The sequence below is a fragment of the Zingiber officinale genome, chromosome 5A, assembly GCF_018446385.1.
Source record: "Zingiber officinale cultivar Zhangliang chromosome 5A, Zo_v1.1, whole genome shotgun sequence".
Lineage (NCBI taxonomy): Eukaryota > Viridiplantae > Streptophyta > Magnoliopsida > Zingiberales > Zingiberaceae > Zingiber > Zingiber officinale.
In genome coordinates this window covers 94,677,579-94,782,123 of record NC_055994.1, presented here as the reverse complement: position 1 = coordinate 94,782,123, position 104,545 = coordinate 94,677,579, and the positions used below count along the sequence as shown (strand labels likewise).

At 38.5% G+C, this 104,545-nt stretch overlaps 8 protein-coding genes across 15 annotated transcripts; 4 read left to right on the top strand and 4 right to left on the bottom strand.

The window, feature by feature from the left end:
- Positions 1–2,214: 2,214 nt before the first annotated feature.
- On the bottom strand, positions 2,215–4,332 carry LOC121981060 (probable E3 ubiquitin-protein ligase RHC1A). The gene is made up of 2 exons (XM_042533403.1): positions 4,179–4,332; positions 2,215–3,356 (listed from the first exon to the last, which is right to left on the bottom strand). The coding sequence occupies exon 2, from the start codon at positions 3,319–3,321 to the stop codon at positions 2,482–2,484; it is 840 nt and encodes a 279-aa protein (XP_042389337.1). The 5' UTR covers positions 3,322–3,356; positions 4,179–4,332; the 3' UTR covers positions 2,215–2,481.
- Positions 4,333–5,776: 1,444 nt separating this feature from the next.
- On the top strand, positions 5,777–8,670 carry LOC121981059 (probable glycerol-3-phosphate dehydrogenase [NAD(+)] 1, cytosolic). Of its 2 annotated transcripts, none has more exons than XM_042533402.1 (7): positions 5,777–6,073; positions 6,148–6,249; positions 6,441–7,125; positions 7,269–7,490; positions 7,776–8,023; positions 8,101–8,240; positions 8,364–8,670. In XM_042533402.1, the coding sequence occupies exons 3-7, from the start codon at positions 6,468–6,470 to the stop codon at positions 8,485–8,487; spliced, it is 1,392 nt and encodes a 463-aa protein (XP_042389336.1). In that variant the 5' UTR covers positions 5,777–6,073; positions 6,148–6,249; positions 6,441–6,467; the 3' UTR covers positions 8,488–8,670. The 2 variants fall into 2 exon arrangements, with proteins under 2 accessions (XP_042389336.1, XP_042389335.1); XM_042533401.1 differs by having other exon boundaries at positions 5,778–6,073; positions 6,148–6,357.
- A 356-nt stretch (positions 8,671–9,026) lies between these two features.
- LOC121981053 (brefeldin A-inhibited guanine nucleotide-exchange protein 5-like) lies at positions 9,027–25,828 on the top strand. Of its 3 annotated transcripts, none has more exons than XM_042533393.1 (33): positions 9,027–9,404; positions 11,571–11,646; positions 11,967–12,198; positions 14,283–14,404; positions 14,491–14,549; positions 15,579–15,636; positions 15,723–15,807; positions 15,896–16,084; positions 16,201–16,259; positions 16,357–16,417; positions 16,491–16,559; positions 16,823–16,945; positions 17,116–17,169; positions 17,280–17,368; positions 17,542–17,638; positions 17,727–17,825; positions 17,928–18,137; positions 18,279–18,389; positions 18,471–18,655; positions 18,739–19,365; positions 19,502–19,919; positions 20,333–20,572; positions 20,658–20,781; positions 20,862–21,010; positions 22,076–22,432; positions 22,564–22,730; positions 22,858–23,117; positions 23,284–23,444; positions 23,994–24,116; positions 24,200–24,336; positions 24,416–24,680; positions 24,940–25,035; positions 25,420–25,828. In XM_042533393.1, exons 1-33 carry the CDS (start codon positions 9,293–9,295, stop codon positions 25,480–25,482), a joined length of 5,277 nt encoding a protein of 1,758 aa, XP_042389327.1. In that variant the 5' UTR covers positions 9,027–9,292; the 3' UTR covers positions 25,483–25,828. The 3 variants fall into 3 exon arrangements, with proteins under 3 accessions (XP_042389327.1, XP_042389329.1, XP_042389328.1); XM_042533395.1 differs by having other exon boundaries at positions 15,871–16,084; XM_042533394.1 differs by lacking the exons at positions 24,200–24,336; positions 24,416–24,680; positions 24,940–25,035; positions 25,420–25,828 and having other exon boundaries at positions 24,010–24,116.
- A 345-nt stretch (positions 25,829–26,173) lies between these two features.
- On the bottom strand, positions 26,174–28,625 carry LOC121981056 (multiple organellar RNA editing factor 2, chloroplastic-like). The gene is made up of 4 exons (XM_042533398.1): positions 28,122–28,625; positions 27,484–27,581; positions 27,071–27,136; positions 26,174–26,481 (listed from the first exon to the last, which is right to left on the bottom strand). Exons 1-4 carry the CDS (start codon positions 28,568–28,570, stop codon positions 26,333–26,335), a joined length of 762 nt encoding a protein of 253 aa, XP_042389332.1. The 5' UTR covers positions 28,571–28,625; the 3' UTR covers positions 26,174–26,332.
- Positions 28,598–30,167, top strand: LOC121981058. The gene is made up of 5 exons (XM_042533400.1): positions 28,598–29,163; positions 29,398–29,493; positions 29,575–29,623; positions 29,737–29,845; positions 29,955–30,167. The coding sequence occupies exons 1-4, from the start codon at positions 28,699–28,701 to the stop codon at positions 29,829–29,831; spliced, it is 705 nt and encodes a 234-aa protein (XP_042389334.1). The 5' UTR covers positions 28,598–28,698; the 3' UTR covers positions 29,832–29,845; positions 29,955–30,167.
- LOC121981055 (probable methyltransferase PMT21) lies at positions 30,162–35,944 on the bottom strand. 2 transcript variants are annotated; one of them, XM_042533396.1, is made up of 8 exons: positions 35,789–35,944; positions 34,787–35,068; positions 33,617–33,765; positions 33,288–33,483; positions 32,551–32,761; positions 31,445–32,117; positions 30,902–30,979; positions 30,162–30,698 (listed from the first exon to the last, which is right to left on the bottom strand). In XM_042533396.1, exons 2-8 carry the CDS (start codon positions 35,045–35,047, stop codon positions 30,479–30,481), a joined length of 1,788 nt encoding a protein of 595 aa, XP_042389330.1. In that variant the 5' UTR covers positions 35,048–35,068; positions 35,789–35,944; the 3' UTR covers positions 30,162–30,478. The 2 variants fall into 2 exon arrangements, with proteins under 2 accessions (XP_042389330.1, XP_042389331.1); XM_042533397.1 differs by lacking the exon at positions 35,789–35,944 and adding an exon at positions 34,457–34,536 and having other exon boundaries at positions 34,787–34,924.
- Positions 35,945–42,035: 6,091 nt separating this feature from the next.
- Positions 42,036–48,437, top strand: LOC121981051 (DNA topoisomerase 2-like). Of its 4 annotated transcripts, none has more exons than XM_042533391.1 (20): positions 42,036–42,681; positions 42,933–43,225; positions 43,312–43,378; positions 43,460–43,730; positions 43,816–44,015; positions 44,108–44,317; positions 44,409–44,522; positions 44,604–44,717; positions 44,816–44,980; positions 45,056–45,241; positions 45,331–45,486; positions 45,565–45,698; positions 45,777–45,945; positions 46,035–46,223; positions 46,311–46,497; positions 46,573–46,622; positions 46,699–47,127; positions 47,213–47,431; positions 47,521–47,614; positions 47,688–48,437. In XM_042533391.1, exons 1-20 carry the CDS (start codon positions 42,082–42,084, stop codon positions 48,284–48,286), a joined length of 4,446 nt encoding a protein of 1,481 aa, XP_042389325.1. In that variant the 5' UTR covers positions 42,036–42,081; the 3' UTR covers positions 48,287–48,437. The 4 variants fall into 4 exon arrangements, with proteins under 4 accessions (XP_042389325.1, XP_042389324.1, XP_042389323.1 ...); XM_042533390.1 differs by having other exon boundaries at positions 47,518–47,614; XM_042533389.1 differs by having other exon boundaries at positions 46,035–46,497.
- A 233-nt stretch (positions 48,438–48,670) lies between these two features.
- On the bottom strand, positions 48,671–51,110 carry LOC121981052 (putative pentatricopeptide repeat-containing protein At1g16830). Its single transcript, XM_042533392.1, has one exon. The coding sequence runs from the start codon at positions 50,589–50,591 to the stop codon at positions 48,687–48,689; it is 1,905 nt and encodes a 634-aa protein (XP_042389326.1). The 5' UTR covers positions 50,592–51,110; the 3' UTR covers positions 48,671–48,686.
- Positions 51,111–104,545: the final 53,435 nt, after the last annotated feature.

Genomic DNA, 104,545 nt, shown 5'->3' with positions numbered 1-104,545 from the left:
CACCTGGTTTAGATGGATACCAAGTAAATCAAGACGTTAGCATTTGCTTCGAGTCTTCCATTACAAATCATCATTGACGAAGCGAATGGAGCTAATTACCCCCTCCCTCTAATTCTCGAAGTGTCCCAAGAAATGGTGTATGATTAAGGGGGCATTTGGTTTAGGGGAATAGGAGTGGGGAATGGGAATGAAAATCATTGATTGTCATTGTTAATGTTTGGATTATAGGAATAGGAATGCAAATAAGGGAATGAATCCTTGAAATTGGGTAATAACTCATTCCCATGTACCTCCCCTTCAATGAGCTATTACCCTATTTTCATCAATCAAAATATTCCTTTATTCCAAAAATACCCTTGACCTAAAACTAAAATTTTCTCCCTTAATATCAAATATCAAAATATATTTATTTATTTATTCTTTCATATCACTTCTCTTTCCTTGTTCTCTCTCATCATATTTTCTTTCTCATCATTTTATCACACACTTTCCCTCTTCTTAATCTCTCTTATCACACTCTCTTTCCTTTTTTTTTTCTCATTACACTTTCTCTCTCATCATACGTTCTCTCTTCGCAATCTCTTCTATCGCACTCTCTTCTTTTTTTTCATCATACTTTCTCTCTCATCATATTTTTTCTCTCCTCAATCTCTCCCATCACACTCTCTTTTCTTTTTTTTTTCTCATCACATTTTTGCCCTCATCATATTTTCTCTCTCCTCAATCTCTCCTGTCACACTCCCTCCTTTTTTTCCTCAACACACTTTCTCTCTCGTCATACTTTCTCCCTCATCATACTTTCTCTCTCCTCAATCTCTCCCATCACACTCACTGTTTTTTTTTCTCATCACACTTTCTCTCTCATCATACTTTCTCTCTCACCATACTTTCTCTCTCCTTAATTTCTCTCATCACACTCTCTCTCCTCATTTTTTCTCATTACATTTTCTCTGTCTTCATCCTCTCCCATCATATTTTCTCTCACATCATATTTTCTCTCTCATCTTCTCTCATCATACTCTCTCCTATCACACTCTCTTTTCTCATTTTCTCTCATCACACTTTCTCTCTCTTCATTTTTTCTCATCACACTTTCTCTCTCATCGTACTTTCTCTCTCATCATTCTCTTTCATCATATTTTCCTCTCACAATTATCTTTCTCTCACATCTAATTTTTTCTCTTATTTTCCTTTAAGGGTAAAAAAGAAAATTTTGATTTATTCTGATAGAAAAGATGCAATTAATCAAACATTGCTTTTAAAAGTAATATCCATACTTATACCCATTCTCATTCCACAATACAATGATTTCCATTCCGATTCCGATTCCGATTCCTAGGAAAGAACCAAATGCCCTCTAAATTCTCGAGTACATGATTTTTTTTTTAATAATAAAAGTATTCAACTTTTATTATCTGATAAATAAGATGACTAATTCAGCACGCCATCATCTCGATCATTGAGTTGAAACATGTACAAAATGTCGAGAATTTGTTATGATAGATGATGACTAACGAAGGCATATATCCTTTTCCCCTAAAGATACATTTTAGAATTTGATTAAGGGGGAAAAAATCAAAAAGTTATTTTTTTTTAATTTCAAAGTCATCAAAAAGTACCTCTAGTTTGATCACCTTTAAACTGTCTATTATTCATTTATTCTTTTCTTGTTTTTTTTTAACAAAAAGTAAATAGTTCTATTGAAAAGGCATTAACCTTGGCTAAAGATAATTATAGTTGAAAGGAAAACTAATTGATGCTCTTACCTTCAACTAGCAAAATTAAATAGCTTCATCACTTTTGTTGATTTAAGAATTTTAATTGTTCTGATTATCAGTATTCAATTAAGATGTGAATGTTGTCTGGTAATAAATTTAAATTTATCAGAGCAATAAGAATAGATTTTACCTAAAACTAATCAAAGTAAATGGCTTTAATGAAACTAAAACAATACACGGGGCAAATAGAGTTGGCTTTTCTAAAAGTCAAGTTCACATTACTTGAAAAGAAAATAATAAAAATATTATCATTTGAGGAAAATAGGAAACAGAATTAAGGTCTAAAATCTCATTTCTTGATCAAAACTAATCGAGAAGAAGAAGAACAAGAACAGAATTACAATGACAACCACATTAAAACAAGCTTAAGAGATAAGTGAATACAGAACACCATGGAAAAACTGAATAAGCTCAATACCATATGAAATATTTGGCACACAAGAAAAATGTTGTTGAGTTAATTGAAACTGACAGCATTTACTTGAATATTTAAAGCAAGAGGCAATCTTGACTATTTTGTTATGAATTACTTCCTTTTCAGCAAGTAAATTCATTAGAGCTCTAAACAATATAGAAATTATGGAAATACAACATACTTCAGCAAGGCCAGAGAGATTATCAGTATTTAAGGCTATCGACAACAACCAATTCAATAGTACTATAGAGAAAAGTAGAGCAGAACGGTTGCCTACACAGACCAAGTTCAACTAGAGCTTGAAGAGTGGAAGGGCCACAGGTAGGAAAACAGGTTCCTGCGGCGATGTCCATTGTTTCTGGAACTGCTACTACTGCTACCTGAGCTTTGTGTGTTCCTTCTTGAACTCCTACAGCTCCCAGAACCTAGAGTGGGCATCTCGTATCGGCAAACTGGGCAGGAATTATGTTGTTCTAACCATGGGATGATGCACTCGGAGTGGTACAAATGTTTGCATGGCATCTCTCGGGCTTCAGACCCTATTTCGAACATCTCCTTGCAAACTGGACAGTGTGAATCGCCTTGTAGATGTCTTTGGTTAATTTTTATGATGGGCATAGCATCGATAGATGATTGCGAGGCGGGTGGTGGACCACGCCTATCGTTATGCATCATCTGTTCCATCAGTTCATCCAACCCCGGTCCAACAAAATAGTCTGACATGCCAGCCCGTCGGACTCCAAGACCCTGTTGCCCATTGAGAAGAACTTCCAACCCGTGATCGTCAAACGCATGAAATGGAATTTGTCCCCTAAAAACCAACCAAGGACCTGGGCCAAATTCCATACCAAAGTTCGAATTGGCATAGGGTCTTCTCATGAGTCCACCATGGTGCCTCCTTCCTACTCTTCCCTCTCTCATCGAAGTAGAGAATGCCTCCATCAACCTGATCAACGGATCCTGAAAGCCACCAGAATCCATTCCAGCAAAGTGGTTCATCGTAGCCTCCATCTCATCATATTCTAACACGAAACCAGAATCACAATTGGGACAGACCATGTCCCTCTCACGAGGTTGAACTCTTTGATTACACTGGTAACACCAGTGTGTCGCTAAATTGGTTGACATGTTCCACCCTCTTCTATTGACTTCTCAAACAATACCTAGATCAAGGTCAGATAGAAAAAAAACCATGAAAAAAATATATAGATTTCTCACTTCAATGAGAACAAAAATGGTACGAAAATAAGATACAAGTTTTTTCTCACTTCAACGAGAACAAAAATGGTACGAAAATAAACTCTTGAAGGATTATCATAACTAGGACAACTAATATCAAACTATAGCCCATGCCTGAAGTAAGTTTCCTTTGATTGCTAAGAGAATTAGTTGCTTATGATAGAAATAAAATAATAGCACATTAACAGATGCAAAAAAGAAACACTTCAAACACGCCACTAAATCAAGATATATCATGCTCATGTGTTATGATTCACTCATCAAGAAGTTGTTTTTTTCAATAAAAATGAACAACAACACTATGAAACTAATCAAGAAGTGGCCATACAAATTAAAGAAGAATCAGTAAATATTACATAATTCAATGTAAGTAAAAGATACTATTACACTAACAATCAAGCAAAAGGATTTACTAGCAACCTCAATTTCATCTATTACTCCTAAAAGAACAAGCAAAGGCACGTGGTGAAGAGAGAACAAACTATTTTTTGGATAAAAAAGCCCTAAATCAATAGTTTCCAACATGAACACGAAAAGAGCATTAATCGATCACCTTCAATTCAATTTCCTCGTCTAATTCCAAGCATAAGAAATTTAAATCATAGTAAATTATCAACCCTATCGACAAAGAGGAGAAAAAAAAAGACCCATAGAACCAAAAGAAAGCCTGTTTTCCAAGCCTTCCAGTTCCAACAAGACCCGAGAAACCAAAAACAAAAAATTGAAGAACTCGAGAACTATTATACCACAAGGGAATGGAAATCGTCGCGAGAAGAGTAGGAATCGCTCGGAACTGGATCTGGCAGAGAGATCACTGATTGGCTTGACCCCTATCGACGGAACCAACAGCGAAAATGAGGTCTTCCTCGTCTCCCTGCTATCTCCCTTTTCTTCCATGGAGCAATTGGGGAAGCTATATTAGCCGTCCATTTCTATACGGACGGCTCGATGAGGAAACCAACCATGTCAGCATCGATTCCTTGCTTGGACAGCTGGTTTCTATGCGGAAGTGCCCTTTTTCAGCCGTCGGATGAAGAAAATTCAGATTGAAGCCGTTGAATTGGATATTGACGGTCCTGATTCGCTCGCAGGAATTAAAGTATGCGGGATCTTGTGGGTTGTTGGCTTGTTCCTATCAGAGGCATGGATCTACCGTAATCGTTGATGATACCCAAAGCTCGCATCAGAACCGTCCATTTCTGTGTGGAAGATGAACGGTCTAAAATGATGTATTGTGGAAGAGAACAGAAAAGATACAGTTTGTTAATCTTAAAATTAAAAATACTAATTAATATTAATTCTAAGCATCACAATGTATCATTATTATAACATTTATCAACTCATCAAAAATATAAAATTTACTATCATATATTTATTATAATAACATATCTCTTTCAACTATATTTCTTTCAATATTATCACTTATTATTTATGAATCTAACAGTCCATTCAATTATCTTAAAATTATACCATATCTTAAAATATATTTATTAAATAAAATAGATGTTGACAAAAAAATAATTATAAAGTTGGGAAAAAATTACAGCTAAGCAATTAAAATTATAAAATTGAGAAAACAAAATTTATTTAAAATTATCATGTAATTATGAAATTGGAATGCAATAATTACGATTAAAAAACTAATTGTTTTATTTAATTTTTAATTTTAAAATTCATATTTTTTTAATAAATAAAACTTGACTGACCCACCCTACATTACTTAATATATGCATTGTGGATGTCCTAAAAGCTGTAATACAGCTAAGCAACTAAAATTATAAAATTAAGAAAACAAAATTTATTTAAAATTATCATGTAATTATGAAATTGAAATACAACAATTGCGATTAAAAAACTAACTGTTTTATTTAATTTTTAATATTAAAATATTTTTTTTTTAATAAATTAAATCTGACTGACTCATCTTACATTACTTGAACGCGTTCAAGTAAAGAGGTATTATAACACTCTTTTATAATAATGGGATTTAATATCAAAGGTATTATAAGTTTATAACATTCTATTAATATATATGCGTTGTCGATGTCCTAGAAACCGTAATTTATCGGCCCAATAATGACAGGCCCATTCTCAAAAGCCAATCTTCCAAAACTCATACCACAATTTAACTGTTTAAAATTCAACGAACAAGTCCAAATAGTCAAACGATAAGACTTGTTTGGTGGATTTTGACGGTTGTTGAAACTTGAAAGCGATCTCGTTGATTAGATTAGATTTCTTCGTTCGTATCGACGTGTTGTCGTCGGCTGAGCATGCATTTTGTAGTAGACAATTTTATCATTCATATGAAGTATTTCAATGAAACAAATATACCATCAATGAAGCAAGACACGCATGTGACAACACCACAAGGTTTTAATGTGCTTCCAACTTCCAACCACCTTCAAATCCCGAGCTCGATTATCCTCTGCCTGCCTTTTACCAAGCTCAAGCCTTTATTCTCCCTCGCGCAGTCGCGCGTCCTCATCCCCCCAACCGCAGCGAACCAGGCTCAAAGTGGGATCTTGGCGATCTCGATCGGCAAATTAATCATCTCCCCTTTCCCCCACCATTTGGGCGTTTTGAAGGCGTTCAACTACCTCATCGTCCTCTTCAACCAACCAGCAATGGGCGGTTCCAGGTAAGGCTTTTAGGTTGACGTCAGTTCGCTTTGGAGGCTCCGACGCCAAAGTTTCTACCTTTATTTATTATTAGTTGGGGGTCGATGGGAAGTTCGGCGCCTGGCGGCAATACCGAAGCTGCGTCCCCGATTTACTCGTGCCGTCACCGCCTCTGACTTGGTCGGAAACGGATAAGGTTGGGCGATTGAGGCGATTTCTTGCCGATTCGCAGCTGGTTAATTCTTTTGGCCGTGGAGATCTGCAGTGATATTTGAGGCTTTGGAACTCTAGGGTTTAGGACGAGGCATACAGATTACTTCTTCAAGCTCCCCGATTTCTCTGCATCGAAGGTATTTGCTCATCTATTTCTTAGCTCTTGCTTGGCAGGTAGAACCGTGCGCTGTTTGAGAGAAAATGGTCGGCGCTGTGGAACGAAGCCACAATAATGTCCTCTCCAATGGATCCCTTCACCACTCCAACGGCGCGGAAGAAAGGCTCGACGAGCTCCGCCGCATTCTCAGCAAGTCCGACGGCGATCTCCTAAAGATTGTCAGCGTCGGCGCCGGAGCTTGGGGCAGTGTGTTTGCTGCTCTCCTGCAAGATGCCTACGGCCATCTCCGCGACAAGGTTCAGATCAGGATATGGAGGCGGCCAGGTCGGTCGGTCGATCGGGCCACAGCTGAGCATCTGTTCGAGGTCATCAATTCAAGAGAGGACGTCCTGCGCCGGTTGATCAGGAGATGCGCCTACTTGAAGTATGTCGAAGCTCGGCTCGGCGACCGGATTCTGTATGCGGATGAGATATTGAAGGATGGCTTCTGCTTGAATATGATCGAGACGCCACTTTGTCCCTTGAAGGTCGTCACCAACCTGCAAGAAGCAGTGTGGGATGCTGACATTGTGGTGAATGGCTTGCCATCTACTGAAACAAGGGAAGTGTTTGAGGAGATCAGTAGGTATTGGAAGGAGAGGATCAGTGTTCCAATTATCATTTCTCTCGCGAAGGGCATCGAAGCAGCTTTAGATCCCATCCCGCATATCATAACGCCTACTCAGATGATCAAGTCTGCAAGTAAATTTCTCCACTCATTCTTAGCATATATTTCAGTCTGCAAGTTCATTGTTTTTACTGAATTTAGAAACTTTGAGCATGAATAGGAAGGTAGAACCTGTTCTCTTCCCATAATTGATCTGTGTTTTGGTGTGAAACTACAGCCAGGGTTCCGATGGATAACATTCTTTATCTAGGAGGACCTAACATTGCATCAGAGATATACAATAAGGAGTACGCTAATGCACGAATCTGCGGGGCAGAGAAGTGGAGAAAGCCTCTTGCCAAGTTCTTACGGCAGCCGCATTTTATCGTGTGGGATAACAGTGATCTGATCACTCATGAAGTTATGGGTGGATTGAAGAATGTTTATGCCATCGGCGCTGGTAAGTTTTTTCTTTCTCTTTCTGTATGAACCTTGTTGGATTGCTTGATTCAGCACAAGTGTGGTTAACGAATGCACATACCGATTTGTCATATGTTATCCTAATTAACAACATAGTTTGTTTATGGATCTAGAAGTAAGCTTCATTGTTATTATCCACAAAGAAAACAAAAAGACTTGTCAATTGATTACATTTTGAAGAGATTTCTTCTACTAAGATAAATTTCCCAATGTGAAAACTTCTCTTATATCTAGCATCCATATGATAAACTAATTTGTTTTCTAGGCATGGTAGCAGCCCTGACAAATGAGAGTGCAACAAGCAAATCAGTCTACTTTGCCCACTGCACATCTGAGATGATATTTATTACTCATTTGTTAGCCGAACAGCCGGAAAAACTAGCCGGTCCCTTGTTGTCCGATACATATGTGACTCTCTTAAAGGGGCGCAATGCGTGGTATGGGCAAATGCTCGCCAAGGGAGAACTGAGTCCTGATATGGGTGACAGCATCAAAGGGAAAGGAATGATTCAGGTATATATGTTTGTATGCCTCTTCAGTTGAATGTTGATTTTCTGAAGCTAACTAACTTTTGCATTCTTCTCCCTCAGGGTGTTTCTGCGATCGGTGCATTTTACGAGCTACTCAGTCAGTCGAGTCTAAATGTGTTCCACCCGGAGGTGAAAACTCCAATTGCTCCGGCCGAGTTGTGTCCTATTCTCAAAACACTCTACAAGATACTTATCCGGAGGTATGAACCATTCGATAACCTTCAAGTTTCAACATTCTGTGTAGAGTGGAGAATTGCTTGTAGAGAGCATTTGTTCATCAAATTCTCAGCTTTCTTGCTTGATATTTATCGCTTACTTTCCAGGGAGTCGCCTGCGCAGGCCATTCTTCAAGCATTAAGAGATGAAACCATGAACGATCCTCGCGAAAGGATCGAGATAGCGCAGAGTCAGGTGTTCTACAGGCCATCCTTGCTTGGTCAGCCATGATATAGAGTGCTTTTTGATCATCCAAAAACACTCGATGAGTTACTGAAAATGTAGTCCTGTTGTTGTGTTCTTAGTAACTGTTAGTCATGTTTTGAATTCCATTTCATTTTATTTTATTTTATTTATGATGTGTGGAGACGTTGATAATGAAATAATTGCTTTGGAAGCAACTTAGATATTCAATCACAAAGAAAATTTCTGTTCTTATTTATGTAACTTGGGCGTTCATGGCAATGTATGAAACTATCACTGGAATGCATTTTCCCTTTTATCGTACACGCTTAAATTCTTATATGCATATGCAAATATAGATAAATTAGGTATTAATTAATAATATCATTGAAAAAATAATATTTTTAATTACTTATTATTTAACAATAAGTTTTAGTTTTTCTAATTTCAAATCTAACCGAAACAATTTTATTTTTTTAAAAAACTGAAATATTTTTAATTTTCCTAAATAAACTAATATATCCGCGGAAGACGCCATTCACGTGCAAACCACGTGTTTGGGTCGCTATGATACCGTGCGCCGAGGGGACAGTACGCGAGCTTGCTGAACAAAGTCCTTCGCTTAGAGAGGAAGCCAGTCTCGTTACACAGTCAGATCTCTCCTTCTCCTCAAGGCCCTCTCCTCCTCCCTCGCTTCCGATCGGTGAAGTCCCCTCGAGATCGCCGGATCTCGCCATTTTTCCTGCTGGATTCGACTTCGGGTTCGTTGACTGGGTGGACTCTGTTGCCCTCCCGTCGCGGGATCGTGTATTGAAGGGGGCGGTTGAGTTGGATCTCCGCACGATTGTTCGCCATGGCAGGCGCCGCAGCTGCTGGGTTCATCACGAGGTCCTTCGAGGCCATGCTCAAGGAGTGCGCGGGGAAGAAGTACCCCGACCTGCAGAGCGCCGTGCAGGCTTGTCTAGGTCGGTTCTGTGGATCCTTCTTGTTTTTTTTTTCCTTTTCTTTTTTGCATTTGAAGCTCTTGTTATTGCTTAGGCTCGTCATTTCTTGCTTTCGTTCTTTTTTCATTGCTGGAAGCAACCTTGCGTTGGTCGCAAATTGGTAATTGTAGACGGATCTGACCGTGCTGTCGCAGAAATGTCTCCTTGAGTTTGCACTAGGATAAAATGAATCTTTAACATGATGATCCTTTCATGATAGAAAATTACCAAAATTATTGGTTGACTTCACATTTAACTGGGGAGGTTGACTAAGGAACGTAGATCAGAGTAAACAGATCCAGAGAAGAATAATACTTGAATGAATAAAGCTATAGGAGATCCAAAATGCTAGGCAGTCTGCTGTCAAATATTGGGCGTTAGAAACTAGTCAATCTGAATGGTGGATGTTGATAACACCTAGCTGAAGTTCACTAGCAACATACAGCACCTATAGTGCCTAGATTAAAAGAATGAAACACCATTTGTTTAGATGAATTCAAATGCTAATAATGATTTTGAAATTATTTATGGCATTACACATGGAGAGAAAATACCACAAGAATTTTAGGGAGAAAAAAAGAGTATGAAATTTGGGTGATATTATGTATAGATCTGAAGTTACACTAATATTGGACTGCTATGAGTGTAAGTTAGTGGACATAGCATATGAAAGCAATTGCCTGGCCATGAAGTGCTATAAGAGAGAAACACTATCAGGTTAGTGAACTTTGTGGTTAAAGCATGATATGCTAGTTGAATGAGAGAAGGCAATTAAATCCAGGTCATTTGAAATAGGATTTTGGTATGAGTTTCGTTAGATATAAGTTTGATAAGGATTCATTGAATTTTGTAGGTTATATTACTTATTCCAGCTTTTTGTGTTGACTTTCTTGTAAGCACATGATTGGTAATACAAATAGTTTGAACCAAGTTGTAATCTGAATATTTGGTGCCTTATTTGGTCTATCCTTTTAGAATTGAACTTTTAAAAGAGAAATTTAGACGAATGTTCTGAAAGAGGATTAGCAATTGGATTTTTTCTCATGTCAGATTATATAGTTTGGTGGGCCTTGCCTTAATTAGTTTACTTATTAAAGTATCTTACTAACAGAAGTTTAGAATGACATGTATTACATAGGCTCCTATGGAACCAGCAGCTTTACAGTTTGTTTTGCCCTTCAGTTTAGGTGCTGTCAAAATAACTTAGAGAATCCATTAAATAATTGAATTTGAGTGACCTAGGTCTGGATTTATTTTACATGTTTATAATCTACTGAACCTGGGCCAGAGAGTTCTATTATTTTCTCTGAACAAAAGCCAAACATGGGTACAAGCCTGATTGAGTTTTCTGAATGCCTAGAAGTTGAACAACATTGTTTTGCATTTCAACATCTCGATCCTTTATTGCTATGTAATAGATTATATATTTCAACATCTTCATCTTTGCTTACTATTACTCCTAGTTCATAGGTCGTCATAAAAAGTATCACCTACTATTATGCTTTATATTTTTCTATACTTGTTATTTATTTAGCCAGTTAATGTCTATTCAATTTTCCTCATTTCATTAATTCTATCAATCTTTTAACACGTATTCTTATGATTAATAACCTTTTATACTTATTCCCATCGCCACTAACTCTCACTATGTATCACATTAACCTTTAGAGACTTTAAAAAGGTTCTTCTCTCTTTCATTATTAAAGTTATAATGCTCTATAAAATTCCAACATCTTGTTCTTATTAAACTATAATTGAATTTTTTATTCTTACAACCCCTATGACATATGGCGCCATTAGTTGGTGTTGACTGGTTAAATATTCCTTATGTATGAGGACAATTTTTTGTTATACTTCAACATTTCTAGTAGAAACACTTATCTAACTACTATTCGTATACTTGGATGTAATTCCTTTTGTTAGAATAAGTATAACAACACTAAAATTATGAGATGTAGCAAAATAAAAAAATTAGGTATCTAGGTAAATTTGCATCGTAGAAACTGTTGTATGGATGGAATGTAGCTATTTGTTGACTGAGTACTTCCCCTTTCCCCCTTTTTCTTTTATTTTGGTACCTTAATGTTGGAACTATCTTCAAGCTGAGACATTCTATGTTCATTAATTATGTCTTTGTTCCGCTTCCAGACAACATGAAGGAAACCAAACAAGAGGTGGCTTTTGATGAGAATAAACATGTTGCAATACCGGCTTGGGAAGAAAGGTTCTTTAACTTATTTTTGACAATCTAAGTTTTGTTGTAGGATATGCATTTGGTCTCTAGTGGGATTGGTCATTGTTACTATAGATATCTGTTAGTTTGAAGGTTATCTTAGGTTCTTGATTTTGGTCTCATGGCTTCGTAGCTGATTTAGCATCAATTCTTATACTGCTAGTATGCTTCTATTCATATCTGTTAGTTAGCATAATCCATCTGGAATTCTGGATTGCAATAATGATTTTTAATGTTCAGTAATGTTTCTTTTTATTATTTGCTTGATGAAAACTTTACAGATTTTAACCAGCTATTTTCATCAATGGCAGAGATGATCGTGATGCTTTGGCGAAAGAAGGGGATCGTGATGGTCTGGCTGCCTCTACTGGAAACAATAGTGTCACTAAGTCTCAGGAAATCAGTGAACCTATTATAGTAGCTTTAGCAAATGCTGGGCACACCTTAGACGGGGCTCAAACTGAAGTTATCTTAAAGCCACTGAGGCTCGCATTTGAGTCAAAAAATATAAAACTTTTGAAGCTTGCACTTGACTGTATCCATGTATGTTGCTCAAGTAGCTTTCCCCTTCCATAAATTTCATTACTACTTCACCGAAACAAGTATTAAGTTTTGGTTTAAGATTGACTATTTTGTTGATGAGCATAGATGCATTTTGGTTTTGTATATTATAAATTTTTCTTTCTTCTGTAGGGATCTGTCTATTTCTCATATGCTAATTGATCAAAAGTATATTGCATATATTAAATCTTCATTTTTCATGCCCCATTTGTTTCTATATGCATGCTATTCTTTTATGTGCATAATAATTGTTGTTCAATTAAGATGATAGAATCACTCGGCTCATGCAGGATTCTCAATGCTAAAATGGGTATATGCTTTGTAGAAGTAAAGCTTATTTATTGTCAAGACTCAAGAGATATGCCTATATGATGGGTGTTTGCTATTTTGCATACTTTGTTGATTTCTAGTTTTTCTCACTACTCTTTTGCTATTGGCTTGCAGCTGTTAGATGTTCTATTTCTCGTTCATAGTATAGTAAAATTATTCTAAAAAAAAAAGGCAACTTGGTGCACGCTCTCGTCAATACGGGGTCCGGGGAAGGGTCTATTGTATATAGCCTTACCTTGCTTTGCAAGATGTTGTTTTTGAGACTCAAACCTGTACCTCTAGGCTCTAGGTCACATGGCAACAATTTTAATATAGCGCCAAGGCTCCCCTTCATTAAAATTACTGTACAAATTGAAAAATCCACAATTTCAAAAATTCTTTTATCTATAGGGCCACTACCATCCCTTTCCTTACCTTCTACGTTCTCTTCCCTTAGGTTGTTTATGCAACTCATAGCCTTCCAAATGAATTTGAAAAATTGTGTAGGTCTTGATGCAATGGTGAAGTTGTTGTCACATGGCCTTATGGTCACTGGTTCAAGTCATGGAAATAATCTTTTGCAATATAGGGTAAGACTGCGTATAATAGATCCAATATGGTCCGACCCTTGGCTGGGAGCCTGCATTGGCGGGAGCGTCGTGTACCAGGCTGCCCTTTGTGTAGGTCCCTGATTTTCATCTATTTGATCCAACATGAAGAATATTTTAATTACTTATCCAACCCAGTAGCAAATATATACTTATTTTTTTTCAATCTCAGTTCAACATTTTGCCCCTGACCTACCCAAGTTAGTCCCATTGGAAATCTTATGCTATAAGAACTTTTGTTCATGAAAATTAGGTTTTGTTTGTAAACCTAATGAAGGTCTGGGCACCTTTCTTTTGCCATATATTTGTTATACTCTTATGATAGTTTTGTTTAGACATCTGACATAGATAGCCTCTGGACAAGTGTCCTTATTAAACATCAAAATGGGCATAAATGTGTCAGTATTGGCAAATCTAAGGTTAACATAAAATAGTTTTGGACGAAACAAAAGATTGCTGTAATTTAACTTAATTCAAGCACAACAATCTTTGAGGAAGCATTCTGGACATGAATTCAAGTCTTTGTAGAAGCATTCTAGACATGATTTCAAGTAGTCTTGGTCTAGCATTTATACTGGTATAGACAAGGGGCTAGGACATGACTGTGTATTGGGCTGTTTTCTGAGCTATAGGTCCCAATAATAATAATAATAATAATAAAAGAGCAATTCATATAATTCACATACAAAGTAGCAGGCTGGTTTATACAACGACACTAGCAGTTTGCACATCTGAACTATTTGTCAGGCAATCAAGATTGAATCTGAGGATTGAAAAATACAAAAAACACCCTTAATGTTTATTACCCACGACATATGGTATCCTCTTTTTGAATGAAAAGTTGATCTTTACTGGGGTATGACAGAAATTTCATTCGTTGCCCTTGCCTTTCCAAGTGTATGTGTAATTTGTGTAACAAAATGTTTTTCATTTTCCTCATGATGTTTTTTCTTTGCTGGATTATTTATCATCCATATTGGATGCACATAACTAAGCAACTTTTTTTTCACTAAAATGTATTTCCCTTTTTTTCCCATGCCACTATAATCTTTTGTCAGGTTATTGTGCCTGTGCCTAACAATTTGGTTATTATACTTCTGATGCTTATTGTACTTACATTGCATCTGGCACAATTTTCATTTCTGGCAGAAACTCATAGCCTATGATCATTTAGAAGGTGATCCTGGACTGGATGGTGGCAAAAATGCTTCATTATTTACAGATATACTCAACATGGTCTGTGGCTGTGTTGATAATTCTTCATCGGATAGGTATTATCTTTTTGTCTTTTCTTTTCTCCTGGACTTCTCTTTATATCAATTATTTTAACCTTTGATTGATACATGGTAATTTGCAGCACCATAGTTCAAGTTTTGCAGGCGCTTCTTACTGCTGTATCTTCAATGAGGTTCAGAGGTACTTTACTAATGGTGTTTCTTCTTTTGTTCTTTGAGGAGTGATGTCAAATTTCTAATCATCTTATGGTATAAGCTTGAGTAGTCAAAGATCTGAAATGATTTTCTTACTGAAAACACTTCTTGTTCGCTTGTCAGTTCCTTAAAATCATGGTATCCATTCTTGTCTTTCTAAATTCTGAGTTTGTTATGCTGTATTGCAACTACTTCATCAGTTGCTGAAAGCCTGAAACATCATCTTTGAGGATGATAATCACAAAATCTGCAAATATGTAGTATATGGGCATTGGAAATTATTGTCATTATTGGTTGGCTTTGATAAAACATACCCTAGTGTCTTTGGACTGGCCTGGAGTGTGTGAACCTAACAAACAGTGCAATTGTATGAACCTATAGAACAGATCTTACCATTTTATTTTCAAAAGAAAAGAACTTGAAAGAATTTTTTATCATTTGTTAATTAGCTAATGCTAAAAGTTTCTGATGGTTGTATTCTGCAACTAGATCCAATATGGTCAAACTTCAAGTCACTCATCATAGGCTCAACTATGTCCCATGGAATATCTCATCTAATGACAGGCACATAGCCTGTGATATCTGTATGAGGATGTTTATCTGGCTGCACAGACCACATTTCATCACAATGGGTGGAAGAAATGTAAATGTGAAAGATTAAGATACTTGGATGTGCTAGGACTTTTCCTGTGGAAAATATTCAATTTCCAAAATCAACCAGAATGATATCCTAAATGTCCTTTTTTATATCATCTTTAGATGCTAAGGACATCTATCCTACTTTTTCAAAGTTGGTCATTATATTTCTGGAATGTTTATTTCTGTAGATTAATTTGACATAGGATTACTAAATGTTTGGATCAATCAGTTAATGCCTCAAATTGGACGATTTTTCTTGTAGATGTTATGTGAGAGGTTATTTGGAGTGTCGTTTTTTATGCTTCTTATAAAAGATGCAAGCATTCCTTTTCTTTTTATCTATTATGCTAAATCAGTAAGTTTTCTTTAAATCCAGTTCATGGAGACCCATTGCTGGGAGTGATTAAAGTATGCTATGACATTGCTCTCAACAGGTGCTTAAGCAACACTTTTCCTTATACACTCTGAATTTATAAATTCTTAATTGTTGCTTATGTTAAATTATGATGGTCTACTGCAGTAAGAGTTTAGTAAATCAGGCAACATCAAAAGCAATGCTAACCCAAATGATCAGTATTGTGTTTCGGCGAATGGAAACTGATCAGGTTGGATTTGTTATTTTGGTTGATTTTACTGAGTTGTCCACGTGAAATTGGGCCTTATTGCAGGAAAAATATTTCTTTGAGTGCTTAGGTTCCTGTATCTAGTATTGCACATGCTGCCATTCCAGCTAGCTTCACCAGCTCTGAGAATGTAGAAAAATCTAGTGATGCAACAGATGAGAAAAATACTGTGGCAGATGCATTACCCAAGAAGCATGAAAATGATGCATCTCCTCGTTTGGAGGAATTTCAGAATCTGGCTAGCGGTGCTGACATCAAGGTACTTCCATCACACTTTATGAGACTGTTGAGAGTTAAGTTTTTACTGTTTTGTTGAAATTTTCATATATGCCTTTTTCTTTCACTTTGTATCTTATTTAAAGATATGATTTGTAGGGTTTAGAGGCTGCTCTTGACCAAACTGTTCAACTTGAGGATGGAAAGAAAGTTTCAGGGTAAAAATGCTTGAATATTAAAAAAATCAATGCTTCAGTTGCGGTTTCTAAAATTTGATCTAAAGAGTTTATTGTTTAATCATGTCCGAGGAATTAGTGTAGAGAGCACGAGTGTGGTGCAAAATGATGCTTTGTTGCTGTTTCGCACTCTGTGCAAGGTCTAAGTTTGTGAAATTGTTCTCAAAAAGTGTCTATTCTACTCTCCCTTATCATATTGGAGACAATTTGCAGATGGGGATGAAAGAAGAGGGTGCTGAGGTGGCCACCAAGACGAGACTATTGTCTCTTGAGCTTTTGCAGGTTAGCTAGTCTTGTCCGTCTATGTTGATGTAGGAAATAGTATCTGCCTAAATATTTTTTTTACTTCAAAGTGTTCTAAAAGGTCACGGGTTCGAATCCTGGAAACAGCCTCTTGCAAAAAGCAAGATAAGGCTGCGTACAATGGATCCTTCCCCGGGACCCCACATGGCGGGAACTTCGTGCACCGAGTTGCCCTTACTTCAAAGTGTTCTAGTCAAAGCAATTATCTTCTACCTTCTCACAATTGAATGCTAAAATTACAGGGTTTGCTGGAAGGAGTTGACTATTCCTTTACGAAAAATTTCCATTTTATTGACTCAGTTAAGGCATATCTTTCATATGCTTTGTTGCGAGCTTCTGTTTCTTCTTCCCCAGTGGTTTTTCAGGTTGTATTTCTCTTCCCATTTGTTGCTTCTTTCTACACCTCTGACATCCTACATTTGCTAATTATTGTGGTAGTTGGTTTACATTCCACACTAGTAATAGCTGATGCTGCACTGCTTAAGTTTGTACAATAAAGTGTTCCTCATTCTTGTACTTATCTCTTGTTGTGCAGTATGCAACTGGAATATTTGCTGTTCTTTTGCTCCGTTTTAGAGAATGTCTTAAGGTAGTTAACCATAATTTTGTCAAAACCATCTTCTTGTAAATTTCTAGAAATTAATCTCCGCCAATTATCATGTTAATCTCATATAAACATGTCTGATTTTTCTTTTATAGGGAGAAATTGGCATCTTTTTTCCATTGATCGTTTTAAAATCATTGGAAAGTAATGAGAATGTGCTTAGCCAAAGGACAAGTGTTCTCCGGTGATGGTTCTTTCATTATGTATACTGTTATTTTCTTCTTTTCTGTTGGGACATTTCTATTTTCAATTCAGCAGAATCTTGAGTAATTACTTGTCAATTATCATCCTCATTTTTTTCTTGTGCTGTAGCTTTATTAATCTTTCTGATATTTGTTTGATTGGATTATTTGTTAGGATGCTTGAGAAAGTATGCAAGGACTCCCAAATGCTTGCAGACATATTCGTTAACTATGATTGTGATCTTCAGGCACCAAACCTTTTTGAACGCACGGTAAAATCCAATCATGTTTATGCTAGTGGCTTGAAGGTGAAGTTTGCAATTTCTTTACCAATTTATTTGTTTCCACTGATCTAATCAGGTAAATGCATTATCAAAGATAGCCCAAGGAACTGTAACTATTGATCCCAACTCAATTACTGCAACACAGATTGCTTCTGCTAAAGGTTCATCACTTCAGGTACTCTCTAGAAATTAAGAAACTATTGTGTTTGTTCTGTTTTCTTATTTCTCTGTTTTTTTAAAAAAAATATATTACATCTAATTTATGTACCTTATCCAGAGCTTGGTGAGTGTGCTCAAATCACTGGTTGATTGGGAAAAGCTTAAAGGAGAATCTGCTAAGCATGGTAATATTGTTCAGTCTCTTGAAGCGGAAGTTTCAGCTACAGATACTGCTTCAATTAATGACCAGAAGAATACTGATGATGGATTAAACCAATTTGAGAAGGCTAAAGCTCACAAATCCACAATGGAAGCAGCCCTCTTAGAGGTAACTAAGATTTTTGCTAACCATTTACCATAAATGTGATGTCTGCAATGATAATGTATGATGACTCCTATTTTGATATGGTTTTATTTGCTATGGTATCTGTTTATATGGTTAAACATGAACTAGTCCATTTGCTTTTAGTTCAACCGAAAGCCAGCAAAAGGGATACAATTTCTATTGGCTAATAAGTTGGTTGAGGGTAAAGCTTCTTCAATTGCTCAATTCCTGAAGAGCACACCTAATTTGGATAAGGTGATCTCCATGGCTATTTTTTTATTTTTTATTTTTATTTTTGGTTAAAAGGGTCTGTTTTTCATCTCTTAATTTTTTCAGGCAATGATTGGTGAATATTTAGGCCAGCATGAGGAACTTCCTCTTGCTGTTATGAATGCATATGTTGATTCCATGAAGTTCTCAGGATTGAAGTTTGATACTTCAATTCGTGAATTCCTAACAGGATTTCGACTTCCTGGTGAAGCACAAAAAATTGATCGAATCATGGAAAAGTTTGCTGAGCGGTACAGTAATTGATAATTAGAGATGTGGCACATCCCCTCGTACTCTGTTTTCTTACTTTTAATGGTTTAGCATTGTTTTGCAGTTTTTGTGCTGATAATCCTGGACTTTTCAAGAATGCGGATACTGCTTATGTTCTTGCTTATGCAGTTTTAATGTTAAATACAGATGCTCACAATCCAATGGTTTGGCCGAAAATGTCAAAATCTGATTTTATACTCATGAACTCTGTAAATGATGTGGAAGAGTGTGCACCAAAGGAGCTCCTAGAGGAGATATATGATTCAATTGTAAAAGAAGAGATAAAGATGAAGGATGATACACCTGATGCATCTAAAAGCAGCAGAGGGAGGCCAGAAAGTGAAGAGAGTGGCCATCTTGTAAATATTCTCAATTTATCTCTTCCTAAAAAGAAATTTGGGTTTGATACTAAAGTAGAAAGTGAGAAAATAAAGAAACAAATTCAGATCTTTTTCAGAAATAAAGGCGAAAAAAGGGGTGTCTTCTATACAGCTGAGCAGGTTGAACTAGTTAGACCAATGCTTGAAGCTGTGGGGTGGCCTCTTCTTGCAACATTTTCTGTAACAATGGAGGAAGGAGATAATAAGCCTAGGGTTATTCTTTGCATGGAAGGTATTAGTGCTGGCATACATCTAACACGTGTTCTTGGGATGGATACAATGTGTTATGCTTTCCTAACATCATTAGTACGGTATGCTCTTCCTGTTAGATTGTCTTAGAATAGAGCGTTTTCAGATACTTTATGAATTATCTTTTGTTGTACTACTGAATATTGTTAATGATTTTTTAAAAATATTATAATGCAATGTTACTAATTCGGTGTGCAGATTTACATTCTTGCATGTTCCAAAGGAGATGCAAAGTAAAAATGTGGAAGCATTGCGAACACTGCTTATTCTATGTGATATGGACACTGATTCACTACAGGACACCTGGAATGCTGTCTTGGAATGTGTATCGCGGCTAGAATATATCACTTCAACCCCATCCATTGCTATAACTGTGATGCAGGGTTCAAATCAAACTTCAAGGGATGCAGTTCTTCAGTCTCTTAAAGAGTTGGCTGGAAAACCAGCAGAGCAAGTTTTTGTAAACAGTGTAAAATTGCCTAGTGATTCCATTGTGGAGTTCTTTACTGCTCTTTGTAGTGTTTCTGCTGAAGAGTTGAAACAAACACCTGCCCGAGTCTTCAGCTTACAAAAGCTTGTTGAGATAAGCTATTACAATATGGCTCGCATTCGGCTGGTACTCCTGATTCCTCAATATATGAATATTTTTTAATATTTACTGGAGTCCATACCTGGACTGATAGGCCTATAATATCTAGACACTTACTGGTCCTGATACTTATTAAGACAGTGAATTTCAAACTCCTATATTGTTTCTGAATTGGGACATACAGCAGCAGAGATATATTGAAGTAGCAGTTCTTAACATACTCTGTTCATGCTTGTAATTGGTTAGGATAGCGCAATTCTTTCTCTCATATTGTTATCATCTACAAGATGGCTATTGCACCTAATCACTGCTCGTTGTAGATGAATCAGAGTGAATTGCATGTCCAAACCTTAATATTTCATCTCCATAAAATGTTCTGTTGAATTATGTTTTCAATGACTGTTGGTGGTTTTCTTGACTTCAATTTGCAATGCTTTTAGGTATGGGCTAGAATATGGTCTGTCTTGGCCCAGCACTTCATTTCTGTTGGTAGCCATCATGAGGAAAAAGTTGCTATGTATGCCATCGATTCACTGAGACAACTTAGTATGAAGTATTTGGAACGCGCTGAATTGACCAACTTCACCTTTCAAAATGACATTTTGAAGCCTTTTGTCATTCTTATGCGGATTAGCCACAATGAAAAAATACGCAGCCTAATTGTTGATTGCATTGTTCAGGTAATTCTGGTATAATAGACATTGCTCGTTTTGTACTATTGTTTATCATGACAAAACACAACGTACTGATTGGTTTTAATTTCAGATGATTAAATCAAAGGTGGGCAGCATTAAATCAGGTTGGCGGAGCGTGTTCATGATCTTCACTGCAGCAGCAGATGATGAATCCGAATCAATAGTTGAAAGTGCATTTGAAAATGTTGAACAGGGTGAGAAAACAAATCAGTTAACCTTATCTTGAAGTTTGAACTTCTAAATTTTGATCAATCTGGGACTTTGCTTCCTGCAGTTATCTTGGAGCACTTTGACCAGGTTGTTGGTGACTGCTTTATGGATTGTGTGAATTGCTTCATTCATTTTGCCAATAACAAAAGCTCTCCTCGCATTAGCTTGAAGGCTATTGCCCTTCTCCGTATATGTGAAGATCGCCTTGCTGAGGTTTGAATGGCAATACCTTTCTACATATTTTGGCATAAGTTCTAAACAATTATCTATGGGCTCTATCATAAGCTTTTCTAAATCAATATTTTCATGCAAATTTTTCTTCATTTATATTTTATTATTGATGGTCTTGTTAAATAGATATCATCTATGGTTGATTTTCTAGACATGAAATCAAATTGATCCTCAGAAATATTAATCTCATCTCTTATCCTCTGCTCAGTAACTCTATTCTAAAATATCTTGGAATGGCTCGTCTCCTTGATCCATTTGTATATAGAATAATATAACAAATCACACTTATTCGTACAAATTAGCAGTAAAATGTTTTCCCTCTATTCCTAAGATGTCATCTTAATTCTCAGTTTCTTTTTTTTTTTTAAAAAAAAATAGTTTAGTAAACAATTGTATCTTGATCTCATAAACCCTTTCAAATTTCAATAGGAATATCATTTTTACCTATGCCCATTTTCTTAAAAGCTTATTATATCTGAACTTATGAACAAATCTGTGGTATATACAATTTTAGTGGCAAAATCATTTTCATATGTTATGCATCTAATATTTACCTATCTTACATATTTTCTCTATGTTTAGCAATTTGATTACCATCTCTTCCCATTCTTTGTTAATAGATTATCATAGAATTTATTCTGTTTTTAAACTTCATTTCAATTTTAACTACCTCATACCTATTCAAGTTCCTCTTCATCATTACAACTTTTTCAATTTATGAAACAATTTTTCTTTCAGCTAATAGCCCTTTATACTTCCATCACCATCATCTTTATTTGTTATATCTCTACATTTATACTACAATAATTTATCTTGCTACTATGTTGACCTTATTTTCCATTAAAGTCACATAATATCATTTCATTGGATACAAGTTTAATATTTCACACTTTCCTGTTTGTCTTTTGGCTTTTGAAATTTTGGTTTGTTTTACTATGATAAAGACTGTGTTTTACTTCGAAAAGCATAACACCTGACAATTCCCTATTCCTCATACGATTTGGCTTTTATTTATTTATTTCTTCTCCTGATTATTTTTTTGCCTAGGGCTTTATACCTGGTGGAGCCCTCAACCCAGTGGATGGTGGTCTCGAATCAAACTTTGATGTAACAGAGCATTACTTGTTTCCTATGTTAGCTGGTTTATCTGATCTAACATTGGACCCTAGATTAGAAGTTCGAAACTGTGCACTGGAGGTGCTATTTGATTTGCTGAACGAGAGGGGAAAGAAATTTTCTTCTACTTTCTGGGAGAGCATTTTTCATAGGATCCTATTTCCTATATTTGACCATGTACGACATGCTGGTAGAGAGGGCATTGTCTCCACTAATGAGGAATGGCTTCGGGAAACCAGTATCCATTCACTCCAGTTGCTCTGTAACCTTTTCAATACTTTCTACACGGTATGTATTATTGCTCTCTTTCTTTAGAGCATTTGAATTTTTTTCCTTACACATTGACTATTATTTACAGCTGTGTTCTACAATATCCTTTCTTTAATTAAAGCATCACACTGCTTTCTGGCTCTCCACAGGAAGTTTCTTTTATGCTACCACCACTTCTGGGTTTTCTTCTTGATTGTGCCAAGAAAACAGATCAGAGTGTGGTTTCCATCTCGCTGGGAGCTCTTGTACATCTCATTGAGGTCGGGGGCCATCAATTTAGTGATGGAGATTGGGATACTTTGTTAAAAAGCATTAGGTATGCTATTTGTGACCTTTCATTGTCACTTGTTATTTGGCCATTAGGCATGCTGTTTGTGAACTTTCAATATAGTTGCTACATTTTTGTTATTTGGTCCTCCATCTGTCTTGTTTAACTCTTACAGAGATGCATCCTACATGACTCAACCTCTTGAGCTTCTTAATTCTTTGGGATTTGTAAACTCAAAGAACCAGACTATTCTATCAAAAGATTCAGAAGCTGAAGATGGTGGCAGTACAGTTAAAACTATTAATGAGAATAGGAAGGATGAAATGGTCTTGGATAATCAATCATTAGTTGATACTGAAGAATCTGGAAAATCAATCAGCTCGACTAAGGATCATCTTGGTAGCAATCTTCAAGCCAACTTAGAGGAATCTAATGGTATGTTGCTACTTAAGTGAACTATGCTACAAGTATTTACAGAAGCATATTCACTTCGTTAAATTTGTGTTATTAAACTTTTATAGAGGCCATATTTTATTGTCAATTTCTTTGAAGCATATCTATTCTTATGTTTTCCAGGCGATCATTTACATTTCTTTTGTAGGCCTTCCATCACCATCAGGTGGCCTGCCGAAGCCTACTGAAGCTGCAGATTTCCAGCGTAGTCAAACATTTGGTCAGAGGATTATGGATAATCTTCTTCGAAATCTCACTTCAAAATCAAAAAATGGCACAAATGACGTTGACACTGCTTCACCTACAAAGGTGTATCCTCATGCACTTACTGATAAATCCATTGATATCTGATATATTATTTAACATTTTCATGTTGAATTTCCCCACAAAGTTTGCTCGGAAAAGAGAACATATGCTTGGTACTAATGAATTTTCTTATTTAGAATGACAAAACATGTGTGCGAACTGTGTTTCCAAAAATCTTGGAATTTGGCGATCCCAAAAAATGGTTGTGTTTCCAAGTTCAAGCTGTTTACTAGATTGCTTTTGTAGCCATAGCAAAGTTATTTATCTTGTCAAGCTCACTGTGAAGTGTGAAATGATAACGTATTAGTTTTTTCCAAACACGAGTTGAATATCAAATTCTTTGCAATATATTTCGACATGTAAGTTTTTATTGACAAGAAAGTCTATCTGGCTGCATATTGTTGGGAACTCATTATTACCACCACTCTTGTTGAAAGAAAATCAACATTTACAATCTCTTGTTTCTTGATTTTAGAATTGGATGATCTGTTATTGTGTTTTGCTTTATTTGGTATGACCTGCATGATGTTATACACAATAATGTATATACAGAGTCCTGATGCTGCAGAACCCATTCCTGATGATAATGATGAAGATGAAAATCCAATGATGGAGACTATAAAAGGCAAATGCATCACCCAACTACTTTTATTAGGTGCTCTTGATAGCATACAGGTACACATGATATTAAAACAGTTGATATATTTTCTGTTTTTAACTTTTAGAGTGGCTATCAAATTGTTGTTGGTGTGCTGCAGAAGAAATACTGGAACAAGTTGAACTTCCATCATAAGATCACAGTTATGGACATCTTGCTGTCTCTTGTGGAGTTTGCTTCTACATATAATTCACCATCAAACCTAATTTTACGCATGCAATACCTACCACTAGAAAGGTATTGTCAAGCCAGAATATTTGAAATATTTATGTAAATTTGTTAACCATTCTAACTTTTAATGGTTGATTTTTCACAGATTACCACTAAATCTTCTCCGCCAGGAAATGACTGGAACTTCCATTTATTTAGAAATTTTACACAAGTCAACTGGAACAGATATTAATAAAAATAGTCATAAACCACTCAATTCTGAAGAGAAGCTCTTAAACGTGGCGGAGGAGAAACTGGTTGCTTTCTGTGGTCAGATTTTAATGGAGGCTTCTGATCTCAAGCGAAGTTCAGAGGTCGGTAGTGCCAATATCCATCGAGTACTCGACCTGAGAGCACCAGTTATTGTTAAGGTAGGCAGATAAATTTACATATGTAACCTTTAATGTTTGTTTGCCATAGTACAGAATTAATTGCATGTCATTTTTATGGTATTTTGTTGTATTGTAAACTTGAATTCTTGCTTATAATTTGATAATTTAGTAAAGCCTTGGTTAACTCATTAGTTTTACAGTACTTGACTGTTGCTTCTCTAACTTATGATCTATGTAATACTTTGCTCTATCTTTGGCTTTATGCTTCTCTATGTAATATTTCTGGTTGGCCTTTCAGGTACTCGAAGGAATGCGTTCTATGAATAGCCTCATATTCAGAAAGCATCTCAGAGAGTTCTATCCTCTAATCACGAAACTTATTCGTTGCGATCAGGCAAGTTACTGTTATGTATAATTCAGTGGCCTGCCATTTCAGCTGAAATGAATTTTTTTGCCTCCTGGTTCATTACTAGTTTCCAGTAAACAATACATGCCCGGCCTGTTACATGAAAATATCCATTCGCATTCTTTAGTATTAAAATATTTTCAAAATTGTGAGTTGCTTTTCGGCGTCTCAAAGAATGGGAAAAAGTTTATCTTCCATTTGGATCACATCTGCAATGACGTGCCCATTTTGAGTGCCTATTTTCATGAATATATTACTCATCTCTTACTCTGTAAATCACAAGTAAAAATTTTGTAACTTACTTGGCCATTGTAAGACCCACATTTTTAAGGGTGTAGGTATGACTGGTACGTGTCTTCCTTGTTGTTTCAGATGGAGGTTCGTGGAGCAGTCGGAGATCTCTTGGGTGCACAGCTCACTCCCCTTCTGCCGTAATTGATATTAGCACCGGTCCTTTTGCCTGTACAACGCACCCACTTTTCTGCAGCCGCCATATGAAGTAGAAGCTCTTCAAAACGTTTATGCCATTGTACAAGGGTACCATTAGTTTTTTTTTGTTCCTTTTTTAAACCTACGGTTGCATAAATGAGGATAGAAGAAGGAATCCTAGTTTTGGTAGAGCCAATGAAATATATCGCCTGTCAGATTGCACGATTGTTTTTTAGATGGCCATATTTATGGTTTTGTGAAGGTTCATTGTGCCTCACGTAGATTTAGGTAGTCAGCAAGCTTTGGAAACAAGGTTTTGGCGTCCAAGTTGCGTTACTATCCATTCTCTTCACTTTGTATTGTTGTAAGACGCCCTCTTTTCCTATGAACATAGTAGGGGTTAAAAAAAACACTTTAATATATTAGTCACATAATCTCCATTATAGTCACTTTAATCATCAGCTGTCTGCAATTTACATTTTAGTCAAGATATGATTGAACCACAATATAAATCAACAATAAATCTTAATCACTCATATTATGCTAGCAATCATCTCCAATCAATAAACAAGTCAAATCATTAACTGACATATTTAAAGGAAAAGAAAAATAGAACGCATACAGAACAAATAACCTAAGAGTGCATATTATGTTCACTACTAATTGAATAATTTAGCAAATACGGAGATGCAGAATATAAAACCCAAGAGTATAAGTCTATGCAAACATGCTTTCATGGAAAAACACAAGTCACTACCCGGTTAGGCTGTCTACGGATTATCTGAATACCTAACTAAAACATCATAGAGCATCCAATGCCATAACAGGCACAACAATATACTCAGGAACGATCAGCTTATCTCTGGCTCTCCCTTCGCCTAACGTAACGAGTTCTGTCATTGTATCTGGGTCTGTCTCTGTCATTTCTATGTGTGGTTGCCGCATCAATCCTCCTCTGCCTCTCCGGAGGCCTTTGAGCAATTTCTCCATTCACGAATAGTTCAGCTGCAGGTAGTAAAATAGTTGAATGATTCAGTTGTTCTGTCACTTAGTTTACTGTTATCAGTTGCAATACTTGGAAGATTCAAGTTGCGGATAATCAAAGTGCAGTACACGTTTGATACTCAACTTGAAGCAGTAAGATCATCAATTAAATATGAACAAACATCAAAAGGACAAAGAAAAGGAACTCTGTCTCTTTCTAATGGAGTGTATCTTTTGATAATACCAACTGCAATCACAACGCTTCTCATAACCAAATTTAGTGGCAGAAAAATTAAATAATGCAATTCAGAAAAGATGCTGTCATGACTCAGGTTACTTCAAACACATCATCTTTCTCAATCAAATATATATGCATGCTATGCCGTCTCCTACTTTGTATCAAGTAAGCTTTTAAAGGTCATTCTTAAAGCCAATGATAAATATCCAACTTTGCTGGTAAATGCCATAAATCAACTAGGCGTTCATCAATTGTACGTGCAAACTATTATATTCATTTTTACTGAGTCGTGTATACTTGACGATAAACCAACTTGGTGCTGACCAATTGTACACGCAAACTAGATGCTTTTAAAGTTCATTAAAACTTTACCTCCATAGTCCTTGTTCTCGGCATCAACATATGAATCTGGAAGCACAAACAAAACGCCAGGAATACCTGCCACAAGCAAATACCATTTTCTTTTATATACAAAAGACACCAAAACTGCTGCAAACTCCATAAGTGACGAGGGATTAATATTCAGCTTGAACTTCTAGCAAACAAACATGCAACTTCTATCATGTATAAGCATACAGAAATTTAAAATTCTCTGAATCAATGGGCATTTTGTTGTGTAAGGTGGAACATGCTATTTACTTGAGACAGCAAACATGTTTCCATCTTAAATCAACTTGGCCAACAGATAAGAATAATTAAGCTAATTTTTTTTCTATAAAAAGAAGCAAAAATAAATAAATGGAAAAGAGATGTTAGCTCCACGTAGAACTATAATGGTTGCAAACCTTCAAGCTTGTTGGATGTCTCCTCATCAATTTCACATCCAAATCCAAAATATCGCTCACATGACACATTGTAAATCTTTTTCTTTGCTTCCTCCTCGCTAACAAAGGATACAAGAAAGAATTGGTTACAATTAGATTTTCCATTGCAATATATAAGCAACAAAGGATCCAAGAAAGAAATTAATGTTGAGTTTACTTGGATACGATAGGAGTCAAGAGAAACGAAATGAAATGAAATAAACTAATTAATTCTCTTTTTTATTTGGAAATACAATCATTAATTTCAACATTTTTTTATTTCCATTCAAATTGGACAAAAATTGAAGGGAATGAAGTTTATGCATCTAATAAAAACAAATCAGTAACATTATTTCCTTCCTTTTCATTCCAAATGCCTAACTAGATGAATGGAAGGGATCTATCTGATAAATGCAAAATTATACTTTTCTTTGTTAAATGATGAGGATGAATCCAAATCGCTTTTTATATCCACAATTATTTTGCAGATGAGTTACAAAGTATGGATGTTAAAAATTTATCTTCTTAAATATTTGTCTTCATATTCAGTTGCCAAGAAAAAAGAGATAATTTTTTAAAACAATTAATTAAACAAGAACAAAGAAACGCACAACCAATACCTGCCAAGGACCTTGGCTAGGGTTTGAACGTAGCAATCGATCATCTGCTGCTTGGATGCCCCCTCCCCTCCAGGTTTATCCATAACGATGAGCCAATGCTCATAGTCACACCCCGGGAACAGAGGTGCCATTTCCGTCGGTGGCCTGTCGCTAAACCCCGAACCGCCACGGGATCCAGAGTTCAAAGGCGAGTAACCCGAGTCGCCAGGCCGCCGGGCCATGCACCTAATCGCGCCGATGCGGAAGGCCACCCCGAATCCAGGAAGACTATGCATCGTGGGCAACCGGCGGACGGAGCGGGCGGCGCGGACGGAGGGGGGCGCGGTGACGCACACCGCGGAGCGCAAGTGGAGAAAGCGCTTGGAAAGCAGGGAGGCCGTGGGGTGTTGCACTGCGGGGAGGGAGGAGAAGATTGCCCGGGTCACGGCGGCGGAGGCAGCGAAGGCCATTAGAGCGGCGGCGGAGAAGCTACTGGACAGTGAGCGAACGCTGAAAGAGATCGAGGGCACGGGTCACCGCCATATATCGTGCAACATTGTGAGACCGTACCGTTACATACGATATTTATCGGCGTTACATGGTTCTGTTACGGTCTATGCTGGACCGTTTTAATATCGTAGCCAAAAGAGATTTCGAAATGGAATTGGAATTCCCTCTCATTTCCACAAGTCCATCGATGAAGAAGAGAGCAGCGGCGTCGACGTCCAAATCCAGATCCAGATCCACGGCGGCCAAGGAGAAGACGGAAGGGGGCGATTCCTTCTTCGCATCTTCCAATCCCTCCCGCAAACCCTACGATTTCGATCTGCCTTCCTTTGCCGCCGCCGCCTCCCGGGACGGTAGCCCCGATCTCTTCTCCCGCCAGCGCATGACTCCGACGCCTTCCTCCGAGATGCATACGGCCGCCGAAGCTACAATAGCCGATCTCAAGGCATCAGTGGCCTCCGGCATCGAATCCCTCAAGCGACACCTCGACGTTAGCCACTCCCAGATCGTCAACGAGTTCGACGCCTCCAGCACCCGCCTCTCCAAGCGCTTCAAGGTATCTTCCAACACCTATTGGCATCGAATCCCCCAGATCCCATCTGTTTTCTTGCTTCTCTTCTCCGGAGAGTTCCGTATGTTTCGATGAGTCTGGAGGCTCGGAAGATGTCTATTTGTTGTTTATGAATCAAATCGATTGAATCTAATCTACATCCTGTGTGAATTTTCTAAATTGTGGGTCATCATAATCATATCAAACGAGCATTTCCTGTACTGCTCTCATCCTCTGCAGATTCAGACAAAAGCCTGCGTTCAGCTAACAGAGGAGGCAGAAAAGGACTACAAGAAGGTCGCTGATAGGATGAGCGAACATGCAGAAATAATCAAGGTATCACATGATGCTTCTCGTGATCTTACTCAGTCTTTCACTTCTAAATAGGAAATTTCCGATCTGGTTTAACTTTCTCAGGCCTCGTATTCAGAACTCATAAGCCAAGCACATCCTACATCTTCTCGTGGTACTTCAAATCTGCTAATACTTAAAGTTGTAGCATAAGAACCCAAACGTTATACATGCATTTGTGGGATACTTTTTTTGATGTTCTAAAGCTTCATTGTCGCTTGCTGCAAGTTTGTAAGGTTTCCATTCCTGAACTCATGCAATCGATGGAGAAAGCCATTGATGTACTGCGTTGCCGCTACAAGGTTCCGACAACTCCAGTATAATTAAATGCCGATTTGTAAAGTCTTGCACCTCACTTTGTTAATTCACAATTTTTTGTTGTGGGTTTTCTGATGCTCGGATATGCATGTTTTATGTTTCTAAATAACAAAATCTCTTTGTTCCAGGATCTGAAGCCAACAGTTGGGAGTCTGTAAAATAAAACGGTTGTAAAGAAACCACGAAACTGATGAGAGAGACATGAACGCGTAAACCATGAAGCCTTTGTTTCTTTTGGTCGTATTACGTTCTATGGATAAGTTTTTAATCTTGCTTGATTCATGGATTGCAACAGTGTTGCCCTTTCTTTGTCATAATTTGAATACTGTGTCACATAACAATAATACAGTTTCCATTATATTTCCACAAATGAAAATTCTCATATAACCTGTCCAAAATACAGAAAATACAATAACCAATTTTTTTTAGCTGTTGTTGCTAGTTGTGTTGGCAAAAAAAAAAAAAAGCGAGAAGACCTCGAATGCTTAGGCCATTTAGAACAACTCTCTCAGCTTTGCGTTAGAGAGTATAGATCCATTGACGGTAAGTTACAGGGTAACCCAACTGTCCAGGAATGATGTGAATTCTTCATTAAACCGAAATGCAAATGAATTCAATTTAGGGATTTACCAACACTACAGAACTTCCTTTCTCATTGCTGAGTCTGCTTTGCATACCACAGTTTCTTTTGGCATATCAACAATTTCTCCTTCTCTAGGTTGTATTCTGTGCTGTGTTTCTTACAGTCCCATCTCATTCCTTTGGAAATGGTAGCTATGGAATCTAGAAAATAAGTTGATTCACGTATTATCGTATGTCCACCAGGACGCAGGATACGGTCCATCTCAAGCAGCACATATTTCATCTCACATCTGTAGAAAAGGTTAACAAAAATCAGGACAAATAGTTTGGGTTCAGCGATGAGCAGACTAGTGTTTAGAATGTTAACATAAGATAAACAAAAATAAATGTTAGTAAATCCTTAACCAAATAAAGTAAATACCAGTAAATCAATTAAAAATATCACACCACACTTGAAGAAAAATAGCACTTAAAAATGAATGAACACTTTTACCTGTGGCTTTCAGCAGTAAATAGACCATCAAGATGCAAGAGGTCATATGTTCGTGGATAGGTTGAGAATGGCTCACACCTGCAAGTAAATATCGTGGCTCATTTAATGTACATGATGATGCATTGACACTTTTTTAAACCAAAATTAGATTGATAATAAAAACATATGTACGACAACATCAGATAATGTAACTTAACAAACAGCCAGTTCTCAGGAGTGAATTCAGCCAGTTCTCATAGAAACTGCCTAATATAGGCCCATAGTTGTCAAATCATAATGGAACTAATTAAATTTGATGACCAAACTTCAAGTAGTAAATTTTCTATCGTACTAGTTGGGGGAGTTGTCAAAATGTTGACAGTCAGTTTTGGAATGATGACATTACAAATATCATAGTGGTAAAACTACCAGCACCATGGAAATGCTCTATTGTTAAGAATAAAATACTTTCACTTGCAATTCATAACTAGTCTATGTAGTCCAACAAGCATTATATATACAGATGTCAAGGTAAGTGATAAATCATAAACAATAATTACTTACCAATCATGATAGACACCAATTAGTCCCCTGTCATAAACCACACCGAGAGAGTTTGGGCCATAAGAAGAGACGACGTTCATAACCCACAGGGGTGAAGTAATAAGTGCTGCTGCAAACCCCCCATAGACCGTGTTCATATCCATAACATTGCGAATTTTGTCACTTCCAAGAGCAGGGAGCAATGTCTTATAGTGCTTTACCCTGATTTTCCATTGAGTGTCATCATGCTTGAACCCTCCAGAACCCCCACTGGGGACCATAGAAGTTCGCTCTGGAGCTACATTCAAGCGACTTGGCCATTTTGGTGTAGTTGTCAGCCCCAATTTCTTGTAATTTTGGCTTGGAATTGTCAAACATGCACGGAGTGGAGTGTACCATGCTGAATCTGGATCCACATTGTCGTCACATTTTGGTGGATAAGAAGATACTGTGAGCTTATCATAACAACTGTTATCAGTAGACTTCTGCCAGACAGCAATATCATCCTTCTTATTGTATAGTTTGAAACACATGCTTGTTAGCAATTTCTTCAATTTGTCAAACTCTTCTTTTTGTTCTTCTATTGTAGTGTTCCATCCTCGCCACCTGTTTTCATAGTTTATGGGTGGTCCAGAGAGCACCCAGAAGCCACCAGGTCGGAGAATTCGGTGTATTTCTAGAAGGTATATGCCATCTGAATACACAAAACAGGTAAGAGCTAAACTCTAAAATGCTTACATTAGAACAGATGATCGGATAACAGAGTACTAAAAGAAAATTCTGGAACCTTAACTTCTCAACTACTGGCAAAGCAAAAGAAGCATATTATGATTAGCAGGTTAATATAATAAACATGCTTTAATGATCATTAGACATGCAACTGTAGGTGGATCCACAAAGTAAAGTAGAAATTACTGCAGAAAATTGAAGTTAAGCCAGAATATCAGTGATGATTTTTAGTTTGGCAGAATGAGATTGTTTTGTTTAGCAGATGTTCAAGAAAGAGTTGAAAGTGAAATGATTGGAAAACAGGTGAGCCATGAAATAAGACCAGAATCATTCTATATATATATATATATATATTAGGTAGACCAGAATCATTCTGATTTCAGTGGCAAGAATAATACCGAATTCTGTCCATGGAATCAGACATCTAGAGCAGTGGGCCATGTCAAATGAATTAGATGGAAAAGGAAGACGCTGAGTAGAAATGATTCCTAAAATCGCTGGAATTCCCCGTTCGAGTGCAAACTGCACTTGAGCTTCATGGTTATCTCTAGGTGCAAGAGAAACAGTTAGAAGACCACGGTCCAACAAATCACCTCCCCAGCTTGCAACCTGTCAGAGAAAAAAAAAATCAAGACTGTAAGGGAAAAAGAACTATTGATTAATTTCTTTATTTTTCTGAATAAAAGATTAACTTATTCTTTGGTACAAAAGGAATAAAGTACAATTTATGAGGAATTCTACTGTTGTGGTAGTGTAGTAAATAGGCACATAAAAAATTCTCAGTAGAAATAATAGACATTTCTGTAAATGATCAAACACTAGCTAACACCTTCAGAATGGAAAAGCTTAATGGATTTTTTTTTTTGGTTTGATATCTAACAGACATTTCTGTAAATGATCAAACACTAGCTAACACCTTCAGAATGGAAAAGCTTAATGGATTTTTTTTTGTTTGATATCTAACGTATTATATTTTTCCTGTGTTAATAAATTTTTGGTGAAAGATAATTCTATATATCTACTAGGCCATAGCAAACTGAGGGTAAAATTACACAGAAACACTTCAAAATCCACCTAGAATTTCTTGGATGTCATATATTGCTAAAAGAATGTATTTCAATAAGTTGACACTCACCCCACAACCAGTATCAATTGCTGTTCGAACAGTTCCATCCTTCATTCCAGGAATTAGGTTCTGCATCAGGTAAACGTATGCACTAACCCCATTGGGAAACATGGTACCTCCACCTGGAAAGAAGAACTTATCGCCTTCTTTTCTAAGCCAATGCTGATTAGCCTTCTGATTGTTAATCCAATCATAGGGAACATTTCTAAACAACACAAGAATAAGAACATTGTAAAAGGGAACACGAACATTTCCATTCATCTGTGCAGAAATTGACAGATTATTGTCGAATGGAATGAACAATATGAACACATATTAACCAATTATAGTAATATTACCTATACCAGCATTGGTCCTTGCTCTTTGGCCATCTGATAGGTGGTTTGTATCCACTGGGAGGAGGAACTAAGCACTCTTTCCTCTCAGTCATTGGTGGGCAATGACGTTCCATAAAGCTAAGCCTATAGTTTCCATACTTTCTCCATCTCTACAACCACAAAAATGATGCTATTTAATACTTATGAAATCAGGTGAGTTGATGGTAATCAACGACCTAAGAAAATGAGAAAACCAGATGGTCCAAATCATCTCAAAATGTCATTTTTCCAGATGAGTGGTGCAGATCAACAAATCAAGATTCATCTAAGAAATATATAACTTACATTAAGAGTATATTAAGAGAATATTTAGAAACATAAGCTCAATGCTTCTTTCCTATGCCAATATTTAGAAATTAACCAAAAGTTTGGTTTCAAAAAATACAAAAAAAAAAAAAGAAAACTTATGAGCATGTAATATACATAGCAGGGATTCGACAAGGATAAGCTCTAGAGGAAGAGTTGAAACCTCCATAGATCAAAGACAAGCAAGTGAAAAAAAAATATTTCTGCCAGATTGAGAAGGGAATGCAGAAATCACTGAGGCCAAGTGAGATGAAGACCTAAAATAGGCTGACAAACAAGTGCATGGACATACTTAGAAGCAAAGTAGTTATGGTCCCTCTGATAAGGATTAAAAATCACAGTCAGAAATATCAGAAATCACACAGGTTGAACCGACACACCTACAAGAGTCATCTACCACTTTTTGAAAAATATTTTTTTTTTAAAAAAAAATTATATACAGAAAGGTTTAATTGTGCAATAATCCAATAACACTGTTGACATAGAGGAAGATACCAATTTGGAATAGAAAATGGCCAAATGTAGTTGGTTCTTCTCTCTAATTGAGCTTGAAGTATGTACCACTAGTGCAAATCCTGCTGAATTAAATGAAAGATGATGAATGGAGATAAAACAGGGAAGTATGCTGCTAGAAATTTGCTATTTTAAAAGGAAATCCCATGGCAGATCTAAGAAAAGATTCGAGCCACATATCTTAGATAGAATTGATCTAATTTTATCTTTTTATTCCAATTAAGGATCTAAAATATCTATATATGTGTACTATCCTTGACCCTTGCCTGCATCTTTTTTTAATAGAGTAACAGGAAGAAGAAACCACGTTACCTTAGGGTCAGTGCACGGGGTATAATCTTGGTAATCAATGCTACACTCAGGAAACTCAATAGACTTCACTTGAAGAGGAGCTAATCCAGTTTCTTTCCTGGATTGTGCTGATGGTCTTGCATCCGTCTTCACAATTATGTTCTTTTCCGACCGATAGATGCCTCCAAGATAGAAGGAAAATCCACATAAAATTAAAACCAGTATGGTCGTAGGGAGAAGCCTATATCTTTTATCCCCTGGCTTTGAATCTTTCTTCTTCATTTTGATTCAGAAATGAAAGGGCTACAGCAAAACGAGGCAAACAAAACTAATTTAGTCAGACAACAGCACCAAAATCATAACATACTCGATGCATAACACAGTAAGCTTGTAGTGAAACAATTTTATCATTAAAAAAACAAATCCTATCGGATATGTTTCAGATCCTGCATATAAATACGATCCCTGTTTCGTACAACTATGATCTCCTCAAGTTTTAGGGCTCTCATTCTTTTTTTTACCGAACTTTAGTATAGGGAGCGCAGAGATCCAAAAGTATCGAGAGTGCAGAGATCCATTCTCTCCACTAGGAGAGAGAGAGAACCCCAGTTCCTAAACGGAGTAACGGAGTTCAGTTTAACATACAGAAACAAATTTGAAGAAAATAAGGCGAATTGTTGCAAGAAAACAAAATCAAATAAGCGGCAGGTAGAGTGTGAACACCACCTAACAATCCATTCCCTCCCACAGAAGAGATCAAAGCCCTAGTCTCGAAACAGAGAGAACGGACTCAAATTGATATCCAAGAACAGATTTGAAGAAAATAACTCGATATATTGGAAGAAAACAAGAGACGGGAACCGGGGGAGTGCAATCGCTTCGAGATCCACTCTCTCCCATACGTGAAAGATCAGAACCATAGTTCAAAAACAGAGAGAACCATCTCAGATCGACCTCCATGAAGAAATTTGAAGAAACTAAGGCGACACATTGCAGCAAAAACAAGGGAGAGAGTCGAATCACCTGGAGAGAAAGATCTCCCGCTCGCTGCCACGGACCGGAACACCGACGCCGATCCCAGATCGGCAGCACCTCGACGCGACTCTCTCCTTTTCGTCCGCTTCTTTTCAAAAGCGCCTTCTTCACTTCCGCGAAAGCCACCGGCCTATAAATAGGTGCCAGCCTCTCCCAGCCAAGAAGTCCACCCTGGTCGGTGTCACGCCCTCTTTTCTTTTTTCTTTTCCAATTTTTTTTTCAAAAAAATTGAAAAATAAAACAAATAAAATTCTCTCACTTGTATTTTTTACCAACAATATTCTCGTAAATTTTGTATAAAAAAATAATACAAATATTTTATTTTGGAAAATATTGTAAAATCGCCATGTTATACAAGTACAATTTTAAATTAATTTTGAACTGATCAGATTTGCGTGTGGGTCCACCGACATTGGTCCATCGTAGACAAAACGGTGTCCAAGTCCACAATTTTCCATGTGAAACAGAAGCTTATCAAATGTGTCGGTCAGGATCAAGTGGAACTCGACCTAATCGAATATTTAGTTGATTAGTAATCAGTGGAAGTATGCCAACTTAGGTTCAAAATCGACGGCTAGCAAGTAACTTGTAAATATTTCAACTAACATGTATGTAATTGCATATCCGCATTCCTAAAAATTTAAAAATATATATATATATTTCAACTAAAATGTATGTAATATGCATTCTCGTTTATAAAAAATTAAACGGGTAAGAGCCTATATTATTTGATCATAGCAAAAAAACCTGAGAAGATCTATAATATTACATATGTTTATATAAAAATAGACATTAACATAATTTTATTTTAAATTCCATCAAAATTAGTTAGTAAAAAGTTATGATTTTTATTAAAATAGTAAAATAGTAAGATTAAACTATAATTTTTTGGATATATATATATTTTTTTTTATTTCAAGAGTATTCAAAATATAATTTAAAGAAATATATATATTTTACGATTAAAAAAGATAGTTTCGATTATATTGAATTTGTAATTAATCATTTTAAAAATGAACTAGTTTAATTTTAAATAATCTTGAAAATAAAAAGTAATCCTATTCAAAAATTCAATTTAAAAGGGTAAAAAAAATATCCCTTGAATTTTGTAGAATATGTATTTTAATATGACATAATCGAACAGAGAAGAAAAAGTGATAATCCTAATTAAATTTTGTAGAATATGCATTTTAATATGATTAATAAATTCACATAGGTTTATCTAAATATTAGTATTGAGAAACCTTTTACCATGATAAAAATAATTACAAGATTTAATTTTGATCCATTTAAAAAGTATTAGGCATCGGCGGTGGCTTTGTGGACCATGAAGGGACAAAGTATTTAATATTTAGACCCTTTATTTTTTTCTATAATTAATACTTGCATCGGCATATCTGTGATTGGCGCTCGTTACCAACTGCTTCGATTGGAACTTGTGTGATTGTCACTCGGTACCAACCTCGCGGCCAAACCAGAGGTTCCAATGTAATTTAAGAAAAACTTTAGGTCTAAAGTTCAAAATTCACTTTGTCTTTTTGACTTTTAAACACGTTCGAGAGTTTTAAAATAAACAATATATCCTTTAGAACTAGGGTAGTAGATAAATCAAACATTCACTAGTAAATTTAATGTTAAATTTAGTAAGAAGTTAGTTATATTTATTTAATATAAATAAATAAATTTGAATAATTTATTAAAATAAATGAATAAATTTGAATATATATGTATTTAGTTTATTAATATTTATGTATAAGTATTATGAAGGTTTTTAGGGATATGATGTGATAGTAAAAGATAGGGCGTCCAAATAATCAAGATTCAAAACTTACACAACACATGCGTGTGTGACATCCAAACAGTTAGTGATATTGGGGTGCTACATCATGAGTCACCTTACTTTTTGGATTTATTTGGCATGTAGAATGTGGGGTCAGATTGTATATCCTAAGATTAATTTACTCGTAAGATTCAGATATCTAGTATTAAAAAAATAACAAAAATTATGAATTATTCATGATGAATAAAGTTTTTAAACAATATCTATTAATAAAACTCTCATCACCATAGTAAATAAATTTAAAAAAAAACATTCAAAATAAACTTGTATTATCAAACTTAATAGTCAATCAAACAAACTTAAACCAGGAACGAATCTAGCATAGGACTAGGTGAGCACGACCCCCTAAGGCAGAGGAAGAGTTTGGCTTGTTGGTCGTCGATAGACCGATCATGTTACCTTTCATGGAGCAAGTTATCACATAACTGGGAGAAACATCAAATATGTCTCCCCAAGCTTAAAATCTTGGATCTGTTCGATCCTTATTTAAAACTGTAAAATTTTCAAACATCGATAACATATAAATAAACTAAACTCAAGTTAATCTTGAATCTGTTGGATCATGAGAGGGAGGGGAGGGGGGTGAATCCCGTTTGTCAAAAATCATGAGTTAAACAGAGTTACGTAACGAAAAGATTAAAAAAACAACACACAAGGAAAACTCAGTCGGTTTTACTTGGTTTGGAGCCTTCGGAGACTCCTATTCCAAGAGCTAGGTCCTGCGGACCTATCAATGGGTAATCCACTAAAATACCTCTTTCAAAATTGCTAGAAGAGTAAAACGAGTACAGAGAAAGTTGGAATAAATGCAACACACTACACTTGTCCTTTTGCAATAATTAAGTATAAACATTAAAGTTAACAAACACTTTTTCGGAGATGGTCGACTCAAGCTCGGTGTTTGGGCAGCTTCTCAATGGTAGATGGGCGTAGCAGTGTCATAGTAGAGTTGCAACAGGAAGCCGGAGCAATTGGAACCTTAATTGGACATGTAGAAGCTTGTATATGAGTTGTGTTTTGAAGCTTGGTCGAGATGCCCTTATACAAGGTGTGGAAGGCTCCTTCCATAGGTTTGAAGGCGCCTCCAACTTGAGAAATCTGATCCCAAGTTTGTTGCTCCTTATCGTCGACGAGTTATGAACTTTATCCTGTGGGAGGCGCCTTCCATGCACTGAAGGGCCTTCTATGAACAATGCGAAGACACCTTTCTTCACCTGAAAGGCGCCTCGGACACTATTCATCCCGAGGCTTTTTGTGCTCTCTTTGCTCTACAAAATGTGTTAGTCCAAAATTAAAACATCTAGCCTGCAACACAAAGTTAACACAGTAATAATTTATGTGCGTAGATATTATGATCGTTTATGCATGTTTTAACGTACATTCACTTGCTTTATTTGTATATATTCTTTGCACGATCATCTCTCTTATCGTTTATTCAATATTTATTACTTTTTTGTCGGAGATCTGCTCTTTGTTTAGTTTTATGTTGACAGAGACAACTTTTGGAGTAAAAACGGTGATTGTCGATACACCGGAGTAAAGCAAAGCACGACCGTGCAACCCTGCACAGCCGTGTGGCCATTCCAGATAGAGAGCAGAGAACGATCGTGTAATCTTGCACGGTCGTATGGCCATCCCTAGAGAAAAAGCATAGCACGGTTGTGCAACCTTGCACAACCGTGCCTCACAACCAGCAGCCAAGATCCACACGGTCGTGTGAACCTCACACGGTCGTTAAGTGCAGCCCGAGCCAAAGCAAGACACGGCTGTGCAGATGTGGCACGGTCGTGCCACTTAACTCGAAGAGAAGAAGAGCTTGGCCGTGCGGATCTCGCACGGGCGTGGCACGGGTCGTGCGATGCCCGTGCCCTAGCATATATAAGGGCTTTTAACTCTTCTCCTTGGGGGGAGAGGCGAGTCGTCAGAAGAGATTTACCTTGGTACCGTTCCACGCTATCCCAGACCTCCGTTCAACGATCTAAGATCACCTTCATCACGACATCAACTCTAGAAGCAAAGGATTGAATCTGAAGATTACTCGACATTATTGGATAAGCATCTCTTCTTTTCCTCTCTTCTCGTTTGAGGATTGTATGCTTACTTATATTATGTCTTTGGGTTTTTCTCCTGCGTCTATGGAGTTGATCCTTTGTTCTATGATCAGGGAGTAGTTGTGGATAGAGTTTGATGTAAGACTCATGTTTATGCCTTTACTCATTGGATGATTTCGCTTGCCTAATTTCTATTTGATATGCATGAGACTTGTTGCTGAGATTACCTTGTAATATTAGTTGATTGTGTAGGAATTGCTAATTTCGTAAAGAGAGGATCTTAGATCGTATACCTGAGGGACCCTAGTGACAGGGGTAACCCGTCCACGGACATCTAGGATACTCCCTTGAGATGAGAGGCAACTTCTTCACAAGGAAGTAAGAGACCAAACCAAACCAAACCAAACCCCTATTTCTATCCCTAATAATATCGATTAGATTTGTATTCTTGTGATCTACCGAGGCACCCTAATGATAGGGGTTAACCGTAACAGGATTCACAAGGATCTTCTCTGTTTAGTGCTTAAGGATAGTAGTTTTAACTTCCGACGAATACATGTTGATTGACAATGAGGAAAAAATAGAACATGATACATCTGGTTCTACCACAACGAAACCGAACTCCTAGAACTCTTCCCAAGGCAAGTTAACCTTTCTCTCTTTTGCTAGTTCTCACATCTACTACCCCATTTCCTTTCTTCCTAAGAAATAGTTAACTTACAACTAACGGTAGTTTAGTTAATTCTACGTGAACAATCGCTAGTGCTTATGACCAGTTCTCGTGGGATCGATAATCTTTTATTACTGACGATGTATCCGTGCACTTGCGGAAGCGTAACAATAATAAGTAGTAATAATTAGCTCCTATCTTCCCTGGACCAGGAACTAGTTAAGGTCTCAGTTTGAGAATTCAAAATGGTCATAAACTGAACCGACGTCTCCTATCCCTCAACCGGCTCATCGAGTCACTCTCTTTCAGTGACTTTCCTTCACTTTCCAACTTGCAATCGGTTGACTAACCTCTTGACCCACTAGGTCTTCATGCAAGTTGTCAAGTCCGCAGATTCAACTGGAGTTCTGCTAGTTGTTAAGTCCCGCGGACCCAATCGGGCTTTCTGCCAGATATCAGGTCGGACCTTTGACCTATTTGGACTTCGCACCAGCTACCGGGTCACACGGATCTAACTATATCTCAGCCTGATGTTAGGTCTTCCAGATCGGTCAACTCCAGCACATTTAATAAAATAATTAGATCACAAAAATACATAATTTAACTTATTATCCATCAAAACCTTATAAAATTAATTGGCTTGGCTTAATTTATTTTCAACCCTATTTAGAGCTTCCAAAGTAATCCAAACCATTCCCATTTTATGCTTTAACCATCAATAATACTGTGAATATCATGTCTAAGTAAACCATACATTTCCTACGTTATTTTTCCATAAAGGCACTTTAGTAATTTACAAAAAGAATAAAAGGACAAATTTTTGTATAAATAAATAATCAAAACTTTCCTAATTATCATCATCAAATAATTTTGGTGCCGACAGATAAGTTAGATCGAACTTGACTCATTTTGACCTGATTATGGATTTCTACTAAATAAAAAATAAATCAATTCAGCGAAATGATTTGTACGGCATTACTTAAATCATTCATTTGGATAAAATCGGTGGCCTTTAATATGATGTTACTCGCCAACAGTCGACTTTGTAATAATTAATTAGCGGTGATCCGAACGGTCATCATGTGCTTGCATGTGACCGCGACATGGTTTGTCTTCTCCAGTCCCAACTTTTGCCTCGGCACAGACGAACACATGATAATGACATGGCATGGCCCTTTTAATGCTTAATTAGCCACGCCTAATGGAATCCAACTAATTCTCCTTAAAAATATCCTTCCGTTTTTTCTCTTCTTTACGAATTATCCAAAAAAATTATAAAATCATATTATATTTTTAATATTAATTTTCTGGCCTGGAAATAGATTTGGACCCATACTGCCGCATTATTCTTAGTTTTAACAGGCCAACAAAGCCCAGCTATGAGCCTACTCGGCCCATTTGGCTGTCTCTCCGAGGCGTCGGGCCCAATTTTTGCCTCGTTCCCGATTGGACTACGACGCGGCCCCCGCGTCTGGGTAAGATTCGTGGATCGCACTAGATTTAAGAAAGTAGAAAGGTATCGTTTGCGAATTCAAATGCTAGTACAAGTATGACCGTCCGATCCTCCTCGACCACATCGTCGCCGTTGATTCAAATTTCAAAAATCACTCGACCGTTGTGTTCAGTCCCTTTCCCCATTCCTTTATTAATTAACTTCCTTTGTCGTCTCCGTTCTCCACTTCCCATTTCGATCTCCTTCGACACAATCTCTGTGTCCGCCATGGCCGCCGCTGCGAAGCTTCCCCTCCAATCGAGCACCTTACACAACTCTACGGTAGGGGTCGCTCCTGCCCTCGCCCCCGCTCCGTCCGCTGCTGCCGCTGGCAAGAAGACCATCGAGCAGATTTACCAGAAGAAGACGCAGCTGGAGCATATCCTCCTCCGCCCCGACACTTACATTGGGTCCGTCGAAAAGCACACCCAGAACCTCTGGGTCTACGAGAATGGCGAGATGGTCTACCGCCCCGTCACCTACGTCCCCGGCCTCTACAAGATCTTCGATGAGATCCTCGTCAACGCCGCCGACAACAAGCAGCGAGACTCCTCCATGGACGCCGTCAAGGTCGTGATCGACGTCGAGGCCAACCTCATCAGCATCTATAACAGCGGAGACGGCGTGCCAGTTGAGATCCACCAGGAGGAGAAGGTCTACGTGCCGGAGTTGATCTTTGGCCATCTCCTAACCAGCAGTAACTACGACGACAACGTGAAGAAGACCACGGGAGGGAGGAACGGCTACGGCGCAAAACTCACTAACATCTTTTCCACGGAGTTCATCATTGAGACCGCTGACGGGCGGAGACAGAAGAAGTACAAGCAGGTACTCACGATTTGCCTTGATCGCACTCAATTCGTCTTGATTACGTGTTCCAAATGCTGGCCTATTGTGTTCGTCAAATTGGATTAGGGTTTCCATCAATTCTTAGTTTAAATCGACTGTTCACACTATACATCTTGCATGGATATTCGAAAATGGGAACTAGGTTTAGCTTTTCAATATTTTTACAGATCTGGGTTTCCTCGGCTTTGTGTTCTTTTTTTGTTAAAGTTTTCCAGGGCCTCTGCTTGTAGGTGTTTAATGACAACATGGGTAAGAAATCTCAGCCCTCAATTACAAAGTGCAAGGATGGAGAAAACTGGACAAAGATCACTTTTAGGCCAGATTTGGCCAAATTCAAGATGACGCACCTTGAAGAAGATGTGGTTGCTCTCATGAAGAAGAGGGTAGTTGATGTAGCTGGAAGTCTAGGCAAATCTGTCAAGGTGGAGTTGAATGGGCAACGAGTACCTGTGAAAACTTTCTCCGATTATGTAAATCTGTATCTTAAGTCCGCATCAAAAGACAAATCTGAACCACTTCCAAGGTTAGATAAGAAGAATCTGAGTTCTTACCTTAATTTCAGCATTTTTAGAAATATGAAGATGACATTTTTATGGTAAACTCTATCAGGATTGCAGAGAAGGTAAATGAAAGATGGGAAATTTGTGTCAGTCTAAGCGAAGGGCAATTCCAGCAGGTATACAAAGAGGTTCCTTTTGATTAATATGGTATTGATCAAAACTACTGGATTTCAATTGATGTTGTGTTGTTTAAACAGGTCAGTTTTGTAAATGGTATTGCCACGATCAAGGGTGGAACTCATGTAGAGTATGTCACTAATCAAATCACAAATCACATAATCAGCATAGTGAACAAGAAAAACAAGAATGCTAACCTTAAGGCACATAATGTGAAAAGTCATTTGTGGGTTTTTGTCAATGCACTTATTGACAACCCTGCCTTCGATTCTCAAACCAAAGAAACCTTGACCACTCGACAAGGAAGCTTTGGGTCGAAATGTGAACTTTCACAGGATTTCCTTAAAAAAGGTTAGCTTAAGTTCTCTTAGCTGCCGCCACATCAAATTTTTCAGATCCCCTCGAAAATAATGTGTGTTTTAATGTTTTGTGGCAGTTGCTAAGTCAGGGGTTGTAAATACACTGCTCACGTGGGCTGATTTTAAGCAAAGCAAAGAATTGAAGAAAACAGATGGTGCCAAGAGGCAGAGAATTACAGGCATTCCTAAACTTGAGGATGCTAATGATGCCGGAGGAAGGAACTCGGACAAGTGCACACTGATACTGACTGAAGGAGATTCAGCCAAGGCTCTTGCTGTGAGTTTGTTTTAGCTTTACAAGGGCATTTACTTACCTTCTTCCATTCCAAAGTTTTTGGAGTATGATTCATTTCCCTGTTTTGCAACCAGATGGCAGGTGTCTCTGTAGTAGGCAGGAACTATTATGGTGTGTTTCCACTGAGGGGGAAGCTGTTGAACGTCAGAGAAGCTAACCACAAACAAATTATGGACAATGCTGAAGTCCAGAACATAAAGCAAATCCTTGGTTTGCAGCATGGGAAGGAGTATGATAGCACTAAAGGATTGAGATATGGTCATCTAATGATAATGACAGATCAGGTTTGAGATCAGAAATGCTAAGTACACTTTCACAAGTTTGAAAGCTTTCTGTTAGAACATTTATGAATGGTTTTCTGTCTCTTCTCCACAGGATCATGATGGTTCCCACATCAAGGGATTGCTCATTAACTTTGTCCATACATTTTGGCCCTCATTGCTGAAAGTTCCCTCTTTTATGGTTGAATTCATAACCCCACTTCTGAAGGCAAGTTTTATTTATAAGAATCTTGGATAACAAGTGATTATTGTGATTGAGTTGAAAAAAAAAGTCTAATTGTTTATGCAGGCTACTAATAACAGAACCAAGACTGTCCTCTCATTCTACTCCATGCCTGAGTTTGAAGCGTGGAAAGAAAGTTTGGGTGGAAATTCAAATGGTTGGTCAATTAAGTACTATAAGGTTTGTCAGTTTGAAAAACATATGCACTTGGATTTTACACAGCTTTTCTCAGTGTATTGCATAAAGATTTTCGTTCTTCATTTTATTTAACTTCTTAGGGGTTGGGCACGAGTAAATCCGAAGAAGGAAAAGAATATTTTAAGAACATAGACAAACACAAAAAAGAGTTCCTATGGGTGGACGAGCAGGATGGTGAAGCGATTGAGTTAGCATTTAGCAAGAAAAAGATTGAAGCTAGAAAAAATTGGCTTCGCCAATTTGAGGTAACAGATAATTGCTGTTTAATGTCTCAAATTCCTTCTCCAATGCTAACAAGTACATTTCATTCGTTGCATCAGCCAGAGAATTATCTCGATCAATCAGAAAAGTTGATTAAATACAGTGATTTCATCAACAAGGAATTGATCCTATTCTCTAGAGCAGATCTACAAAGATCAATTCCTTCTATGGTTGACGGCTTGAAGCCAGGCCAAAGGAAAATTTTGTTTTGTGCTTTCAAGAGAAATTTTGTTAAGCAGGCTAAGGTATAACAAGAGTTCTGAGGATTTGACTGGAAGCAGAGGTGTTTTCAATGGTGGAAGTTGCTTAATTTTTGGTTTTCTCCTTCTTACAGGTTGCCCAGTTTATTGGTTATGTCTCTGAGAACTCAGCTTACCATCACGGTGAACAGAGCCTTGCTACTACCATAATTGGCATGGCTCAAGATTTTGTGGGCAGTAACAACATAAATCTTATGCAACCTGAAGGACAGTTTGGTACCAGACACCAGGTGAGTTTTTGAGAAAAGTAAATGATCTCACATTGCAAGTTATGCCATGGTTTATGACCAATTACTTTGTAATCATAGGGAGGCAAAGACCACGCCAGTGCAAGATATATTTTCACTTGCTTGGCTCCAATCACAAGGTTTTTGTTTCCGAAGGATGATGACATTCTTCTTGACTACCTAAGTGAGGATGGGCAGTCAATTGAACCTTCTTGGTAAGCATCAAAAAAGATGCCCATCTTATCAATTTGCTTCTTGGAGGAGTTTCCTTAGCATACACACTTTGATTTTAGGTATATGCCGATCATCCCTTTGGTTTTAGTCAATGGAAGCGAAGGGATTGGCACTGGATGGAGTTCCTACATTCCTAACTACAATCCAAAAGACATTGTTGCTAATGTTAGGCGACTGTTGAACAATGAACCAATGAAGCCTCTGGAACCGTGGTACCAGGGATTTAAGGTTAGTGAAAAAGCATTTACCTCATTATATTGATGTAGTATGTGCAGTATGACAGCACAGTTTTTTTTTTCTTTAAAATTTTCAATCAGGGTCGGATAGAGAAATCTGCGACAAAGGAAGCTGGTGTAACCTACACAATAACTGGTACGATAGAGGAAATCGACAGCACAACACTCAGGATAACGGAATTACCTGTTCGTAGATGGACCCAGGATTACAAAGAATTCCTTGAGTCTATGATGACCGGGAACGATAAGATTAAGGAACCCTTTATCAAGGTATTTTTTTCTGAAAAATTGTATTTCTCAATTCAAGAATTCTACAAAAGAATCAAGTTAGTTCATTTCAACATCAATTATCCACAGGACTATCGGGAACACAACGACGATAAAACAGTACACTTCGAAGTTACTCTGTCTGAGGAAAATATGAACATTGCGCGGCAAGAAGGGCTTGAGAAAAAGTTTAAGCTGACGACTACTATTAGCACCACCAACATGCACTTGTTTGATTCAAACTCTGTCATCAAGAAATACGATACTCCAGAGCAAAGTGAGTTTTATTCGAAGATACTAGATATAATAGTTGTCATCTTAGCAGTTGCTAACTAATGAACTTTGAATGCAGTTCTCGAAGAGTTTTTTAACCTGAGATTCATATTTTACGAGAAGAGAAAGGTGAGTATTTACTACCACTATTTCTAGCTCATCAGATTCGATCTATGCTAATGATCTCTTCATCATTGGCATTCAGAAAGCGCTGTTGAACAATCTTGAGTTAGATTTGCTGAAGTTGAACAACAAAGTGAGGTTCATCCTTGGTGTAGTCAGAGATGAGATAGTAGTCAATAAGCGAAAGAGAGCAGATTTATTCCTTGAGCTGCAGCAGAAGGGGTTCACACCCTTTCCAAAGAAAACAAAAGGCATCGATGCTGCTGTTGCTGGAACCACGGAAGAAGATGGCGAACAAGAAGAAGAAAGCCCGCAAGCAGGAAAAGGAGGGGCAGTGGCTAGTGACTATGACTATTTGATGTCCATGCGCATAGATTCCTTGACTGAAGAAAAAGTCCAAGAGCTTTGTGCTCAAAAAGACAAACTAGAAGCTGAGGTGGATGAGCTAAGAAGAACATCACCCCAAACTTTATGGTTGAGGGAGCTTGATGCATTAGAAGAGGAGTTAGATGTAAGTACTACTGTTCTGTTCTCTTCAAAAAATTTACTATAAAAACACAATTGCCTTGCTGAGAATTTTCTGCACCTTCAATCAGAAACTCGATCGAAAAGAAGCTGAGGCAGAGGGAGCGAGGAAGGAGATGAGAAAGAACCACATTGCCGGGGTTGCACCTTCGAAACAAGCAGCTAAGAAGCCGAGAAAAAATACAGCAAACAAATTATCTGTCGATGGAACAGAGAGTAGTTCTACGGGGACTGATGCAGGCCAGAAGAAATCTAGAGGAGGGGGATCCAAGAGAGCTCCTGCTAAAAAGGTCAGTTTACTTAATGCCTTCGCGATCTTGGAAATCCACTCCAGTTTACTAGTTTAGTGACTTTGTTCATTGATCTATTCTCTTAGCAGCAAACGGTTGAAGAAAGCGACGAAGAAGAAGAGATACTTGCGTTGAAAGACCGACTTGCGGCATACAATCTTGATTCTTCCCCTGATCATGGAGGTAACATTCATCGACGTCCTTTTCTTGGCCCAAAGATTAATATATGAAGACTAACTGTTCTCCAATTATGCAGCAATGGAAACTGACACACTAGTAGTAGACCAGGAAAAGCCAAAGAAGCAGCCAAGCAGAAATGCTGCTGCGAAGAAAGCAACATATGCTGTCCTATCCGACGATGAGGATGACGAACCTGAACATCACCTCATGCCAACCATCGATGAACTCGACAACGATGATGATTTCAGTATCAATGAGGAGGCCCCTAAATCAGTGAAAGGTAAAGGGAGAAAGCCTAGGAATGAAACTGCCGCCACCAGGAAGAGGGGTTCCACACAGGCAGCAAGCAAGGCCAACAGTCAGAAGCCCAACACCAACGTGCAGCCCGCCACCCGGGTGTCACCGGAGAAGAAGCTCAGGAAGATGAGGGCGTCTCCTTTCAACAAGAAAAGTGGATCAGTCTTGAGTAGACTAACAAGTTCTCCCTCCGCTAGCGAAGACTCAGGTGGCTCCAACATCGCAGCAGCAATCGATGAAGTGGCAGCAGCAGTAACAGGAAGGACGAGACCGAAGAGAGACAACAGAACCAAAGCCATTTATGTGGAGAGTGATTCTGAAGGAGAAGACGAGGTGGAAGATGATGGCACAGAGGATTCTGACTTCCAGGAGGACTAAGAAGATTAAGCAAAAGCATCCAAAATCTTGTAACTCTGGTTACTTGCTAGCATGAACGTTCTCTTCATGGAACTTGTATTGTCGACTTTTAGTTGGAAATTGTAATTTGTACGAACGCCCTCTGAATGGAACTTGCATGGCTGTTAGAAAACTACTGGTGTTTGGATTTCCAAACGTTCCTTGGTTTCTGCATATTTTAGTTGACGAGTTCACTATATGTATGTTTTGCATTTTGCTTCACTTCTGATTATCTGTCACTCTACATTAGAGTATGTTCAATGATAAAAAAAGAAGTATCCATTGTTCCCCAGCTCTACTTTCCTTAGAGATGATAAGATATCAATCCGCAGTCGATGGCTAATGGAATAGATCGACAAGTATCACTGAATCCAAACGATCATTAATTAGCGGAGCAAACAAGTTCATTTTCAACATCAGACGAGCAACACTCTACAATTGTGAGACCGTTTGATCTACAAGTCAATTCAGGGAAGCGAACGTCTGGTTTTCCATCCAAAAGCAACGAGTATGTTCTCCTATCTGGCATCATTCCCAGATCACACATCCTCTGACATAAAATGAGTGCCGAGTTAGAACGCTGCAGTTTAATCAGAAGACGAATAATGGTGTTGAAAGATATGTCGTCGACATCAAACCCAGCAATCTCCATCTCTCTTAGCAACTGTTTAACTGCATCAACATCCCTAGCCTTACAATAGCCATATAGCATCACATTATAGGTACAAATATTCGGAAGAACTCCAGAGTGCTTCATCTGGTCAAACAAACTCCGAGCTTCCTCATACCGGCATCCTCTGAAAAGCCCAGTAATAGCAACTGTATAGGACACGACATCAAGGTGGTAATCTTGAAGAACAGCATTCCTGAAGAGTTGAATTGCCGTGCGATATTCTTTTTCTTTTACAAGCCCAGCTACGATGGCGGTGTGCACATATGCATCTATGTTAGCAGTATTTGCGAGAATGGAATGATAAACACCGACTGCTCTCTCAATCCTTCCCGATATGCATAATCCATTTATAAGTCCAGCATAACTATAGCTGTCTGGAGAAAAACCTCTATCCATCATTTTGACAAAAACTTCGATTGCTTGTGATGGAAAACCAGCTTTGCAAAAAGCACTAATTAGTGATCCACAAGCAACAAGATCAACCGAAACATCCAGCCCATCTATTAACTTGGGAAGGTTCCTCAATTTCCTGCCTGAGCATAGTGTAAATAGCAATGAAGACAGAGTATAAGCATCGGGATTTAGCTTCATGCCCTTCAAACTGAGAAAGACTTCGATAGCATCATCATACCTTCTCAATTTTGCGAAGCAATCAATCAGGACATTATAAAAGACCAAATCAGGGCTGCACTTAGTGGATAGCATGACATCTAGGATAACAGAGACCTTATCAAACTTTTGGGCCCGAAAGAGACCTCTAATTACACAAGTGTAAGTTGCCACAGTGGGTGAACACCCATGCCCTACCATCTTCTCCAGCAACACACTTGCTCTATCAACTTTACCAACTTCGCAAAGGTCATTGATCAAAATTGTCCAAATAGTTACTGTTAATTGTTTGCCTGATACAATAGTGAATGCTAGCAACTGGAGCAAATCTTTCAGGTTCCGAGCCTTGGATAAGAAATCAAAAACCACGGTAAGTGTCCCACTATTGAAATCAAACCCCTTCTCTACCATCTTTCTTAGAACATCTCTAGCTTCCAACCAATGGCTTAGCCTGCAAAGATTGGATAGCATTATGTTGTAACTAAGGAAGTTTGGAGATTCGGTGCCTCCGAAGAACTCCATTGCCACATCAAGATTGCGTGTCTTGAACAGGATATCGAGAACCATGTTCCTTGCAAATGTATTAGGAACATAATTTCGTTTGATCATTTCATCAAACGCCTCCAGGGCGCTTCTGTAACACTCCCCTCGCCAATAAACCCTGATTAAGACCATGAAAGTTTGCGCCTTTATGGAGCACCCGACCTCCTCCAGTTCCCTAACAATCTCCCTGACGGATCCAAACCTGTCTGTGAGTCGGCAGACGACGGGGATCATCCGGTCGAAAGAGCGAGGATCATGGAAGTAATTCGGCTGACGGGCGCACCAGAGGAAGAAGCTCAACGCAATTGTATCCGACGAGCACGCGGAGACGGTCGCCTGCACGATCTCCGGGCGGAGATGGACGCTGGAACTGCCAGAAGAGCTGCTGCCGCTGCTGCTGCGCAGGGATTCGAACAGTCGAATGGAGGTCAGACGATACAACCGCCTCCTACCCAGTATCATTTAGGGCTCAGCGCAGTGATTTGAGCAAGCCCTTCTCTGCCACCGAGAAGGGACCGAGGCGAAAAATGCGATTTTTTTTTCTTCTCTTTACTCCAAACTTGCGACGAATAAGATCAAAATCAAGCATTTAAGAGAAAAAAGGGAAGAGAATCAACAAAGCTTTATCGATTTATCGAGCAATATGAAGGAATGAATCGGGAGAACAGGGATTAGCGACGTTGAAATTAGGGTTTTTAGCTCAAATCGTCATTGGCGACTCAAAAACGGACCATGAAACACTGCAATGCAACATTTTCTATTTTGCCTCCGAAACCTTATTATTTCTTATGAAAGCCCTTAATTGTTTAATTATTCATTGGCATTAATTATAATTAGTGCTTTCTATTCACTCACAGATGGAAGGGGAAAAGAAATTTACAATTTATTTTGAATTGTTTATGAAAAAAAAATTATCCATCAAAATTAGGATCCTAAATAAAACTTTATTCTAAAAATAGCGAACTTCTACTCAATTAAACAAACGACTATACGATCGAACAAAAAAAAAAAAAAAAAAAAAAAGAGTGAAACTAAAAAATTTAAAAATAATAATAAAAAAAAGAAAATCTCTCGTATATGCATGGAGGACGATTTTTTTTCCCAAGGCATAGCACAATTGGGGGCGTATAGTCTCGCGATCGAGAGATCCAGGATTCGATTTTCGAGGTGTCATTGTTTGAGGTTAGTGTCCCGACTATGCATTTTCAATTGTTTATCTGTATTTATCTTCTTCCATATCCGTAGATCGATTCTAGGAGGTCAGTTTCATATATATATATATATATATATATATATATATATATATATATTATGGAGGACGGGGTTTTTAATTATTTTTTTTAAAGAAAAGAGTGAAACTAAGGTTTCATTTGGGAGCTTTGTATGGAAAAATGAAAAAAATAGTGTTAAGTAGTTTTTTTTTTATGTAAATTAAAAGAAAGTGAGGGAAGGAAAAGTTTCCTTTTTATAATCAAAAGATTTTCTACCTAAAAATTTAATAAAGGAAATGGGGAAAAAACTTTCTTAAGGGGAAAAATTAATTTTTATACCAAATATATCCTTAAAAGTTGATACAAAATAAATTTATCTCCAACATATTTTATAATTGATAAAGTGAGTTTCTCTTCCAAAGAATTCTAAAGAACATGAGAGCTTCTTGAGTTGAGAAAATTTGACTCTTCTACAATAATCAATTAACAAGTAATATTTTCCTTATTTTCACATTGTTGATATACTTTCTCTCTTTCTCATAATTATTTGTTGATTTATTTAATTATTTTGTACTTGTTTTGTGTTTATGCTATTTTGATAGAAAATAACAATTATAAATTATTGAAGGTATTCAATTTATTAGAATATTAATAAAAAAATGTAGAACCGCTACATCAGCGACCCCCTAGAGCCGGTCCCACGGATATAGAGGGAGGAATTTATTATTAATGATTGTATTTGAGATGGATATGGAGTAGACTGAAGTTGTAAGAGAGTGTGATATTAGTAAGAGAAGTCGATAATTAGTTGTTGTTGAAGTCATTTGTCGTGTTATAGAATTAATCATTTTTCGATATATCTCTCGTCTAAATTATGTGGATCGACCTATTGGAAATAGGTCCAAGCGATGTCATCTAGTAAGAAAGGAATTATTATACTAACTTAGATCTAATGGAAATTTAAATAAGATAATTTGCATGAGACCAAAAACATTTGGCCGTTTGTGTGAATTATTACAAACACATGGTGGTTTAAATCCTACTCAAAGAGTCATGGTAGAAGAACAAGTTGTTAAGTTTCTCCATATATTGTTAATTCTGGCAAAAAATGGCATAATGACATTCTTTTATCGATGTTCTGGTGAAACCATTAGTGATCATTTCCATAGAGTTTTGAGATCAGTTATAGCATTGGAAGATCAATTTCTTACAATGAAAGATTTTACCCATATTTCAAGGTGATTTCATTTGTTCAACTAGTTAAAAATTTTAGGCATAATTAACTACAACCATAATATGAATGAACTACATGTTGTCCCCAGGGCGTAGCACAGATGGGGAGTGCATGGTTCTGTGGCTGAAAGGTCCAGGAGTCGATCCCCGGGGTGTCACTGCCTGGGGTTAACGTCTCCGCTATGCACTTTCCACCTGTGTACCTGCATTTACCTCCCTCCATATCCGTGGGACCGGCTCTAGGGGGCCGCTGATGTAGCGGTTCCACATGAATGAACTACATGTTTATTAGGATTGTGTTGGTGCAATTGATAAACTCATATACGTATGAAAGTATCTAGCAATGAGCAGTAAGATACCGAGGTAGAAAAGAACATCCAACACAAAATATGCTAGCTGCATGTTCTTTGGGCATGCGATTCACCTACGTTTTACCTATAGCCTCTAATATGCATAAAACATAAGATAAAACTAAAACAACGGTAAACACTTACAGTGATCTCCCGAGATGATCTTGATCTCTGCTTGATGTTGGAAGTGCGATCACAGATGAAATCAGAAAGCCCTTCGAGTTTTACGAGCCAAATCCCTTTCCTCAGGATGTTCTCCTTTGCCTGAGATCACCTCTAATCCCTCTCCCGTTTTCTTCTCATGCCCCCTGGATCTTCATGGCTTGGACGCACTTATATAAGATGAGTGAGGAAGACGAAGGGGAAGGGATGCCCCTTCGTCTCCTTGGCGTTTGCAGCAATAAGGGAGATGAAGGGGAAGTGACACCCCTTCGTCTCCTCAACGTCTAACATCTCTCACTCATTCAAGTCAATCCATAAATGTTATATGGTCATAATGATCATGTAAGTCACATAGACTATGAGATGATCATGTCATAAAGACCAGAATAAAATATAAGCTAGTCACAAAGACCAAATAAGTCACATAGACTTTATGTTGATCAAGTCACAAAGACTAGAGCATAAATTAATTCGTCACATAGACCAAATAAGAACATCCATTCCATACATTAGGAAAAATGGTTCGTACGACAATAAGCACATTGAGCATTCATTGCTAAGAAGATTGTTACACCTTACATAGCTACTCTATAGAACGAATCAGAGACATCAAAACTTGTCTTTACCCTAGATTAAATTATTTACATCAATATGAACATCTCTAATGACTCATAATAACTATTATGTCAAGAGCATGTTCAATATCTCCAATTAATACAATTATTTATAATTACATTATGTGTACTAAAATAAAAATATAACTAGTACCAGTAAATAAATGTCACAGATGTAAATCAATCTTAATATTCTTTTTTTAGCTAGAATCCATTCATTCTAATTAGTCGCTTTCTTAGTTATGCTTTATAGATCGAATCACCCATAGCCAATAGAAAACATGCTAAAGTAGTAGACATTAATCAGAACTTCAAGTAGACAGCTAAATAGTCACTTAGGGTAATATTGAGATTAACTTATAATCTCAAGGGTCTCACATAATAGAGAAGCAGGAATCCATTCTCCTACTACCCTTCTTGTCGTCATAGCACATGTGGTATAAATCACATGCTAGATGTTATTCTCTTTACTAAAAAGAGCGCATGTTTTTTTTTCAAAATTTAATATCGTACAGATTTTGATTTACATACCTAATGTCTAATCCTGAATTTAACATATGAATTCCAATCTGGCTTTAAGTAGATTCAGTAAATGGTGAGTTCATTTATTCTGATTATTACATAAATGATCTCATCTTGACACAATTATCAATGCGACCTTAACTTATGAGTATGCCTCTATTCATAGCTATATAAGTTATCCCATAAACAACGGTCTTACCTCTATTTATACTTAACAAATAGAGATGATTGTCCATGTGAGTGGACTAATCTCAATCTTCCAACATGCTTATCCAGACTTTTATTCAAATGTAACAAAGATATATATACTGAATAAATCATGACATTTTCATTTATTAAAATATCTTTACAATAAGTTATATTTTTCGAAGTCCTAAAGACTTCACATGTCCTTGAAATGACTTTTTAGTCAATGACTTAGTAAAAGAATCAGTAAGCATATCACGTGTAGGATGCACTCAAGAATTATCTTTTTCTTGCCAATAATATCCTTTACAAAATTATACTTAATTTCTATATGCTTTCCTTTACTATGATATTTGAGATCTTGGAAAAAGCTATAACATCTTGACTGCCACAGTACACTATAATAGGACTCCCATTGTTCTCAATAATTTTCAAATGCTTTAGGAACCTTTTCAACCAGACAGATTGTTACACAACTAATGCGCAAGCCACACAACTTCCATTATCGACAAGGCTACCCAAACCTAGCCATATAGCTTCTATTGTAAACAAGACTACACGAGCCAAGCCACATAGCTTCCATTATTGACAAGGCTACATAAGTCTGCTTCTTGCTATTCCATGAGATGACTCCATCGTTTAGCAAGAAGGTATATCCAGATGTAGATTTTCAGTCATCAATGTCTCCTACCCAATCTATATCTATACAACCCTTTAGGCTCATCATAGATCCTTGAAAATAGATACAATAATCTGTTATCCTTTTGAGGTATTTTAATATCCTCTTCATTCCTTTCTAATATCTCGATCCTGAGTTTAATTGAAAACGACTAACTAAGCCAACAACATAGCTTATATTAGGATGAGTACACAATATAGTATACATTAAACTACTAATAGCATTGACATATGATTTTTTCTTCATTTCGGCTATTTCTTCAAGAGTTTTGAGATACATACTTTTGTTCAAAACAATACCTCTCACTACAGATGTCTGTTCAATATTGCAATTTGACATATTGAAGTGTTATAACATCTTAGTGATATAAGCTTCTTGAGACAAACCCAAAATTCTTTTCGATCGATCTCTAATAATCTTCACTCTTAAGATGTACTATGCTTCTCCCATATCTATTATATTAAATTGTGATAAAAGTCAGGATTTAACTTCTATCACATACTTTATGTCACTTTTAGCTATTAGCATATCATTAACATATAATAATAAAATGACAAACTTTTTTTTTTCCTTTCTTAGGTAAACACAATGATCCTCACTAATCATTTCAAAATCATAAGATAAAATGACTTCATTAAATCTTATGTTCCATTATCTTAACGCTTGCTTTAGCCCATATATAGACTTCTCAAGTCTACATACTCTATTTTCTTGACATTCAACAATGTAACCTTTTGGCTATGCCATATAGATTTCTTCATCAAGATTACCATTAAGGAAAGCTATTTTTACATGTCAAATTGTGCTACTATAGCTAGGATGATACGCATTGACACAAACTTCACAACTAGGGAGAATGTCTCTTCAAAATTAATACCCTCCATTTTGATATATTATTTTACAACTACACGAGCCTTGTATCGATTAATTGATTCATCTACTTTCCTCTTTACTTTGAGAATCCACTTATTCCTAATAGCCCTATAGCCCTGAGGAAGATCAACTAAATCTCAAACTTGATTCTTTCTCATTGACTTCATTTCTTCATCCATTGTAATTTTTCATTCTTTTCTAATTGAGCATCTCAAAGCGTCCTCAACTGTTCGAGGTTCCTCATCATCAACTGAGAGAATCATCAATGTCTCATTTTCAATGTCAAGTTAACTGACCCATTGGACCGGTCGATTAGGAATTCAGATCCTAAACTTAGTCTATTGTCTTTGTTAGAACTAATCTAATTAGATAGAGATTTCTAACCTATGTTATGTTATTATTTAATCTAAGCTCATTTAAGTCATTCTCAGACTTATTGATTAAACTCAGATCTGTTTGATTAATTCAATGCTCATTGGATTAAGTTTGATCCATTAAAATAAATCTAATCTTTTTGATCAAATCTGACACAATAGAACTAATCTGGTCATATTTGATCAACCCAACTTATGTAATCAAAACCACCCCAATTAATTCAATAATAAACTGATCTGGTTAAACCAACAAATGATTTGAACCAGCTTTAGATATTATTGAATCAAACTGGTCTGCTTAAATCAACTAATAATTTAAACCATACCTGAGTTTGATTGGACAAGTTGGTCTAGTTTAATTTTTAATTAATTGAACTATAAATTAATTAAATATATATTTATTAATTAATAATACATTTCTATATGTATATAATTAATTAATAAATATAGTTAATTAAATTTAATCAAGAATTTCTTTTCCTTTTTGATTTAATAAAATCAAAAATTTCCTCAAAACATAGCTTCATCATTTTAATTGATTAAACTGTTATTGGAGTCGATTAAAACTATTTTAATCGATTAAACTTTTTTCTTCTATGTCGTGACTGCGACACTCTCTTCTTCTGCCACGATGAATGCGGTTGTAGCGATTGTTGATCGTCGACCTCCCGACATGGTCGCTTGCACTCTTTGGCCACGAAAGTCGATAGCCAGCAAACAACCTCTCATGGCTCAATAACTGCGACAAATCATGACCCTGTCGCGATCTTGTCAGGCGACAACGGTAGAGAGATTTTTTTTCAACGAAGGGACAAGTTTCATGCATTTGTTAGAACTAAGGCACTGCTTCGATATCATTGTATCCTCTAATATGCATGAAACATAGGATACAACTATAAACGACGGTAAACACTTACAGTGATCTCTCGAGATGATCTTGATCTTTGCTTGATGTTGGAAGCACGATTGCAGATGAAACCGGAAAGCCCTTTGAGTTTCACGAGTCAAATCCCTTTCCTCAGTATGTTCTCCTTTGCATGAGATCACCTCTAATCCCCCTCCCTTTTTCTTCATGGCTTGGACACACTTATATAAGATGAGTGAGGAAGATGAAGGGGAAGGGGCGCCCCTTCATCTCCTTGACGTTTGCAGCAATGAGGGAGATGAAGGGGAAGCGACGCTCCTTTGTCTCCTCAACGTCCAACATTACCTGGTTGAGAAGGGACTGCATTAGATTCGATAGTTATAAAAAATACGCTTAGCAGTGAAGATAAATTAATCATTCTTAAAGGTAATATTTAGCTACATGTCAATGCTTTAATTAAGAAGTAAGTTAATAACTATTTGAACTTTTATAGGGAAATATTACCTTGTTGACGCTAAATTTATGTTGAAAAGTGGATTTCTTACACCTTATAAAAATGTAAGATACCACCTGAAGAAATACTCAAATCGACAACCACAAAACTATCGTGAATTGTTTAATTTGTGACATTCTTCCCTACGCAATGCAATTGAGCGATCATTTGGTGTTCTAAAAAAAAGATTTCCTATCATTGGAGATACTCAACCAACTTATAGTCTTGATGTACAATCATAAATAGTTCTTGCTTATTGCATATTATATAATTTTTTAAAGGAAGTTGATCCTGATGTGGAATATATTCACGAAGTAGATGAAGAATTGTCACGATAATCTCCACCACAAGAAGATGCGATTGAAGTAGTAAGTATTCAAAGGATTCAACATAAGGTGAACAATTAAGAAATCAGATAGCCATTTAAATGTGACAAGATTATGTATTGTAACCTTTTGATTTTTCATTTTACATGCTAAATTATGAGATACGATGGGGCATGGGCTTCATTTTGTTTAGCATGTTTTATTTTTGTAGCTAATGCTGTAAATTTTTGATTTGGTAAATTAACTTATGAATTATTATTTATTAATATATATTGACGGTAACTCTATTATGACATTTTCTATTTAGATTACTATTTATTATAATTAGAAATATTAAAAGAATTTCTCATCATGAAGAGAGAAAACATGAAATTGACAACCCGTATGGATGAAGCATTCATTGAGACATTATTAAATCAGCACTACCAAGGATTTTGATTGGATGAGACATTTACAACCACCACATATAATAAAATTATCATCGAATTGAAGCCCGTGATTTACCTCCTCCGTGTTGGCCCTGGGACGGGTTGGTGGGGGCACTGGGGCGAGTGTATTCGCCTTTTACCACCATTATCATCGAATTGAAAGAAAATCTTCAAATAGAATTCACTAAAGACTATATGAAGAATGGAATGAAGACACTCAAGGAAGATTTCAATGAGTCTTATGATTTTTTTAGGAATGGAAAATTAAGTGGTTTTTCTTGGAATCCATTCACAAAAACTAGGTGTGTCGAATCTGAAGTTTAGGAACAACTTATAAAGATAGGTGTTAATTAGAATTTTAATTGTTATTTGTTTCATTTATTTTTCATTAGAAATTGATATGTCTTTTATTAATTTTTATAGGAGAAACCTGATGCCATAAGTGGAAGACCAAAGTTGTGAGCAACTATAATAATTTGGAAGAACTCTTTGCTAAAGATAGAGAAACAAGAGAAGGTGCTGAAACAACAAAAGAAAAACGCAAGTGTTGGATGAATTAAACAAATGGAGTGTAGGTTGAAAGTATTATCGATATTGATTGGTTTGTGTGTGAAAAAGAAATAAGTTTGGAAGACTTTTCCTATTCAGGTAAAGATTTGGATGCACCATATTCAAAATATAGAAACAAAAAGAATCAAGTTTTAACAAATTCACAAAGGAAGAAAAAAAATCTCAAATGATGAAGAACATGAAGTTCTAAAGTGTGCACTTGACAATGTTGCTGAGGCAATTAAAGAGGGAAATTTCATTCTTCAGAATTCTAGAACTAGAGTTTATACAGAGAATGAGATCTTCAATGAGTTGATCGCTATTGGAGTCGAAGAAAATCAGATTGATGATTGCTACATTTTCCTCACAAAAAATCTGGATAAAGCAAGAACTTTTGGACAAGTTGATGTTTGATTCTCATTCTTGAATATCGACATGCTATGAGTGATGCAAATACTTTTGAAGATATAAAATTATTTTGAGTGGCTAAGATCCTTCTTTATATTACCTTTTGTGTTAGGATCTATAAATTAATTGAAGCTATGTAGATGTGCATGTTCATGTCTGTGTAGAGAATGTCTTGTGCCACTTTTAGTGAAGTTAATATTTTGAAATGAATCATGATTTAATGGTTAAGTCTTCATTAAATTTATTTATTTTTTATATTATTAGGAGCTTTGAATTTGTAGAAATTATTTAAATTTTCTTACAATAAAACATATTTATGAATAAGTTTGTAACAATATTTACATTATTCATGTTGTATAGCAACGAATAATTTTAAAAATTTTCATGATGAATAAATTTATTGGCTAATATATACAGTATCAAACATATAATTTTAGTTATAAAAAATTGAAGGTTATAAAATTCAAGTAAATATATTATTAAGTATTTTCCTTTCACTTTTCTCCAACTCCCAAATAAAAAAAATGATTTCCTTTCTTTTCTTTCCTCCACTCCCAAATAAAAAAACACATCATTTTTCTTTTCTTCCTTTCTCTCTCCTTCCTTTCTTTTCTCTTCTTTTCTTTTCCCTTCCAACTTCAAACTAAGTTTAAAAGTTTCTTCGTATAATAAAAGAAGAGAATTCATGTATATGCATCGTGTTTAGGATGCACAAAATGTAAGTACCCCGTGGTAGTTTTGATGTAGTCAATTAAGTTAACTTAGGTCCTGTGCATGTTTGATTCTTGTATCTAAGTGTGCAGGAGCTTAGGAACACAAGAAGTTGAGTGAAATATGCAATTAGTGAGAAGGATGGCATGGGAAAGAAGCCGACGGGCTCGGTACATCCAAGGGATGAGGTGCTGCGGAAGAGTACACCAGTGGACAAGAAGGACGTGTGCAACGTTTAAGGGACGAGAAGCCGAGGAGGAAGCCTGCTCGAGGAGAAGGCCAGAAGATGAGTCCGGATGAGCACAATTCCAGATGGATAAAATCACCCAGACGATCAGAGCAGCGAAAAAGCTTATAGGGAGCTGCGGAGCTACTGGAGGCACCTCTTTGCCTTTCTGTGGGAAGGCGCCTTCAACCGCCCTTTGAAGGTACCTTAGATTGAGCAATATGTAACCGTTAGTGAAGATAAAACCTTATTTTCACTCGCCTCACTGGAGGCACGTTCCACCTTATTAGAGGCACCTTCTAGCCTCGGATAAAATTTTTTCAGGGGCTATAAAAAGACCCCTGGACTTAGGAAATATATAACAACTTCTGTATTAACTGTTGGGACCGATGTGCCCGCTAGAGGGGGGTGAATAGCGTCTCATCGCGCGCTTGTCGGTTGCGTCTTGATGATGATATGCAACGGAAATAAAATACAAGACTCATACAATGCTAACAAGTAGGTTTACTTAGTATCCACTTCAAGAAAAGGTGACAAATCCAAGGATCCACACATGACACGCTCCTCCACTATGAAAACCTCCTTCTCGGTCACAGCCGGAGCCGGAGAAGCCTCATACAAACTCTCACACACACAAACACAAATACAAGAAGAAATTATGAGAATACAAGTGAATACACCTTTCTTCTTGCTACTTGTTGTTGCCTCTTGAATCTTGGAGATGCTCCCCAAGTGCCTTCAAGAACTGGCGTGAATGTTGGAGAAATCGCCGTGAGGATCAGAGAAGAATCGCAGGAAAAAGCTCGCAAAGAACCAGCGAAGAAAATGCTCCGCCCAGGCTATATACAGTGCCTCCAATCGATTGAAATCAACCCCAATCGATTGCCACGTCAGCACCGCTCCATCGCAGCCATCCATCACCCACATCCTGTACAACGGTCACTTCCCAATCGATCGACCGATCGATTGGGACTGCCTGAATCGATCGCCCGATCGATTCGATGCCTTTTTGTGCTCTTGCGTCCGCGTGAGAGCTTCTGCTGCCCAATCGATCGACCGATAGATTGGCAGCTCCCAATCGATCCCCCGATCGATTGGGAAAGTCTCTGTGCTCGCGATTTCACATCCCAATCGATCAATCGATTGATTGGGCTTTCCCACAATATCAGCACAGTCCAAATCGATCGACCGATGGATTTGGATCCTGTTCAATCGATCACCCGATCGATTGAACACTCTGAACTTGACTCAAACTCAAGTCCAAAGTTCCAAACCCAACTTCCGGTTAACCATGACCTGTTGGGTCTCCATGCCTTGTATTTGGCCACACCCGACCAACCTCGAACTAGCCTTCTAGCCTCCTCCATCAGTCTTGCGTCCCTCGGATATCCCCCCATCCTTCACACCTTTCCTTCAGGAGCTTCCTTCAGCCTCATCCTTGTTGTCGGGTCTTCCTTGCCAAGTCCTACCAGGACTTACCTTGCCAAGACCACATGCTTGGACTTACACCCTTTTCCAAGATCACACTTGGACTTTCCAATTGCTCGGCTCCTCACCAGGACTTTCTCCTTTGCCAAGATCACACTTGGACTTTCCAATTGCCTGGCTCCTCACCAGGACTTTCCCCTTTGCCAAGATCACACTTGGACTTTCTCCTGCCTAGCTCCACACTAGGACTTTCCCGTTGCCTGGCTCCTCACCAAGACTTTCTCCTGCCTAGCTCCATACTAGGACTTTCCCGTTGTCTGGCTCCTCACCAGGACTTTCTCTTGCCTAACTCCTCACTAGGACTTTCTCCTGCCTAGCTCCTCACTAGGACTTTCCCGTTGCTTGGCTCCTCACCAGGACTTTCCAAATGTCAAACCTCCAGTTAGGACTTTCACAGTCAAGTCTTTTATCAACCTTGACCTATTTAACTTGTATTCTCATCAACCTGGTCAACCCTTTGATCATCTCCACAACTGGACGATTGCTCCAGCAATCTCCTTATTTTGTCAAACATCAAAACTCAAATCCTGACTCAAGCTTAACTCAACTCAAACTTAGTCAAACTGGTCAAACTTAACCTAGGGAAATTGCCCCAACAATCTCTCCCTTTTTGATGTTTGACAATACCTCTAAGTTAGGCTAAATTCCATAGCCTTAACCTCTTCTTTATCACAAGGTTAAATCCCATAGCCTTAACCTCTTCTTTATACCAAGGCTAAATCCCATAGCCTTAACCTTTTCTTTATCACAAGGCTAAATCCCATAGCCTTATTTCCTTCATGACAAGGCATGAATGAAGGTTTCCTTCATTCTCTCTATTTCCTAGAGGGCAAACTCCCCCTGCTTGGGATGAAGGCCTAACTTAACCTTCCATTCTCCCCCTTTGTCACACATCAAAAATTGAAAACAAATTCTTCTCCATAAGAGTTAACTCTACGTTGTTTACAACCTCATATGTTGTTAACAACCCTACAATGAAGATCTCATATTCTTCATTGCCACCTAAGCTCCCCCTTGAGCTCACACTGCTCATCTTAGAGCATGCATCAACTTCCCAATGAAACTCCCATTCATTGTATTCAATGCTCCCCCTTGAGCAGTAATCTTCTTCACAATGCTCATCTGAGAGCATTTTCCACTTTACCAATGAAGGTCCGATCCCCTTCATTAATCCAATGCTCCCCCTTGAGCAGTAACCTACTCCACAATACTCATCTGAGAGCATTTATCATCCTAGCAATGAAGATAACCAATCTTTCATTGTTCTCCAATACTCGACCCTAAGTATTATCCATCACGAAGGTTTAACCCCCTTCCAAGGTCCTTGAAGATAAATTTTCATGCATTCAAGGAGTAATACCCCTTAAATATGGTCAAACTTCTGTCATTACACTAACAATGACTTGGAGTTCCTAAACAATTAGGAAAATCAAAACTTGAAGTTTTTGTTAGAGTGTATACTAAAAGCCTAGCTTTTGGTATAAACATTTATCTAGAAATAAGAATCACATTGATCAAATGTCTACATTTATGATAAATGTAGTTATTCAATTAATTTATATTGTAGATAACATGGTGTGTGGTGTCACACACAGAGGATCATGTTATCAGTACCTTATAAATTATAAACAGTAGCTCACGACCATGATGGAAAGGAACAAACCATTGGAAGGTCGTAGTGTAATTAGGTGTTAGTTTATCTTAACTATATAATTACACTAGTACACTAAGAGTGTATTGAGTAGGACCATTAGAGGTCGTTTCTTTTATACTGACTTTATAAACAAAGACCTCGGTTATTATGGAAGTGTGCTCTTAATCCTAATATAATAACAACCTATTTTTGATATTTATTTCTTTAATTTATCAATGGGTGAGATTTAGTTCGATAAATCAATAAGCGATAAGTTGGAAATGATATCACTTATAGTGTGTTGTTGATTATAGAAGGAAGCGTGTCCTAGTAATCTAGGTTGAGAATGTCCCCAAGAGGAGCTCATGGGATTGTCGTATTAAACCCCAGGTGGACTTTGTAGGAGTCCTGTCAAGAAATTTAGACCTCCCTGTCTGGTGTGACAATCAAGCATTCTGGGCGTAATATCATCCAGTGGTGAAATATACACACAACCACGCAGTATATATATATCTCACTCGGTTGGAACAAAACCAACACAACGAAAATGACGAAACCCAATACAAACTGCTAGCCGGCTAGGCTTAAACAACCAACAACAAATACAAAATACCACATAACAACATGACACTCCAAAACAAACCGAGCTAAACAAATGATACGTAAACAAACAAAACATCGTGAAACCGATAAGTCTTCGATGTGGCGTGGGAACCGAGATGGGATATTCAGCGACACCGAAACCAACTGGTACACGAAAAGATAGTATCAGCGGGGTGAGTTCATGACTCGTGAATACCGATGGACGTGAGTAGTAAGATATATCTAAAGAACAAACATGGAATACGACTTCTAATCATATATAGGAAAGGTAATGGCGGGAAGTGTACTCACCAGGAACTCTATCCGAAAGGTCGTCACAAAGTGTCGATAATCCGTATGCGGTCAGTATGTATCGACCAAATCGTGACGAATCAAATCGTAAAAATATAAATATAAACGATCGTATGATCTTAATGATGCGTCACGGCCGGTCGATCGTCTCGCGAATGGTGAGGCCAGGGTGGGTGTAACAAGACTCTGTCGTCACTACTCACGATGGTGACCGAGTGGACGGGATCTTGTCGAGTACTCGTGTCTGTGACCCCAAATCGTAAATGGGAGCTCGATGCTCTCGTCTCCGTGCGATGACGGGGAGGACATCTCTGCCATTACCAGTCACCGACCAACGGAGCAACAGAGTCCGTCTGCGGCTACTTCTGCTACACTAAATGCCAGTGAAGCCAAACAGAGCGGCGGCTACCACGCTGAGTCCTCGGACCAGCGGAGCCTAACAGCAACATGATATACCACTAATCCATGAGTGGTGGTGTGTGCGAATATAACTGGCGATGGGCTCAACCATAGTGGAGCCGATAATCGACATGCAACGTCGATCGTGATGCGTGTCACGTAACAAAATCGATCAACATAACCATATCCATATATCTGAAATGGGTCTTGTAAAGTGATGGTCGCATACCAAATCTAGAATACATGGTCGGATAGAATATCAAAACCTATGTCCCGACATAATAAGTATGGAATATCCGATCGATAGAAAATCCATATATCGTAATATGGGTACCACAAGATGTCGAGGGTCAATCCACTGATCTAGGGCATAGGGTCCTCATGGTATATGACCTAGATCCTAAACATATCTCCTTCCATAACATACGTACCAACAATATGCACATATCAAGAATCAAGGTCTAGGTACACGAATCATATATGATATACAAATAGAGGTACACAAGCCAGTCATGGCATAAAACCTAAGTATCAGACAATCTCGATACACATGACTGAAACCAAAAATCCAGAACCTGTCCTAACCTCAGTAAAACATGGTATGTCACTTACTCTAGAAACTAAGATACATAAGGTAATAAAGTACTCATGGCAATAAGATACTCATGGCAACAAATCATGTGATATAAGCACGAATACATCACAGACGACAAATTTAACATGCTATGGATATCAAACAGTGACATACCAAAGGCAAACATGTTCATTGCTTGTAGTTATAAAATACTATGCATATCCAATGACAATATCATAAAAGATAAGTCAAGAGGTACCCGCCTCCAATGTAAATCGAGCTAATCAACCTCTATGTCGATGTGCTCATCCCGAATACGAATCCTGTAATAAATCATACAGTTTAGCTAAAAACACAATAGCTAAACTAAATCCTAATCCAATTAGGAAACTATGTTTTTATTCCATTTAATTATCCACACCTTACCTCAACTATTTATAATTACTTAAATTGAACGGAAGGATCTACTTAGGTAATGTTACCCAAATAGAAAGCAATTCCTTACCCCAATTCGAAGGTGGTTAATGGTAATACACAGCTGTCAACAGAGGTTTACTGTTGCCCTATTCCTTTTTACTTGCCCAAATCTAGATCTGCAGATTACTCTCCAATTAATGGTGGTGATCAAGGATCTGATGAAGGAAGTTATCTTCTGTCTACGATAATGTTGACCGGAGCCAACCGCAGCAATGTTTCCTCAACAATCATCCCATATCAGTACCACTTAGAGATTAGATCCCCAACTAACAAACTAGGAAGAGTACTTACCCAAGATCCCCATGACCAGAGAGTAAGAAAAATAAAAATCGACAACTGATGCTAGGGCACGACGGCTGAATGAGGGGTCGACTGCGTCATCGACCTGGTCTCCTGCGAAGGGGAGGAAACCTGCACTTAGTGTTGCTCCCTGCTCGTCGGGCTCATCGGCGTCGTTGCCGACGACTGGTGGTCGACGGATCTAAGCAGACGGGAGAGCAGCGTCGGCTGAGACTCCAGAGGAGATAGGTTCGGCCAGCAGTGGCTCAAGCGTCGCTGGCACTTGGGCAAGGATGGAAGAGAAGAGAGGAAGACTCGGAGGCTTTGGCGATGAAAAGGAAGAGAAGAGAAGGTTTGGCTGGGTGAAGAAGGGGAGGAGACGAAGCGAAAAAGAAAAGTGGAGTCGGCAGAGAAATCGGAGAGAATTAAAGAGGGGAAAGGAAAACTATTTAATAAATTAATATATACATATATATTATATATAATATAATATATATATAGAAATCGGAGAGAATTAAAGGGGGAAAGGGAAACGGTTTTAATAAATTAATATATACATATATTATATATATATATATATATATATATATATATATATATATATATAGCTTAGGCTTAAATTATTAAATCATAAGTTGACTTTCCCAATCAATTTCCATTGAATGGATATTTCAAACAGGCTTTCTGTGGCCCAATATTTATCCCATTAAATTTGACATACGAACTCCGAAAAATTCTCAGAAAATTTCTAAAAATTTCCTTATGATTATTCGTCCTTTTTCGGTATTTTACAGACTTAGTCCGACATGATGATAAAGTTGAGTGGTACTACTCTTGGAGCTAGATATTAATTAAGTGAGTTGTCAGTAACTTACTTAATTAGTGGACATTTGTTATCTTAAACACAGGGAGACTAACACACTCATGATAAGAAGGAGCCCAAAATGTAATTTGGGATTGGTGCGGTAGTTCAATAATAGTTCTTTAGTGGAATGAATTATTATTGATGAAATTAAGTTGTGTGTTCGGGGCGAACACGGGATGCTTAATTTCATCGGGAGACCAAAACCAATTCCTCCTCTCGGTCCCTATCGTAGCCTCTTAATTATAGAGTACTATACCCACCTATACCCACCTTCTTACCCATCCTATAGGGGTCGGCCAAGCTAGCTTGGAGACAGCTAGGGACGGCCATAGGCATGTTCATGGGTTCATGTGGCCGCCCTATTTAAATAAAATTTTTCTTATGTGGATAATATAATTTAAAAGAGAGTTTAAAAATTTAAATCCTTCCTTTTATAAGATTCTACAAAAGATTAAGAGAAGAGTTAAAATCTCTTTCCTTATTTGTAGATTAAAAGGTTGATTTTAATTTTGGTAAAAACTTTCCTTTTAATTATATTCATGATTTAAAAGAAAGTTTAAAAATTAAAAATTCTCTTTTATTAGTTTCTACAAAAGATTAAGAAAAGATTTAATATCTTTCCTTATTTGTAGATTGAAAGGAGATTTTAATTTTTTAGAGATAACTTTTCTTTTTAGAAATTATCCACATGTTTAAAAGAAAGATTTAAATTTATAAAATTTCTTTTTATTAACCAATCATGAAGGGATTAAAATTATCGGAGAAATTTTTATAAATTTCTAGAAACAAATTAGGAAGTTTTAATTTTTGTTTTAATTAAAACTCTCCTTGTTTTGGGGAGAAGAGTGGCCGGCCATTATAATTTGAAAAGAGAAAATTATTTTAATTAAATAAATTTTCCTTTTCAATGGCAAAAGAATTAAGGAAGTTTTTATTAAATTTTCTTTATTTGCCAAGATCAAGGATTATAAAAGAGGGGGTAGAGGAGGCTTCAATGCTAACGACTCTATTCTATTTTTCCTCTCTTTTCTCCTTGGGTGTGGCCGGCCCTTTCTTTCCTCTCCTCTCCTTTGTGTGGCCGAAACCTTCTTATGGTGGAGATAGCTTTGGTGGCCGGATCTAAGAAGGAGAAGAAGGAGAGAAAAGAAGTCTCTTTTCTAGCATCCCTTGGAGCATGGTGGTGGTGGCCGAACCTCTTCATCCTAGGAGAAGTTTTGATGGCCGAAACTTGTAAGGAAGAAGAAAGTGCTTGGTGGTTCTCATCTCGGAAGATCGTTGCCCACACAACATCCGAGGTTAGAAGAGGAATATGGTAGAAGATCAAGAGGTCTTTCTAAAAGGTATAACTAGTAATTTTTCTTTCCGCATCATACTAGTTATTTTTGGAAATAATACCAAATACAAGAGGCATGCGATTCTAGTATTTCGAATATGTTTTTCGATGTTGTGTTCTTTTGTTTTTATTTCCTTGTGATTTGATTGTTCTTTTCGGTTAACCTAAAGTTATTTTAGGAAATTAAATATTAGCTTTCCATAAAAGGTTTTGTCTAGTCGGTGGTGGTTGCTCCCATATCCAAGAAGGTCATGTGCCTCGCCACGTCAGTACTGGGAACCAATTATGGAAATTAATATTTAATGGAATTAATAACTTAAGGTGATTTGGGTCGAACGTGTTAAGTTCCGCAGGAGATCCAAGTCAAAACCTAAAAGAACGAATAGATTAAGTTTTGGATCAAACGTGTTAAATTCCGCAGGCGATCCAAAATTTAATTTAAAAGAACACATGGTAGCTAGGAAAAGGTTCAGACCTTTGTACAAAATTTTTATGCAGTGGAACCTCTAGGTTTTCCGAGTAGCAACCAACAGTTTTGAGGTTCAAAATTCAACAATAAAACTAAACCCCAACCTAAACTTCACCTAAGTCTACCTTAACCAATCTATACATGTTTTTATCAAGAAAACTCCCCCTAAATGTATACAAATGTATTCCAAGGGATTTGGAATGGTTATTGGAACTTGAAGTGGCTTAATGTGCTAAAATCAGGCTTTTCCAGCCATAATCAAACTTCCCAATCGATTGAATTTGGGACTCAATCGATTGAAGCTACTTCAATCGATCCATTGGTCGATTCCGCAAGCTACTGCTCGCAGAAATTCTCTCTGAATCGATCGGCTGATCGATCCAGCTTGGGTCAATCGATTGACTGATCGATCCACTAACCCTCTGTTCATGGGAATTGGCTTCCCAATCGATCGACTGATCGATTAAAACCATCCCAATCGATCGGCTGATCGATTGGGTTTCTGATTTTTCTGAAATTTAGTTTAAGCAAAATTTAGAAACTCCCAAAAAATTATACAAAATTACAAAAATCATGAAAATTCATGTAGATACTCTTTAGGGTATACTCTATCAAGGAAAAATAGTTTTCTATGAATAGACTTCCTATTTTCAAAGAGTGACACAAATTTGAAAACTCTTGAAAACTTCAATGTTTTCTCCTAGTTTGTGTCTAACTTTTCAATGATGAATACTATCAAAAGATAGTCTTCACCAAGATTTTCAAAAGCATTTTAAAAATATTTTAAAACCAATATCCAACCATGCTCTTTGGGCTTAATGCACATGACTTGTACATTAGCTTTCCCAATGATTGGAAAACACATAACTATGTATTTTGATGAACCTAAAACTCAACAAGATACACTAAATCAACATCTTGAGTTTTATTCACCATCCTAACATCTCACTTGTATCTAATGTATACTAAAACACATACAAGTCACCTTATGATTCTTTGTGTGATGTATATTTGGTTTTGCCCTAAACTAAGGGATCATGCATAACTATCTAGGTATTATGAAATTTATGATCATCCATCTAGGATGTCACTTGGTATACTCCCACTTATTGGAATATTTACTATTCATAATAAATGTCATTTGTCCTTAATTACAAGGAAATTAACATAATGCATGATGTTACATGACATACATCAAAATAAGCAATTTTCAAAAGAAAAGCATGCTATAGCGACATGATGTATGTATGCCATGACATGATTTTTTTGTGTTTTGCATAATAAACATGAATGTTACGCATGATGTCATGACATATGATAGGAAATCAATCATGACATTTTTGGCATAAGTAAAATATACCTAGATAATCTATCTAAGTATCCTTAATTCTTAGCTAGACCTTAAAATTAACATAGATTGTCTATTTCTTAAAGAAATTCCAAAACCCAACTTGGCATGTCTTTTACCCTTTCTTATTTGTGTCAATTGAAATTAAGAATTAAATCCTCAAAATTTGTTTGGCACATGTTACTCTCTCAAAGAGTGACAATTTGGATTAAGGTTTACATTTCCCTTAATTCCATAGGAAAATGCCAAATTCCCAATTTGACATTTCTTTTGCTTCTCTCAAGTGTGTCAACTTAAATTAGATTCAATTCCTCAAATTTTGACACATTTTACTTTTTCAAAGAATAACACTAATAATCCTTCTCATTTTCAAAGGTTAGTACAACATTGAAAATGCTCTCCAAGTGTCAACTTCATCAAGGTTGGGTTGACTACCCTTCCAATTAGAGTTGACACTCTCTAAACCCATCTAGGGTGTAGAGAATATGCTCCTAGGAACCCAAAACTTATTGGTACTCCTTGGATGTTCTAGGTACTCACTAGGGATGACTTCCCTAGCTACCTTCCTAAGGACCTTTCTAGGCTTCTTAGAAGCCTTGGTCACTTCTACTAGGTCACTCCTAGGGATAACTTCCATTGTAACCTTCTTTGTGACTTTGTTAGACTTCTTAGAAGTCTTAGTCACATTGGTCTTGCCAAAAGAACCTTTAGGGATTCCTTCCCTAATATCATTGACTTGACCTTTACACCTAGGGTTGGTCCCATAGCTATATGGAACCCTATGAAAGGAAGTCACATCCTTCTTGGCTTTAGGTTTGTATCCCAAACCCCTATAGTCATTGGATGATTCTTGTCTAGCTTTTCCTAGGTTATGCTCATTTTGACCCCTAAGCATATTTTTCATTCTTCCTAGGGTCCTTTCTAAATTATCAAGTCTTGACCTTAAGACTTGATTTTCACTCCATAAATCCCTAAATTTTGGTTTTTCATTGAATCCTTGAGCATTTCTATTTTTAGGCACATATCTAAAGTCCTTGGTGTTATTGCCTAAGTTGTTATTTACCTTCCTAACTTTAGGTGTGGTAAATCTAGCATGAGAAGGAATATATTTATCCTTAAGGCTATCATGCCTCCTATTCTCATGATAAATAACATTAAGATGATAAGAATTATTTCTAGCATGCTTTTTATCATGTGTCAAAGAAATGGATTCATTAAATAATACTTTGGTTTTTACCTTAGAAGCTCCCCCTAGATTTGTGCTTCCTCCTTTGACTTTGGTTGGCTTCCTCTCTTTAGGACATTGACTTCGGTAATATCCTCTTTGTTTGCATGAGAAGTACACAATGTGCTCCTTGCTTTTGTGTTCCGTGGGACCAACCACTTTAGGCTTCTCCTTAGCCTTGGTTGCCACTTGGCCCTTCTTCTTGGCCAATTTTGGACACTTGCTCTTATAGTGTCCATGTTCCCTACACTCAAAGAAAATGATATGACTTTTATTATTTACAATCAAAATTTCTATACCTTTGCTTGTAGGGGTGACACTTGATCCTCCATTTGATTTATCTTGCACTGTAGAGGTTGCATCATCTTATTCTTCTTCTCCTCTTGAGGGTGTGGGTGCTTCCACCTCTTCAACTCTTAAGGATGTGGATACTTCCACCTCTTCCTCTCTTGAAGACATAGAAGATTTCTCATCTTCTTCCTTCTCCACCTCTTTCTTCTTCTCCTCAAATGTTGACCTTATGTCAACATTGGATTGGTCCTTCTCTTCTTAGACCAATGAGCCCTTCTCCTTAGGCTCATCCACTCCTTGAAATTGAGTGGGGTTCTCATGATAGGCAATGACATTTTTCCAAAGATCACTTGCACTTGTGCATTCATCTACACTCAAAATTATTTTAGAGGGTAATAGATTTAACAAAATTTTTGTTACCTCCTTATCCGCCTCCGCTTGCTCCCTTTGTTCCTCGGTCCAATGTCGAGGTCGGAGGCACTTATCCTTCTTGTCTGTTGGAGCTTCAAATGGGTCCTCCAAAACAACCCATTGGTTCCAATCCATTTTGGAACCATGTCTCCAACCGAGTTCTCCAAAATTTGAAGTCCTCTTTGTTATACGGTGGTGGAATATGGATGTCCCATCCGAGCAGTCTTTCGGACTCCATCTTCTTCTTCCTCTAGCTTCTTTCTCTCTTGGCGGTTAGTCCATAGAAGAGCGATCTCGCTTTGATACTAATTGTTGGGACCGATGTGCCCGCTAGAGGGGGGGTGAATAGCGTCTCGTCGCGCGCTTGTCTGTTGCGTCTTGATGATGATATGCAGCGGAAATAAAATACAAGACTCACACAACGTTAACAAGTAGGTTTACTTGGTATCCACCTCAAGAAGATGTGACTAATCCAAGGATCCACACACGACACACTCCTCCACTATGAAAACCTCCTTCTCGGTCACAGCCGGAGGCGAAGAAGCCTCGTACAAACTCTCACACACACAAACACAAATACAAGAAAAAACTATGAGAATACAAGTGAATACACCTTTTTTCTTGCTACTTGTTGTTGCCTCTTGAACTTTGGAGATGCTCCCCAAGTGCCTTCAAGAACTGGCGTGAATGCTGGAGAAATCGCCATGAGGATCGAAGAAGAATCGCAGGAAAAAGCTCGCAAAGAACTAGTGAAGAAAACGCTCTGCCCAGGCTATATATAGTGCCTCCAATCGATTGAAATCAACCCCAATCGATTGCCACGTCAGCACCGCTCCATCGCAACTGTCCATCACCTGCATCCTATGCAACGGTCACTTCCCAATCGATCGACCGATATATTAGGACTGCCTGAATCGATCGCCCGATCGATTCAGCGCCTTTCTGTGCTCTCGCGTCTGTTTGAGAGCTTCTGCTGCCCAATCGATGGACCGATCGATTAGCAGCTCCCAATCGATCGCCTAATCAATTGGGAAAGTCTATGTGCTGGCGATTTCACATCCCAATCGATTGGCCGATCGATTGGACTTTCCCATAATCGCAGCATAGTCCAAATCGATCGACCGATCGATTTGGATCCTTTTCAATCGATCGCCCGATCGATTGAACACTCTGAACTTGACTCAAACTCAAGTCCAAAGTTCCAAACCCAACTTCTGGTCAACCGTGACCTGTTGGGTCTCCATGCCTAGCATTTGGCCACACCTGACCAACCTCGAACTAGCCTTCTAGCCTCCTCCATCAGCCTTGTATCCCTCGGATATCTCCCCATCCTTCACGCCTTGCCTTCAGGAGCTTCCTTTGGCCTCATCCTAGTTGTCGGGTCTTCCTTGCCAAGTCATACTAGGACTTACCTTACCAAGACCATATGCTTAGACTTACACCCTTTGCCAAGATCACACTTGGACCTTCCAATTGTCTGGCTCCTCACCAGGACTTTCTCCTGCCTAGCTCCTCACTAGGACTTTCCCGTTGCCTGACTCCTCACCAGGACTTTCCAAATGCCTAACCTCCAGTTAGGACTTTCCTAGTCAAGTCTTCTGTCAACCTTGACCTACTTGACTTGTATTCTCATCAACTTGGTCAGCCCTTTGACCATCTCCACAACTGGACAATTGCTCCAACAATCTCCTTATATTGTCAAACATCAAAACTCAAATCCCGACTCAAGCTTGATTCAACTCAAGTTTGATTCAACTCAAGCTTAGTCAAACTGGTCAAACTTGACCTAGGGAAATTGCCCCAACGTTAACTTTCCTAGTCATGCTTGAGCTGTCAACGTGTGTAAAAGACTTCTCCGCCTTCAACAAAGGAGATCTTCTAGTGCTTTTCAACACCTTGGATTAACAACCACCTACGTTGTAACCTAGTAAAACTCTGGCCTTTTACATACTCTTTTTAAGTTGTTATTTATTTTATTATTGTTATTGTGTTACTAATCAAAGGATCGAGGAAGGGGTTTATTTTTCTTATAGGTAATTCACCCCCCTGTTGCTGGCCCCACTACAACATCAATTAGTATCAGAGACCAACTGCTTTAGAAGGACTAACCGCCGATTGAAGTACAAAGATGATGGCTGGACCTCGTATCCACCCACCAATGTTTGAGGGGGAGTTCGCATTTTAGAAGCAACCAATAAAGGTATTCTTTAATACAAATTTTAATATTTTACTAATAATGAAATATGATTTTGAAGCACCAAAGAATAAGAATGGAGAAGATTTTGAAGAACACCTCTGGACCAAAAAGTAGTGCGACGAGTTTATGACAAACGGTAGGGCTAAATTCCACTTTATAAGCGTACTACCAGTTGAGGAACTTGACAAAATAGGAAACTACAAGAGTGTAAAAGAACTTTGGGAAAAGTTCTTAAAAGTCTATTGATCCTGTCTGAGAAACTTGACAAAACAGAGAGCCGGGAGAAAAAACCTACTGCTGGTGAAGAATAATACCTATGGAACGCCGATCCGAGAAACCCAAAGCAGATCCAAGAAGATGAAACCACGGAGTGTCCCTCCAATGCAAAGTACCAATGGCGATAAGGAGATCCGATCGAAGAAAACCCAGATCCGGAGCTTCCAAGGCTTCCTGCGCACAAGAGACCGACCAACACTATCGTCAGTGACCTAAGACCGGGGTGGGAACCCCTGGCTAGGCCCTCCGATGCTCAAGTCAGTGATCTCTCTTGGTGTGGAAGAAGGAAGAAGAAGAAGATGAATAGTAGTTGGAAATTAGTGTTATGAGTGTGCGCAATGAGGTGAACTTACCTTGCCAATGGAGAGGATTTCCCTTTTTATACCACTTCATATAACCTCCGTAGTCATGAAGTGGACCCCGGTTTGTTAGAGTTTGTTATGAGATGACGTAAGTTGCATACTTGTGGTAAATGACTTTTAAGAAAAAATTTTTATACCCCAGATGTACCTTCTTTGCCGTCTAGTACCTGCAAAATAGTCTGAAAACACATTTTCCGTCGAATATATAACACCTGTTATACAATCACATATTGCAAATATCTTTATTAACTACTTTATTTGAAATATTTACTTCTATCCTGTCTCACAAGTCCTTTTAAAGTGTTTCTATCATTCCTACTCGCCCTTCCTACTTTTGCTATATCATAGATAGCTTAATATAACAATGTTCCTTGTATCGGTCGAAGCTGAACCTAACTAGGTTTGGTCAATTATTATTACCTCTCATGAGACTCCTTGGGCAATGCCTGTCCGCCCCCCTCTAGGTTTAACATCCCAGCTAACGCTGGGCCATATTTTATCTGGTATGTAATCTTGATCCATATTGGTATATCTTTTCAAGGTATTATTCAACCCGACCGATATTGGCCTTCCTCCCTGAAAGTATATCTCGATCGATATTGGTCTACCTCCTTGGAAGTATATCTTGGCCGATATTGGCATTCCTTCTTTGAGGTATATCCCAACTGATCTTAGCCAACCTCCTTGGAGGTATATCTTGATTGATATGAGTCTGCCTCCATGGAGATATTTTCCGGCCGATATTGACCTTCCTTCCTGAAGATATGTCTCAATCGATATTGGCCTGTTCACTTGGAAGTGTATCCCGACCGATATTGGCCTTTCTCTTTTGAGGTATATCCTAGTTGATCTTAGACAACCCCCTTGGAGGTATATCTTGATCGATATGGGTCTACCTCTCTGGAGGCATATCCCGACCGATATTTGGCCTTCCTCTCTGAAGTTATGTCTCGATCGATATTGACCTACTTACTTGGAAGTATATCTCGGCCGATATTGACCTTCCTCTTTTAAGGTATATCTTGATCGATATGGGTTTGCCTCCCTGGAGGCATATCTCAGCCGATATTGGCCTTCCTTCCATGAGGTATATTTCGATCAATATTGGCCTATCTCCTTTGAGGTATACCCCGGCCGATATCAGCCTACCTCCTTAGAGACATATCCTGATCGATATTGTCCCATCTACTTGGAAACATATCTCGGCTGATATTGATCTATCTTCTCAACTCGGCTATCTTCTTTCCCTTCCTCACCGGGGATCCATGAAACCTAACCCATATCACTAGCCTTCCCTCTAAGTCTAGTCGAAGGAGGTATAGCCGACTGACTAGACATAGGTCTGATTTTGTTTTTTCTTACCCGTGACTCTGCCACGGGTACTGAAGTGACCTTACAAATTTTGTGTATAGCTATCTTGTGAACCTGAGTACAGTGATCCCGTGAACCTTAGTACAGTGATTCCTTGAGTCCCTTGATCCTTTAAATAGGGCTACAACTCTCTCTTCGTTCATCACCTACCTCAGTTCTTTTCCTTCCTCGCTAACTTTTCCCGCTAAGAGTATGTCCTTGGATCCCCCTCTTTGGAGGCGACTCTTGTTGGATGAGGCGAGATCTATGCATGAGTTTATTCAAGTTTTTTTGCTTCGGCTAACTCTAGGGTTCGAGAAACTATCCCAAAAAATGATGTTTCTTGAGATTTAGAATCTTCAACCGAAGGCGCGACTGCTCTGGAGACTCAGCGAGCTTCAGAGGAATTCTCCTTACTTACGGAGGACCAACTCAATAGCCCAGGGATGTCGCTACGAACGTGTAGCCCATGTTACCCTCGGGCTAGGATTGGCTGCTCTGGAAGCAGAGCTCTAGGGCTCGAACATGGGAGAAGCTCTTTCAGTCACCTTTGCACCATGGCCTGAATGGCTCTATCCCCTTCCCCTTGCCCTTGAGACCACCCTGCTTCATAGTTTTCTTCATCCCAGGTAAAATATTGCCACTTTTGTCGCCTGCGCAAGCTTCCTTCGGGCCAGGTAAAATGTTTCCACTTCTGCTCCCTGGTAAGTTTGACTCTGGTGGGATTGAAATTTGCTAAGTGTCTCGAGAGCTTATGTTTGTAACTTTTGTTGACCTTTCGAGGTTTAATGTTCTGAGGGGGAAATGTAATGTTATGTATTTGATCAGATCCTAAATGTAAATTCAAACAATCTTTTGTATTGGAATCGGGTAACTCTATTGAATCCTTCTAATTCACAATAATAGACGTGATGTCTTGCCCAATATCTACTTATATATCATAAACGTTGTCATTTCGACAAATATTCTTTCATTTATCATAGACAAGGTTATCCTGACTGCTAGTGTACTTACCTATTATAGCTGACGTTATACCGACCGATATTCGAATTAAAATTATTTCGATCAATGCTAATTTATGTTTTATAATGACACTAGTTGGGATCGTGCTTTATGCCCAAATAACTTTCCTTATTTTTTCTTGTCCTTAACCTGGATTTAGTCAAACTCAATCCCTCTTCCTTTATTATGCCTAGTAAACCACGTCTTCTCTTTGAAATTTCCTTCCTTGTGATTGGCCTTTCACTGGTAAGAGAGTATAGGAGACGCATGACGAGGTGTTACCAACTCCAGCATGATTCGATTTGTCGCGTCCGACATAAGTGCTCTTTTATGATTATGTAACACATATCTTCTATCTCTTTGCCACGTCACATGAACGTTTTCCCTCTTTCTATAATCCTCAACGTCTATTGAGAAAAAGGTGTTCTGATCCAACGATGGTTGTATATCTTCTAAACCCTAAACCCTTCATCTTCTTATCAACTTTGTCCCTTCTTTTCTTGCTTTAGCGTTCTTTTCTCGCTACAGACTTTGATCAACCCTCACGCTCACCGCTTTCCGACGATCTTCTTTCTTGCTTCCAGTAAGTAACCTGCTATTTCCCCAACCTTTACTTCTCTCTATGGCTGAGGAAACATTTGCTCCTTGGTATGTCCAAATGTCTTCCTCCTTTGATAAAAATGCTAGGCTCGCCGTCCGCCGTCAATATGAAATCCCCAAGGAATATAGTATCTTAATCCCGAAACTAGATGATTGTCCTCATCATCCCTCCGCTAATTGCGTGACTTTTTTCAAGGACCAATTGATAGGGGGTTTAAGGTTTCCCATTCCTCCTTTCCTAATCGAAGTGAGTCAGTATTTTGATATTCCTTTGCAGCAATTTGCCCCTAACGCCTTTCGTTATCTGTGTGGAACCTACATGTTATTTTGTTTATTAGATATCCCTCCTACTCCTCAAAATTTCTTCTAAGATGGTCCTTTTTGAGGATATGCCCTCATCTATTAAAGTTTGGAAATCTCGTTTCTTCTTCATAAAGTTTCCAGGATCATTCCTTGGTCTTATGCTTGGAAATCCTCCTTACCTCCCTTGCCTGACGCCAAGGAGTTTCATCTTCATCCTTCTTTTCCTATTTACTATGAAAAATTGTTATGTTGTCAGCTTTCTATCCCTAAGTGGCTGAGGGTTGATCTTCTATATTTATTTGATCTAAGCCCCGTCAAGCCTGCTACACAAGGCTCTTTAGGTAAAATTTTGCTTCTTCCTTGTTGATTTTTATTAACTAAACCATTTTTCCTATCTTTTTAGTGGACAATTTTTATTCTGCTTTAATCGATGAAAAACTGCGTCTGGAAGAGGATGCAATTCATGCAAAAGAACAAGAGCTTCTTTCTGTCGTTACTCTGCTGCCTCCAGTCGAAGCTCCGACTCCTCTGGTTGAAGTTTCCAGCTCTCAGGTGGTTCCTGAGGCTCCCAAAGGCCTTCCCGCAGAAATTCCTGTTGTTTCTTTGCCGACTATTCCTTCACCAGTAGCTGCTGCTCCTTCATCAGCCACCCCCCTTCCTATCATTGAACTCATGTCTCCTAGGAGCTCCAGTAAATCGATAGCTGAAGTTGCTATCGGCAAACGCCCAGGGTGCAAGCTTACTAGGGCTCCTCCTCCCAAAAGGAGACTTATCCTTCCTGCCGATGAACTTGTCTTGGAAGGTTTTGTTCCTGCCGACCTTCCTTCTGATGAACCTACTTTGGCTGAGCTCTATCCTTCTCTCACCTTCCCTGCCTCACCTTCTTCCAGCACTAGTGCCCCTGGTGATATTTCTTTCATCTTTCCATTGTCTATTCCAGAATCCGGATCCTTACCTTCCTCGCCCTCTTCTTATTTAGTTTTTGCTCCTCCTTCTATTCCTACTTGCTCTTTCTCCACGGGTTCTTCTACCATTCCTGTCCTCCCCATATTGCTAGGAGGTTTCTTTGCTAATGCTTGGGAAAAGGTTCGTCCTATTTTTGAAGAACTTACCACTCCCGAAACAATTGATCGCTTTTCCTATAGTGAAAATCAAGTATGTTTATTAGTGTCAACTTGTTATTCATCAATGACTATGTCATAACCCTTTATCATATTTCTAGCGATGGATAGAAAATATGGGCTTGTCTCGGCTAATGCATAATTTATACAACAAGAACAAGAAGCTGAGATCCAAGAACGACAAGCTGAAGCAGCAAGTTATTGAGTTATCTTCTGCCATACTCTCTGCTGCCTCCAAGAAACAACTTGAAGTTCAAATTGAAAGTCTCCAGTCGCAGTTCAAATTAGCTATGGATCTTAACAAAGAATTAACTTCCAATTTGGAGAAACAGACAGCTGAGCTTGGCAAGTTAAAGGTTGATTATGAGTCAGCATTGGCTGATAAACTTAAGGCCTTGCAGCTGAAGGATGACGAAATAACTTCTTTGAATACTTCCCTAAATTTAGTTAAAACCGAGGTCTCCACCAAAGAAGCTGAACTGAAAACTTCCCAGACGACTTTGGTCGTCTACAAGGGTAATGAAGACACTCGCTTCAAGGATAGGACCACTATCATGATTAAATCTACTGAGTTCAACAGGCCGATCGTGAAGTCGATCCTAGCAGCCTTCACTGTAGGGGCTGAAGGGGCGGTGCAACAATTGCGAGAGGAAAACTTCTTATCTTGCGATCCCCCTCCCAACTTCCTGAATCGTCGCAAACTTATCGATAACAGGCCTCCTGATCTATTTCCTCAGCTGACCATAGAATGATTTTCTTACTTGAATTCAAATCCTTGTAAGGTGGACTAGGATTTTGTGATGACAACCTAGTAAATTTATGTAAAGTCAAACTTCCCTCTTTATTGTTAAACCTGTTCCTCCTCATGATGATTGTTCGTTTTGTTTAAGTATGTTGAATGTCGCCTGGCCGGTCGCCATAAAATTTCGCTTCAACATATTATAATATCCTCCATTTCAACCGTTCTGCTATGACCGGTCGATGTATGTTAGTGTGGACCGATACCATCCAGTACTTTACAATTGATTAAGTCCCGTTCAATTTAGTACAGTCCTATTGCAATATTTTCAATATCGGTCAATTTATTATACTCGATTAATTTATACTTGTATTTATGAATATCATCTAATGTATTATACTTAACTAAATTTCATATGGTTCATTATGGTGGATGTCACCTGACTTACCATTATAAACCTCTGATCGACATATTAAAATAGTATTCATCTCGGTCGATCTATTGTGACCGACCGATTCATACTTATATTTATGAGTCTCGTCCGGTAGTTTCTAATCAAGTCCTGTTTGCTGTGCTAATTTCGACATCAATTGTTTTACTATGCCCGATCGATATATCCTTATGCGGGAACATATCGACTAATGCCTTATACTTAACCAAATTTTGCCCGGTCTATTATGCCCATCCGGGTTCATTATTTTATTCAGACAGATAATCTGAACTTATAGCACCCGACCTATTTTCCCCATATTTGTTTGATTCTCTTAAGAATCAAGCCCATGTCGAGAGAAACTTGATCGCGTTTTTCGAGGAAGATTGCCCAACTTAACATCTTTTTCCTGGGATTCATTCTTCTTTTTGAGTTCGATTTTATCTTATTTATGATGATTAGGATTCCGAGTACTTTTCCTTTTTCTACTCCTCCTGTTGTCTTTATTTGGGGGTTTTGGCATAGGGTCGAAAGGAAAAACAAGGGTTTAAGAAGTTCTCTTCCGCTTCCTGACTTTCTTCTTGCCTTCCCCGATTCATCTCCCTTTTACTGTTCTGCCATGGCTACTTCCCTTCCTGTGTGGTTTCTTTCGTGTGCTTCTGACCTCACAGAGACAAAGGAAGTGGATCTAAAGGCGAGTTATGGTTTTCCTTCTTATAAGAAAAGAATATTATGATTATCCCAAGCTTCATATATCGATACAATCCTAGCTCATTTTAGCATGCAAGACTCCAAGAAAGGTTTTCTACCTTTTAGACATGGAGTAACTTTATCTAAAGAGATGTCTCCGAAGACATCAAAGGAAATAGAGGGCATGAAGGCAGTTCCTTATGCTTCGGTTATCGGAAGCCTAATGTATGCTATGCACAAGACCGGATATCTGCTTTACCATGGGCATAGTTAGCAGATATCAAAAGTAATCCAAGATCGGGACATTGGACTGTCGTAAAGCATATATTAAAGTACCTTAGAGGGACTAGAGATTATATGCTAGTTTACAAGGCAAATGATTTACTCCCTGTGGGTTACACGGATTCAGACTTCCAATTAGATAGGGACAATAGTAAGTCAACCTCGGGGTTTTATGTTTATTTTAGGAGGTGAAGCCATAACAATGGAAGAGTATTAAGCATAGGTGCTTTTCTGGACTCCACCATAGAAGCTGAGTATGTGGCAGCCTCTGAGGCGACCATAGAAGTTATATGGCTCAGAAACTTCATAATGGACTTAGACATGATTTCTGGGTTGTCCAAAAATTATTATAATTTATTGTAATAATAGTGGTGCAATAGCAAACTCGAAGAAACCATAAGTCCATAAGGCAAGTAAACACAATAGAGCGCAAGTACCACCCAATACGAGACATCGTATAACGAGGAGAAGTTGTTGCCGCCTAGATTCCATCAGGTGATATCCTAGGAGATCCTTTCACTAAAGCCCTTAAGGCAAGATCTTTTGATGAGCATGTTAAAGGGTTAGGAATCAGATGTATAGCAGGATATATGGCAGCATAGTCTTTTAGTATAAGTGGGAAATTGTTGGAATGTATACTAAAATCCTAGCTTTTTGTATAAATATTTACTTAGTAATAAGAATCATATCGGTCAAATATCTACATTTATAAGCTAAGTGTAGTTGTTCAATTAATTTATATTGTAGATAACATAATGTGTGGTGTCACACACAGAAGATAATGTTATCAATTCCTTATAAATTATAAACAGTAGCTCACGACTTAGATGGAAAGGAACAAACTATTAGAATAGTCGTAGTGTAATTAGATATTAGTTTATCTTGACTGATAAATTACACTAGTACACTCTGAGTGTATTGAGCAGGACCATATATGGTAAGTTCTTTTTATATTGACTTAATAAAAGAACAAGACCTTAGTTATTATGGAAGTGTGTGCTGTTAATCCTAATATAATAACAAGCACATATATTTAGTATTTATTTCTTTGTCTTATCAAAGGGTGAGATTTAGCTCGATAAATCAATAGGCCCGATAAGTTGGGAAACGGTATTACTTATAGTGTGTGTTGTTGATTATAGAAAGAAACTGTGTCCTAGTAATCTAGGTTGATAATGTCCCCAAGAGGAGCTCATAAGGATTGTCATGTTAAACCCTGCAAGTGGACTTAGTCCGATATGACAATAAGGTTGAGTGGTACTACTCTTGGACTATGATATTAATTAAAATGAGTTGTCAGTAACTCAATTAATTAGTGGACATCCGACATCTTAAACACAGGGAGATTAACACACTCATGATAAGAAGGAGCCCAAAATGTAATTTGGGATTGGTGCAGTAGTTCAATAATAATTCTTTAGTGGTATGAATTATTATTAATGAAATTAAGTTGGGTGTTCGGGGCGAACACGGGAAGCTTAATTTCATCGGGAGACCAAAACCAATTCCTCCTCTCGATCCCTATCGTATCCTCTTGTATATAGAGAATTATACCCACCACATACCCACTTCTTACCCACCTTATACCCATCCTAATGGGGCCGGCCAAGCAAGCTTGGAACCCAAGCTTGGGCCAGCCAAAGCAATTAGGATGAGTAAGATGGTGTGGCCGGCCCTAGCTTGAACCCAAGCTTGGTGTGGCCGGCCACATCATATTAAAAGGATTTTTTATTTGTTTAAAATCTTTCCTTATGTGGAAGCAATGATTTAAAAGAAGAGTTTAAAAATTAAATATTTCCTTTTATAGATTTCTATAAAAGATTAAGAGAAAGATTAGATATCTTTCCTTATTTGTAGATTGAAAGGAGATTTTAGTTTTAGAGAAAACTTTTCTTTTTGGAAATCATCTACATGTTTTAATAAGAGAGATTTTAATTTATAAAATTTCCTTTTATAACCAACCATAAAGGGAAAAATTGTTAGAGAAATTTTTATTAAAATTTCCGAAAACAAATTAGGAAATTTTAATTCTTGTGTTAAAACTTTCCTTGTTTGGAGCTTTAAGGTGGTCGACCATATGATTTAAGAAAAGGAATTTGATTTTAATTAATTAAAATTTCCTTTTCATGGCAAAGAAATTAAGGAAGGTTTTATTTAAATTTTCCTTATTTGCCAAGACCAAGGATTATAAAAGAGAGGGTAGGGGTGCCTTCATGACTAACAACTCTATTCTATTTTCCTCTCCTATCTTCTTCCTTGGTGTGGCTAGCCATATCCTCCTCTTCTATTCTTCTTTAGTGGTCGGTTCATCCATCTCTTGGAGCTCTTGTTGGTGGCTGGTTCTAGCTAGAAGAAAAAGGAGAGAAAGGAGGCTTTGCTCTTGCATCTCTTGGTGCTTGAAGGTTGGTGGCCGGACCTCTACATCCTTGGAGGAGCTTTGGTGGCCGAAACTTGGTGAAGAAGAAAGAAGGGCTTGGGTGGTTCTCATCTCAGAAGATCGTTGCCCACACAACGTCCGATATTAGAAGAGGAATACGGTAGAAGATCAAGAGGTTGTTTACTTGCAAAGAAAGGTATAACTAGTAATTATTTTCCGCATCATACTAGTTTTTCTTTGTATGAATTCCAAACACAAGAGGCTAGTGATTCTAGATTTTCGGATTAGATATTCGATGTTGTGTTTCTTTTGTTTTGTTTTTCGATCTTGTGATTCGATTGTTCCTTTTGGTTAAACCTAGAATTATATAAGGAAATTAAATATTAAATTTCTTTAAAAGGCTTTGTCTAGGAAGTGGTGGTTGCTCCCATATCTAAGAAGGCCTAGTGTCTCGCCATGTTTAACCTGGAAGCCAATTTTAGAAATTAATATTTAATTAAATTTATAACATAAGTGGATTTGGATTAATAATGTTAGCATCGTTTGCGATCCAAGTCTAAACCATTAAGAACAGATAAATTAAATTTGGAATCAATAATGTTAAATTTCGTTTGCGATTCCGAATTTAATTTTTAAAGAACACAATAGGTTGTTAGGAAAGGTTCGACACTTGTACAAAATTTTTGTACAGTGGAACCGGTACGATCTTCCTAGGACCAACCAACAGATGAGAATACAAGTCAAGTAGGGCAAGGTTGATAGGAGACTTGACTGGGAAAGTCCTAACTGGAGGCTAGGCGTATGGAAGTCCTAACTAGAGTTTAGGCAGTGGTGGAAGTCCTAACTGGAGTTTAGGCAGTGGTGGAAGTCTTAACTGGAGGTTAGGTAAATTGGAAAGTCCAAGTGTGATCTTGACAAAGGAGAAAGTCCAAGTGTGATCTTGACAAAGGAGAAAGTCCAAGTGTGATCTTGGCAAAGGTTGTAAGTCCAAGCATGTGGTCTTTGCAAGGTAAGTCCTGGTATGACTTGGCAAGGAAGACCCGACAACTAGGATGAGACCGAAGGAAGCTCCTAAAGGCAAGACGTGAAGGATAGGAGATATCCGAGGGACGCAAGGCTGATGGAGGAGGCTAGAAGGCTAGTTCGAGGTTGGTCAAGTATGGGCAGATGCTAGGCATGATGTACCAACAGGTCATGCATTGACTGGATGTTGGTTTTAGGGGGCTTTGGGCTTGATTGGGCAAGTCCACAGGAGCTGGATCGATCAACCGATCGATTGGCTCATGCCCAATCAATTGGTTGATCGATTGGAAGAGCACTTGTGACAAAGGGTTCTCCCAATCGTCCATGGATCGATTGGGAGCATTTGCCGATCGCACAGAAAGCCTCCCAATCGATCGACCGATCGATTGGGAGCCTCCAATCGATTGGGAGGGTGGATTTTCGTGCAATATCTCTAGAAATCACATGAAACACATTGAAACGATTGGGAAATCGATTCAGGAGATTTCCATAGAGTACAGAAGCACTCTGGATCGATCGGCCGATCGATCCAAAGCCTCCCCAATCGATTGAGAGCAATCCAATCGATTGGGATTCGACCGTTGGCGCAGATAAAGGCATTGGTGTGTGATTTCTTCGGTAGATTTTTCATTCCTTTCTACACAAGCTTGCAAGGGCGATTTTCACAGCTTCTCCACAGCTCTCCCCGCCAGCCTTGAAGATTCTTGGAGGCACGTCCAAGTCAAGAGGCGAGTTACAAGAAGAAGAAGAAGAAGCTAGAGTTTTATTGTATAAAATCTTGTAAGAGTTATTTGTATTTGGTTTCTTCTTGCTTATTGTTGTATTGTGAACTTGTAAGGCTTCTCCGCCTTCGGTAGTTACCGTAAAGGAGAGTTTTCATAGTGGAGGGTGTGTGAGTGTGTGGATCCTTGGACTAGTCACCTCTTCTTGAGGTGGATACCAAGTAAATCTATGTGTTAGCGTTGTAGTGTGTTGTTTCTTGTATTTTTCGCTGCACATCATCACAAGAAGCAAGCAACGACAAGCACGAGATCGCGACGACCTATTCACCCCCTCCCCCCCTCTAGCTACATTTCGGTCCCAACAGTTGAAGCCCTCTCCTCTCGGGCTTATTTACAGGAGGAGGTTTATCTGTCTTTCTTCGTGCTGTCTGCGCTTCCTCCACGTTGATATAGCTGGCCGCCTTCTCCAGCATCTCATCGAAATTCTTCACAGGATTCCTGATGAGATCCCTAAAGAATTCAGAAGGTACTCATGAGTATTTCTGATGTGGCCGAGGGAACGTCTTGAGCCACTTGATTGAAGCGCTTGATATAGCTCCTCAACGGCTTAGAGGGCCCTTGCTTGAGAGCAAACAAGCAGTGGTCCGTCTTTTGATACTTCCTGCTGCTGGCGAAGTGGCGCAGGAATGCAATCTTGAAGTCGGAGAAGCAAGTGATGGACTCATGCGGCAGTCCATCGAACCATTTCTGGGCAGAGCCCGATAAGGTATTCAGAAATACCCGACACTTAACGAAATCATTGTACTGGTGTAGCAGAGCCGCATTCTTGAACTTGTGGAGATGGTCTTCAGGATCTTTATTGCCATCGTATTCTTCGATAGCAGGGGGTCGGTACCCTTTGGGTAACCACTCCTCCAAGATTTTGGGCACTTTCTCTTCTGGCTCTACCAGGCGTTCTTCACGCGGGATGATAGACTTCTCTCTCTTTGAATCCTTGGGCAAAGAACTCTCAGCCACCGAAACTTGTGGCTGCTCCTTGCGACTATAGCATCCAGAGTCTGGCTGATAATAACCCTGGCCTGGCTCTCTATAGAAGGAAGGAGGAAATTCCATGGGTTGTTTTCTTTTCGAACCCCGATCCGAGGCATGAGCTGGTTCTTTAGAAACTTCTGGTAACTTTCATGGTCGGGAGGCAGTAGTTTGTTGTTTTTCAGAAGTCGCCTGCTTCTTACCCTCTTTGAAGAGTTCGTACTCTCCCGCTATCATAGTCACGTTGATTCTGCCAGAATCCTCCATCTTCACGTTCCGGAGCAAGTAGTGAAGATTCCCACAGACAACGCCAAATTTGATCCCGTCCGGAAGCTGAGTCGGATGAAGGCTAGCTGCGCTGTACCCGCGGTTGACGGAAAGTTGTTGCGAAGCCTGGTCAATCTGGCACCTACCGGAAGGGCTTACATGGGCGAATGATGGGGGATGATGACGAGGATGATGACGTGAGGGCCCTACGCACACTCACACAAGCCCCCTCTGTGTTAGAGACCAAGAACCAGGGAAAAAGCCCTCGGGTCAGGTCCTCCGATGCTCAAGTCAGGTACTTTTTCCCCAGAAGCACAGTGAAAGGATGAAAAGTAAAAGACGAGAGTGAAAATGACGAGTGAGCGTACCTGTGTAGAGACAAAGCCTCCCTTTTTATATGGCAATAGATGCTTCTGGAGTCTGACGGGTGTCAAGGAATGTCGGGTGTCAGACTTTATCTGGCGGTGACTAACACATGACATCTTTCTATAGGTCTGAGAAGGGATCATATGGTAACGAACCGTAGACCGTTAACATATTCCCTGACAGGTGGTGATTATTCTCTGACGGGTTGTTACGATTCTCTGACTTGATTGTCGTGTAGTGCATGTCCGTTCTGGTCTGTTAACCTTATGATGGGTCTTCGTACCTGTAAATCTTGACCTGTGAGCCTAGACCTGCATTCCCTGGCCCAACCCCCGACTTGTGTTTATTGTCCCCCAAATCCAAATCTATACGTCCTGCCCTGTATTTGCCATTCGGCTTATCTCGGTTGATCCAGACCTGTTACTACTGGCCTGCCTTGTTTGTCTTGATCCGTGTCCTGTTTTGCCTGTCTTATCCTGCTAGTTCCTGACCTGCAAACCTTAAGTTGCCTATCCTAACCTGTCCATCCTGACCATGTCTCCCAACCTATACGTCTTTGGTCCGATTATCTTGCTCGGCAAGTCTTATCCTGTAGATCCCGACCTGTACGCTTTGGTCCGGCTATCCTGTTCTGCAAGTCTATAAGTCCTGCCCTGTAATCCTTGGTTTGCACATCCCGACTTGTATGTTTTGGTCTTCTTATCTTGTTCTGCAGGTCTATATGTCCAGCCATGTAATCCTTGGCTTGCCTATCCCGACCTGTGCGCTTTGATCCGCATATCCGGACCTGTAACCCTTGGTTTGCACATCTTGGCCTGTACGCTTTGGCCTTCTTATCTTGTTCTGCAGGTCTATATGTCCAGCCCTGTAATCCTTGGTTTGCCTATCCCGACCTGTGCGCTTTGATCCGCATATCCGGACCTGTAACCCTTGGTTTGCATATCCCGACCTATACGCTTTGATCCGCGTATCTTCGGTGTCGTGAGTCCGCAAACCTTGACCTACCATCCTTGGTTTATATATCCCGACCTGTATGCCTTAGTCCTCATATCTCTGGTGCCGCGAGTCTGTAAATCCTGACCTGTTATCATTGGTTTGCGTATCCCGACCTGTATGCTTTAGTCCTCGTATCTCCGGTGTCGCGAGTCACTAAACCATGACCTGTAGGTCTTACCTTCCGCGTTCCTACTTGACGTGTAGGCTTAGCTCCGGAATGTCACTTGTATCCGACCGGGCCCATCCCGTAGCCTGGCCCTTTAATTCCCACGTGGGCCGGACTTTTGACCTCCACACAAGATTGACTTCTGACTGCCACGTGAGTTTGACTTTTGACTACCTCGTGGGCTTGACTTCTGACCGCCCCATGAACTTGACTTCCGACCATGTCCGTTATCCGACCTCATTATCATACGCCGTATCAAATTCTTTGAGTATAGAGGAGTTATTTTGACTTTTTTTTTTGATAATTTATTAAACTGTGGCAGGTCTTCCAGATTTTGTTTTTGCAGCTCTTTCCGTGCCCACTGTCCACTCTTGTAAACCCATCTCAAACTATCAAACTAATGCCTTGTCTTCTTTTGTCATGTTCCCTATCTCCAGCATCATTGCATTGATGACTAAAACTAGCTAACATACTCATGCATGGACCCTCTGATGTTTTGCCCGCCGTCAATACTTTTCTTGCTTTGCTTCTGCGATCGGCGCCCGTGCTAATGGTGATCACCAGGCCCCTAGGACTAGGATTCCCAAACTCCTTTAATAATTGTTCTCACATTTCTAAGTGAGGATAAAGTTAAAGATTGTAATATTATAAAAAATAAATAAATAAATAAATTAGAAAGCACGCAACAGAATTTGGACATGATGGCACTTAGCTTGGAACTTGGAAGAGTATGAAGGTTGCATCTCTAAAGCAGTGCTGTGGTGGTGGTGGTGCTCATTACTCACCATGGCTAGACCAGAACTTGGACATGATAACACCTCAACATGATCATGGTGAGAACCATGACTTGTCTGTTGCAATGTTGGACTTTCCAAATTGGATGAAAATTTTCGATTATTTCAATCAAAAATTGAATTAACCGATGTTTTATCGGTTTGATCGGTTCAATTTTTTTTATAAAGTTCGGTTGATTCGGTCGGTTCAAAAAAGATTTGGTCGGTTCAGTTTAGGGCTTAATCGGTTCAGTTTAAACCGATTGCACAACTCTAGATAGACCCACACACACACAGGATCAGTTACTTACCATCACAGGATTTCAGATAGGAGAGATGCCCTTTGATATCTGAGAATTCCCATAGCCTCCTAGAATTACCATCACACGTGACTGTAGAAAGTTCAAGCATTGATTGAACTTAATCTATGTCTCTAGATGCTAGAAGAAGAAAGTCCGGACCAGAGATCCAGGTGGAGTTTTGTTCAAATACTCATGTTCTTCGAATGACTGAATATTCGTCAAGGTGTATATTGTTGACGGATGACTCATATCTGAGTGAAGATTAATGCGAGGGAATTCACAGAAGAAAATTTTGTTACTATTTTTTGTAATAGAATTATGTTATGATTTTTCATAATAGAATTTTGTTATGATTTTTTGTAACAGAATTTTATTACGATTTTTTATAACATAATTGTGTTATGATTTTTTGAGTCTGTTTTAGCTTGTTGGACGTTTGAACACTATTTATAGGGATCATTGTAAACCTATTGAAAGATTAAGAGAATCATGAGGATTCTTTTGTGTAAAGATAATTCTAATATAACTTTGATTTTTTTTGTGGAGTAGGCACACCGCTGAGCCACAATAACTCCTCTTCTTTCTCTTCTTCCTCTTCGTATTTACTCTTTCTTGTACGTTCTTTGACCCCACGGGTCATCTGAGTTGGTAAGTAATAGTTCGTTTGCCACTTGAGAACGCGGGGTCGAATCTCAAGGTTGTCAGGGCGTAAATCCTCAGACCTTGTGCACCTCACCCCACCATTACTTGCCCGCTCGACTGTCGTGATTTACTTTCCTCGTGATGGTCTGGGTGTTGGTTGCTACTCGAAAAACCTAATGGTTCCACTGTACAAAAATTTTGTACAAAGGTTTGAACCTTTTCCTAGCTACCATGTGTTCTTTTAAATTAAACTCGGATCGCCTGCGGAACTTAACACGTTTGATCCTAAGTTTAATTTATTTGTTCTTTTAGGTTTAGACTTAGATCTCCTGCGGAACTTAACATGTTCGATCCAAATCACCTAGGTTATTAATTTCATTAAATATTAATTTCTAAAATTGGCTTCCAGGACTGCATGGCGAGGCACATGACATTCTTGGATATGAAAACAACCACCACCGCATATACAAAACCTTTTAAGGAAAACTAATATTTAATTTCCTTAAATAACTTTAGGTCAACCAAAAGGAACTGAAACATCCCGTAACCAACCCTCAATTTTTTTTTTATATATAGTGCATCACCCACTAAACACAAACCAAGCGTATACTTATGACACGATACCAAATCAAACATTCTGTTTTATCGAAAATAAAAACCAACATCTCTCACAAAGTATGACAAATAAAATTCCGATAAAAAACCCTTGACCTCTCCGAAGCAAAGACCCTTCCCGTGAAGCACCTAAACTCAGCACTCCTAATATCCGGACAACGCCATGCGTCCATCTCGCCTCCTCGCCTACTCCGTCCGTAGGCCCTCTGCCGTGTCCGGAGACACATCCTCACCTGTAATGTAGGAATCATGAGTCTACAACCCAGCAAGTATAATCTCATGTGATGGAACATGATATCCAAAAAGTAGTAGAGATAGGAGTTAAACGATAAAAACATATTTAAAAGGGTTGTATAATAGAGAAGGAAGATGCGGTAAATAAAGTTCCTACACAGCTAAATAAGATGAATATGTCACATATCCGGTAACCACAATTAGAGCCAGTCAATCCAGTCCCATGATCCTAGAGGTACCTCCTAGAGAACATGCAGTCATATAGCCGAAGCTAACATAAATTCCAGTATCAGTCAAATTTGGATGGGCCCTCCCCGGAGCTCATCCCGGGTCACCCATCCAGTACTGCTACCCCATATGCACATATTCAACCATCTAGCTATATAAAACTTATTCTACCCATAACATAAGTATAACAATAATTCAGTTCATTGTATACTGTAAGCATGTCATTTTACCATAACCGTTCGTACTCAAACTGGCGTATCACTGGAAAGATTATGAGCAAGTAATTTATGACCAATACAAATACTAACTTGCGACAAAGGCTGATAAATAGCAGTTAAGCATTGAACAACAGTTAAACTTATAATACAAATCAAATACTTAAGGAGTAGTAATTAATACCCATGACAAATATTACCTTAGCAGTAACCAATCAAGCTTCTAAGATTTTCTACAACGCTATAATCAAATGAACCCACTGTTCAACAAGGTCTACACAAAAAACTTCCAATTCAAAAGAAATCTGTAAACGATGCTGCAGGGGAAAATTCATTGAATGGAAATTACCTAAAGATTTCAAATCAACTTCTCACGAAGACACAAATTCGACTCTAAATCATTCCGAAACCCTCCAATTAGGAACCAAAACTTCAAGGAAAGCTCGAATCACTTCTGACCTCTCTGTGACCCATTCTAACAAACAGGTAACGTGCAACTCTCTACAACTTGTTCATCATGGAAAACACAACACAACTCAACCTTAAATCATCGAACACCAGCCAAAATCTCTAGGAAAACCTACTGTGAACACATCAGAAATCACTGTCAAACAATTTTGGGTAACATACGCAAACCAAGCAGTAACCTTCAACCGAAACCTCCAACAAGAACACATCCCACCGAGAAGAATCCAACCCGAATCGTATACAAAGAAAAACCAATCAAACACATCCACAGAAGAGGAAAACATACCGAAAGCGTCTACAAAAGAAGTAAATCAAAACATCTCCAGGAAGAACAATCAAAGCCTTTACCAGAAGAAAACCAATCGAAATCTATACCAAATCCTCACTTTCTATAGGTTTTCCACCCCACTATACCTCATGGATTTCGAGTTATCACAGGTAGATACACTTGCCTGCCCTTTCGCGCTCCTCCGATGAAGCCCTCACTCGTCGCAACTGAGTCACCGCTGGTCTGGATGAAAGACCTCCCCGCCCGCTCGTCGATCCCTGCAAACTCGACGAGATGGTGTGACTCCAGATCGCGACCCACAGCTCCGTGATGAGTCTGATCGGAACCCGCAGAGACGAACCGGGAGGTTGAAATGAGAAGTTTCGGTGATGCACAGTGATAACGATGAGGGATTATTGCGGCGAACCTTACCCTAGGTATTTACCCCTTTATACCTAGGTTGCAATGCTCCCTTGACTATTAACCCTAATCTAAGGTGATTACAATTAATAACTCTCCTCTTAAATTGAGGATTGTATATTTTCCCTATATTAGTTTAATTCTGACCCCCCTTAGACTATACCAGTCCAGTCTATTTAACATTTAAAAAAAATCTCTTTTTTTTTTTAATCATTTGTGAGTGCCTAATTGGGTATTATTATGATCTATAGTAAGCTTCTTAACCAACGCTTAGGGAGACCTTACAGGAACAATTAAATCACAAGGAAAAGAAAAATAAAAAAACACAACATCGAAAACTAATTCGAAATCTAGAATCGCATGCCTCTTGTATTTGGTATTTTTACATGGAGATAAAACTAACATGATGCGGAAAACTATATTAGTTATACCTTACTTAGTAGATAATGACCTCTTGATCTTCTACCGTATTTCTCTTCTAATCTCGGACGTTGTGTGGGCAACGATCTTCCGAGACGAGAACAACCAAGGCACCTTCTTCTTCCTTCCTTCAAGTTTCGGCCAAGCATATCTTCTAAAGGATGAAGAACTTTTTTCACCAACCAAGCTCCAAGGGATGCAAGCTTTCTCTCCTTCTTCCTCAAGCTAGATCTGGCCACCTCCTCCAAGCTCCAAGAGATAAAGGATTTCGGCCACACAAGAGGAAGAGAGAAAAGGAGAAGGGTCGGCCACACTAAGGAAGAAAAGAGGGAGAAAATAGAATAGAGTCGTTCCCTATAAAGCCTCCTCTACCCCCTCTTTTATAATCCTTGGTCTTGGCAAATAAGGAAAATTTAATAAAAACTTCCTTAATTCTTTTGCCATTGAAAAAGAAAATTTATTTAATTAAAAACAATTTTCTTCTCATCAATTATAATGACCGACCATATTAAAGCTACAAACAAGGAGAGTTTTAATTAATTAGAACTTCCTAATTTGTCTCCAGAAATTTATAAAAAATTTCTCCAATAATTTTCATCCCTTCATGATTGGTTAATAAAAAGGAAATTTTATAAATTAAAATCTTTCTTTTAAATATATGGATAAAAAGAAAGTTATCTCTAAAAATTAAAATCTCTTTTAATCTACAAATAAGGAAAGATATCAAATCTTTTCTTAATCTCTTGTAGAAACTTATAAAAGAGAATATTTAATTGTTAAACTCTCTTTTAAATCATGAACATGGTTAAAAAGGAAAGTTTTCTTAAAATTTAAAATCCACCTTTTAATCAACAAATAAAGAAAGATTTCAAATTTTAAACCCTCTTTTAAACATGTAGATGATTTACAAATAAAGAAAGTTTTTACTAAAAAAAATTAAAACCATCCTTTTAATCTACAAATAAGGAAAGAGATTAATCTCTTCTCTTAATCTTTTGTAGAAAGCTATAAAAGGAAATTTTTAATTTTTAAACTTTCTTTTAAAACCATGGTATCCACATAAGAAATAATTTTAATAAAAATCCTTTTTAATATTTTAGTGGCTGGCCACCTAAGCTTGGGACCCAAGCTTTGGCCGGCCACCAACTTGGCTCATCCACTTGGTCTTGGCCGGCCCTAGCTTGGGTTCCAAGCTAGCTTGGTCGGCCCCATTGGATGGGTAAAAAGGTGGGTATGTGGTGGGTATAAATTTCTATATACAAGAGGCTACGATAGGGACCGAGAGGAGGAATTGGTTTTGGTCTCCCGATGAAATTAAGCATCCCGTGTTCGCCCTGAACACACAACTTAATTTCATCAATAATAATTCATTCTACTAAAAAACTATTATTGAACTACCGCACCAATCCCAAATTACATTTTGGGCTCCTTCTTATTATGAGTGTGTTAGTCTCCCTGTGTTTAAGATGTCGAATGCCTACTAATTAAGTGAGTTACTGACAACTCATTTAATTACTATCTTAGTCCAAGAGTAGTATCACTCAACCTTATCGTCATGTCGGACTAAGTCCACCTGCAGGGTTTATCATGACAATCCTTATGAGCTCCTCTTGGGGACATTATCAACCTAGATCACTAGGACACAGTTTCTTTCTATAATCAACAACACACACTATAAGTGATATCATTTTCCAACTTATCGGGCTTATTGATTTATCGAACTAAATCTCACCCATTGATAAATTAAAGAAATAAATATCAAATATATGTTCTTGTTATTATATTAGGATTAAGAGCACACACTTCCATAATAACTGAGGTCTTTGTCCCTTTATAAAGTCAGTATAAAAGAGACAACCTCTAATGGTCCTACTCAATACACTCTATGTGTACTAGTGTAATTATATAGTTAAGACAAACTAATACCTAATTGTTGGGTTCTTCGGGCCGCGAAAATCGCTTTTCGCGTCGCGGAAACCCCGAATCACCCAAGGCCAACGGATCCGTGCAAGGAAAAACTGAACGAAAATACGAGTACGAGTTTCAAAGACTCTAGATCTACACTAGATGAGAGTTATACCTTCGAAGCGTGCCCTTTCGCGTTCCCGCTCGTCCAAGGAATTGCCGGATCTCTAGAGTATCAAAATAGATACTCCTCTAGAAGTATCCACACGAACACGTAGGTGGAGAAAACACACAAAAAGGTGTGTTAGCACCTTGTGTGGTCACGGCAAGAGGAGGAGAGGGAGAGAGCTCTCTTGAGGAAGAAGAAGAAGGAATAATACCTTGAATGAAATCAAATTTCATTCACCACTTTTGTGTGGCCGGCCACTCCATGGAGTGTAACTCCCATTCCACATTAATCACAATTAATGTGAAGCCATTAAGAGGTGTTTTACAACTCCTATGATGTGGCACATCATGAAGATGTGGACCATTACCATTGGTCCACATCTTGCCACTTCACAATGATGTGGCAAATGAGTAACCTCCACTTATTTAATGTGGTCAACTCACATTAAATGCAATGGAGGCTTGTAACCTCCATGAGGTGGCAAAGCAAGATGATGTGGAGTAACACTATTGGTCCACATCTTGCCACCTCACTCATGATGTGGCAAAGAGTCAAGTCAAACTTGACTCTTTCTCTTCCTCTCTAGTCAAGTCAAACTTGACTCAATCTCTCTCATGGTTGATCTAATCTAACCATTTGATTCAAGCCAACTTAATATAATGAATCTAATTCATTAAATTAAATTGATCTAATGAGTCATAATCTAAATTAGACTCATTAAATACATGAATCAACTTGAGTCTAACTCAATTAGCCCAATTTGGATTACTCTTAATCCAATTTGATTCATCAAATGAATCTAATCCTCTTGGTTCATCATATGAACCAAATCTCCATCTAAATGTCCTAAGTGTGTGACCCTATAGGTTCTTGTAACGTTGGCAATGCCCTAAACCCATTTAGGAGCATAAGTAATGAGTGGTATCTAGCAACACATCATTACTACCCAAGTTACAAGAATGTCGAGATCCGACATCACCTTGTGACTACTAATTGTGACTCCTCACAATATATGACATTGTCCTTCTATCCTAGACATCTAGATTGATCAATATGAAGCATAGACTGTGTCATCCTCTAATCAATCTAAATCTTGAACTCCAAGTAGACTCACTCGATCAAATGAGCTCAACATCTAATGTTGACTCATTTGGGCATGGCGATGCACTTAGTGGTCTCACTCTATCAAGAATACCGATGTCGCTCCCGTCATATGGGAGGGATAGATCCCATCTACATCACTCACATCCCTCTACATAATTCGTTATATACCCAGTAATCGCCTTTATAGTCCACCCAGTTACGGGTGACGTTTGACGAAACCAAAGTACGTAACTCCTTATATAGGGATCCATGGTGACTTCAGGTCTAAGGACTAATAGTCATACTAATAGCCACATGAGAAAGTATATGACACTCATATAACGATCCATGATACTTTCTCATGGCGGGTCATTCAGTATACATTCTCCAATGTATACCCATGTGTCAGCTTGATATCTCTATATCCATGACTTGTGAGATCAAGTCATCGAGCTGACCTATATGCTAGTCTTATTGCATTAACATTGTCCCTGAATGTTAATACTCGACTAGGAATGATTTAGAGTAGTGTTCCCTATATCATCTCACTATCGATTCAACTAATCGATTGATATAGGTATGAACCTTCTACTCAAGGACGCTATTATACTTAGTCTATTTAGCACTAATACAAATAAGTATAATAACCAAACAAATACCTTTATTAATATACAAGAATATGATACAATGAGTCCATACAATCATCAAATGATTGACTCTAGTGCTCTAACTAATAATCTCCCACTAGCACTAGTGCCAATCAGTATAGGCTCTAAGGCCTAATGACCTAGTGTGACCATCATGCTTTCTCTGTGCCAAAGCCTTGGTCAAGGGATCTGCGATGTTAGCTTCTATAGATACTCTGCAAATCTTCACATCTCCTCTATCGATAATCTCTCGAATGAGATGGAAACGTTGTAGAACTACTGTGAACTCTGCCAACTCATAGCACTACCATTCAAGCAAAACACGAACCTCGACTGTGATCTTTAATCATCCTGATCGGTCTGGAAGCTAGCATCACTGTAACCCTTTACAGCTTACTTATCATTGTCTCCATATATCAAGAAATATTCTTTAGTCCTTCTTAAGTACTTAAGAATATTCTTGACCGTTATCCAGTGACTTTCACCTAGATCTGACTGCTATCTGCTCGTCATGCTCAAAGCATACGAGACGTCAGGTCGAGTACATAGCATGACGTACATGATCGATCCTATGGCTGAGGCATAAGGGATCTGATCCATGCGGTCTCTCTCCTCTCTAGAAGAGGGACCTTGAGTCTTCGAAAGACTCACGCCATGTGACATCGGCAGAAATCCCTTCTTGGAGTTCTGCATGGCAAACTGTAGGAGTACCTCATCAATGTATGTACTCTGACTTAGGCCAAACAATCTCTTAGATCTATCTCTATAGATCTGTATCCCAAGAATGCGGGATGCCTCACCTAAGTCCTTCATTGAGAAGCAACTCCCTAGCCAGGTCTTGACAGACTGAAGCATAGGGATGTCCTTCCCAATGAGTAGTATGTCATCCACATACAATATGAGGAAGACAACTATGTTTTCTACAACCTTCTTGTAGACACAAGGCTCATCTTCGTTCTTGATGAAACCAAACTGTTTGATCGCATCATCGAATCGAAGATTCCAGCTCCGAGAATGGCCTCTAGCCATTTCTCGGAATCTGGTCTCATCACAGCTTCCTGATAGGTGGTGGGCTCATCCTCTATGAACACAATGTCATCATGGTCAGACAAGAGAAATGAGTATCTCTCAGGCTGACGACGTACCCTATCAGACCTGCGAAGAGGTATGTCTACTTGAACTGGTTGTTGTTCCTCAACTCTTTGTGGAACAACATCATCCACAACACTTTGTGGTTCCAGTTCAATTTCCATCGAGGCATTAGTGCTATTGTTCGCATCTTGAACTTCTTCAAGATCGAACGCGCTCCCACTAGTCTTTCTAGAAACAAAGTCCCTTTCTAGAAAGACCCCAGTCTTTGCCACAACTACCTTGTGCTGACTGGGAATGTAGAAGTAATATCCCTTAGTTTCCTTGGGATATCCAATGAAATAGCACTTGTCGAATTTGGGTCCTAATTTGTCTGAGACTTGACGTCGTACGTAAGCCTCTCAGCCCCAAATCCTCATGAAAGACACCTGGGCATCTCTCCCAGTCCATATCCTATATGGTGTCTTTATCACGGCCTTGGATGGAACTCGGTTGAGAATGAAAGCTGCCGTGTCTAGAGCATAGCCCCAAAGGTATGCCGGAAGATCTGTGTGACTCATCATAGATCGTACCATATCTAATAGGGTACGATTCCTCCTTTCGAATACACCATTCCACTGTGGTGTTCCATGAGGAGTGAGTTGGGATAGAATCCCACACTCAGCTAGGTAGTCACGAAACTCATGGCTAAGGTATTCTCCACCTCGATCTGATCGAAGTATCTTAATACTCTTGCCAAGCTGGTTCTGTACTTCATTCTTGAATTCTTTGAACTTTTCAAAGGATTCAGACTTATGTGTCATCAAGTACACATAACCATATCTACTGAAGTCATCAGTAAACATGATGAAGTACCTATAACCGCCTCTAGCAGCGACATTAAAAGGGCCACATACATCACTATGTATGAGTCCTAACAAATTAGTCGCTCTTTCGCTGTGCCCACTAAAGGGAGTCTTGGTCATCTTGCCTCGTAGGCATGACTCGCATACCTCATATGATTCAAAATCAAATGAGTCCAGCAAACCATCCTTATGGAGCTGGGATAAGCGCTTGTCATTTATATGACCTAAGCGACAATGCCAAAGGTAGGTTTGGTTCATGTCATTAGACTTGAACCTCTTGGTATTTACGTTATAGATAGGGCTCTCGAGGTCTAGAATATAGAGTCCGTTTATCAGAGGTGCATTACAATAGAACATATCTTTTAAATAAACAGAACAACATTTGTCTTTTATTAAAAGTAACATTTCTTGTCCAAACAAGAAACTGAAACTATGTTCTTAATAAGAGCAGGCACATAATAACAATCGTCTAAATCTAGTACAAGCCCAGAGGGCAGAGATAGATGGTAAGTCCCTACAGCAACAACAGCAACCCGTGCTCCATTACCTACTCGTAGGTCCACCTCGCCCTTTGTCAATGCTCTGCTATTTCTCAGCGCCTGCACATCAGTACAAATGTGAGAAGCACATCTAGTATCTAATACCCATGATGTAGAAATAGATAGATTGACTTCTATAACATATATACCTGAAGTGGAAGTCTCACTTCGCTTCTTCTTTATATCCTCCAATATACCTTGCAGTTCCTCTTCCAGTGCCCGGTCTGACCGCAGTGGAAGCAGGTAACATCCTTGGCGACCCCTCCTTTAGGCTTCAGTGCCTTACCTTTGCCCTTGGTTTGGGACTTTCCCTTACCTTTGGGCTTGCCCTTGCCCTTATGCTTCTGGACCATCAGAATGGGCTTAACCTTCTTAAGGTTAATCTCAGCAGTTCGTAACATACTAAGTAGCTCGGGCAGTGGCTTGTCAATCTCGTTCATGTTATAGTTGAGAACGAATTGACTATAGCTATCCGACAAGGACTGCAAGATCAAGTCAGTGGCCAGCTCTTGGCCAAGTGGGAACCCCAGTCTTTGTAGGTTCTCTATGTACCCAATCATCTTGAGTACATAAGGACCTACAGGAGCCCCGTCTGACATCTTGCACTGAAACAGTGCCTTCGAGATCTCAAATCTCTCATGCCTCGCTTGTCCCTGATATAGTTGGCGAAGATGCTCAACCATATCATAAGCGCCCATCAACTCATGTTGCTTCTGAAGCTCTGAGTTCATGGTCGCGAGCATTAGACAGGACACATCTAATGCGTCGTCTTGATGCTTCTTATAAGCATCTTTGTCGCCTCGCGGGGCATTGGCAGGAGGAGCCTCCGGAATGGACTGCTCCAAAACGTACAGTTTACGTTCTTGGTTGAGAACTATTCTCAAGTTCCTGTACCAGTCCAGGAAATTCACTCCGTTGAGCTTGTCTTTCTCAAGGACAGATCGCAGGGAGAAGGAATTCATATTCGACGTCATAGTTATCTACAACAGAAAAATTTGCAGAAATAAATATCATATTCTTTTAAAAATCATTTAATTAGGCCTTTAATTAAATGATGCTCCCACTGAATTCTATAATTCTTGTGGGACAAGATCCACATCATACTAATCCTTGAGTTAGCTTTGGCTAATACGCCCAAGGCTTAGCATGATCGGTAGGTAACGATTACCAATTACATTTCTATGCAACTCTTGTTTATAGAATTAATATCCGCATTTATATTAAAACTCAAGTTAGCTTTGGCTAATACACCCGAGAGTTAATATAGATGTGATTTTGACCTATCTTTTCCAACCGTTGGAATAATGCCTATAGTTGACTCGATCGAACCGAGTAACTAGGAATACTCAATCTAATTGAGTTTATATTCACCCATGCGTTGATAGGCGGGACCAAGATTGTCCCTCCGTACCCTACCAAAATAATATGTATTGCTCTGCTTTGGCAGATTCAACAATACATGTGATCGAGGTAGTGATAGGTATCACGGCACGGTTAGACATTTAGAGTTGGTTCGATCGAGATCTAATCTAATCGAAAAGGATGCATCTTGTGCACGACTTAGATCTAATCTAATCGCAAGGGTGCATCATGTGCACGACTTAGATCTAATCTAATCATAAGGCACTAATTAATTAATCACTTATTAAACATGCATCAAATACATAAGCAATTAACTAATTAATCTATTTGTGATTTAGTCATGGCCCTACTACGATCTTCTCAAGCCAATGAGAAGATCGAATAGTCAACCTAGGGTCAACAGCTTCTCCAAGCTCCTCCCTTTGACCACCTTGTGTTGCTCGTGCCCGCCTCGGAACTCCGTCTCGTGTGGACCCTCCACCGCTCCAATTTGTACATTACAATTTGAAACTCGAGTTACATTCGAGTCTAAATCTAATTTACAACAAGAATATAAGAGAAGGCACGACGCGCAGGTCGCGAATATAATACAACACTCGCAAACACATAACGGCACGCAGGCCGTATTATGAATTACAACACAATCCAATTACATTGGGTTTTTGGGCCATGACTATCACAAAATTAATATATAATCAAAATTATATATTTTTCATAATTTTCTGTAATTTTAAAATTAATTTTTACAATTTTTACGAGTAAAATTTCCCGGGGGACCCGTTTAGCGGTTTCGGGCGCAATCGCGGAACGGATCCCCTTACGGGGCCAGGGGCAGCGCCCCTACCCACGATCTAACCATCGCGAGGGTTCCTTTGTGATCCAACAGCGCCTAAACCCGCTGTCCCAAAACGATTTGGGCCGAGACATTGCCGTTTCGGAAAAATCTTCCCGGCGGGTTCGTTTTTAGCGATTTCGGGTGCAATCGCGGAGCAAATCCCCTTGCGGGGTTAGGGGTGTTGGGGTTGCAAGGTTACAAATATAGTCTCATATTGGAAACACATGGGAAAGATCATGGGTTTATAAGAGAAAAAGATATCTCCATTAGAATGAGGCCTTTTGGGGAGAGCCCAAGAGCAAAGCCATGAGGGTCTAGGCCCAAAGTGGACAATATCATGTTATTATGGAGATATCTAAATTCTTTTCGATCCTACAATTTGTATCAGAGCCCGGACTGCCAGAAGGTTTAACCGCCGACTGTGCACAAGAGCTATGGTTTGATTGAGCCATGTGGGTACAATATTGACCTCGAACAAAGAAAGTGGGGGCTCCTATGTTCGGATCAAGAGGACCAGACACCAGGCAGGAAGTCCTAGTTGCGACTAGGCAAGAAAGTCCTAGTAGGTCGGGTGGACCGAGGGGCAGAAAGACCTAGTGGGTCGAGGATCGGACGTGGGAAGCCTATGGTCCTTTGTTTGAGGGGGGATTATTGGGGTTGCAAGGTTGCAAACATAGTCCCATATTGGAAACACATGGGAAAGATCATAGGTTTATAAGAGAAAAAAATATCTCCATTAGAATGAGACCTTTTGGGGAGAGCCCAAGAGCAAAGCCATGAGGGTCTAGGCCCAAAGTGGACAATATCATGCTATTGTGGAGATATCTAAATTCTTTTCGATCCTACAAGGGGCAGTACCCCTACCCACGATCTAACCATCGCGAGTTGCTCCTAAGCGATCTAATGGCACCCAAGCCCGCTGTCCCAAAAAATTTTGGGGCGAAACGAAGCCGTTTTGGAAAAATCTTTCCGGTAGCCGAAGCCTACAAGCGACTAAACACTTGTGCTTCGATTACTCGAGAAAAATACTCATAAAAACCCAAAAATCATAATTTTACAGAAAATTACAGAAACTTTAGTTTTCATAAAACCAAAAAACAAACTCGTACTCACCTTGCACGTGACTCTGATACCACTGTTGGGTTCTTCGGGCCGCGAAAATCGCTTTTCGCGTCGCGGAAACCCCGAATCACCCAAGGCCAACGGATCCGTGCAAGGAAAAACTGAACGAAAATATGAGTACGAGTTTCAAAGACTCTAGATCTACACTAGATGAGAGTTATACCTTCGAAGCGTGCCCTTTCGCGTTCCCGCTCGTCCAAGGAATTGCCGGATCTCTAGAGTATCAAAATAGATACTCCTCTAGAAGTATCCACACGAACACGTAGGTGGAGAAAACACACAAAAAGGTGTGCTAGCACCTTGTGTGGTCACGGCAAGAGGAGGAGAGGGAGAGAGCTCTCTTGAGGAAGAAGAAGAAGGAATAATACCTTGAATGAAATCAAATTTCATTCACCACTTTTGTGTGGCCGGCCACTCCATGGAGTGTAACTCCCATTCCACATTAATCATAATTAATGTGAAGCCATTAAGAGGTGTTTTGTAACTCCTATGATGTGGCACATCATGAAGATGTGGACCATTACCATTGATCCACATCTTGCCACTTCACAATGATGTGGTAAATGAGTAACCTCCACTCATTTAATGTGGTCAACTCACATTAAATGCAATGGAGGCTTGTAACCTCCATGAGGTGGCAAAGCAAGATGATGTGGAGCAACACTATTGGTCCACATCTTGCCACCTCACTCATGATGTGGCAAAGAGTCAAGTCAAACTTGACTCAATCTCTCTCATGGTTGATCTAATCTAACCATTTGATTCAAGCCAACTTAATATAATGAATCTAATTCATTAAATTAAATTGATCTAATGAGTCATAATCTAAATTAGACTCATTAAATACATGAATCAACTTGAGTCTAACTCAATTAGCCCAATTTGGATTACTCTTAATCCAATTTGATTCATCAAATGAATCTAATCCTCTTGGTTTATCATATGAACCAAATCTCCATCTAAATGTCCTAAGTGTGTGACCCTATAGGTTCTTGTAACGTTGGCAATGCCCTAAACCCATTTAGGAGCATAAGTAATGAGCGGTATCTAGCAACACATCATTAACTACCCAAGTTACAAGAATGTCGAAATCCGACATCACCTTGTGACTACTAATTGTGACTCCTCACAATATATGACATTGTCCTTCTATCCTAGACATCTAGATTGATCAATATGAGGCATAGACTGTGTCATCCTCTAATCAATCTAAATCTTAAACTCCAAGTAGACTCACTCGATCAAATGTCAACATCTAATGTTGACTCATTTGGGCATGACCATGCACTTAGTGGTCTCACTCTATCAAGAATACCGATGTCGCTCCCGTCATATGGGAGGGATAGATCCTATCTACATCACTCACATCCCTCTACATAATTCGTTATATACCCAGTAATCGCCTTTATAGTCCACCCAGTTACGGGTGACGTTTGACGAAACCAAAGTACATAACTCCTTATATAGGGATCTATGGTGACTTCAGGTCTAAGGACTAATAGTCATACTAATAGCCACATGAGAAAGTATATGACACTCATATAACGATCCATGATACTTTCTCATGGCGGGTCATTCAGTATACATTCTCCAATGTATACCCATGTGTCAGCTTGATATCTCTATATCCATGACTTGTGAGATCAAGTCATCGAGCTGACCTACATGCTAGTCTTATTGCATTAACATTGTCCCTGAATGTTAATACTCGACTAGGAATGATTTAGAGTAGTGTTCCCTATATCATCTCACTATCGATTCAACTAATCGATTGATATAGGTATGAACCTTCTACTCAAGGACGCTATTATACTTAGTCTATTTAGCACTAATACAAATAAGTATAATAACCAAACAAATGCCTTTATTAATATACAAAAATATGATACAATGAGTCCATACAATTATCAAATGATTGGCTCTAGGGCTCTAACTAACACTAATTACACTACGATCTTCCAATGGTTTGTTCCTTTCCATCTTGATCATGAGCTACTGTTTATAATTTATAATGTACTGATAACATGATTCTCTGTGTGTG

Coding starts and splice junctions, on each gene's coding strand:
- LOC121981059 (XM_042533402.1), top strand. CDS start 6,468: ATGGTCGGCGCTGTGGAACGAAGCCACAATAATGTCCTCTCCAATGGA. Junction 8,024..8,100: donor AAGGGAAAGGAATGATTCAG/GTATATATGTTT, acceptor CTTCTCCCTCAG/GGTGTTTCTGCGATCGGTGC. Junction 8,241..8,363: donor TACAAGATACTTATCCGGAG/GTATGAACCATT, acceptor CTTACTTTCCAG/GGAGTCGCCTGCGCAGGCCA.
- LOC121981051 (XM_042533388.1), top strand. CDS start 42,082: ATGGCCGCCGCTGCGAAGCTTCCCCTCCAATCGAGCACCTTACACAAC. Junction 44,523..44,603: donor TCATAACCCCACTTCTGAAG/GCAAGTTTTATT, acceptor TTGTTTATGCAG/GCTACTAATAACAGAACCAA. Junction 44,981..45,055: donor ATTGGCTTCGCCAATTTGAG/GTAACAGATAAT, acceptor TCGTTGCATCAG/CCAGAGAATTATCTCGATCA.
- LOC121981052 (XM_042533392.1), bottom strand. CDS start 50,591: ATGATACTGGGTAGGAGGCGGTTGTATCGTCTGACCTCCATTCGACTG.
- LOC121981056 (XM_042533398.1), bottom strand. CDS start 28,570: ATGGCCTTCGCTGCCTCCGCCGCCGTGACCCGGGCAATCTTCTCCTCC. Junction 27,137..27,483: donor GACATCCAACAAGCTTGAAG/GTTTGCAACCAT, acceptor TGCTTGTGGCAG/GTATTCCTGGCGTTTTGTTT. Junction 26,482..27,070: donor CGAGAACAAGGACTATGGAG/GTAAAGTTTTAA, acceptor TACTACCTGCAG/CTGAACTATTCGTGAATGGA.
- LOC121981060 (XM_042533403.1), bottom strand. CDS start 3,321: ATGTCAACCAATTTAGCGACACACTGGTGTTACCAGTGTAATCAAAGA.
- LOC121981053 (XM_042533393.1), top strand. CDS start 9,293: ATGGCAGGCGCCGCAGCTGCTGGGTTCATCACGAGGTCCTTCGAGGCC. Junction 18,656..18,738: donor ATGGAAAAGTTTGCTGAGCG/GTACAGTAATTG, acceptor ATTGTTTTGCAG/TTTTTGTGCTGATAATCCTG. Junction 24,337..24,415: donor CAATACCTACCACTAGAAAG/GTATTGTCAAGC, acceptor GATTTTTCACAG/ATTACCACTAAATCTTCTCC.
- LOC121981055 (XM_042533396.1), bottom strand. CDS start 35,047: ATGAAGAAGAAAGATTCAAAGCCAGGGGATAAAAGATATAGGCTTCTC. Junction 33,484..33,616: donor AAGGACCAATGCTGGTATAG/GTAATATTACTA, acceptor TGTGTTGTTTAG/AAATGTTCCCTATGATTGGA. Junction 30,699..30,901: donor TTTACTGCTGAAAGCCACAG/GTAAAAGTGTTC, acceptor CCTTTTCTACAG/ATGTGAGATGAAATATGTGC.
- LOC121981058 (XM_042533400.1), top strand. CDS start 28,699: ATGGTTCTGTTACGGTCTATGCTGGACCGTTTTAATATCGTAGCCAAA. Junction 29,164..29,397: donor GCCTCTCCAAGCGCTTCAAG/GTATCTTCCAAC, acceptor CATCCTCTGCAG/ATTCAGACAAAAGCCTGCGT. Junction 29,624..29,736: donor ACATCCTACATCTTCTCGTG/GTACTTCAAATC, acceptor GCTTGCTGCAAG/TTTGTAAGGTTTCCATTCCT.